The following is a 144,179-nucleotide window of genomic DNA, read 5'->3' on the forward strand; positions in this document are numbered from 1 at the left end:
TGCACCATTCCCACTAAGCAACTGAGCATGTTGCCTATGGCTACAGTGGTGAAGCCAGATTTTTCTGTAATTGCTGCTCTGAGCTGGGGTGGGGCAGGACCAGGCACTGGAGCTTTGAGCAGGGAGCTAGTGCTCTCAATGACACCCCTGCTAACACCCAGGTGTTGTGGAGAAGGAAGCCTTCTGATTAGATACAGAGGGGACAAAAGCCAGACTTGGGGAGAGGGGTTGGCATGGAGGGAAAGGAGCAGACTGGGAAAAGGAGTTGGGGAGTGGAGGGAGAAACACTGTGACTAGGAGCTGGAGGGGAGGGAGACTGGGACTGGTGGGCAAGAAGATTGGGATGAGAGGCTGGGTGTGGAGACTGGGCTTGGGAGCCAGTGGGGGTGGGGAGGCTGGGAGTCAGTGAGCGAAACTGGAAAAAGTGGAAGCCAGTTGGCCTGAGAGGGGCATTAACACTGAAATCAGAGAAGAAGCTGGGGGAGGGGCATATTGGGTCTGGGTGGACAAGGAGCCAGGGAAGTTGAGATTGGATGAGGAGCCCAGCAGGGGGAGAACTAGGACTGGGTGGGCAAGGAGACTGGTGACAAGGAATTGGGATGAGAGTAAGGGACCTGGAACTGGGATGAGAATCCTGAGCGGTGGAGGGTGAGATTGGGTAGGTAGGAAAAACAGGACTAGGCTAAGGAGCTAGGAGTAGGGAAGAGACAGGACAGGGACAGAAACAATTTTACAGATTGGGAGCTGAGGCACAGAGATTAAGATCAAAAATTGTCACTCATTTTGGGTGCCCAATTTGAGATGCCTAGGCCCCGATATAACATTTGATAACATGTCATATGTTTAAAGCACAATTCCAAGTGATTTCAGTTGCAGCTGTGAGTATTCAGCACTTCTGCAAATCAGACCCCAGCATTTCAAGTCAGGCACCCAGGAAATGAGGAACACAATTAGTGACTACCTGTGAGAAGTATGGTTGAAGTGACTTGCCTGGCATTGCACAGGAAATCTGTGGTGCAGGCAGGGATAGAATCCAGTTCTCCAGGGCAGCATTCAACTGTTTTAACAATGAGACTCTCCTTTCTCTTCCTACAAACCTCTGACTCATTCATTAAACACCTTCCAACTTCTGCAACAAAAGAAGTAGGGATCCTACAGACAACAGTCTCCTCTCCAACGATTCAGCCCCAGAAAAGGTCTGTAGCATATGCAGAATAAAGCGGGGGTCCCACGGAAAAGGTGACCCCGCAATTAAGGACTGTGTCGTAATGCATGTGCATAAGGAGAACAAATTAAGGTTGCACAGGCAAGTCTACTGCCTCTGCTGTTCTGAGATTTCTCAAGCAGAGTGAAATTAACACTCTGCTCAGTTTGATCGGTACTGTTAAGAACCACGTCGAGGGCAGTAAAAGGGCAAGATTCATGTCAATTTCACTCAACGGAGGCTGCTGCTTGGGAAAGCTGCGAGTAACAGCAGAAGTCAGGACAATAGCCATTCAGAAAGGAGGACGACCACAAAAATGGAGGAGAAGAAATTGGAGTCGCCCCTTTCAGCAGCTAGGAGGCTGGTAGATGTGGGGCAGAGCAGCCGGCCTTCTCCCAGCTAGCAGGAAACTTGGGAGAAGTAGAGTAGTACCAACGTCTTCCCCCCCGGCCAGGGGCCCTTGAGTGGTGAGTAAGACAAGGAAAATCCATTTTCCTTTTTATCAGCCAGAGGGTAATGTCACATGTCTCATTACCCAAAGGCGGACTGAAAGAAAAGGGACCCCTCGAACTCCCTCCAGCCTTCCCCTTGCCGCAGCAGGTGGGGCCAGGGACGGGAAGAGGACTGGGCTTCTAACCTGTGCATTCGCCCTAGCTGCTGTCTTATCGCTCCCTCCCAGTTTGCTAAGGTCTGGTAAAGTTTTCCACCCCCAGACACACCCGCCGAACGATTGATGGCGCGCCTCTCACAAGCCACAGGGCACGCAGCTGTGACCGCGCCGGAGTGGCTAGGGCACCCCCCGCGCGCAGGTGGTGGCTGCATGGGCGCGCGCGAGCAGTACTGGTGCGCACAGCGCGTACTCCCGCTCCCTGCGGCTAGTCGGCATGCACCCCCGGGCTATGGTTAGCGCGCACACCCGCGAGCTGCGCCCATCTCCGGCGTTCCCCTCCATCTCCCCGTCCCCCAGCCCTTTAAGAACAGGAGCAGCGCTCAGTGGCCACACCCGCCTGCTCCTGGGTTGGGCCCGTCCCCCTCATTAATATGAAGGCAGAGGCGCCGGTGACTAATGGGTAATGAAGCTGTCACTCTGGCACCTACTTGTTGGGTGTTCGTGCAGTGCGGGCGTGCAGAGAGCGAGCCGAGCTGCCTGCGTACCAGCGCTGCTGCTGCGGGAGCGCCCTGGGCGGTCCGCGCTGACAGCCCATGCCCTGCACCTCTCGGGGCGTTGGGGAAAGCTTCCCGGGCAGCAGAGGAGCCTCCGCCGCGTGCATGTAGAGACCTTCGCCGTCGATGCTTCGAGCAGCGGCCGGTCCATGGCTGGTTTCCTCGCCCGTCTCTGATCAAGCACCATTCGGCTCGGAGCAGCAGGCATGCTGGGTTCCAGCGGGCGGCACTGGGCTCCCCTCACAGCAGCACTGAGCCTGGGGCTGCTCCTAACTTTGTGGGTGCAGGTAAGAAGATTGGCGGTTGCACAGTGGTGGGGAAATGTCCTGGGGGCTACAGCAGAAAAAGGGATTCACCTCTCCCACCAAATGAGGTGCGGTAGAGGAGGGGGAATGCATTTAATTTCGTAGGCAGAGGTAACTGTCTTTTTAGCATTGCCCCTTTTGGGGCATGGCTCCTAGACCTAAAACCCTGATCTCATTGTGGGGGTTGCCATGGCTTCTTTCTGTCTCTGTAGCCTTTCAATCAGTCTCCTGTTCATGGCATTAGATCCGTGGGTTTAAACGAGGAGGGGAGGAAATCAATATGCTGTGTTGGAAAAACATATACAACTTGTAACCTTCGTTTTCATACAGAACCGCTTAAAACAAAATGGGTGTGAAGGAAACGTAGCTGCATTTGCAGAGAACATAATTACTGTTGTATTTCAGGAGTTGGGTGTTCACTTCTGTATACGTCTCCTCTTCATACCTTTATCAGTAATTTATTCAGCCTTGAGGGATTTTAAAATGTGCCTGTCTCCCTTGCAGTGGAATATTTATGTACAGTACTTTTGCAGCGCAGTTACCTAGTGCAGCTTTTTGTATTGCTGCAGTAACAGCTATACAGTTCTAGTTGTATTATTTTTATAGGAAATAGAATTTTAATAGCAAAACGCTTTACGGAAAGGCTTGGGAGGAAACCTTGTATTGGCTGATTGCAAACTTCCATGCACTTTCCCAAGACGCTATAGTAATGAGGTTGACTCCCCTTTGATTTTTATTTTTAGGTGTCCCAATCCACGGGCTATTTCGAGCTGCAGCTTAACTCGGTGAAGAATGTAAACGGAGAATTGTTGAATGGGGAATGTTGTGATGGCATGAAAAGTCCCGAGAACCTGAACTGTACCCGGGATGAATGTGATACTTATGTGAAAGTTTGTTTAAAGGAATATCAGGCCAAGATCACTCCCATTGGACCTTGCAACTACGGATCCGGATCTACCCCAGTTCTCGGTGGAAATACTTTTTATTTGAACAGCAACAAATATTCTCATCAGGGCAAAAATCATGACGCGGGCAGGATTGTTATACCTTTTCAGTTTGCATGGCCGGTAGGTTGAACTCTCATTCCTTTTTCTATCACACTAATTTCCTCAACGCAAAATCGTTTTTCTGTGTGCATTGAATAGGCTGGAAGGAATAAACTAGGAAATAGGGTTTTCCCCTGATAGTTGCAAATGGATGACTGAATAGTTACGACCTCCCTGTGTTCGTTGCTCCACTTTCTAATTTGAGTTGTCTTTTTCCTTCCACCCTGCGCTGCAATCCCTCTAGTAGACTACTGAAGAGAATGTGTGCTCATTGCTTGTGCAGGTTAGAGGCGGTATGGAAGATTGTTACCAGGTTTAATATTAACGCTTGCTGTTTGCATGTACATTTGCACAGCTGGGGTTTCCCCATTTCACCAGCAACAATTTCATTTGTCTTGCAGATCGGGATCTCTAGGGCTAGGGGAGCTGTATTAACTCCGTTGTGTGATAGGGAGGCATTCGAGAAACGCTTGCAACAGGCTGCAAGTCTGGTGACTCGGGGTATTTATGGCAGTAGTAGATATAAAGCACAGGCTGCAGTGTAATAAATTAAACACAGCAAAAACTAATCCCAGAAGTATCTACATAAGGGCGTTTCAGTCCTGCAGGAGCAGCTGGGGAATCAGTTGCGTGACAGCTCGTGCTTTTCGCAGATTCCAGGTGTGAGCACTAAGCCACGCAAAACGCATTTGCCTCTGCATGGAAGGAGACACGTTGTTTTGGCTCCCGGTCCTGCAGCTTTGCACAGCCTTGGAGCCTCGCCTGTTTGTGGCGCAAGGTGCTGCCTGCTTGCAGTTCAATGGGGCATGCATTGAGGGGAGCCTCCCGGCAGGGGGCGCCTGCACCACGGTGAGCGAGGCGAGGCGACAGCCGCTGCCCAGGCCCCAGGCGATGGGGAGTGAGCGGGAAGCGCGTGCGGCGGCTCGCGAAGGGCGCGAGCTGCTCAGCTTCTGGAACTAGACCGGCCCCGGGGGCGGGAGGAAGTGGCTGGCGGGCGGCCGTTGGAGCAGCAGTGGGCGGGGCCGAGGCTGGGAGGGGAGGCTGCTAGCCTGGTAGGCGGGTGAGCTCCGCTGGGGGGTACGCGGCGCCCAGACGCCAGGAGCGCGGCCCCACCCAGCTCCCAGCGGAGGCTGGGAACCGTTCCGCGCGGGCGGGCCGGCGGGGCCGCATCGCGCGGGCCTGAGGCACGGCGCTGGGTTTGGGCCGGTCACACCCCGCGCCCTCGGTCTCAGGGCTCCTGGTGGCGCCCTGCGCGGGGGGTGGGGCTGCAGCAGCCAAGAGTGGCGCCGAGAGGGGCGCGAAATCCGGGGCGGCCCGTGTGACTGGCGCGAGGGCGCGGGGAGGGGGAAGAGGGGTCGGTGTCACGTGGCGCAGAGCGGGGTGAGCTCGGGAGAGGCTGCGAGCAGGGAGCCGGCTCCCGCCTTCCCGCCCCGCGCCAGGCAGGTGTGGTGCTGCAGGCACCGCTCGGCAGCTGCCAGGGGCCGCGCTGCGGGGGGCTGTCGGGGTGCGGAGTGGCTGGTGTCAGCGGAGTGGGGGGGACTCCATGGCAGCGTGTCCTGGTTAGGGTAGGAGGACAAACCCCGCCTATGGCAGGTCTAGGGCCGAGCACGTTTTGGTACTGAACCAGCAATGGCTGGATCCGTGCTTGCCTTGGGCTGTGCAAAGCTTGTAAGAGCTTCCTCTTCTGAAATCCAGGGTCGTTGGGAATGTTACATGATGAAGCTAAGACTGGTCATGCTAAAGAAATAAATTCCACAACATTTAAATCCTCAATACTACTGAAGACTCATCCTCCAAACAGTTCCCACTAATGAGGGAGCTGGTCAGCTTTAAACAGGCTTTTTGTAGTACAGAAGGGAGAGGGGATACTTCAGATTAGAAAGATACTTTAACTTTTTGCTGTTTAAATCCACCTGAAGAAGTTTGGAATGGATACAGGCTCTTACATGTTGATCTCTGTGTACAAAGTGGCTTAGCTTCTAATGGCCACTGCAACTCTTAACTCTTTCCTAGCCTTCTATTGAATTATAAGGCTCCCAGCTGATGGAGTATGGTGAATACTATATAAATGATACTTGGGATGACTGAACAGCTAGCTTGAAATGTGATAAAGGATTAAACAAAGATGTCTTCTGTTTTTAAAAAGTCAGCTGTAAAATAAAGATGTGGTGAAATTATAAACTTGACTTTGGTTAAGCTAAGAGAGCAACATTAGCATCTGAAAACGTTTTAATACTTGGTGTGCATGAGGAAGTAATGGTAACTTAGCTCATTATTTTATTGTGCCAGTTTCTAGTATTGCGTCTTGAAATTGGCAGAGAATTGGGTAGTCTTCATGATACAGGTTCCTGACCTCAACTCTCTAATGTTTGCTGTCAGAATAAGCATCTTCCTATCTTGCAGCTACCATCTATGTTTCTGTACCCTGAAGAAGTCCTAAACTTCAAGAGGCCTTTCTACTTCAGGCAAATTTAGTACAGTACTTGCAGCACCCAAGTAATTCATGAGGCAGCTCACGCTGTCTGATGCCATCAGGTGGTCCAGAGACATTTTATACCAAACACATCACCGGACACCGCCAAATACCACACTGAGTAATTGAGACAGCCGACCAGGGATATAACCCACTTCCTTCCCTGAGGGACCAAAGGATGCACTCTACCCACGTACATATCCACTCCACTGATACTGACTTGGACTCCTTTTCATTCCATGGGTGGTGAACCTGAGTCCGCTTATTCACTGACACTTTAAAAAACCCTTGCACCCCAAACTGGGTCTATGCTGGTTATGCGATATGTATGTATCTTTTCATCCTTGCAAATGGTATCTGTAATGGCCCATAACCCAAGCCTGACCCCAGATGTACAATACCTTCCCTCTCAACCTGTGTGTATTTCATTTCAAGCATTTACTTTAATAAAATTTTTAAATCTCAACCATCAAATCCTTTACTCCACTACCCACACCACTTTATGGAAGCACTGAAGCTGAAACACTTGGTGTTTCATTTCCAGTGTGCCTGTGCAGCTGTTGCAAAGCAACCTGTAATTTATTTAAACAGTGCACTCAGTCACAAAATGCAGTTTGGTGGGTGGCTTGCATTTTGAGTTTGGAAGAAATAAAGTCCTCTCCCTGCCCACCCTTCACTCTAAAAATAACTGTAGACTAGCTATCCTACAGCTTTAAAAACTACCCAAGCTGTTTTGTATGCTGCATTTAAACTGGTATGTTGTAGCCTCATCATGAGGGTCAAGCTTTAAGAGAGAGATCTTGGGAATGCCAGACTTCCATGACAAATTATACAATAAGATCTGTGGTGAACAAAAGTAAATTGAAAGACTTCCCAGTTCATGTAAGACTTCATATTTTAACAGCAATGCTAGAAACAATTGCATTTTTGGAGCTGAATTGTGTTCATTGGTGAATAGTCCTTAAGAAGTTAACTTTAATGACTCAAACATCAAACTCTTAAAACTGCCACTTTCAAAACAGGTTACTTTGTGTAAACTCTTCATATTGGCATACCTCTCAGTTGCTGTACTCTTGTCATGGGGCTAGTTTTATGCACATCAGTGTGCACATAAGCACACCAGTAACAAGTAATGTCACTTACTGATCAAGTTGGAGGAGATGCCACTAAAGAGGGCAAGAAAGCATATCCTTAACTTACATAAAATGCATTTGGTTTGGCATCTACTGTCACCAAGGGACTCGAAGTTTAAAACTTCTTGTATAAGCCAGGGAAAAAATATAAAAATCTTTGTGGATAAAGTATCACCTAATGAAAACAAAAATTGGTATATGTGGACTTCTTACTGGCCACTAATTGAAGGCTTGGTTGCCTACTTAAGGAGATTAGGACAAATTGAACACTGAGGAAAACTTGTCTCCAGTATTATTTCCTCTGTGTAAATCTGTTAATATCACAAATTAACAATAGCTGTAAATGAAATGTTTGTAACTGTTAATAGAAACACCCTTTTGAGCTGTTAAGATGCTTTTTCAATTAGATTAGCATATTTCAAGTCTCTTTTTTAAAAAAGACAGTCTTCTTTAGAATAGTCTGAGGTACAACAAATCTGTTCTATAAAGCTGAAACACCTGAGTTCAGTGCTACCTACAAGGTGATATGAAGTGTCAATTGTTGCTCATTCCCTGTTTCCTGTTAGTGTGTGGGTTTTTTTTAATTAAAACTTTGTAGCTTGATCTGTTTGCAAGAGAAGGTTGGGATATTGCCAAAAAGTTTCTGCAAAAGACATATTCCAAGGTAGCAATTTTAGAAACTTTTTGGCAGTGGGAGAAGTTGAGGAACAGCTGGAACAATACAGCTGTCGTCTTCACCCATCCACCTCAACTCTCCCCTCCCTCCTCTAAAATTTGAGAAGCTTAACATGTAAAAGATTATCAATAAACAAATTTAACTTCATTAAAATAAAAGTACTTCTCAAGAGAACTACATAAATGTTATAACTGAAATATTAAAGATTCATAAATATAAACTGCATAGATGGTGGTAATTGCTTCTAAACCACTGTCATCTTATTTTGTGTTTAAGTATAGAAGTGTCAACATCTAACTAAAATACTACTGAAAACTGACTTCATTGCAAGGCATGTTGACAATCAAAACTGTTCAATATTGAATGCAATTGGGATGCTTTTGTATGCAGAAGTTCAGCTCTACTGGATTTTTATATTTAAAAGTTTGTGGAATGTGAGCTTTTAAAGTGGTAGGTTCTTTGCCCAATGCATTGCATTAACTTACATTACTGGGACCTGTGTAGATCAAGCGATCATGAGAAACATCACATTTATAGTCGAGTTTAATCTCTTGCTTCAGAACAGGCTCTTCTTAAATTGATGGATTGATTCTGGAATAAGTTTGCCATGGCAACTGGTAAGTGACATGTAAGAAATAAGTGATAAGGTAGCTTTCAGACTTTCTGAAATAGTGTCTCTTTAGTTGGGGCTATCGAATATCTTGAAGATGCAGGAGTATAATAATTGGTCATGCATTTCCACAAAATGTGTAGGCTTCCATTAATTTAAAAAATTGGTTCTGTACTGTGATCAGGAGAGAAACATTGAAAAGTGTATTATATATGAATGGGGCTATCCCAGCACAACCTGTTTAACTGGTGGGGTGTTGACTAATGGTTAGAGGAAAAGATTGGGAGTTCAGTCACTTAATACTGACTCTCCATCACATCAGTAAGGCTTAGTGTTTATAAGGAGCTCCTAAGAATCTTAGTTGGAAGGTACTGGGTATTTTTGATAATCATTATGTGTATCTAATTATCCAAGGCTAGGTTCTTGCTTTGCCAACTCAAAGAGAGTCTGTCTTCTCTCTGTCCCCCTTCCCCCTATCTGTTAGGGTTTTGTGTCTGCTCTGTAAGAGGTCCGCTCCTTTGACAGTCAAGCTGTATCTGTAAGGTCCCTGCCAAGAAGGTGGGCATGTATGCCAATGTTCTGCAAATATCTTGTGTAGCACCTTTTTTTTTTTTTTTTTTTTGCACAATAGCCTACCTTAACACACTAGATCACATTTTGACCTGTCAGAGAGCTAACATATCCTAGAATGTTGACCAGAGCTTCTCCACCTGTGGGATTGCTACCACCTTTCCTCTGTCCTCCTTTCATGAAATAGTACTTCAGCCCCTATGGTAGCAGAGAGCCTGGAAAGTGTGAACCAGTGTAAACCGCTGCAGTGATTCCTGGCTGAAACAGTAGCCCTACAAGGTGTGAACTGTTGCATTCAATGCTCCATTGCTTCTGGTCTTCTGTAGCTATGCAATCTCGCATCTCCCCATGCCATGAAATGGGGAATTCCATGGCAAAAATGTTTCACTTTTTTCTGCACCAGGCACCAAAAATATTGGTACTCTATCTGGCCGTGCAGTTGAGTCAAACATGCAGGTGTATTGTACTGACTGGTCTTGAAACTGAAAATTTTGAACAGAGAGAATGGAAAACCAGGAGTTGCACCCCCATTTTTCAGACCTTTGAATGTGATGATCAGGTAAGAGCGTATTACACCAGTGTGCTACACAGGCTGTCAAACTCTCTAGGTAAAATTCAAAGCGCTGATTCTGTCCTCCGAAGTCCTGAGTGGTTAGGCTTTTTTCTGTTTGTTTTTTTTCTAATTAATTTGTTACCTCCAGGAACTTGCCAGAAGATTAGTGTGCCCCATGCTTTTGGAATGAGTCTAGGATTTCCATAGGTGTTTCAGCTCTTCTTATCTAGCCTGTAAGTATCCTTCTCAGTCAAAATTTTGTGGGACTGAGGGGAACTTTCAGGTATTGGATCTTTATGTATGAAAGTGTGTGTTGGGGTGGGGGCGTTAACTCTTAAGTTTTGTATGCTGTACCCAGATACTAGGGTGATCCGTCTCATCCAGATGTCTGGAATTGTTTATGCTTTAGATAAAGTTTGAACTAGAGTGTGGAATATATCCTACCCAAAGCTGTTGAAAGACTAACTTGGCTGCATCAGTATATCTAAGATCCACTTGACACTATACCTTTTAATATATAATTTACACCTGTTCTTTAGATGTTGTCTACTTAAGCATAATTCTGCACACACAGCTAGCTCACATAGACTCCCCTAACTCAAACTCTGAGAGCTGCATGGTTGGAGCAAGGGCAGAATTAGAGATTTGGATTGAAACTAACCTGGATTCCTCGCTGCCTTTGGGTGCCCAAATAGCTTTGGTTGGAAAATGCCTCCCCCACCCCTGGCTAGGAAACTGCACCCCATCTTCTCAGTTCTGGGTCTGGCTGCAGTGAGCCATTCTTTTGTCACTCAGGCACTGATTACCATAACGCAATGCACTTGGGATCTCTGATCAGCAATGCTTTCTTCACTGGATTCCCATTGATTCAGTGTTCTATGGGACCAGCCCAAGTTAATGATGCAAAGTAAATGCCTTTAGAATGAAATGTAAAACCACCTACTTTTGACAAGCTGTCTCTTAACCCCATTGACACTCAAGTTTTAAAACAACAAAACTTGATATAGAGTGCATGAGGGGAAGGAGAGAAAGTGAACATAAGATCATCTAACAAACTAAAATTCTCAAGGATAGGTGTAGTATAAGCACATTATATGAATTAGGCCAGTATAATGGGAAATTAATATGAAAAATGAAGTAGTTGGTAGCTACACATTGCATAGATATTTTATGTTTTCAACCAACTTAATGCAGCTTTTTTTTTAATGGAAATCTGTGCTGATCATACAAAGTTTCCCTATAAACCAGGGGTGGCCAAAATTACTGATCCTCTGAGCCACATGAAAGTCTTCAGAAGTTCGAGACGCAGGGCATATCTGCTGAGGCTCAAGGCTTCAACCCTGCAGGAAGTGCCTGCCAGGGTTGGGGTTTCAGCCCCACTCCTGCTGAAGCCCTGAGATCCCCTCCCCGCTGGGCAGAAGCCCTTACGCTACCACCCTGCTGCAAGGCAGAGGCTCCCAACTCACCTGCCCAGCCTGGTAAGTGGATAATCAGGGAGGGGAGGGGCGTGAGGGGCTCCACGAGCTGCCCTTCAACTGTAAAAGAGTCACGTGCAGTTTGTAAGTCACGGTTTGGCCACCCCTGCTATAAACTCTTAAGACTTGCCACAAACTGTTCATATTCGTAAGGTAGGTGTAAATCTACTCTGTGCTAGCCTGCTGTGCCTGTAGTCTCTAGGTGGACACTACTGCCCCTCACTAAAAGTTCCCTAGTGTGCATCAGTCTAATGTTTGGAAGCAGGATAGATCCAAGTGTAGTAGGGAACTTTTAGTGTGCAGCAGCAGTGTTCACATGGACACTTAATGTGGGGTATATTTGCACCCCAGCTTGCCACAAAATAGGTGTTTGGGTAGGCAAGCCCCTAGTTTTAATAATCTTTCAAATGAAATATTTACTCTTAATTAGTGCCTTTTTGTGGCATTTTGGCTAGGCAATTAAAGAACATTCTAGTAGTACTGTAATAACTATCACAGAAAGTTTTCTCAGACTCTAAAAGGACATGCTCGGTCCTAATAGCCCAAAATGACACTTCCAGATAATCATAATTTATGAGTGTGCATCAGAAATCATCCCCTGCAGTCTCTCTGCTATGCATTTATAAATACAGAGACTGGGGTGTACAAGGAAATCTTGCTCTCTGTTTCCTATGGGTTAGTGGATATAGGAGTTTGGATAAATTTCCAGCTGCTTTGTACTTGTCTTCACATTTCTAACTCCTCTTGGGATTGTGTGTGTGTGTGAGAGAGTATGAGGGACTAGTTCAATATGTAAACAGTATCCCTTCAGTATTGGATCAGAGAGCTTTTGAGTTAAATCTTGCATGTTCACTGATAATATAGCAATGATCTAGGCTAGGGGTTCTTGCATCAAACAGCCATCAACACAGACACTTTTTTTCCCCTAAAATTAATAAAGTAATAGGCACATATATACATCCAAATCATTGTAATTTATTTGTGTAAGGCTTTGGGTTTTTTTGCAGACTTGGTAAAAACAATGCACGGTTATCTCTATTCTTTACTGGACCCAACAGAATAGAAACACAAATAAGGTGCTTTCCATGTTCTAGTCTTTTTTTAAGTAGTATTGTTTCTTTTGCTTTTTTGGTAGAAGTGGGTGTCTGTACAACAATTCTGAAGTAAATTTAAAAATGCTTTGACATAACAGAAGTCCTAATAATAATTAACATGTCTGGGAAAGGGAGTAGAGGGGAGGCACGGGCGTGGCTGGTCCAGGGATGCTCCAAACAGGTGGGAGTGGGAGGAATTGGGGCTTTGGCTAGCCCGGGGCTTCTCCAGGCAAGGAGGGCGCTTGGGGCTTCTCCAGGCAGCGGGGCTTGGGGTTCTGGCTGCTGGGGGGGCAGGGAGAGGTGTGCGGGGAAGGGGTGGAGTCAGGGGCAATGCCTGTGCGCTCACCCCTCACTGCCTCACACCCACCCCTGACTGCTGCTGGCCTGCTGCATACCTTCTCACTTCTCCCACCTCCTCACCTCCCTGCCCGCAGTGAGAATCCCTGCTTGCTGTTGGCTCACCACTCACCTCCCCCGCTTGCAGCAAGACATCCCCCGCCCACCTCCTTCCCCTACTGCTGGCTCACCGCTTGCCTCCTTACTACCCCACCAGGCCCCCCTACTTGCCTTCTTGCTCCCCTCCCTGCCTGCCACTCATCTTGCCACTTGCCTCCTCTCCCTTACAGCTGCTAAGCTCACCCCTTACCCACTCCTCATCTTGCTCCTTAAGCATTGTTTGTCCCACCTGTGTCTCCAGAGAGGTGGTGCATGCAGGACCAGCAGAGAGGAAGGGTAGGGGCTGGGCTGATGCTCTTGTCTCCCCCATTAGTCAGGAACCTGCTGTGGCTGCAGGGAAACACCCTGGTGGCCACATGCAGCCCTGGTGGCTGCATTTGCGAGATGGTGATCTAGGCTCTGATTTCCAGGTATGCTGAGTGTGGATTTCTTCACTTGATTTCAGTGGTAGTTGCAGGTGCCGCCTACCAAAAAATAAAGGGTGGGGGGGGGAGAAGGGCTTTTGTTGCTGTCATGCTGTGTGTACCAACAACTAATATTGCAGCTTGCCCAGAGCAGGAAGTATGAAGAGACGTTTTGTGTAACTATAGAGAAGTCCTCTCTTCCAAACTTCAATGGAAAGGTAACCCTTGATGTCTAATGCATATTTCAGATGTAACTGAACTTAGAGTTTCTTGTAAAAATATCTTGGAGTATAGAGAGATTAGTGGCCTACCACCTGTTCTGTTATACTTTCTTGACCTTTCTTCCTTCAGATGCCCTCAAGAGTACTTTGAATAACTCTTCAGATAGTAGTAATATAAGGACAGTTTAAACTTAGTCCTGTCTTAGTGCAGGGGGCTGGACTAGATGGTCCCTTCCCGTCTTGCATTTCTGTGATTCTATACCTGTGCCTCTGAAAGGTTATTTCATTCTAACATTTAAAACGTCTTTGACTGACATACCAATGTTTTACTAAAGTTCTCTTATGTAAGGATGCTGAAGCTTAATTCAGGCTGTGCAGGCTTTAGCATTATAGATGTGAAAGAAATTCTAATTGCCAGGTATCTGTCCATTTCAGCAGACACTCCAGGCAGTGCATCAATGAGATTGTTGCAGTATACAGGACATGTGCTATAATCTGTTCTAATGTATAGTCCATCTGCAATCAAAGAATTTTATTTATATTTATAATATAATTAAACAAAATAAACCTGGGGTAAAAGGTGGGGAAGGATGTTTTTATTTGTCACAATTTATTATTGTAGAAGCTCTGTATCATTTCCACTTACAATACTGTCTTGAGCAGTTTGACCCTATTAAGTGTGAAGCCACTCTGGCTATGTCTACTGCAAGAAAAGTATTTTTACAAGGAGATAACTAAAAGGTTATAAAAACTAAGCGTAGACAGGGCAAGTTGTAGTTTTACCTCAACCAACTTTATGTTAAAGTAATTGTGACTAGATTCAGCACTGTCCTTTGAGCTACAGACTGTTGTAGATACTCATGCTTATAAATTTTTCTTTCCCCTGCCCCATGCATCCCTCCACCCTGCGCCCCTCTTCCCCCTCCCCCTGGTCAGTGGAATAAAACTAATGATCCTGTGTCAACTTTGTGTAGATGCTGATTCAAAAGTCCTTGGCAGAAGCAAGCAATGGTGCTACTCCATGGGCAGGGAGGATTTGGTACAGTAGTTGAAGAAAAGTTTACTTTCTGCTGTTTCTTCTGCTGCTTCTTTCCTCACCCTATTGGTTTACTTTATGCAGCCAGGAAGCTCCTAGGAACAGGTTGAAAGAGGAAATATTTTTTCCAGGAATGGGATGGGGGCAAGGGTGGTGTATCAGAACTTAGCAGACGATCATCCAAAAGATGGAGCTGCTGGCCAGTGGCTAGAGAGAGCACCTTTTCAGGAATCCTACCATCCTGTCCCTTTGAGTGGAGGTGTGTCAGGGTGCTAAACTTCATACCAGTGAGTTGCCCTGGATCTTGCTGCTGGTGCCACCATTCACTTCACTTCAATTCATTTTGATTGTTGCTTTTAATTTAGTAGGGATCAACTCATAACAAAATGTCATATGGAACATTCTTGGGTGAATTTTAAAATAGAGACCATCAGAAATCCACTGAGACTGTGTTTGTAGGTCAGTTCAGTCCTCAGTGGCATATATCCAGATTCCTACTTGGATAATTTCATTCTTGCTAGCTAAGTTAACTGTGTGTGCTTTTAAATTGAATACAATATACTGATTTAGTCTCAACTCTTGCCATAGTGTTGCTCTGCCAGCAGTGTTCCACATTGAAAAGGCTGCATTTTATGGCGGATAAAATAATCCGCTTACCCATCTCACAAGTTCTGGGGGCTTAAATACTCTTGGGGGGACTCATGAAGTATAATGATTTGCTTGGAAACATTTCCATACTGCTGCTTTTGGTATAAAGATGCTTTTCTTATATAAAGTCATACTGAAGACATTCACTGTTGCAAAAATTCTTGTTTTGTGAACCAGGCTCTTACCTCTTTATAGAGTCTGACTGGAATGGACAAATGTGATCATCTCCTCTGATCTTCTCTATAGTACAGGCCATAGAACTTGCCCCAAAATAATTCCTAGAGCATATTTTATAGAAACAACATCCAGTCTTGATTTAAAAATTGTCAGTGATGGAGAATCCATCATGACACTGGTAAATTATTCCAGTGATTAATTACTCTAATTATATAGTGACTTTCTTCCCAAAGGATCCAACTACAAACACTTAGCCCCTAGTTTCAGTAGTTTTAGCTTGGCAGTTCATCTAAACAAATTGAGGGGAAGAAAATGGATTATTTCAGCAGTCAGCATTGCCGTTGTTCGCTAAATGAAATAAAGGGAAAGGCATATAGTGAGGAGCTTTCCTGATCTCTAGCATCAAAAAGAAGTCTCAGCTGAAATGTGTAGTGAGCATGGATATTATCCATGGCAAAAACTATTATTTGTTGCCCGATAGCAGTTAGAATCCGCTATTAGATGAAAGGGGCATGGCATTTCAAGGATAAATGACAATCTTGGCCTTACTTGATTAGAGCTTACAGAGGTTGCTAAGAAACAGACTAATAGTTCTTAAATAACCAATTATATGCCCCTTGGACAGATGCACAGGTGCTTGCTCTCTGAAATAACTTTTTTTCTTTTTCTTTTTTTAAACCTGGGATAAGACTGGAGTATTAAGCAGGCTGTAAATAGATTGCAGTTTACTTAAGTTTTAAAGTGTATATATTGTCCCTTCTTGCACATCTTCTCTGGTGGGTTTTTTATTCCCTGTATTATTCTTTAGACTGTATGTATGTAATAAATAAATCTCTTTTTAAAGGGGAATCTTCCTCTTCCCTTTTTTATTCCCCCTCAATAGTTTCTAATATGTTTTTTGCTTTAAGATACTGGAAACTGTTCCAGTCCCCTATCTTAGGCTAAAGCTAGATACATGTGAAACTTAAATTTCTTGCCCTTCAGTATCTGCTTGTTGTGACTCATCTAATCTTCCTGGGTAACTATTGCTTGTGTACTTCATTGGACCGCTAGTGCCTTTTTCTGGGAAAGGGTCTCTTCTATTATTCGTGCAGAGCAAACCAGTCTACCTTGCTTTTTTATAATATCTGATGAAAAATCTGCCCCACATTCTGGAAATTTTGTACAGTGCAAGTGTTCTTAGGGATTAATTGCAATTTGAATGGTGACCTTTGTCTTGCTGGGATTTCAATCCATAGTGTCTTTGCTCATATAGTGTTAGCCCTTTTGGATTTTTAACTGTTGTATATGAACACTGCATATGTAAAGGAATCATGTAAGTGAGATTTTATGGATCTACATTTAGTTATGAACTGACTGGTCAACCACACACCTCATTTGGAACTGGAAGTACGCAATCAGGCAGTAGGGTGGGGGGGGGGGCAAATACAGTATAGTACAGTGTTAAACATAAATGACTAAAAAAGAAGTTTAAGAACTTGACATGGTCGGGAAACTTTGTGTTTGTTTTATTTAAATTAAGATGGCTACAAGCAGCATTTTCTTCCACATAGTGAAGTTTCAAAGCTGCATTAAGTCAAAGAACAGCCATAATGTTTTGTTCAGTCACAAACATTTCAGAGTTACACACAACCTCCATTCCTGAGTTGTTTGCAATATTGAAGTTTTACTGTGCTTAGTTTCTGGAGATTTGGATAACCAGCTTCTAGGTCCTTTTGATAGCCCATAGTGCTTCCACAGCATTACCTTTTAACTTGAAAAGAAGATGCACATATTAAAGATCAAAAGTACCGCTTCAGTTAGAATAGCTTACATGTGTATTCCTTCTCAAAATAAGTAATGAACAGCTTTTCCAATAGGAAATTCACACTGACTACATCATTTTGGTACAGTGACATCCTTTCTAAAGTCATCTTCGGATAGCTTGTATTCATAAACCATTTAAGAAAAATGTCGTGGTGGGGCGGAATAGCGAGGTGAGATCCTTTGGTCTTGTGCAGCTGTAAAGCCCTCTAGAGGGGGAAAAAATAACTTAGGCCTGGTCCATACTACACAGTTAAATCTATTTTAACTCTGTACCCGTCCACACTACAAGGCACTTTAAATCGATTTTAAGGGCTCTTAAAATCGATTTCTGGACTCCTCCCCAACAAGAGTAACCCTAAAATCGATATTACTATATCGATTTAGGGTTAGTGTGGACGGAAATCGAAGTTATTGGTCTCATTCCTTTAATGTAGCTACCCAGAGTGCACTGCTCTGGAAATCGATGGTAGCCTAGGACCATGAACGCACACCACCGAATTAATGTGCCCTAGTGAGGACGCATAAAATCGATTTTTATAATATCAGTTTTAGTAATTTCGATTTTATGCTGTAGTGTAGATGTAGCCTTACACTTGTGATCCAGGAACCTCTTAATGGCAGCTGGCAAAGGGGCACAGAGCGGGTCAGGGTTGCCAACCCTCCAGGATTATCCTGGAGACTTCAGGAATTTAAACATATTAATCGTTAATTAAAGATTGTCATGTGATGCAACCTCCAGGAATATGTCCAACCAAAACTGGCAACTCTGTGTGTGGGTGGGTGGGTGGGGGGTGTATGCATAGAGTTTACAAGTATTTCCTGAGACTGGTATGTTACATCCTGATTCACCAAAGAACATCATGTAGGATATCAAAGGAAAACAGCAAAACCAAGGAGTCCTTGTGGCACCTTAGATTAACAAATTTATTTGGGCATAAGCTTTCATGGGCTAAAACCCACTTCATCACAAAACCTTATGTCAAAATAAATTTGTTAGTCTCTAAGGTGCCACAAGGACTCCTCGATTTTTGCTGATACAAACTAACACAGCTATCACTCTGAAAGGAAAACAGGTGTGTCACTGGTTAGGAATATTGTCATAAAATGTATGTACTGCTACTATGTAAGGAGGAGTGTGTGTGTATGTGTGTGTGTATATAATAAAAAAAATGGAAGTACTTCCTTATAGTTTGTATCAAGGTGTTAATCCTCCAGCAGAGGTGCTGAGGATGTTTATCCATCTGTTGCAATGTAAAGTGAGTATTGTCTCACTTTGCAGTCATCAGTCTGAGCTAAATGCAGATGAAGGATTGAGACTTAATAGGAAGAGAAGAACAGCAGGGGAAAAAAGCCTTATCTGAGGGTGCATGTCGAAGGTTTTTTGGACTATAACTGAGGGACAAGTAAAGAACTCAATCATCCTGCACCTGAGAAGTAAATGGACCGCATGTTTACATACAAAATGGGATTACAGTCAGCCTTTTGCAGTGTTTCCATCCAAGGCTAGGGGTAAGATAAGACTGTTCTAGATAAGAGGTTACCCTGTTTAAGTTTAGGCTCTAGAAAGCATGTATTGATTTTGTTTTATATGTAACCTTTCTGTTTCCATTATCTTCACTCATTCTCTTGTATCCTAATCTTTGATGATAAACTTACAGTTTTCGCTATAAATCTGTGCTGTGGCATCTGTACAAGGAGCTGATCCTAAGTTGAACTAATCAAGAAGGTGTGTGTGCTGTTCCCATTGGGGGCAGCAGACCTAGTTAGTGTTCAGTGAATAAGGGGCTGTCCACTTCAAGGGAATGCTTCAAAGGGTTTTGGGGGCTAAGGTGCACCAATTGTTACTCTCTGAGGCAAAGTAAGGGGTGGCATAGTCCAGAGAGGATTATTTGGGTGACTAGCAGGCAGGAGGTGTCAGGGAACTGGCATCCAGTTAAGCATAAGCTAGTCTCACTGGAGGCAGGGGGATAACCAGGTGAATCACAGTCCTGAATACCCCGAGAACTATCACCATATCTATATAGTGCCTCTTGTTTGAGGCTTTCAAAGCTTTATACTTCACACTGCACAGATGTGCTATGAAGTAAGGCCGTATTCTTCTTTTATTACAGAGAAGAAAACGGGGTGCTAAATGACCTGCACATTTAAAAAAAAAAATCTTTTGGAAGAGAAACTGGCTTTCTGGAGTCATAGCCCTGTGCTTTAACCACTAGATCCTGCTGCCCCTCATGAGAACTACCAGCCAAAGTATCATGGATTGTAATTGTCACAAATAAGATCTTCAAAAGCTTGCTATCCTGCAAAATCAAGTATTCCTACTTACTAGCTTGCCAAGAAACTGGATTGAGCAACCATAAATAAGGAAGCCATGACAAACTGGACACTTTTTTTTTTTCAGCTTAAAAACACACTTTCTGTAGTGGTTGCATGTTTTGCTGTTACTAATTGTGACCAATACTGTGCTGGGAGTGCTTGGGAATAGTTTCTAAGTTATGGGACTAGATTTAAAAAGTAGTGAAGAGCTGTTAACATCTTGATGGTTGTAAGTGGCTTCATTCCAGTTCTTCATTTGGCCATGCCACAGAAGCAGTAGCAATTTGTACTCTTTGAGGAACTAGCTAGAAGCCAAGGATTGGGGGAAACTCGCTCAAGTATTTGCCCCTTCAAAATAGGGGTGATTTCATATTGATAGTACAGAGTTTTTTTGTTTTTATTTTTAAGCTGTCTACATAAGGACGTGTCTGGTATTGCACGTTTGAATGGATAAATGTTTCATCTTTTAGCAGGAAGTTCTAATTACTTACACATCCAGCAAGACAAGGGACCTGTTTATGTAGAATAAGGCTTTGTTAAAAAGCATACATCTAACCTTTTGTTTAATATTTGTTAATTACTTAAGCTTTGAGACTACAATGCTACAAAATTTTATTTTAGAATATTAAAATTGCTAAGAATTAAAAATAAGTCACTCTTGCAAACATGTTTGTCATAGTTTCTCCATTGTATGGCATGTATAATAAAAATATCAATTTACCTTTTTAGTACACACACACAGTTGTAATACAAAATACAATGCATGCAGGTGTTCTCTGTTTAGAACAGTAATTAAAGTACATTATTACATGGCTAGTTTAATTCCCTGTTGACTTGAAGTTGAAATTATAATGATGCACAGCTTGAAACACCCAGAGGACCTGATAATATCCATGCCATATGGAGCATGGGGGGAGGGGAAGAACAGTATTAATTACTGGTTCAGCTTTGAATTCTAAATATCAGCATAAATTTTATTTAAACTGTTAATGGCTCTTCATGGTCATTACATACACTTTGAAAGAGACAATTTTCATCAGCATAAGGAGAGAATGCAGGAGGTATGTTTCCCTGTAACAAATATAGATCATGGAGGACTTGCATATCAAAACTTAAAGTGACCTTTGAGAAGTGAATAGAAGGTAGATGACCCTGCATGTCCAAAACAGGTCAAAAGGATGGTAGTAAGGCTGGAAGTTTCTTTGAATAGTCAAATATTTTGAGTAAAAATGGTGTTGACTGCACTTCACACAAGACTGCATCACAGTTGTTTTTGTATTGCAGGTTTTCTAACTTCATAGATGCTTCATTGTATATTTCTGCTATTGGAGCACTCCATGTGAATTCCTGGAAATGGCTTGAAGCTTACTTCAATCAGCTGGCATGGAGAGCACTAAATCTTAAATAATTGTGTAGTCATGAAAGCATCTGGGATGGAAGTAGAGAAGGAAATTGCTCTAGGCTGTTTATGACCAGGCAAAAAGCATGTCTATTGTCTTCATCCATCATGTCTCCTCTGAAGACAATATTCTCTTCAGAAAACTAGTGGAAGGAGAAAAATCTTTGGCTGTGTCTGAAACCAAATTTCAAAGTGGTTAAAAAGATATTAGCATAACAATTTAAAAAACACTTTCTGTTGAAGTGGTGACTGATTTTTCTTAAATTAACTTTAACATGATTAACTATATATAAAAAGATTGTTTTTCCTTTGAATAATAAGGAGGGACATAAAAATGAACTTTCTGTGACAACTTTAAAAAAGATACATTTCAGTTTTTGTATGTGTGCGCGCGCTCACCTCTCACCACTTCAGAAGTATTTATGAAGAGTGACATTGAGGAAGGATTCACAGGATTCACTCACTTAGGAATCTGGTAGAACAGAAAAATTTTGGATTCACGTGACTTAAGCCTATTTAATGAGCTTGAATCCCAGCTCAGAGTACTATCTTAATTTTTATTTTTTAAATTTGGAAATTTAAGTTTGAGGGGACAAGGATGTTAACGCTGGCATGGTGGTAGTTCTACATACAACAGCTATTTGCAATTCATGGGACCATCAGTTTTTGTTTTCAGCAACTTACACTAGCATTTCTAATATTTGGTCAGCAGCTTTTCTGAGGTGAAAGCTTTGTTGAATTGACTTATACCCTAATTTTTGTTTATAATAAAGTTGTAGTTTGAGACTTCTGGCTGACTTAAATTAGCTATTGACTATGTTGCCAAAATATTAAGTATTCAAAACTGTTATCAAAGATTATAATTAATGATGTTGCACAGAAACATGACTACTTCACTATCCTCTCATACCAGTACAAGTGGCTTTTACTTCATTAGCTAACTGAAGGAAGATGGAGTGGGGGAGGGGCTCTACTGTTGCTTTCCCAAACAGATATTTGCTTGCAGCATTAGCTCTGTTTCCTGTTCTGGCTCCAGCAAGTGGAAGTAATTCTCATGCTGTCTCCTGGCTTTGTTTTGGAAGCTGATAAGTGTTAGGCCTGGGAAATAAGGCTACATTTCAGTTTGTATCTGACTTTGCTTGAGTAGCCTCTCCTTCCTGACATCACAGCACTTGTGGAAGAATCTGTGTGTGACCAGTTTGTCCTATTTCTCTGACATCTGGAAGAAATGGCACTGCAGGGGAGGAGGCTCTTGCTTTTCTTTTATAAGAGGAGCTTTTAGTCCTGATGCATGCAGCTTACTAGGGAGCACTGGTCCTGCACAGTGGACCTCTGGAGGCATGTCCATGTCTCAGGCAGAGTCAGTCAAACACTGCCCCTCACGCTGAGGACATACAAAATGTGGTGGGATCCAGCTCTCCTTAGTGGAAGAAGTGTTGGCGTTACTAGATGTGAATGTTGAGTTCCTGGACACTTCTCTAGCCTCTGAAAGAAGCCCCTGAGAAGACTGTTCCTCACAGTACCTGCGTATTAATCAAAACCTCTCCCAGCGTGGCAGTGCTTATGGCTTTACTGAATAATGTGACTTCTTGGAATTGTTAATCCAGTCATATGAGAACTATAAAACCTGGGGTTAGGCCTCTGTGCAGTCTTGGATTCAGAAGGCCTGTATTCTTCCCCACCCCCCAAATGTAGCTGGGTTTGGCTTAGGTTTTAACTCATTATTATTCCCTCCCTGTCTCCTAATTCTGAAACTGTACTCTGACCTGGCCCTATTTGACAGCTGGTGCCAGGTGCACGTTCCTGGGTCTGTGCTTTGGAATGCATCTATAGCTGCATGATTTTTTTTTCCCGTTTAAAAACAAACTACAACAATATAAAACTTAATGTGGCACGTACTGAATGAAATAACTAGCTAGCTGATCTCAAAATGTAACTGTAAACAGTCAGTAATTGGCATTTTTTTTTTAACAGGGTCTCACAAGGTTCACAGACTCTAGGACTGGAAGGGACCTCGAGAGGTCATCGAGTCCGGTCCCCTGCCCTCATGGCAGGACCAAATACTGTCTAGACCATCCCTGATAGACATTTATCTAACCTACTTTTAAATATCTCCAGAGATGGAGATTCCACAACCTCCCTAGGCAATTTATTCCAGTGTGTAACTACCCTGACAGTTAGGAACTTTTTCCTAATGTCCAACCTAAATCTCCCTTGCTGCTGTTTAAGCCCATTGCTTCTTGTTCTATCATTAGAGGCTAGGTGAACAAGTTTTCTCCCTCCTCCTGATGACACCCTTTTAGATAGCAGTTTTCAGGTATCATGTCCCCTCTCAGTCTTCCCTTTTCCAAACTAAATAAACCCAATTCTTTCAGCGTTCTTTCATAGGTCATGTTCTCAAGACCTTTAATCATTCTTGTTGCTCTTCTCTGGACCATCTCCAATTTCTCCACATCTTTCTTGAAATGCGGTGCCCAGAACTGGACATAGTACTCCAGTTGAGGCCTAACCAGCGCAGAATAGAGCAGAAGAATGACTTCTTGTGCCTTGTTTACAACACACCTGTTAATGCATCCCAGACTCACTTTTGCGTGATTTTTTTTGTTTGTTTTTTGTTTTTGTTTTGCAACAGTATCACACTGACTCATATTTAGCTTGTGGTCCACTATGACCCCTAGATCTTTCTGCCATACTCCTTCCTAGACAGTCTCTTCCCATTCTCTATGTGGAAACTGATGTTCCTTCCTTTGCATTTGTCTTTATTGAACTTCATCCGGTTTACCTCAGACCATTTCTCCAGTTTGTCCAGATCATTTTGAATTGGTTGTTGGTCTTATGTTTTTCTCAATGACCTGGGAGATAAACCATAAAATCATCACTGAAAGAGTTCGCAGATGACCCAAGAAGTTGGGAGAGTGGTAAATAATGAAGACAGGTTACTAATACAGAACAGAGAAGAACCTTGAGATCACAGAATCATAAAACTGGAAGGGACCAGGAGAGGTCTTCTAGTCCCATCCCCTGCTTTCAAGGCAGGACTAAATATTATCTAGAGCATCCCTGACAGGTGTTTGTCTAACTTGCTCTTAAAAATCTCCAATGACAGAGATTCCACAACCTCCCAAGGCAATTTATTCCAGTGTTTAACCACCCTGACAGGAAGTTTTTTCCTAATGTCCAACCTAAACCTTGCTTCAGTTAAAGCCCAATATTTCTTGTCCTATCCTCAGGTTAAGGAGAACAATTTTTCTCCCTCTTCTTTGTAGTAATTTTTTTTTATGTACTTGGAAACTGTTGTCCCCATTCAATAGTCTCTTCCAGACTAAATCAACCCCATTTTTTTTACAGTCTTCCTTCATAGGATCATGTGTTCTAGACCTTTTTAATCATTTTTGTTGAGGTGTGATTTGAATGACTGAAGCATGGAAAAACATGTCCTTATAGTGATCAGTTAGACTGAGCTTCCTAACCTTCTCTTTAAGTAGCCTGAAGCAACAGCTTGATCACTCGGTAAGTGCCTACACGGGAGAACAGAAATGAGATGGCAGGCTTTTCAGTCTAACAGGTAGCAATTCAGGCTATCTAATGGCCCCTGCCTGGAATTCAGGAAACCAACCCTCTTCCTTCAGGAAGAGACTGAATAGAAAAATATTCCCTGGTTGAAGTATTTTTGTCTGATTCTAGGCACTTGTTAAAGTATCTGGAGACTTTATATTTATGGATGACAACACTTCAGTCTGACTGAAGTGGTTCATTAGGGGATTTCTCTGCCATCAACTTCTGGGATGCCTAAATCCTGTTTCTAATTTAGCTTAAAGGTACTATCAAGCTTGTCTCCATTGTGCGAATTTCCAGATTGTCTTAGTGCCTCATGACTTCAGGTGATGAGTTCCTTGCCAGCCATGCTAAGTTGTTCTACTTAAGATCAGCCATACTGGATCAAACAAAAGGTCCATCTAGACCAATATCCTGTCCTCTGACAGAAGCCAATGCCACGTTCTTGAGTGAGAATGAACAGAACAGGTAATCATCAAGTGATCCATCTCCTGTAGCCCATTACCAGCTTCTGGCAAACACAGACTAGGGATGCCATCCCTCTCCATTCTGGCTAATAGCCATTGATGGACCTACCCTGCATGACTATATCTAGGTCTTTCTTTTTTTTTTCTTTTTTTTTTGAACAGTGTTGTAGTCTTGGCCTTCACAACATCCTCTGGCAAAAAGTTCCACAGGCTGACTGTGTGTGAAGAAATACTTCCTTTTGTGGTTTTAACCTGCTGCCTATTAATTTCATTTGGTGACCCCTAGCTTTTGTGTTATGAGAGAGAGTAAATAACACTTCCTTTTTACTGTCTCCACACCAGTCATGATTTCATAAACCTCTATCATATGCCCCGAGTCATCTATTTTCTAAGCTTAAAAAGTCCCAGTCTTCATACAGAAGCCATACCATACCCCTAATCACTTTGTTTCTCTTTTCTGAACCTTTTCCAATTCCAGTATCTCTCTTGAGATGATGCATGCAATATTCAAGATGTGGGCGTACCATGGATTTATATAGAGGCAGTATGATATCTTCTGTCAACTTATCTATCCCTTTCTTAACAATTCCCAACATAGCTAGCTTTTTTTGGACTGCCACTGCACATTGAGTGAATGGGTTCAGAGAACTATCCACAATGACCCCAAGATCTTTTTGAATTGTAACAACTAATTTAGACTCCATTTTATGTGTAGTTGAGATTGTTTTCCAGAGTGCATTACTTTGCTGTTATCAACATTGAATTTCGCCTGTCATTTTGTTGCCCGATCACCCAGTTTTGTGAGATCCCTTTGGAACTCTTCGCACTTGCCTTTGAACTTAAGTATCTTGAGTATTTTTATATCATGCAAATTTTCCCACTTCACTGTTTACCCCTTTTTCCAGATCATTTATGAATATGTTGAACAGTACTGCTCCCTGTACAGATGTTGCAGACACCATTCTGAAAACTGACCATTTATTCCTACCCTTTGTTTCCTGTCTTTCAACCAGTTACCAGTCCATGAGAGCACCATGACAGCTTACTTTGCTTAAAAGCCTTTGGTGAGGGACCTTGTCAAAGGCTTTCTGAAAAATCTAAGTACACTGTATCCACTGGATCACCCTTGTCCGTGTGTGTGTTGACCCCGTGCCGCCAAAGAATTCTAGTAAACTTGGGAGGCATGATTTCCCTTTACAAAAGGGAATGTTGACTCTTCCCCAACAAATCATGTTCATCTGTGTCTGATTCTGTTCTTTACTATAGTTTCAACTAGGTTGCCTGGTACTGCAGTTGGGCTTACTGGCCTGTAATTAGCAAGACTGCCCCTTGAGCCTTTTAAAAAAATTTGGTGTCACATTAGCTATTTTCCAGTCATCTGGTACAGAAGCTGATTTAAATAAGTTACCTGCCACAGTTAATAGTTCTGAAGAAACTCAAAAATGTGAAATTTCAGAATTCTTGTGTGAATGCAGTCTGATCCTGGTGACTTATTACTGTTTAATTTATCAATTTGTTCCAAAACCTCTTCTAATGACAACTCGGTCTGGGACAGTTCCTCAGATTTGTCACTTAAAAAGAATGGCTCAGGTTTGGGAATCTCTCACATCCTCAGCGTTGAAGACCAATGTAAAGAATTCACTTAGTTTCTCCGCAATGGCCTAATCTTCCTTGAGTGCTCTTTTAGCATCTCGATCATCTAGTGTCCCCACTGGTTGCGTACTAGGTTTCCTGCTTCTGATGTACTTAAAAATTTATCTTCTATTTTTGAGTCTTTGGCTAGCTGTTCTTCAAATTCTTTTTTTGGCCTTCCTAATTATATTTTTACACTTCATTTGCCAGAGTTTATGCTCTCTGTGTTTCCTCAATAAGATTTAACTTCCACTTTTTAAAGGATGCCTTTTTGCCTCTCTCTCTACCCTCTCTATGTGAGTGACAGATTGGTAAAGGAGAAAACCAAAAGAAGTAGTTTTTTGTTTCCTGAGACTTTTTAAAATAGGAGAAAAATCCTTGGATGAAATCTTGGCCCAGCTGAAGTCGGTCAAGCCTGTATTTCACCCCTGTTCTTGACTGGTTATAGTGATGTGAAGGTGCACTGCTGTCTAACAGATACAGTCCTTGCAGAGTTTGGCCTCAAGATTAGGTTTGATATTTGGCTCAGCAATATGGGTATTAAGCTGGTCCCAGGTTTTTGAACAGACTGACAAACTGGGTCCAATTACTGAGTAGAATGAGGCCAGGGAATACCAGTTAACCTTTAGCAAAGCCTTGTCATGAAATTCTTCAAGACTATCGTAACAGGATAGTTACAGTTTAAGGGTGCATGTCTACAGTGAGTTTTTCAATGTAGCTGTTTGTTTGAGTCGTCTTTCTGTAAACTTATTTTTCTCCTGAGACCTAAAAAATGGAATTTTGTTGAAATTACAACAGACTGGTAAGTAAGTGCATCTTTAGTCTCTTATTTTTGTATTATTGTAGCACGTAGGAGTCAAGTCCTGGACCAGAATCCAATTGTGCTAGGTGCTTTATAAACAGAGAACAAAAAGATCCCTGCCCCTAGGGGTGCTGCATAAACAGTGAACCAGATGTCTTGGTTAATGACACAAATGTATGTTGCTGGTGGACAAATCGGCATAAGATGTTTCTTTTAATTTAAAAATAAAAAAAATCTTCTCAATGACAAACTCCTTGGTTGGATCACCTTTCTGTAACGTAGATCCTGACAAAGTCTAGACTTGTCCTTAGTGTTAACCAGGAAAGCTCTTTTTTGGTTTGTTTATGTGACTAGCTGTCAATGGATGGTTTTCCATCTAGATGAACTTGTCTTGTGGAGACGTTAATCATCTGCATATGAAGCTTCCATTTCTTCATTTTTCTTTACATGTAGTAAAGGAGCCTCAAATTAACAGTTCTAAACACTTTTTTGGCCTTATTCAGTGTGTGTGTGTAGTTAGTCAGTAACTGTAGCAATCCCACAGAATTTTTTTTTTTACTATTTATTAAGTCTGTTTTCCGTTTTTATTGTGATGTATTTTAAGTGGCAAAGCCAGCAGCTTCTCTTGCACAGTCATATTTTAGAAGTAACTACATTTAGTGGACTCCTGTATGTAAGCAATGCACTCGGGTTTTGTATGGTGGCTTTTACTAACTTTAATGGTGAGAACATGTACATAACCTTACAGAAATCACTGTAATATCACGCTGCTTTGTGACTTTGTTCTGTGTCATAATTACCGCTACCTTTGAATTTGGGGGTGGAGTGAGGGGGAGAATATTTTAGTATCTCAGGGTATGTCTACATCTAAATTTTGCAGCGCTGGTTGTTACAGCTGTATTAGTACAGCTGTATAGGGCCAGCGCTGCAGAGTGGCCACACTTACAGCAACCAGCGCTGCAAGTGGTGTTAGATGTGGCCACACTGCAGCGCTGTTGGGTGGCTTCAAGGGGGGTTCGGGGAACGCGAGAGCAAACAGCGGGGAAGCAGGTCTCCTTCCCCGGTTTGCTCCAATGTTCCCCGAATCCCCCTGCAAGCAGATGTCCTTCCCCGCGGTTTGCTCTCGCGTTCCCCGAACCCCCCTGCAAACCGCGGGGAAGGAGACCTGCTTGATTACCAGAGAGGTATCCTCAGGTATGCTGGGATACCTGCTTATTCCACGGAGGTCAAGAAAAGCGCTGGTAAGTGTCTACACTTGATTACCAGCGCTGGATCACCAGCACTGGATCCTCTACACCCGAGACAAAATGGGAGTACGGCCAGCGCTGCAAACAGGGAGTTGCAGCGCTGGTGATGCCCTGCAGATGTGTACACCTCCTAAGTTGCAGCGCTGTAACCCCCTCACCAGCGCTGCAACTTTGTGATGTAGACAAGCCCTCAGACTGAAAATTCCCTTCCTTGAAAGCCTGCTATTCTATGATCTGGGATTGTCTAGCTTAGTCAGTCTAGGGAGAGGATACAATTAAAAATGTCCAAGCTAGTGGCTAGAATTGACTGCCTGGAATTAAGAGCCCACATAATTGGAACTTGACCTGTCCAAGAACAGGAGTTATATGTAAACATGCTGGAGATTACAGCCTAGACAGCTAGCATTCTTCTCTTTACCTTCCCGCCCCTCCCTCAGGAGTGCACTCTGTCCCATGTGATCTTTATGGTTGCCATGTACTTGGCAGGAAAGGAGAATACTTAATGATGTAATGAGTCTCCTTGGTTAATCCGGAGACCACTCGTAAAGATTTGGGAGTGAAAGATCAGACCTTCCTCTAGGGAGGTGTTGGGAGGGAATCGCTAATGTCTGAATTCTCATGGCTCAGCTAAAGAACTGCATTAGCAAGGGGGCATGTTCTTCAATCACTGGAGAAGGAGGCTGCTATATGCCTTTGCACCAATTGCTCTGGCAGCGAAGGTACTGGCAAAACTTAGTTGAAACAAAATTTGATCCTAATATCTCTATACTGGTGCAGAGAAGTGTGGTTGTGAACTCTGTTTCAGATAGCAATGCAAAGTGTCCATCAAGTTGTGATTCAGGCTTTGGATCCTCAAAACTGGGGCACCTTACTTCATCCCAGCCCCAGAGTCTTCGTTGATAGCTTGGCTTGTAAAAGAGTGTGTGTATAGATGGAGGAAATTGTATTTCAGAGCAGGTGAGTAATGTCCTTCTGGTGGATGCAAGAGGGGGGATAATTGCTAATGGAAAAAGCTTGCTTGGGTGTGGGGTTTGTTTCAAGATTTTATTTGGGTAGATGGGTGTGTCAATGTAATTCTTTTCATGGTCGAAAGGCTTATTTGAAGAGGAAGAATTTTTTTTGCAACACTTTTTTTTTTCTTCTTCTTCTTCTTCTTAGATTGATGAATCCAGAGTCTGAAAAACTTGACCTGGCCATGGTCCTAAGTTTCTGAGCCCTTCAGCTGGGTTTTGTGGGTTTTTTTGTTTGTTTGTTTTTGTTTTTGTTTTTGGTATCTGCCAAGAGGCATGTAACTATCTTTGTAGTAGTTGACCTAGTTTGAAAATAGGTTTTAACAATGCTTGTTTAAAATTGAGGCAAGGCTGCTACCACTGTTACAGATGTCTGTAAAATAGCTATTTGATCACTCCTCTTAATACACAAAGTATAACTGTTTGGCTTAGATTCCTTTTTGGAATCTAGTTTGGGACTCCCTAGGCCCAGGACTTTTTTCCAAGGTAAGGGGAATGGTGGTGGTTAGGATGTTCCTTCTCTTCAGCTGGCCAATTCTTGCACGTAGGGTTTGTTGCAATTTTAACTTCACATCTAGAACATCCCTAAAGCTTCTTGCTTTCCAGGAGTGATATAAAGAAAATGTGTTTTTGGTTTGGGGTGGGTTGGTTGGTTTATTTGTTTTTTTGTATTATAAGTGAAGGAAAAAGTTACTTCTCTTCAGAAAAACTGAAGAGATCACTGCAGGATTCTCTAACCTCAATTCTCATCTTTTTGAGATCTCATTCTCGCACCTTGTTTTTCCTTTCTCTTGGGTGCATCTTGTCAAGATCTTGAACTAGCTGTTCTTTGCCTCCCATGCAGCTGAGTGAACTAACTGGATTGTTTTGGAGAGCAGCATCTGTACCCAATCCCCTTGCTATCAGACAATGAGTAGGAGTCTGGATAGTGTTCTGTCTCACTAACCTAAAGGTTCTCTTAAGACGTCTTCCCCTCCCACCCCATTCTTAAGAGCTGGGAGATTCAGCCATACTGCACTGGATTAATAGGTCCAGCTGGACAGGAAGCAATGGTGAGAGGTTCTTTCTATTAGTTCACTGACCCTTGGTAACTATCAAGTCAGAATAATACTGCTCTGTGAAGTGCAAGAGGCCTGAAGTGAGGCAATCAAAATGACAGAATTGAGCATCTCTACAACATAAAAGCATCTATTTTTTTTTTCCTCTGAGGCATGCCAGGGATAAGTGATGTCACTCGATACTGGTGGGATCCTGCTTCACTGAAGACTGCAGACTGTGAAACTGGAGTAGACAATGCATACAGAAGTGCTAATTTAACCATGGAACAGAAAATATACACTTTGTAACATTTGGATGTAGAGAGGTTCACTAGCCAGTCTTTTCCATTTTATAATGCATTCATTGTTTCTTCCAACCTTCTCATCCTATTAAAATATTGATTAAACTGTTTTAATGACGACAGAATCCGAAATGCAGTTGAAATGCTGTTAATTAAGGGTAGGTCCCTTTTAATATACAGTGGCTTGTTATAGAATCTGAAACAAGAAACAATACATCTAGGGCAGTGTTTCTCAAACTGGGGTCCTTGCATGTGTAGGGAAAGCCCCTGGCGGGCTGGGCCGGTTTGTTTACCTGCCCCGTCCACAGGTCCGGCCGATTGTGGCTCCCACTCATCGCGGTTCGCTGTTCCAGCCCAATGGGAGCTGCCGGAAGCGGTGTGGGCCAAGGGACTTACTGTCAGCCACTTCCAGCAGCTCTCATTGGCCTGGAGGAGTGAACTGCAGCCAGTAAGCCGCGATCGGCTGGACCTGCGGATGGGGCAGATAGATAAACCGCCCTGGCCCGCCAGGGGCTTTCCCTACACAAGCAGTGACCCCAGCTTGAGAAACACTGATCTTGGGTCACTTCCAGCTAACAGACTTAAAATTTGCAGTTATACAAAAAAAAATCTTTTGAACGTGAAGGGAGGGTTACAAATTAACCTCAAGTTAACTACAGTCTAATTGTGGTGTGTACATCAACAGGCTAAGTATGATTTAAATGAATCTTTCTTGGTATGTTAATGTCCTTGAAATTAGGATTTGATCCATTGTGTGGTGGTTGCTTTTTGAGAATATATCATAAGTGTTAAAAGTTTAACCCATGAAAAGACACTGCCTAACAAAACTAACTTTTTATTTTTGGGTCTGTTTAATAAAAATCATTCAAGTGGTTTTGGTCAACATGAAGCCTTAAAATCATCCTGAAGACACTGGTTCAGTTTTATTTAACAAGTATTTAAATGCATCTCTTCAGAAACCTGAACAAGTAGTCTAATGATACTTCATCAGATAGTTCTCTTTAGCTCACAGACAGTAGTATTTCTTTGGAGGAAAATAGAAACTGAACGTTTGCATAACTGGTAGCCTTTGACACATTCTCAATTGCTTCATTCACATGTACACTTGATTGGGTTTAATCACTTTCTAATTGAAAGAGGAAACTTGCATATCAAAGTAAAAAAAACTTATAGTGCTGTCAGCTGTTCTTAATATCTTGATATGTCAGTAACTCATTTGGGGGAGGGGGAGAGAATTGTCTTCATCGTTGTGGTAGCAAATGCTGCACTAGAACAGTAAATGCTATCTGATATCAAACAGCTTCCATTAATTGCTTCATATAACATACAAGTTGATATTTTATCAATTTTCATACTGATAAGAGAATGTGCAGTAGTTTTGACTTTTCAAAGTAGCTTCACTGGACATATTGCTTCTGAGAGTTTTTTATAGTTAAAAAACCATAGGTGACTAAGTCTCTATGCAAGAACAATGACAGGTTGTATTAATAGGGAAATCTTGTCTAGACTACTAGTTTATATTCTAATTTAAATGTACTTAAAACTAACCCTAAATCGCTTGATCTAGTTCTGACTTTTTGGAGCTATGCTTCTGGCTGACGCTTTAATAGCATTATAGGGGATTTTTTTTTCCTAATAAAAGAAGATATCAAATGTAAATAAGGCGTGGCCTGGGGGGGGGGGGCGGAGAGAGCAGTGCTACTACTGGCTTCCATAAATCTTCGCCAAATTGCTGCCTTTAGGGATGCAAACAATGTTCTGGTATAGAACACCTTGTATTGGAGAAGAATTTTGTCTTGCATGTGGCAGAAGATAAGGCCTTCTAGGTAATGTTTATTTCTAGCTGAAGAGCTTGATCTTTGCTACATTCAACCAGTCTTGCGTTTGTAAATTTGATCTTTCAGTACTATTATCAAAATCATGCTCGATCTAGTATTGGTACATATCTGTCACTATTGTGAGCAGGTAATGAGTGTTAAATTGAACTTATGATAAGGTAAGTATATACAATATTTATATATAATGTTAATGCAGTCACATGACTACTGGATAACTTGATAGTTGGACTATAATCTTAGGTGTCTCAAGATGCAGCATATATCCTTCAAAGAGGTAATTGGAGAGTCTAGTAGCTCTATGGATGTCAGATGGATATCTGCTGTTATCTTAACTGGGGATGCAAAAAGGCTAATAAAAACCTTTGTATTTCATAGAACAGACCCATTATCAGCTTGAAAAAAGTGTAGGGCTTTTTGTTTTTGTTTTGCAGATGTTGAAACTGTAATAGTTGTACGTGCACTAAATTGAGGACTAAGTTATGGAGTTGTCTCTTGTTTTAGTGTTAACTGTATCCTAGATGAGACCTTTTTCCTACCACAAAAATTAATTCCTTTGTTTAAATATATTGAATACTTGAAGTTGAGGATGAGGTTAGAAGCTGAGATGGCAATGTGTATTGGTGTATTTTTCTAGAGAGGTAGAAGAGCAAACAGCGAATTGGAGCATATTTTGATTTTGGTAGAGGCTCTGATACCACACTCATAACTGAACAGCTGAATAAAATGATTATGCAAAAGCACTCATGCTCTTTTCCACAGCCAAGTAGAAATCGGGAAATTTCATAACTGAGAACTGCCCTAACTGAGAATGTCACTGAAGTATAATGAAAGAACTATTAAAAGATAACCTGCAGGTGAACAAATGTAGTACTCGATAGCATTTTTAAAATGAAACTTCTTGGCAATGCCTTTAATAGTCATATACTCACATTGGTACAGTGGTAGTTTAAAAAAATGACATTCATAATCCAGCTTGTCATAACCTATTGTCTTACTATCCTTGTACTTACAACTTGGAAACAGAATATTAGAAAGCCTTGAGATAGAGAGAGCAGTCTCAGAGCCGAGAGGGTCACCGAACCAAGACAAAGAACTCACACCCAAACTTCCCTCCACCCAGTTTTGAAAGTATTTTGTCTCCTGATTGGTCCTCTGGTCAGGTGTTTCAGGTCACTGTTTGTTAACCCTTTTATAGGTGAAAGAGACATTAACCCTTAGCATCTGTTTTATGACACAGCTATTTTGTATTAGGCAGAAGTAGATATTAAAGACCAGTGAGAGTGTGGGATACCAGCAAGTCTCCAAATTTAATGGCATGGGTCCTTTCTTCATCCCTTTTCTGGCCCTATTTATGTCTAAGTTTTGAGATGTCGCCTTTAAACATCATTTTGCGGCGGTGGGGCAGGGAGAAAGTACTTTTAGTGTAATTACTCAGTTTTATAAAACTGTCTTGCACCTTTCAATAGTCAACATTCTTATATTTGTATTAATTAATAATTTAAAATTTGAGTCCAAAACTTAAGTTGCATATGTGTGATCATGCAGTTCGTGACTGTCAAAACCATACAATTTTTCTGCACCTTACTTGCATAGCATCTTGCAATTTTATTCTTGTACACTTGTCATATTGGTGTGGCATATCTTATTTTAGCATTCTGGGCACCTCTGTGTTGTAAATTTTTCTCTTTAGCGAACGTGCAGCCTTTCCTTGGTGTAATTCAGGGAATGAGGCCATTTGCCTAAGCTGACTTTGGTGACCTGTGTATACCAGGAAATTTTTGTTGCTCCAAATATTGTAAATAGAGCGGTGTGTATATCCAGTACAAGAAGCTGCAAGCTGATATAAGGTTGTTGAAAAATCCATAAGTTCTTCTTCGAGTGATTGCTCATATCCATTCCAGTTAGGTGTACGCGCCGCGCGTGCACATTCGTCGGAAAACTTTTACCCTAGCAACTCAGTGGGCCGGCAGGTCGCCCCCTAGAGTGGCGCCACCATGGCGCTCCATATATACTCCTGCCGGCCCACCCGCTCCTCAGTTCCTTCTTACCGCCCGTGTCGGTCGTTGGAACAGTGGAGCGCGGCTTAGCTGACCTCCACTTCCCTAGCTACTCGTTTTCTCGTATATAATTATGCAGTTAGAACCCTTTTATATATATATTTGTATGGTTAGTTTAGTTAGCGGGGTTCAGGAAGTAGCCCCTTCCATGAGCCCAGTGCCGGAGCCATGCATGGCTCACCGGGTTTTAAAAAGGGGCCCGGCTTGCCAGAAGCCGCGGCCGAAGAGAGATCTACATGACTCCTGTTTGAAGTGCCTCAGGGAATCACACTTGACAGATAAGTGCCCCATTTGCAAGGCTTTTAAGCCGAGAACAAAAAGGTGCGGGACTTTCACTTGCCCCTCCACCTTGGGCGCGGAGCGATGTTCAAGCGGCGGGCAGAAGCGCCTCCTCGGCACCGGACCCCGCCGGTACCACCAAGGCCTTTCGGCACCGACCGTCGCCGGCACCGATGTCGACTCGGCACCGCTCCCTTCTTCCGAGGTCGAGAGAGTCTACGATTCCTGCTGGTGCCTGGCGGCTCCCCGGCACGCGCCGTGGTTGAGCCCCCTGCTCCCGCTACTTCCGTGCCACCTGCATCGCAGCCAGAGAGCTCGCCTCAGTTGCGTTATCCGGCACCGTCACCTGCAGAGGCACCGATGACTTCGGCTCCGTCGATTCCAGTCCCCCAGGACCAGGGAATCCGCTGCCTGGCAGCTCCCCGGCTCGCGCCGTGGTAGAGCTTACTGCTCCTGCTGCTTCTGTGCCAGCTGCACCACAGCTAGACAGCTCGTCTAAGATGGCTCGCCCGGCACCGACGACGTCGGCACCGTCGATCCCGGTCCCACGAGGGCCGTAGAATCCGGTGCCTGACGGCTCCCCGGCACGCGCCGTGGTTGAGCGTATTGCTCCTGCTGCTTCCGTGCCAGCGGCACCGCAGCCAGAGAGCTCGTCTACTCGGATCGCCCGGCGCTGACACCTGCTACGACACCGATGACGTCGTCACCGTCGATCCCGGTCCCACAAGGGCCGTAGAATCCGGTGCCTGACGGCTCCCCGGCACGCGCCGTGGTTGAGCGTATTGCTCCTGCTGCTTCCGTGCCAGCGGCACCGCAGCCAGAGGGCTCGTCTACGTCGGATCGCCCGGCACCGACACCTGCTGCGGCACCGATGGCGTCGGCACCGTCGATCCCGGTCCCACACGGGCCGTAGAATCCGGTGCCTGACGGCTCCCCGGCACGCGCCGTGGTTGAGCGTATTGCTCCTGCTGCTTCCGTGCCAACGGCACCGCAGCCAGAGAGCTCGTCTACGTCGGATCGCCCGGCACCGACACCTGCTGCGGCACCGATGACGTCGGCACCGTCGATCCCGGTCCCGCAAGGGCCGTAGTATCCGGTGCCTGACGGCTCCCCGGCACGCGCCGTGGTCGAGCTAATGCTCCGGCTGCTTCCGTGCCAACGGCACCGCGGTCAGAGAGCTAGTCTAAGTCGGATCGCCCGGCACCGACACCTGCTGCGGCACCGATGACGTCGGCACCGTCGATCCCGGTCCCGCAAGGGCCGTAGAATCCGGTGCCTGACGGCTCCCAGGCACGCGCCGTGGTTGAGCTCCTGTTCCGGCTGCTTCTATCGGCACCGTCGATTCCAGTCCCACAAGGGCTATCGAATCCGGTGCCCGACGGCTCCCCGGCACGCGCCGTGGTTGAGCGTATTACTCCCGCTGCTTCAGTGCTGACGGCACCGCAGCCAGACAGCTTATCTAACTCGGTTCGCCCGGCACCGGCACCTACCGAAGCTCTGATGACCTCGGTACCGTGGATCCCGGCCCCACGAGGGCCGTCGAATCCGGTGCCTGACAGCTCCCCAGTACGCACTGTGGTTGAGCCTGCTGTTCCCTGCACGCCGGAGATGTTACCAACGGCGAGGGCTCTCAGTGCCATGACAGAGTCAGTGCTGCCTGACCCGGGCACCGCCGGTACGGGTAATACAGTCTCTTCAAGGGACTGTCCCCTGTCAGTACAGCAGAGCGGCACCGTCCATGATCACGGTCCCGCAGACACTCCAAGTCCTGTCGGCACGCCGGACACCACTGGCAGTCCCGGTACTGTTTTCCTCGGTACTGGTCACACTCGCTGCACCGGTCGGTATCCCGTTCGCCGACCCGCTATCGGCACCGTTCCGACATCTGGCACCGGGGCAGGTACCTTGACTCCTGTAGCTCTTCTCCGAGCCTCGAGATCTCGGTCGACCTCCCGACACCGTTCTGGTTGCGGGTCTGGATCTCGTTCCAGGTACCGATACGCCTCCCGATGCCGGTCCCCGGTGCCGAGTTGGGCAAGGTCCGAGTGAGTCAGAGACTCGGCCCGTGCCTTCTTTTAGTACCTCCATGGCCATCCGGACACGCATCCGTGTCATCCCATATGCGCAGATTTTATGCTCAGGACCACGATCCTGATATCATGGCCAGCGGGCGCCAGCCCCGAAGCAGAAAGAGCCTTGGCGAATGCAAGGTGTACTCTGCAGGGGCCCTGCGCCTCTGGGTAGCAAAGCAACAAGCCTTGCTTAGCTGCGATAATTATAGCACCTGGGTGGAGGAGTTTCTCCCTCGAACCTCCCACCTAGAGTTCGCTGCCGTCTTGGAGGACGGGGGAAAGAATTTACCCTTTGTTGGTAAAGGCATCTTCGCGGCAGAGACAGCCCCAGACTGCGAAGCCTGCTGGACAATAGGGTCCTAATGCGTCTCAGCGTGTATACGCTTGCGACCAAACGCAGGCCTTTATGGCCCCAGCCGCCATACTCTGTGCCTAGCCAGAGGCAGAACTCTGGAAAACGGCAAGGCCAAGGTGGTCGCAGACAAACGTCAGGCCCCCTAAAAAGCCAGAGTCGAGGTCCCTCGCAATTACCACTGGGACCAAAGACGGACCTTCCAAGGTTCGTCGGAGGGCGGTGTACCAGTCGCAGGACGGGATCCTGATCCCGCTTTCTCCTGGCATGGCCCCAGTTACTTTTAGATCGCTGGGTCCTGCGCACGATGGAGCATAGGTACCACCTTTAAATTGCTCCAGCCCTGTCCCCCTTCAGCGGACGAAAGGGGCTAGGGGTTTTACTCCCGTTATGCCCTAGTTCCCCACTCGAACACAGGTCTCAGACCTCCCTGGTCCTGCATGGACTCAACCGGTTTGGGATAAGGTTGAAGTTCTGCAGGGTATCCCTGGGAACCATTATTCCATCCTTGCCTCCTGGGGGCTACTATGCCGCCCTGGATAGGAAGGACGCGTACTTTCGCAATGCCATCTTCCCTCCGCACGGGAGATGCCTCCGCTTTATAGCCAGCGGTGAATACTCCCGGTTTACGGCCATAGTCGCCGCCTACCGTAGCTATGTCGGATATGCGTTTTTCCGTATTGGGACGATTCGCTTATCCGAGGAGACTCTGACACACAACCCACTCAGCCGTGGGCATCGTCACGGTCTTATTCACAGATCAAGGCCTGATGATTACTATAGAGCAATCCACTCTGGTTCCCACGCAGAGGTTGGGCTTCCTAGGGGCTATCTTGGTCTCCTACCTAGCCGGAGCCTGCTTATCGCAACTGCGGTTTTAGGCGATGGCATCAATCATCTGAGGTCTGAAGGCTTTCCCAACGACCTCAGCTCGTTCTTGTCTCAGTCTCCTGGGTCCATGGTTGCCCGCAAGTTTGTAACCAAACACGCCAAGCTCCGCCTCCGTCCTCTCCAAGTCCGGCCCACCTCGGCGTACCGCTTGGACAGGGAGCCAATGGTCATGGTAGTCACCGTTCCCTCGAACGCCTTAGGCTCCCTAGAGTGGTGGCTAACCCCCTCCTTGGTGTGGACAGGATGCGGTTTCATCCGCCCCAGCCCTCACTGCCCCTGACGGCGGACGCATCATCTCTCTGCTCGAGTGCTCATGGTCACCTCCGAGCTTAAGGCCTTCGGTCTTCTAGGGAGCTGGCATTCCTCATTAATGCCCCAAAAATCAGAGTAGTCCGCCTGGCATGCCAGGGGTTCCAGCGGCAGCTGCGAGGCCGTTGTATCTCGGTGTTTACAGCCAACACAATGGCCAGGTGCTTCATAAGCATTCAGGGGGGACATAGTCCTCCCCCTTTTTTTTTGTCAGGAGGCCATCCATTTCCGGGTCTTTTGCATGGCCCGCTCGATGGAGCTGGCGACGTCCTTTCTCCCAGGCGTTCGGAACGTCTTATCTCTTTGACTCAGCAGGTCTTTCCTGTCTTACGAGTCATCACTCTGCCCCATGTGAGGCGTCCCGCTTTCCGGAAGTGGAAATGGTTCCTCACACAGACCTGTTCGCTCACCGCGAGTGCAGGAAATGCCAGGTGTTCTGCTCCTTCCAAGGTCTCTCCTCGGAATCGATCTTGGACGCATTCCTGATACCGTGGAACGGCCAACTGCATTATGCCTTCCCGCTGTTCCCACTGGTTCGTTACGTCCTGCTCAAATTCCGCAGGGGCGGAGCGTGCGTCATCATGATCACTCCAGAGTGGTCCAGGCAGCACTGACATACCACGTTGCTCGGCCTGTCAGCCCAGACCTCATCACTCAGGGCAATGACAGGCTTCGTCACTCGGACCTGCAGCCTCTTCGCCTCACGGTGGCTCCTGCGTACCTGAGTTGGGGTGACAGGCAGCCTTCCACCTGGTCAACGTACCGAGCCAGGTGGAAGCGTTTCCTTTACAGCTGCAGTACGCTCGATCTTGCTCCTGCTGAGGTCTCGATCCCCTCTATTTGGCCTGCCTCTGGCCTTCAGCGGCAGGATCTGGCGGTATCATCGCTGAGGATACTCTCAGCAGCCGTCCCTACCTTCCAGCAGGCTAAGATGGACGTTCAGTGTCCCACGCTCTATGGGTTCGAGGTCCCTCAAGGGCTTGGAGCGCTTGCACCCTCGGGTGCGCCGCCCAGCCCCGCCCTGGGGCCTCAACCTAGTCTTGGCCAGACGGGTCTCTGAGATCAGAGCTCTTACGAAGGTTCCACAAAGACAAGGTGCAGTTGTGACCGCACCCGGCTTTCCTCCCTAAGGTGTTTTGGCCTTTCATGTTACCCACAGCTCAACGCAATGGGCATAACCGTTGCACTCCTTGGACATCTGTGGAGTGCTCGCATTATGTTGTGCTGACAGAATCATTTCCTAAGGTGCCCCAGCTCTGCCCCGGTAGCGGGCCAAAGGGAGGGCTTGCTTGTTTTCCTCTCAGAGGATCTCATCTTGGGAGATGGCGGACATCCCCACTTGTTCTGATTTGGCTCATATTTCCCCAAGCCACATCACCGTGCATTCTACCAGGGCTCAGGCTTCATCTGCCGCCTTGCTGGCTCGTGTTTCTACCCACGAGACCTGTCGCGAAGCTCCATTGGTCCTCGGTCCTTACCTTTGCTTCGCAGTATGCCCTGGTTCAGCAGTCAAGAGAGGCTGTAGCCTCTGGCTCGGCAGTTTTATTCTGCCACATTTCACTCCGACCCCACCGCCTTTGTAAGGCTTGGGATTCACCTAACTGGAATGGATATGAGCAATCACTCGAAGAAGAAAAGACGGTTACTCACCTTTGTAACTGTTGTTCTTCGAGATGTGTTGCTCATATCCATTCCGCACCCGCCCTCCTTCCCCACTGTCGGAGTAGCCGGCAAGAAGGAACTGAGGAGCGGGTGGGCCGGCAGGAGTATATATGGAGCGCCATGGTGGCGCCACTCTAGGGGGCGACCTGCCGGCCCACTGAGTTGCTAGGGTAAAAGTTTTCCGACGAATGTGCACGCGCGGCGCGTACACCTAACTGGAATGGATATGAGCAACACATCTCGAAGAACAACAGTTACAAAGGTGAGTAACCGTCTTTTTTGTATTACTTTAGAAATCATATACTACTGTGTAAGTATAGACTTGAGGCACTGCACCTTCAGCTGTGGGATTCACTATTACACACAATTTGAAATACATAAATTACCTCATAACTCTGTTCACACTTTTGGACTCCTATGAAAACCTTCTCTTAGCCTATATATGCACCTCTGTTACACTACAGTATGCAACTAAATTAGCTATGTATGCATTGTCAGTAAAGTTCTCTTCAGCTGTACACTTGATATGCTTGGCAAAATAAACCGGACACTCTCACCTCCGACAAAAACACCCTCTTTCAAAGTATCATAACTTGGTCAAATCTCATTTTCAGTGAGGGTTAATACTGTGCTGAATTAGTGTTTTTTTTTTTTTAACCCTCAGCTGTAAAAATACTTTAAAAAAAATGGATGTCTTGCCTTTTTATTTTAATTTTTTTTTAAAAAGAGAGGGGAGGTGCTAAAAATGTGTATACAATCCTCCTTAAAAGCTGAACTGCTTTTAAGCCTTTATGAAGAATGTTCACCTTTTGGAGAGAGTTCCAAACTGAAAAACATAACTGAAACTGAGGGTAAAAATGGATTATACCGCCTTAATTAACAAGAGTGGTCACTACTCTTCCAGAACTGTTCTGGTTTTGACAACCGGTTTCCCCTTTATAAGCCTTGGTCCCATCTTGCAAACAGTTGTGTGGGTGTTTTAAGCGAGGTGAGTAGTTTCAGTGAAATCAATGGGACTACTCATGCGGTTTTAACAAAAACAAAAAAAACTTTAAGCAACACATAAGTAGTTTATCGGATTAGGGGACCTACTGTTTACATTATTGGTGAATTGCATACAGGATTGGACTCCCTTTGAGTCCCCTTCCTCTGTTTATTTCAGAGGAATTTTAACCATCTGAAGAGAGACAAAGTGTTTGCACTCTAACAGCAAATTGATACTACATTTCATCTGAAATATGAATCTAATTTGTGGCAGAATCGTTACCACTAAGTATCTATCTTGCATGAGTTGGACTCTTAATCCATGAGACCTTCGGGTTCCAATGGACTTGACAAAGCTATTGCATTCTCTCATTTTAAGAAATGTGGAAGAATGTTGCTAGTTTGTGTTCTGGAATTGGGGATATTGGTGTATGCTGGTTAATAATTAGTGCACTTAATGTAAGGACAGTGATTCCTGGAGTGGGTCATGCTAAATACATGTTTGAAATGAAGATTCAGAGAAGCTGTGGAATAACTAAACTGGACTTTGCCTCAAACTTTCCTAGAATCTAGACTAAACTATAGCCATCTGAATAGATGGCAATTTAAAGAACTTTCTTGGACAGCAGAGACTATTTTTGAGTAACATTCAAGATGGATGGGAACTTTGCAGAATCCTTTTGGGATTGGTGTAAACAGAAATCATTGTCTCACTTTTTGCACATGCAGTAACCCACAGGTGCCTTTAATCTGGGCCTGATGTTTAGGCCGTCAAAAGCATGTAGCCTGTTTTAATGCAATTAAAACTGGATGCAATGGCACACTAGTGGTAGGAAGACCTTGAAGAGGTAAAAGTACAGACTAGAAAACTTTTGATCTCTTATAAATTAATAAAAGCAGGAACCTAAGCAAAATTCTGAGTTGGAGTTTGGGGGAAGGAATAGATGCTACCAAGCAGGGCTGGATTTGGGGGCAGGCAACCCAGGTGACCGCTGAGGGTGTTGGGTCTGGGGTCTTTTGTTGTTAGTGACAAAAGGGAAAATAATGTTTTGGTTTTTTTGTTTCAGGTATTCTGTATGTGGATTAGGGTGACCAGATGTCCTGATTTTTATAGAGACAGTCCCGATTTTTGAGTCTTCGTCTTATATAGGCTCCTGTTACCCCCCCATCCCAATTTTTCACACTTGCTGTCTTGTCATCCTAATGTGGATTCATTTTTCACTAACCTTCGAATGTTCTGGAACTTTGGAAGGTTCCATGAGATTCTACAGACTTTCTGAGAATTATGCTTTCCTTGAACCTCCTGGAATGTTGTCAGCCATACTCTTTTGGGCATATAAGGGGTGGGGTGTTGCCAATTGGTCAATGAGATATAAAAACAAAGTGAGAGCCCAGCTACAATATTGTGAATCTTGTTTTTATTGTGTAATTGTGAAAGTATACACTTGTTCTTAAACTCTGTTTTAATAGCAACTAATAAAGGACATATTTAATGAGACACTAGAGATATCTATCAAACTCCTGTCTATGCAACAGTATAAAAGAAATACTGTTACGTGTCTAAGCATGGCAAAAGAAGTAATGTTTGACAGTCGAGAGTGGTGAACGCATCTTTTCAAAGCTCATGGTCATTAAAACATATCTTTGGACGATGGCTGAGAGATTGACAGCCTGCTGTCTTATTCCTTGAAAATGCAGTTGGCCAGTCTTTGGATCTGTCTGATTCTCTGTGCTTCAGTTCACAAGGGTAAAGGCGAGAAAAGCATCCTTTTTGAACTATATGACTAGGGTTAATGTTCTAAGGCTGTCACCTACTGTAACGCTATTTAATACTGGTCCACCTGATCTTGGTGCCCAGTTAAATTTCTCAATGTTAGTACACTTTGGTTGTTATTAAAATTAAAATGTTTCTATAATCTTAGAAGTAAAAATGTTTTCCTCTATAGGGCACGAATAATACAGATTTACAGATCCTAGTGTGCAAATTTAGCATCTTAGATGACAGGGATAAATCATGTATGCAAATTGTGTATCGAAGTTGTGAAATAGGCCACAAATGTAATAAAAAATAAGGAATTCAAAAGCTTAACAAATGGGGAGGGGGGAAGACAACTCTGAAGATGCTCCTCGCCTGTGGTGCCATTTGATCTAGGGCCGGTATTTGAGCTCAGATTCTAGAGCAAGAGAGAAACTATATGTAATTCATCATAGATTGCAATATTCTTACTAGAACAATGCTCAGTAAGAGGGCTGCCAGAACATATGCTGAGAATCTCTTAACCACTAGAATACAACTTTCATGGAGTATTTGTCTATCCCTGTTGTATGTAGTTTCTGAGATCTTACATTTATACTCTAAATGAATAGTAGCCATGTAAGTAACGTGCATTTAGGTAGGTCTTAAAACTTTGAGTAGCACAGCTACATATCCTGTGAGGAACAGTTGAAATGATCCCTCTTACTTCTACTTTTGTTGTTTTGTTGTTAAAGGGGGTGGGGAAGGTCTTTTGAAAATGTAACACAGCAGCCTTCACACTTTGAACAAGTAATAAATTCTCTTTTTCCTAGCTATATGCTCTTACCAGCTGTCCTTTTCCAAAGCAATCTCTCACTAAAGAAAAGATACACTTCCCTGCCCCACACTGTCCCCTTGTTACCTCTTCCAGTGAGAAATTGGGCTAAATCTTTCCTGGTACTTTACTAAATGAAAAGTTATTTATACTAAAATTATCAGTTGACGAGCTGCAAAGTGCAGGAGTCTGCAGAATTCTAGAGAGAACCCTCAAACTATAACAAACTGCATTTTTAGCTGAAAGTGCATGAAGCACATTTGTTCGGAGATTGTAACCAATGTCCCCAATATTCACATAACTCAGCATTTTTGTATCTAAAAAAATGAGGTCTAGAAGATGCATGTCTAAATAGGCTCTGCTGACTTATTGTAGTATACCTGCAGGAACCAGAACAATTGACATTTTTAAAAATACTCTATTTATTTTTATCTTCTCGGGGTGCTGCACAAGTTGTTATGCTTTTAAAGCATGTAAACTTAGAAGTCTTAACAAGCTCTTTTTGAGAGGGGCTCAGTGCTAAAGAACTATAGTAAAACACTGGTATACAGCTGCTAATGTAAAGGTAGGGTAGCCCTAGATAGCCTTCCTTGCTGCCTCCTTCCAAAAATAACCATGTAAATTGACCCAGATTCCCTTTCCTAACAAGGGGCCTTCTATCTGAAAACTGAACTTGTCCAGGTCACTTCAACTCTGTAACTTGCTGTAATTAAGGAATGTTGCACATACTACATATTACACAAACAAGTGTAGTATATGAGAATGTGAGACTTTTTTTTTATGCCTCTAATTTAAGCATAAAGTTGTATGAATATTATGTTTCCCATAAGAGTCCTGGGGTGCTGTTGCACAGCTGGGTTTGTTTTAGTTAAATTTATATGAGCACTTTAGTTTGATGTAAACAAGACTGTAAGATAATATAGTAGGTAAACAGCTATTCTCAGTTGAAACTAAGGTCAAGTAAATATTTAGACCTACAAATAGGACTGTAGCTTCCCCTTTGAGTAAGTACAGCACTTAAATGTGCTAGACAGTTATGATTGGACTAATTGGATACTGTGGTGTAAACAATATTCAAGACTGTTGAAAGCTTTCAACTTGAAAGCTTTCTTCTTCTTCCCCACTGCTGCCTCCAAACTATAGCTACTTCATTGTAGATCACAAAACCTGGGAAGTGTTGTTGCTTTCACTCTTCTTTTTCCTAGAAAGGGAACATTGTTGTTCCCCAAAGAACGTTTTCCCCCACCCGACCCCCCATATATGCTCTGTTTAATTTTGCTGACAAGCCCAGCCTTTTCCAGGTGCATTCTTCACATTTCCCCTTTTTATGAAAAGATCAGTCAGTTTTCGGTAGGTCTTAATAATGAAACACTCTAAATCTAAACCAGGGATCAGTTTTAGATTATTGGATTTTTGGACATCTTCATGGTGGTTTTTCCTCTTCTTAATTTATTTTCTTAGCCTAAACACTTACTAGCTATTTCTTGTAGTTAATAGTGCCATACATGTGAAGTGTTTTTTGTTTTTGTTTGTTTGTTTATTTGAAATAGGACAGTAAGTTGTACAGTTGCGATGTTCTGCCTAACTGGAACTATAACTTGTTGGGTATAGAGGGACTTCGTGTGTGTGTTGTTTAAGCAACATAAACCAGCTCCGTTTCACAAACTAATGCTGCTAATGCAACATTTTAAGTAGTACCCTTGAAGATTTGAACCTTGGATCTCTCTTGGCAATAACACATGCCGATTCCAAATCACTTTTGTGGCTGGCTTTGTAAATATGGTTGGGTGGGTTGGTTGGTTTTGTTTAATTGGTATCTAACTGGTGTCTGTGTTTCTTTTCAGAGATCATTCACATTAATAATAGAAGCTTGGGACTGGGATAACGAAACAAAAAATGGTGAGTATTTCTGAAGAACTTCCATATTTCGCTCATCCAAAAGTATATTACACAGTGTACAGTCAAATTGTGTATGTTTGAAACTGGAATCTTGGATTTGGGAAGCATTTTCTGAATGCATGTGTCCTGGGATATTGCACTGAAAACTGGAAGTTTTTAACAGGGAAAAAATGTAGAGTGATAGTCACTAAAATTTCTAATGTGGCTTATTGTTAGAGGTAAATGAAACCTCAAAGCATAATAATCGGGCAGACTTCCATAAGCAAACACTATGAATAGCAGTTCTCTGATAGTGGAAAACTTATTAGTAGCCCGATGGAAGGAAAATGTGACTCATATTTTTGTCAAGCTATTTGAGGGACTGGATGATGGCAAGTGAATATATTCTAGTCATTGGTTCCTGATGCCCTGTAGTTCTTAATTTTGTTTCAAGGACAAGCAAGTCTTGAATGCTCTTGTTACTAGGGGAATTGTGCCCACACTACTGAACACTCCGCCCCTCACCCCCCCCCCCCATATATACACTCACACTCTCACACACACACACTCTCTCTCTCTCTCTCTCTCTTCCCTCTCCCCCCCCTTTGGCCTCTGCAACTCATACTTAACAAGTGTGGTTAGTTCCCAGTTTTCATGGGCATTAAACTAACTCCTATTTCTCTCATCCTCATCCATCAGAAGAAAGTGTACTTAAATATGATTGACCTCTCTAGTATGACCTCCATACTTTTGTGGTGTGAAATATAGATATAGACATAGAAGTAATATAATTCCTTTTCTTAGTTGTTTTTGCCCTATAATTTCATTGTCACGTTTTTTTTTTTTGGTTTTTAAAAAAAGTACTAATGTATTTACTAACTGACTTGTGCAGACAACATGGGCAAGGATGTCCCCCTGCTGTTTCTTGGAGAAACAGAACGTAATGTAACATTTAAAACACTTCTTCTCCCAATAGCATGAAAGAATCTAATTTGAACACACTGCTTAGGAGAACATATAAATGTGATATCGCATAACTTTTTGTCTTGATTAGTGGTGCTGGGTTCTGAATGTTAAGAGTAGTTAAAGCTTCATGATTTCTATGATGGCTGCTGTTAAAGCTGATTTAAATTTAGAGGAAGGTAAAAGAGAGGTTGGAAATCCTTAAAAACTTTGGCAAAAATTTCCCTTTTCAGACTAACCCAGGGCTCCCCCCCCACACACACTTTTGTATCAGCCCATTTAAGAGGACATCCATGATTATTCAAGTAATAGATGGATGCCTTCCTAAATGAGACCTAAAGCATAGGTTCTAGTAAAGGTTGGGTTATATGATGAAGTTTAAGATTTGAGAGTAAATGCTCTAAGGCTTGATGCAAACCTTTTTGCTCTAGTAACATATATTTAGAACTCTGTTTATTTTGTATAACAAATACAAAAAAAAGCACTTCAGCTGCACTAAAGAATGTAGTTACAAAGCAAAACGGTGGTTTGATAGTGTTATATCTGGGACACCTATAATAGGGTATCTGGCTTGCCAACGTGAACCTGACCAAAGAGAAACAATTGTCTAGTTCAGATATCAAACACTGAATTTTGTCTTGCACTGGTATCATTCCAGAATGTCCTCAAAATTGAATATATTTTGAGTGATTGGATGCTAAATTGTTTTGTGCTAATTGAAGTAATCTACTCTGTTCTCTTGGATTGGCTCTTGTGAACTTGAAACCACCAAGAATCCAGCTGGTAGTGGCACTAATAGCAGTCCACGCCAGTACATTTTAGGAGCATAATTAGATGTTCATTTTTTTTTATTTCCTTAGTATCATCTGTAATAAGTTCATATCTGTAAGATGCTTTGAGAACATATCTATCAGAAACATCTTTGTTAAATTCTGGCAGAACTATGTTGCTTATAGAATTGAAAAATAAAATCAAGCTGATTTTTTAAAATTTTTTTATATTTTGTGCTGCTAGCACTTAACTAAGCCAGGTTCTGCTACTAGTCTGTGCAACACTATGGTCTGTCAAAGCTCCCTGTCCTCTCCAGGTTCCAGGGATGACAACTGGAGTAGGGGGCCCAGCATGAATGGGTTCAGCTCGCCTCTATCTCTGGACCATAGCTCTGTGTGGAGTGGGGGGAATTAAAGTGCCATATAAATCCAGCCTCTGTTCCTGAAAACTTCAGTTCCTTCTAGAGATTTAAATGCATCTTTTAAAGTAGCAGCCATGAAGTAAAGCTTCACACTAGTATACTCGAATTACGTAGTGCTGTCTGGCAAATCCCCTCAGAGGTGGAGAAGGAAAGAACTATCCATTGAGTATGCATGGAGGCCTCTGCTTTCAGAGGGAGATGTGGTGTCACATCTAGTATACATTTGACGTGTCTTTGTTAAAGACATTTACAAACATGAACTGATGAAACCTCGGTGCTTCTGTGACACTTTTGTAACTTCTTACGTCTTGTACATTCAGAACTTAAAATGACTTTGAATTTTAAAGGAAGCTTAATGGAAAGGTAATCGGTGTTGTTTGGGCCTGAGGGAATGGCTAATGTTTTACAATCTTGTAAAACGCATATACAGGAAGATTTTATTATAATAAGTTTCACGGAGTCTAAAAAAACACTTGTGGACTTGAGCGATAGTCCATAAGCATTTTTTGCTCTGTCACTGATGGATTTGCATAACCTGTAGAAGACCACAGAATTGTCAGAATACAGTTTGCAGCGCTAAAGAAAGTGCTAATGTGTACGCATACAAGTGCAGTTGAGTAAGTTTCCTTCATTCTTGGGTGTATGCTAATGTAGTTAGTTGGACTGGCATCCGAAACCCCAATACAAAACCTTAAATCTGAATTTGGGAAGCCTTTATCAATCCCATAACCTGACATGGCACCAATTAAACAAAATACCTGATTTGTGAAGTGAAGCTATTTATCATTCCCTTAATGTAGTAACTTTTTTTCTTTCTGCTATGTTGCAATTTAAGCTTGCTATTTTAGGGTTCTAGGGGAAAGACTTTTTAACACTGGAGATTTTAAAGAACATTCTTTATCTGATGAGGCTTAGAGACCCTATTTTATAAGAAGGCCAAAACTACCAGATCTTCTTCTACTTGTACTTCCTGTCTTTCTCATCCATTCCTTCCCTTTTTGTGCTTTGTTTGTTTTCTGCTTCCTCTCAAAATTTCCTAGCCCAGGATCTTGTTAAAAAATTAATGCTTCAAAGAGCTGCTATAAGCAGTATTGCTTTACTTGCGATTGGAAGTAAGTGGATGTGCTGAGGTTCTTGGGGTTTTTTGTTTTGGGGGATTTTGTGGGGGAGAAGGTGGAAGGAAGGGACAAATTGCATGGGTGTAAAACTGATGTATAGGTCTAGCTTCTCTCCTCTCAAACATAACAGGCCCTCCCTGTCCACTTTCCAGGTGTCATTGGATTTAGTCTTGTCTACAGAGGGATTAAACTGCATTAATTGTGTGCACCGTCTCATTCAGAATTGAAGTGGCCTTAATTCAGTAAACCAGTTATCCTACAAGTCCCACACAGGGATTTAATGCCGTTTAACTAATCTGCTTCTAATTCACACCATTAGTTTAATTTGTATTAAATTCCATGAGTGACCTCAAGTAGACAAGCCTTTAGATAGCAGAAAAGAAAATGATCCTAGGAGAGGGAAGGAAGGTTGTCTTGGCCCAGCATAACCCAGCGTAGACCCTTTAGGAAAGCAGGCTAGTGTCTGCTTGGTAAAGTAGCTTGCAATTTAACTACCTCCCAGCTTGCTACTAGTGGGTCCTGGCATATTTCCTTTCTCTGTGAAGAGGAGATAGGAAAGTGAATGTGAGTCTCTCATGTGTTTTATCCCACTTAGAATAAGATCAGTCATAAAATACAAGAAGGCCACAGAGGCAAAACATCTGGCTGTTGTCTTCCAGATCCTCCTTTGAAGGGCCGCAAGGTCTCAGCCAGAGCTTATGGAAGTGGGTGGTTCTGCAGAGGCTAATTTCTCCAGAGCCTACTTTCTGATATGGCAGAACAGTATTGAAATTAACAGCAGGTTTCCTTGGAGATGACTGGTAGGTGGTATCTATGCACCAGCCAGTAACTACCTTTTTGTTAATGTAAAACCCATGTCAGTGGCAGATCTGGTGGCAAACAGGGAAATCATTCTTCTGTTGTGTTTGTGGTTTGTTTTTTTTTTTTTTAAGGTTTTGGTTTCTTGAGTAGGTAGAATCTATGGCACAGCTACCAATTGCAGATACAGCTGTGGCATTTCTGTCTGAGCCATCTTTTGTGGAGATTCCTTTCCAAAAGATCAGGTGGGCTGTGAGGTCTAATATTAACTCAGCAGCTAATGCTCTTAGTTTCTTCTATCATGTAAGCCTCTCTCCCACCTTATTTCCAAAGAAATAGGCTTGTGGGAAAACTGATTTCTGATCATAGAAGAAAGTCAAATTGCTATTGAGTACGATGTCTCGTTTGTCTCTGTAGCATACACTTCCTTTAATCTGAAAGACCAGGGCCAGTGCAACCATGTAGGCGACCTAGGTGGTCGCCTAGGGCACTAGGATTGAGGGGGGGGTGGCATTTTCTTCGGCAGCGACCGCTGTGGCCGGATCTTCAGCCGCCCCGGCAGCGACCGCTGTGGCCGGATCTTCAGCCGCCCCGGTCACCACTGGCATTTAGGCCAAGGGAGCTGGGGCAGGGGAGCGCAGGGAGGGCTGCCTGCAGCAAGTGGGGGGGAGGCGGCACGCAGTGGAACTCCCTGCCCTGGCTCCTCCTTGAGCACGCTGTGGCTGCTTCACTTCTCCCGCCTCCCAGGCTTGCAGCGCCAATCAGCTCAGGCTCTGCAAGCCTGGGAGGTGAGAGAAGTGAAGCAGCGACGACGTGTTCAGGGTGGAGGTGGAGCAGGGCTGAGCTCAGGTGCCTCAGGGTTGGGGATGGGGAGCTGCCACGGGGGGGGGGGTGCCTCAGGGCGGGGGCTCGGGGATGGAAGAGGACTCAAGGTAGAAGTTTCACCTAGAGCGTGAAACATCCTTGCACCGGCCCTGGGTAAGTCTTGCGGCAAGATAAGTTTCTTAAATACCCTGCCAAGTAACCCTAGCTGAGAACTAGGCAAAGTCCCTGTTGCCAGATTTACAGAAGTGAAGTTTTTTGTAGGCTGCCTGGAGACTCGTTATACAAGGACATAAAATAAACTTTAAAAGGCAACTCCTTTATCTCATCAAGAGATAAAGGGATAATAAGAGTTTCTAAAATCCAAGACCCTCTAGTCAGATTCTCAGCCTCTACTACAGTGGGTCTCAAACTTTTTCACTGGTGACCCCTTTCATATCGCAAGCCTTTGAGTTTGACCCACCCCAAATAAATTAAACAGACTTTTTAATATATTTAACACCATTTTAAATGCTGGAGGCAAGCAGGGTTTGGGGTGGAGGTTGACAGCTCAGGACCCCTCATGTAATAACCTTGCGACCCCCTGAGGGGTCTCGGCCCCTAGTTTGAGCACCCCTGCTCTCCTAGAAGGAGATTTTGGCCTCGCAGTGGAAGAGGCGTGTTAGTATTCTTCCACCACTCTTCCTTTGGATAGACCAGCTCCTGATTTAGGGGCCTTCTTCATCTCTAATCTTGAAGTAGACTATGACCCTGATAACACTTGATGCTGGAACTCTGACAGCTGATTAACAACTTTTTTCCTGCCTTCCTCCACCTTACCTCCTCTACTTGACCCAGAGCCAATTCCTTGTATTTCCTAAATAGATACTTATCTAGGCTTCTAAATAATCTGTCAGGCAGGAGCTCCAGGAAGAATTCCCAAAAATGAAAATATTTTTGAGGATGATTATATCTTATTCTGAAAAAAGGCAAAGTCGGGAGTTTGGGCATTTGAACCTCACTTCTGATTCATGAGAACAAGGTTCTGCGTGGAAATGCTTGCATCAACTCTTCCAGAAATGATCACTATTTTAATGCTTTAACTGAATCTAATGAATGTGCACTAGCCCACTTATGTTTAATGAGATTTCATTACCAAAGTTACTCCTTTCAGTTCAGGTCTTAAGTCAGGTGGACTGCAATACCTCGGTGGGTTTTTCCAAGAGTATATGGTGGTAGTCATTGCAGCTCTTAGTTTGTAGACACTATGTAGATTTCTCACACTTGGAAAACAGTTATCAATGCATGTTTACTTGAGCCACCATGATAGTCAGTCCTTGGGGGTCATGTAGGTTCCTAACTGAGTAAGAGTGCCATTGTACTAAGCTGAAGGATAAACAACTATAGCCGTTAGAATGGATTCTACATCCTTCTACCACTTGGTTCTGTTCCTGCAGTTTAAAAAAAAAAAGGATGGATATATATATATCTGGATCTCACTGTCACTAACTTTTTCACATGTAATACACCACACTAGTTTTTAATGTGTCCTTATTTGGCTTTGAAACTTCTTCTTTGTAGAGCTTTAGGGTGGCCCATCCAAGGTGTATATTTTGCCTATTCTGAACTGCTCATGTGCTGCAGCAGAAGAAAAGAACCCACATAAAAGGACTTATGGGCATGTCCTTAAAGAACAGCAGTAGGCAGATATTTGAACTTATCTATCTTATAAATTCAGTTTTTAATACAAGCCAGTCTTAACAGACCTAAAAAATAGCTTTCTTGTGTGGATTTTTACCTTTTGATATCTCCCTACCTTTTTATATTTACTTCTAACTTTTAAAATATTTACTGGGCTGGAGGAAGTGAGCATAACTAGCCAGAAATCTTACTGAAACTTGAGCACCTTGTCGTGCTTGAACTAAACTTACATAATTCTTATATCTGAGTTCTTTAATTTTTGAAGGGAAGATATAGATAGCATACACCAATGACAGAACTTAAGAGGAAATGCTATTACAGATTCATAGAGTCATAGACTCTAGGACTGGAAGGGACCTCGAGAGGTCATCGAGTCCAGTCCCCTGCCCTCATGGCAGTACCAAATACTGTCTAGACCATCCCTGATAGACATTTATCTAACCTACTCTTAAATATCTCCAGAGATGGAGATTCCACAGCCTCCCTAGGCAATTTTATTCCAGTGTTTAACTATCCTGACAGTTAGGAACTTTTTCCTAATGTCCAACCTAAACTTCCCTTGCTGCAGTTTAAGTTCATTGCTTCTTGTTCTATCCTTAGAGGCTAAGGTGAACAAGTTTTCTCCCACCTCCTTATGACACCCTTTTAGATACTTGAAAACTGCTATCATGTTCCCTCTGTCTTCTCTCGTTTCGAAACTAAACAAACCCAATTCTTTCAGCCTTCCTTCATAGGTCATGTTCTCTAGACCTTTAATCATTCTTGCTGCTCTTCTCTGGACCCTCTTTGTTTGTATTTTTGGCAGGAGGCAGGACTTCTACTTCTAGAGACTATACTTCTATAGTCTGTTTTTGTTTTTTTTTTCTAATGTTTGAATGACTTTTTTTATTTGAAAAGTGTTCACTTGACCTCTAGTCCCACTAAAGTCCTCTGGTCTTTACTGAAGAGGTACAACTATGGCAACGGACATACAAGAGGCCCCATACTGTCACAGTATGCCTAGCCATGATAAGGGCAAGCAGGGTCACAGGTCTCATGCTCATCTTCTAAGACTGCCAGCAAGACTGTTATGCTAATTATATGATAGTCTATTAGTAATTGGCTAGACAACACAAACTTACTTTGCATAGGGTGCTGAAACCATACAGTAGTAAGAGAGTGTCATTCCCTACCAGTTAGGGTGACCAGACAGCAAATGTGAAAAATCGGGAGAGGAGGTGGGGGGCAATAGGATCCTATATAACAGGGGTCGGCAATCTTTCAGAAGTGGGGTGCAGAGTCTTCATTTATTCACTTTAAGGTTTCGCATGCCGGTAATACATTAATGTTTTTTGGAAGGTCTCTCTAAGTCTATATATTATATAATTAAACTATTGTTTTGTAAAATAAACAGGGTTTTCAAAATGTTTAAGATGCTTCATTTAAAATTAAATTAAAATGTTGATCTTACGCCGCTGGCCCACTCAGCCCACTGCTGGTCGGGGGATTTGTTCACCTAGACCGGCAGCAGGCTGTGCGGGGCCAGTGGCCGGGACCCCAGACTGGCAGTGGGCTGAGTGGCTGGCTCCTGCCAGCCAGGATCCCGGCTACCGGACCCACTCAGCCCACCTCCGGTCTGGGGTCCCGGCCCTGCCCACATACAGTGGGTACCTACCTTCTCCCTGGTTCTGGCCCATTCTCTTCCTTTCTCTCTCTGCACTGAGCTGAGGGTGGGAGTGGACCGAGCACAGGGCTGGGGGTGAAAGGTCTGGCCAGGAGCTAGAATGAGGGAGGGGGATCAGGGTTGAGGCAGGAGGTTTGGGTGTGGGGCACTTACCTGGGCAGCTCCCATTTGGTGTGAGGGGTGCAGGTGGGAATGTGGGGTGTGTGTGTGTGCAGGAGCTCCCTTTTGGTGCTTGGGGTGGGGATGTGGGGGGTCAAGAGTCAGGATGAGGGGGGCTGGGTATTTGGGGGGATGTAAGTCAGGGCAGAAGGCTGGAGGCATGTGATGGGGGTGCAGGTGTCAGGATGTGGGGGAGGAGCTGAGTATATGTGGGGGTGCCAGAGTCAGGGCTGGTGTTGAGGGGAGGGGGAGTGAAGGAGTCAAGCAAAAGGCTGGGTGTGTGGGGGGGGCATACAGGGCTCAGGGCAGGGGTCTGGGGTGTGTGCGGGGCTCAGGGTAGAGGGCTGTGGGGTGGGTGGTGGGTCAGGGTAGAGGGCTGAGTGTGTGTGTATGTGTATGCTCAAGAACTTTTTTTCAATGCTGGCAATCGTTAAGTCTTCTAACTATGAAATATGTGTAATGGTAGCAGTTCCTTAAATCTGTGTCCTATAACCCTCTTGTTGGGCAAGGCTTCCTGTCCACTCAATCCTTTAATTCACTGTGATTGCCACCTGCCATGCTTTATTTTTTTTAGTCTGTCATTTCCTAGAGAATAATATGAAAGTTACACAGTGGTGAAATGCTATTCATTTAATTGTACTGGAAAAAATGAACTAGTGATAAGGTAATATACGGAATATTCATGATTGAGTTGAGTTTACTCTCTGTAATTCTAGATGTCTTACTTTGGCATTTAAGTCACCGATTTCAAATTTTGGAGGGAGGTTCCGTGAGGTGGATGAGCTTTTTACATACATACAATTGTATCCCTCAGTAAATCCTGTTTTGTGTGTCTATTTAGAGCATCCTAGCTGAACGTACTGTGGGCTTTTTGTTTTGTTTATTACTCAAATCAGAGAACCCCTATTCTAACTATTTATTGGATTTATGCAGATTTTGCAATTAAAGAATAAAAAAGAACAGAGCCTCGTATACGAGGCTTGTTGATTGACTTGTTGATTGACATTGCATGGGTGTGATGTATTTGGATGCGTTGACAAAAAGCCATTTCCTATTGATTATGTTCCATTTCTTAAAGTCCTATAACTTTGCAAGGCAGAGAGAAATAAATTTGGACTCAGTAGCCCTTTAGCAACTTAAATGTGTTTGTTTTGTTCTTTTTTTTGTACTGAAAGTCTTTTTAACCAATTAATACAGGGGAAAAAAAGTAATTTTGCATAGTGTGCATCTGACTTGCAGTATATTAGGGTTTCTGTTTTCTCTTTATAAAAGATGAAGAGCTGTTAATAGAGAGAGTGTCGTATGCTGGTATGATCAACCCTGAGGATCGGTGGAAGACCCTGCCATTTAAGGGGCATGTAGCTCATTTTGAAGTGCAAATAAGAGTGAAATGTGATGAGAATTACTACAGCACACGGTGCAATAAATTTTGTGGACCTCGTAATGACTTTGTTGGTCACTACACGTGTGACCAGTATGGAAACAAAGCCTGCATGGAAGGTTGGATGGGAGAAGAATGTAAACAAGGTAATACTTTGTTTACTATTTTACATAATTGTTGTTGAAACTAGAAGTTATATTGAGGTTAAATCTTTTTTAGCATGCTGCACCAACTATACTGCCATGTGCACTAGCACAATACAAATAGATTTGCTTTGTTACAGGTGGGCAAATAATGGATTTTTCAGTTTGCTGGCAATTCCAAAAAAATCATTTAGAATTGAACCATAAGCTAACTGTGGATCATTCTCTTTTTCCTGGCCCAATGCCTAGTCACTATTCCTATGAATGACTATGAATTGCCACTGTGAATGCAAGCACTATTTTGTTGCTGGATGCTGCTGCTTTTGTTTTTTAAAAACAAAAACAAAAAAACCTGACTTGCTCTATTAAGAGTGAAGTGAGGCTCTTGGCAGAATCTGATAAAGGGATCCAGCTGCTGTAGAGAGGACTTGTCTGCCTATCAAATCAGGTCTTTAAACCAGTGAATTAAATGCCCTTTTAACTTAAACTGAAGGTACTGGTTAACTTTGTTCAAGAAGTTAACTTTTTAAGAAAAAATGATACATTATAGCTTAATAACAGATTTCCAAAATGAAGCTAGCTTTAATAACATTTTACAGTACTAGATTCAGTAAGACTGTGTACGTTTTCCAGTCCGGGAAAAAGGTCCTTGTAACTCTTGAAAATGAGGATAAAGCTGTTTAAAGTTTAATGTATACAAAGCTGAAAGCTTTTTGATGTCCATTAATGTTCAAGTGCAGTCCTTCTTAAATATACCTGCAATGTTCAATTTAGTCCCGCAGCATTTTTCCTCCTATCTTTCAGTGAGTAACTAGCACTAAAATTGTATGTTTTTTCACTTATGACAGAAGTAAAGTGATGCGAACACCAGTTTATAGCTATTTTAGCCAATATTGTATAATTTTTGAAGGTGTTCTGGTCTTCAGTTCTATATCTTATTTTAAAAGGTTGAGTAACTTAAAATATCTGAACCCATATAACAAATCATATTAAGTGGTATAACATTAAAAATGTAAGCCATGTTTGTAGATCCAGGCCAAACAAGAGGCACAGTTGCTTTTATTTAAAACTTAATGAAATAGTGAGCCTGAAGAGCTAGACTCTTATTTATATATTTTATTTTATTTTACAATACTTGTGCTGTTGATGTCTGTGTAAGAATTAATTGAAAGGAAAACTGTTTTAGGAATGAGCAATGAATAAGCTACTCCATTACGAAATTGCTTTAATTGCTGGACTAGGAGCTAGGGTTTCTGTATTAACTGAAGTCTTACTGCCCATACTAACTGAAGTTTAAACCTTTTTTTCTATTCACAGCTGTGTGTAAACAAGGATGTAATTTACTCCATGGGGGTTGCAGTGTACCTGGGGAATGCAAGTAAGTATATGTACTTGGCTATTTTAGTGTGAAGGAAGAACACTGGTTTTCCAGTACTTTGCTTTTAACAGTGATTTTAGCAATTAGGCAGTGTACATAAAATAAAAAATGGGCTGGATGGGTATGATACAGACTATATTTTGACTATGCAATATTAAGTTACATTTATTTCAGACTTTGAGTTTCACAGAACTTGTTACTTTCAGAGGTTGTCTGCTTCTGTGTTTGTGACTGAAGGGTTTTGCAGAAAACACAGTTGGGATTAGATGAGGCACTTGAAACAAGAACCAGCACTGTATTCTATTTAAAGATCACCTGCAATAGCAGAAAATTTATTAGTCTGCTCTAACTTTGAATATTTCTAGGTCTCCCATAGGTCTCATCCGGGTCTTCTGAAAAAACAGACAATCTTTCATTTCAATTGGTTTTTATTTATTTATTTTTTTAAAGAATGAGTTGTATGGGTCAATGGTATTTTCTCAACTCCAGCACAAAAGGTACATTCTGGATCGGTGCCAAACTCGACCCTTTTCTTGAGGTGATATTTTTTTCAATTGAGAACACTAAATAAAACGCTACCTATGCATTCTACCCCCAGCCAGGCCTGTTCTTAGGGTTTCTTGCAGGTATGTCCCAGACTCTATTTCCCTCCGGGTTGAACCACTTAACTCCACTCTGAAAATAAAGGGAAGGTGAACAGGTAGTGCCTGCCACAGTGAACATGAATTGGTTATTACTTCCATGCAGGAGTTCTAACATCTAACAGGGTTGGTCAAGAGAGAACTAGTGCTATCTTATTGCAGCTGGCTTTTTAAATATACTTGTCCCAACTTTTCAAAACTTGCTGCTTGTACAAGTACTTACAAATGTTTGTAGCCAAAGCATAAGCATCAGTCTGTTCTCCTATAATTATGTAGTACTTGCCAGCTTATCAAAACACTGAGTTCTCTGTTAATTAGACATTCTTTATTTGTTAAGGAAATATCTTGCAGCTCTCAACATGAAAGTCTTGGCTAACTGAGGTTAGTTTCTGTTTTGTGGAATACAAAAAAAAAGCTTGTGGGGAGGGTAGTTATGTAACCTACAAAACTTGCCCCTACTTCCCCAAATTTTTTCTTTTCCTTTTCTCCCCTGTGACTGGAGAGATGTTAACAGGCTGCTTACCTTGAAGGGTTCCTTGAAACATATTTTAACTACCTATGCTAAAGAATCTGTTCCACTTTGTAGTTAGCTGTGATTCTCTGAGTTCTTTTCCTAGACCTGAAGAGGAGCTCTGTATAAATTCGAAAGTGTCTGTTTGTCGTCTTCAGAAGTTGGTTCAATATATATTACCTCACTTACCTTGTATCCCTAATATCCTGGGATCAGCACAGCTACAACAACACTGCGTACAATGTTATAAAATGCACTTATGACTTCACTGCCACCGGTTCAGACTATGACTTTGACTTGGGAAAATGACCAACAGCTTAGATTGGGAATGTTCCCCAGTGTGAAAACTCTTGAGAGGGGAAAAAAACTGAGCAAGTACTCCCTGAATTTTGGTTCAGGTGCGTGGGGCATCTTCAGAGCTTTATTGATGTCCAGGTAGTGCCACAGGATCTCTTTGGCCCAGCCCAGTGGGAATGTGAAAAGGCATCTAAGGGAATACCAGTTGAGATGAAAAGACAACAGAAACTTCGGCTAGGTCTCCCATTAGCTGCTCTATGCCAATGGAAGAGAGCTCTCCCGTTGGCATAACTACCTCCCCCTCAACAAGCGGCGGTAGCTGTGTCGGCAGAGCATTGTCCACACTGGTACTTTTGTCAGTGAATGGTGTATCTTTTTTCACACCCCTCATTGACAAAAGCTTTACCAAAAAAAAAAAAAGGTGCTGGTGTAATTATACCTTGCTTTGCCTAAGGCTAATACCTTTTTTACAAGGAGGGGGGAAAAGCTAGACATGTAACCATATAGGAGAGGTAGTGTAAGTACCCTCATCTTGCTGAAACAGGCTAACAGGAATGTGTTCTCACAAAAGGGAGTCCAAGAAAATGCCTTTGAAAGGTTCAAAGGGGGAGAACACACAGGATCAAAAGATTAGGTTGAGGCTCCCAAGAGACCAGATGCTTTTGAAGGGGGCTTTTTAAAGGGGTAGCTTTAAAACTAAAAGAGGGAATCCTATTACGTATCCCCTTGGTTTCTAGAGAACAAAAGCTGTTTCCTTAATATTTGATATCAATATGGCTCTTCTAAGGTACTCCAGTTGAGTTAAATTTCAGAAAAGTAGAGTCCCAGTCTCTCTCAAGGGCTCTGACTAGAGGCTCTTCCCATTATTCTGTTCTGTCTAGTTGGATTCACTCATATATTCAGGAAGTTTAAACAGCAGCCTCTCTTGCTGGAAGAGAAAATAGCAAAGGAAAGTTTAGGTATAAAAATGCTACAGTTGGATTGTATTCCACTTGCCAGATTCTTGACAGATACGGAAATACACCTAAGGTCTCCATGGAAAGTGGCCAACGCTACCAATTTGGTGTCTTAATGTACCCTCTACCCACATGCACCTCATTTTAAAGCTGCTTATGACCACTATAAGATGTGGTATGATGAGGAGCTATCAAGTGGTGCCATTTCCACAGAAATTGCGGTAAACAATGACACCATCAGCACATGCAAGCATTTCAGTGGTCACTTCAATTTGTTTGTTTAATGACTCTGTATTTCAAGACACAATTGGATTTCTTTGACCTCAAAGCATAACAACAACAAACTAAAGGGCAAAACAAAATCTAATAATAAACTTGAACAGATATCCTGGAAATGTAATAACACGGGTGACATTTCTAGTCACCATTATTATTGTCATTTTGTTCATCGTTATGGTCTCTGCCGAGCATGCATGGGTTACCAAGTCTTCATTGGCTTGGCACGCACATATATTTCTCTGCAGGGAATATTGTTCTGGCTACAGAGACAGTTGATTGTGCAGTGATCCCTACTGGTACAGGCACAAATAAGATCTTTCAGAAACTCCTGCTAATACTTATACAGCAGGAAGCATGTTACAGAAGTCAGGAGTGAGTGCTTCACAAGCTGCATGCACAGATGTGAAGTGCTGGTAATGGCTTCTGTTTCAATCCATGTTTTGTATGTGTTCCATTTTTGGAAACTGCAAGGACCAAAATGTGTATCACATGACCAAAATACCATGGCATCCTTATGACCACTTCCTGTTGAGTACCTTCTTGGGCTTCTTCAGCACCTCTACTGATGATGGACTTTTCTGCTTCACCATTGGAAAAGCCTCCAGCTAGAAGGAGCGTTTGTATTGGGCGTGCTCCTACGTTATCATGTACATGTAAAATTCCCCCTTGAATATATGGTTTAAAAGTGACTGCTTGTTGAATGCCATGTTTAGGAACTCTTTCCATGGAGGCACAGGGCATCCACCAGTCACCTGGTATCTCTTGTAGCCATCTTTAGATCTGCAGTTTTCACACTTACTTTGTCATATCTGTCAAAGACTTCAGTTACAGAATTAGCTTGGTCAAATTCTTTCACGACCTGCCTCAAGTATTCAGCAGCCAGTTAATCAAGTGTGTGAAATTTCTCTGGCCATCATTTGTATAATAACCATGTCATCTCTGATGTACACCATGGTTTCTTTGTTGCATACTCCTAGCTCATGGATTCTTCCAGCTGATGCCCTAATTAAGTGTCTGGTATTCTCCTTGTTTTGTCAGCAAGGAAGAGGGACATAGGCACAGGTCCTGTTGGGTGATTTAGAACATTTGCTATTGAAACGTAATCTTTGCATCTTGCTAAGGACAGGGCTCTGTGGAAGACCATTTTTGGACTGATAGCTGCTGTGATTGTCCCTCTCTTGCCAGACTTGTATTTGGTGGTTTTGGCCATGTCAGCAAATGTAGTGATGCCAGGTTTCTTAACTGTCTGAAGAAGCTACATGTCCCAACAGAATCAGCTGTTCCTCTCTCAAATCTCTCCATTTATTCTTCACCAACATCTGCTATTTCAATAGAGACTCTTGCATGTGACAGACATACAATCCATTAGATATGTTGATAAGCACCTTTTTGGCTATGACTCAGCATCAAATGGGTTTGTCATATTGTGGATGACATAGTTGGGAAGTAGGTAGAACATTCTTTTCATCCCTCTTCAGTGCAGTCAAGGACTTTTTTTGTAGATGTATGTTTGCTGCTACTTCGGCCATTTCTTCCATAGGTTTTGCATATTCATACTATAAAGCTGTGTATGTTCATCTCTAACACTATAGTTGACCCATACATAAGCATAATTGAATTAAAAAGCTAGTTTCTAGAATATGTCAAAGGCTGCTACTGCATGCAGAGATAGCTACAAACTAAAACCTTCTTCCAGGCAGACTACATGTTACAATGTATGTACAAAAATGTACAAATGGAGAAGCATTACATTAGGAATTCACATACATTATCTTCCCACTATTCAGTACAAACTATCGGCATGCAATCTAATGCTACTGGTGCACAATCTTCACTGTGAGCTTGATCTGGTCAGCAAATTTCAATTGGAAATACAGATGTCCCCCGACTTACGCAATCGTTCTGTTCCAGAAAGCCTTGCATAAGTCAGAAATGTGTACCCGTACGTTATGCAAAGATTTCCGCAACTCAGAAATCCTATTTCCGGCTTATGGAACTTTTTCTGTAAATATGAATTTGTGTAAGTTGGATCTTGCGTAACCCAGGGAGCGTCTGTATAGAAAATGTTTTCCTTGTAAAGTACTTTGACAATTAAGAATATGCCATATGAAAACATTTCATGTTAATATATTGCAAAATGTAGATATTTGCCATTTTTTCTGCATGTTAAATAGCTTCCTTGCTTCTGGGGGAGAACTTGCCTGTGCAAAACCAAAAAAATCTTGTAATACATGGTAGTTTTGGCCAATAAACACCACCTTAAGGTGTTTGACATTGACTACAGTTTTTGCTATTTAAGTTAGTCATGTTGCAGTATTTCTAGAATTGCAAAAAAGACCTTTCTCATTTTGGATACCATTGTTTCACCTCACCTACAGTCTTACAGCACCACTTGACAGCTCTTCTGAACATGCCATTGGAAAGCTTATTTTATGTATATGATGGGGGGGGAGGGGGGAGAAGGGTTCATTAAATTCCAAATATATGGCCCTCTTTGGAGACTTGCCTCATACCTACAAGTGATGTCACCAATCCATGAAATTGGTTAGCAAGTAGAGAGACTGTTAAAATCAACTAAGGTATCAAAGATTTACTAGTAGGTCGATACTACAATTTTTATACCCGTTTTAAAAAAAAAAAATAGTTGCCCTTGATCTGCATGTCCATCAGAGAGAGATTGGACTGATCTATAGAAGTTAATACAATGATGCTAAAGCTTCCATTAATGCAACAAGTCTTAAAATATGTTTCTATAAATGATTTGTTACTGATTTGGACAATCCAACCTCACAGGTGATACTTAGTGTACCCCGTACTTGCATGCCATGGTAGAGATCGGTGAATGTTAGAAAAGAACACTTTGACTAGATGGTAGAAATTGTCTTATAAAAAGGTGGAGTGAATTTAAACACTGCTTGCAGGCGTGACCTTTTGTTGTTTACAGCCTTGCAAGGAAGACTGTTTAGATGTACTTGGGATAACTGTGTTTGGAGCTATTGAATTATAATCTAAATTCCTTCTTTGGATTTTTGGACTATTGCCACCCTCATTTAACAGGTAAAAACAATGACTGCTTTCTAATTCTAAAGGAAAATGAAAAATGGGAGGAAGGCGAATGGGTGTGAGAGGCGTGGAAGTCTGCTGGTGCCAGTAGTCTGGCTCATAAACTGATTTGCCTTATTCTCAAACGTCACAATTGTTTTTATACACAGAAAAATTGCAAAATCTGTTTTTCATTTCTGATTTAGTGTGAGGATCCTAATTACAGCTTTTTACTGAAGTAGTTTTTTTGCTTTTTTACTCTGAATATTAAGTAATTCAAAGTGATTCCTTGGACTAAGTGCTTCTGTAGAGGCAGACCTTAGAACTGTAGCAATCTGATGTAGCCATTCAGCTGGTAAATAACAAAATTCTCAGTTATGCCTTAGGCAGCAGCAGAACTGTCATCCTTATGTGCTGGAAAGCTTTCTTGCCTCCTTTTTTTTTTTTTTTTTTTTTTAAGTCCTTTTGTTGGTGTTGCTTGAGCTATTTATCAATGTATCTTTTTGTTTGGTTAGCAAGGTAGAGAGGAAAACAAAAATACAGGTCTTCATTTTAACTTGTTTTGGGAACCCCTATAGCAAGCCCCTGTAAAAAGTTATCTTGAGAACTAATGGTCTGATGTGTCTCGTGGTTGGGGAGTGAGGAAGAGGATTTTTCAGATTTTTTTTTCTTGAGAGAGTGGTTATTATGCTAGCACCTCATTCTAGAATAAAAGTGTCAACATGGAGTTGAGCAATTTTAAAATATATGCAGGAATTCTACTTGCTAAGGTATATGCTGTGCTTCAGAAATGGTTTTCCTCATATGGTGGTGGTTTTTACTGCAGAGTCAGTTCAGAAGAAACAACAATGAAAAGCTTGCTCAGATGACAGGAAAAATGACATTGATATCAAACCAATTTATTCTTGTGTAGACAAGAATCAGCTGCTAAAACTGTGTGATAAAATAGCTAGATTTGGGACCACTAATCTGTCTTTAAAAACTGGGTTTTTCTTAAGTTGCAGACTAAGTGGTCTTGTTCAGGAACCACAATATTCAAAAACCAGTGGGAGAACACTTCAACCTCTCTAACCACTCAGTGACAGATCTTGAAGGTGGCAATTTTGCAACAAAAAAACTTCAAAAACAGACTCCAAAGAGAGTCTGCTGAACTTGAATTAATATGCAAATTAGATACAGTTAACTTAGGTTTAAACAGACTGGAAATGGATGGGTCATTACACTAATTGAATCTATTTCCCTATGTTAAGTTCTCCTCACACCTTCTATGGGTCATCTATTAACACTTCAAAGGTTTTTGTTTTTGTTTTTTTTTCTCCTGCTGATAGCTCATCACAGTTGATTGGACTCTTCCTTTTGGTATGCATACTTCCTCCTTTTCATGTTTTCTGTGTGTATAAATATCTCCTGTCTGTGTTCCATTCTATGCATCGGAAGAAGTGAGCTGTAGCCCATGAAAGCTTATGCTTAAATAAATGTTAGTCTGTAAGGTGCCACAAGTACTCCTGTTCTTTTTGCAGATATAGACTAACACAGCTGCTACTCTGAAAAGTGACTTCACAGTACCTTGAACTGATTCACATCACAGACCATTGCTTAAAAGTTCAGATGCTGGCGGCACTTTGTTTTTTGGGTGTGTGTGTGTAGGAGGTGGGGGAGTGTTGAGTTTTTTTTTTTTTTAAACAGTTTGGACAACGGCAGATCTTAAATACTAGACTGTATTGTTTGTGCTACACAGCAATGAGGTTAACTTTAGTGTAACGGTTATTTGTTGAGGTAACCTTATTCAGAGTAACTGGGCTCTGCACACCACAGTGATCCTGGATGGCCATAGATATGGGAGAACCTAAAGGCTAGTTCTTTGAGATAGGTTATCTGAGTCTTTTGGTAACATTTTTCAACGAGTTGTCAGTACACTTAATAATTTAATCTCTCATTTCCTCACAATCCACTTTGGCATGTGTTTGGAGAAGTTCCAGGTATGTCTAGTATCCGAGCTTCATTGTTCCCGCATTGCCAGGATGGTAGTGCTGTGTGTAAAGTGTGTGTACTTTCCTTTTGTTTGTTAAGCTTTTACAGAGAATATTGCTCAAAAACAATTCAAAGGGGCCAAATCTCAGTGTTCAATATGATAAAGTAAAACTTAATCAGCATAGAACTAGGGTAGGTGTATATCATGCATCTGTTCTTTTAAAAAAAAATCATTTCTTAGAGATAAAGAAAAACGTGTCCTATAGAGACTAAGTCAAATGGACTAGAAATGAGATTTTGGCTAGCATTGTTTATTGGGGTGGTGTCAGTGCCCCAGCTACACTTTCTCCCCCTATCTGAGGGATAAAGAGCAGATGGGCCCAATCATTCCTCATTTCCTTCTTACTGCCTGTGATTACAAGAGGGGACCCTTGGCAGTGTCCACTGCTTTTTGCACACTATAATTTTAGGTCCTTTCTTTGTATGTGTCTGTATCTGTATAGTACTAATGTAAATAGTACAGTTGTAGTTGGTGTAGTTTTAGTATTAGTTGTTTAAAGGCTGTTGGCTAATACAAATACAACAGTAATAATAATAATAAATTAAAAAGTGTTAGGGCCTTCCTTGACATGGGGGTTTAGAACCTATGACTGAAGCAAAGTCCCCAGGCTTCAAAACTCTCCTCTTTTAATGTTACCCTGCTGCAAGCCTGGCGCTCAAGGTGCCTTTTCTGTTTTGGTGTAGAGGACATATTCCTGAGAGGTGTTCAGTTTGGCATTCTTTCTTGAAAAGAACTCAGAAGGTGAGGGAGGCCCAATTTAAGCTTTTCTCTTGGAGCAGTCAGAGTGTCCCCCAGATCTGAAGGGAAAAAGCCTCTAAGACCTGAGCAGACATCGCTGAGCACTCCTCATTGAGCTAGTACAGTAACAGGTCTTAAAACCTGGATCCCCCAATTCAGTGTCCGCGTCTACTAACTACATCATATTGTCTCCTAATATATAACAATTTAAATCTTAAATTAAGTAGACTCTTTATATGTATTTTAAGTAAATAATTATACATGACTATTGTTTTGGCTTGTGCAACATCATCCTGTGTATGTCATCAGAAAATTTAGTGGATTTCTTCCCATCCACTGAATGATGCATTTTGCTTCTGTCATTAGCATCACTGGATCTGCTTTGTTTTCCTGTCATGAATGTTTTGGCTAAAATTTCTAATTGAAGTCTAAGTGCGGGAGGAGTTTTATTATTTGTCAGGAAGGTTCTGTGGGGGGGAAAAATACACATGTGAGTAACAGGACACAGTTGTGATGTTTGCTTCTGCCTTGCAGGATGTAGGATTTTTATTTTAGGCTGAAGTGTTTCAGCTCAGCTTTTGGAAGCATAATAGGTTCCTTCCGCTTCCTTGAACTGCTTTAACCGAAAGAGTGATAGGAGTCTAATGTTCCACAGCCAGCCAGGATACATGGTAGTGGGATACTGAAGTATAACTGCAGTGGAGAAGTACCCGTTAGTGCAGATATAATGAAAGAATCTTGCATATTTTGAGGAGTTTTATCAGTCTATAGAAGTGTGATCTGCAAATTGGCATAAATCTGTGCCCCCCAAATTTGTTTTGGTTTGGTTTGTTTGGGGGAGTGTGTGTGTGTGTGTGTGTGTGTGTGTGTGTGTGTGTGTGTGTGTGTGTGTAAGCCATTCAGTTCATGTCACTCTTTCCTAAAGAGAGACTAATAAAGCAAAGTGGTGGGATTCAGGATCACTAGATGCAGCCCACTGGGGGGTTAATTTATTTTAGAGACAATTAGCCATTAAGGTGGGCCTTAGCTCTGAGTGTAAATACCTTTTTTCCTCATATTTGTTTTGAGATTTGTTACCACCAGGGCTTGATATATTTAGCCAGAACACGAAGCCTACTATCCAAAAGTAGTTGCAAAAGATTAATTAGAGTCCCCAAGGGAGGTCCATATGCAATTCCCAGCCCAGCTGCTTTCAGTTGTTGAGATTCTTGTCAGGGTGCTATCCCTGGACCCTATGCATGGAGTCTGACTCATGTGACAGTCTGACATATGAAACACTCCCCTGGCTTCTAGTTCTGCAAGGGAGGAGCTCTCAAAATTAAGATGTCCCGCTTTGTATGTCAGTTTCACTGCTTTGGCCACCCAGACCTGAAGAAGAGCTCTGTGTAACTTGAAAGCTTGTGTCTCTTGCCAACAGAAGTTGGTCCAATAAATATATATATTACCTCTCACACTTTTTCTCTCTGGTCACAAATGTTAGTTTTGTTTAACAAGAATGTATGTTACTAGTTTTTCCAAGTGAAACTTAAGCTCAGCTACTTCTCTCATGGGGAAGAACTGTGCAACTAAATCCTGACTTCCTGGCTAGGGGAGAGAGTGATAATTTAACTAATTCCAGTGTACTGTGTGCTGTTCTATAGCCTCAAAGTGATTGGCCTATTTTAAACACCAGTAGGGATAACCTGATTGACTTGGTAGATGGATAAGAGGAGAATAAGATCCAAGTGACTTCAGTGAGTCTGCTTTGCAAACACTTGTGGTATAATTTCTGTTCCTCTCAAAAGCTAAAGTGGAACAAGTTGGAAAAACTGAAAATAAAGTAAATTACATGTAATAAATGGCAAAGACTTACATGAAACAGCCAAGTGAACAGGCAGCTTTATAATTCCATGTGCTTAGAATCTGGCTTTGAAAACTAAGGGCCCAATCATAGAAGATGCAAGCACCTCCAGAGAGGTGCCAAGAACCCTTAACCCCTAGTAAGGTCAATAGACGCTGAGCACATCTTGGCACTTTGCCAGATCAGATCCTTCAACTGCATGATGGTTACTAAATGTCTTGTCTTGGTAAATACTCCTCTTCACAAATGATGGTTTGAAAAATTGATTCTTAACTTTGTATCGTCTTCACACTTTTAAAACTAATCTCTTTGTAGTAGAATATCAAAACTCCAATTAAAGAAACATATCTCAGCCACATTGTCACCCGTCATTGCCTTTCAATACTTTTTTGCTGCTGTTTCTGAATACAGTTTGCGGCTGCAGTGTGTACCAGGTGTGTGTGTGTGTGGTTTTTTGTTTTTTTTTTTTTTTTTTACTCTTGTGGGATATCTTGACCTTGTGTCAGCTGTTTCACACAGCCTTAATGCACTCAAACTTAGCATTTCTACAAATGTATTGGCTGTAACATCCTCATGTACCTACTTCATGCCACACTTACTAGTAATGTGATAGATAGAGGTTGGACTAGATAACCTCCTGACATCCCTTCCAGCCCTGATATTCTATTCTAATCTGAACAAATATTTTATACTAACTTAAATATATTGATGATACAATTCATGCTCATATCTTCAAATAACTGCATATGTGATAATCTATGGCACAATTGTTTCCTTTGGTTACCTTTATTTAGTTTGTGAAATTTGATGTCCCTACATGTTTTGCTAATACTGTTCTTTAAAATAGCCTACTTCAGCCTTAATCGAAACTAGATTTCCATTGTTACCAATCCCTCTGTAGTCTAAAGAAAATGCAGCCCTTTTCATTTGCTTTTGAAAGCAGCTAAGATAGGTTTGTAGAACTGATCATTGTTTTTAATTAAAGTTACTGAAGATCATTCCAGTATGTGCCTGTTGCACTCCCTTTTTGATCTTAACGCTGACGTAGCGGACCTGTCTGATCTGAGACTTGATGCGTATGCTTCAACCTTCCCTCAGGAAATCACTAAACTATGACAATCTATTTATGGTAACTTCCTTTGTACTGTTAGTAACCCAGAAGTTTAGATTAAGCTATCTCTGATTTGCTTTTGCTTAGCCATGGTCATAAAGTTAGTGCTAGTAACACTGGCAGAAAAGGGAGGAGAGAAAGGGACAAGATATTAACCCCGATCAAGAATCTTGCATTTTCTGAGCCTAGGTTGTTGTATAGTGTGAATTCCACTTTAAATAGGAAAAATGGTTTACAATATTCATAATTGGGTTCAAAATTAATCCTCGGATTATGGAAACTTCAGGTAATGCTTTTGCATTCATAATGGCAGAAATTTAAACTAGTTCACTGTTGGCTGCATAAACAGCTTCTCTTTTTAGACTTTGTTTACTGGGGTGAAATAGATGAATTCTGTTTTTTCTAAATAAACTCCACTCCTCTCTAAACCTTTGTTTTTTATCATGGTGAACTGAAGTTCTTTTCCTTAATGCTTTTACATGATTTTCTCACAAGTTTCAATACACATGCTGTTGAACAAGCTTTTCTTTTTATCACATTTTGCTCTGAGTGAGCAGAGATCCATGTAAAAGTTATCTTTCAAGAAGGAAGTGGAATTAAAGCTGTTCTAGCACCTGCTAATGTAGGATGCGACCAGACTTCCTGTTTGAGAGGAAATCCTAATTTTATTCTTCCTTGTAAGCTGAAGACTGATCAGTTTACCACATAGTAACCTTTTGACTCGTAAACATAGTGTTCCTTTGGTTGGACTGCTGGTAGCTTGTAGAAATGATTTCCCTAGGGTTATTATGGTAACTCAACTTATACTAGAAACAAAGTTTACAGTTAATGTCATGAACAAGTAGTAACCCTTTCCTACCAAATAAGCATTTTTGTGTGTTCTAGCAGGGACTAAAACCATTTTAAATTCCATTTTTCAGCAGATAACTTTACATTGCCCTCTCAGTGCTCCTACAGCACTATCACAATTTCTTATAGCCCATTTAAATAGGAGTTACTGAAACACTTTCCTGTCAGTCACATTGACATGCCACATTTGTCAGTAGGTATTTATTCTTTGGATTAAAACAGGTTTCGTGTTGGCAATAATGAACCAAGTTACAGAAGCTGAAGTGTGTTGAGAATGCACTTAAATATCAGAATTCTATTGCCGAAATTTTTAAAACATTAAAGAAATCATGCATGCTTAGCTATAAGTAGGTATCCTAGCACTGGAAACAGCTGTACGCTGTGGGTATGTAATTAGTACTGCCTAGAGGAAGGAGGATGAATTTTTAGTATGAACTAGCTTTCTGATTATATTTATCTTATTTCAACATACAACATATTAACACAGGAGGAGAGAACTGCTATAGAGCTTGTATATTCTGCAGACTCCTGGCAAACCCCTGAATCTTTTAATTATCTGAATAAACTTTGTCTCCTGAAATAAGTAGATAACTGAGTTTACAATTACATTGTCATCCCCACAATTTGTATGTAAATAGGAATCTCTAGCACCCTCACTTCCACAGTATAGTTCCAGAAGTTTACCACTGAGACACTAAACATGTGAGTACACGAAAGAAGCTACCTTTGTAACTACATACAGAAGAGCAGAAATTCAGAGCTTTAAGCAAGGAGTAGTTTGTGTTGGTATTAACGGAGTACAGCATGATCATGCTGCCAACATATGGTCTCAGAAACCACAACTCCTTATTAAACAGTCTAATATATTAGTCCCCAGTAGTGAATGGGGATTCCCTGTTTGATTTTCCTCTTCCACTCAGAAAATGGTTACAAATGTTAGTGCCATTCTTTTCCTGCATTCCAAAGGAGTACTGGTACTGAGACACTGACATTGATATGAAAAATGTAGCTTTATTGGCTGACGTACCTCCCTCACAGAGCATATGGGGATTATAGCCATACAATATAGTCTAACAGAGATTTTTCCGATGAGACTTTCTGGATATAGTGAAGCATATTTAACAGCCAGTTAAACTGGTTGTCTGTTAAAATGAATTGTCAAATAGGGTTGTATTGGAATATTTAGATGGTCCTTTTTAAGAGAGTATCTGAGGTAAGGAAGGAATTCTTGCTATTTTTGTTGGTGGCAATTTAAGATAAGTACACCTGCTCTCTTGGGGCAGTCTCTCTTTTAATGCTATAGTTATTCAGAGTTTCCTTCTGACTTAAAGCCATAACTTCTGATTGGAAAGCTTGCTTTTTTTTTTTTTTTTTTTTTTAAGTGTAAGACAAAGCTTCCCTATAGAGCACACCAGGTATTTTTTGTTAACAGAATTCTGGCCTTGTAGTATGTCTGCATTATTATAAACAATCCAATCAGAAGGGAAAGGTTTTTGAAGAAACCAGGTTAAGTTTTGTTACTAAGTGTTAAATGCTTTAATTTTTGTATTTCTCAAGTGTTCGTTACTTTTTATTTTGTCTGCTCCAAGTAAGGAGGACACTAGAATAAACTGCTAAAGAACAGTGGGAACATAAAGAAAGAGTTCTTAAAATAACTCAGAGAAAATTGACAAGACAGCTGCATCTTTGATCACCCCCAGGTCCTGAAAGAAGTGTAGTACTCTAGAACAAATTAGCTAATCTCTCACCAGTCATCTTCACAGAGCAAAAATACAATGTATGCCTCTTTGTCCACTAAAAGAATTTGCAGTCTTCATTTCTAATAAAGTTTTGCAACCCATCTTTTTACACTGCTGTAAGGCAAGATAATTTCTAACTGTGTAGGGGCTGGATCTCTTGTGAAAGAACAGGTATGTATGTGTGCATACTGTTTAGAATAAGTTACTGTGATATTTTGGGGGTCTGCTTTCTTTGTTCCTAGTGAGTTATAGTAAAGATGCATACCACTCTTCAACTAGGCAAATTGCAGAACAAGTTCTAGAGAAAATACACTTCAATATTCTGTTACATTTATCATTCATTATTCTAAACAAGTGGATTGTTCAACATGAAACACTCTGAATACCTGTGCACTTACTTCTTAGGTGTCATTATGGTTGGCAAGGACAGTTCTGTGATGAGTGTGTCCGCTACCCAGGCTGTGCTCATGGGAGCTGTAAAGAACCATGGCAGTGTAATTGTGAAACCAACTGGGGTGGTCTGCTGTGTAACAAAGGTACTTAAAAATTTACAGGAAAAAATAATAAAATTGCTTGATTAACTGGTAACTTATTAGTTTTTGCAATGTGCAATTATCTGAGCACATCGTCACTAATCTTTTTTTTGTGGCAGAAGACTGCTCAGCCATCATAAGAATAAAACATTTTAAAGCCAGGGGCTTGGGATGATACATTTTACCCTCTTACTGATACAGTTGTCTCTTGTCCATCCTTTCCTATTCCATGGAGAGCAATGGGATGACAGGCTTGCTAGTGATTGATGACTTGAAGTCAAAATGGATTAAGGGGGAGGAGGACATAATGTTGTTCAAGCCAGTAAGGCGTTGTATGTCTGCCTGTAGTCTCTTGACTGTGAACTAAAACAGTAACTTCGGGATTTATGTTACACCTGTCAACTGGTGTTTTCTTTTCTTTTCTATGTCCAGATTTAAACTACTGTGGAAATCACCATCCATGCTTGAACGGCGGAACCTGTATGAACACCGAACCAGATGAATATCACTGTGCTTGCCCAGATGGTTACTCTGGAAAGAATTGTGAAATTGGTACTGATGACCATTGCATGCATCTACTTGAATGTGAAGCTATGTTAAGCAGTTGTAGAGGGGAATGGAAGCTGTGTGCTCTTGGTGCTCTAAGCAGCCTGCTGGTTTCCCTGCAGTGATGATTTCCCCTCTGCAGTGATGATCTCCCCTATCTAAGCCACATATGGAGAGAGGAAGGAATGATTTCTTTTAAGGGGAGTCCTCAAAAGATGTCACTTCCTGCTTCCCAGAAAGGAAAAAACCTGGGATTTTGGAAGAGATTTCTCCACCCACCTGCAAATTCAGGTCCTTGGAGGGAGGGGTACAGATGAAGCTGGGTAGCAACAACCTGCTGTCTTCCTTCTTAAAGGCTTAATCCAAAAACTACTGAGGACAAAGGAAAGTCTTCTGCTGGCTGCCGTGGAGATTAAATCAGGCCCAGTTTGTTTCCTTTCTTACCTTTTTTTTTTGTTTTTTTGTTTTGTTCTTATGCTGCCTCCTCATCCTTTCTCCAGTATTAAACTGTACCATATTATTTTGGGAAGGGGGTGCAGGTGCACCTTTTTCTGCTGTACTCTCTCCCTGTCTTCCTCTTGTGCACACATGCATATATACATCTGGATCACCTTAAGGATGCTACAGGCGTTTGTGAAAGTCACTTCTAGCTCTGACCCCTGTAACGAAGTAGAAGTCTACCTGAGCAGGTATTCTAACTGTGATCAAAGAAAAGGGAGGAGAGCACTTATCTATTTAATTTTTTAAAAAAATATTACTTTCTAAAAAAGTCAAAAATTAGCCACTTATTCTCCTGACCCTGACTTTGAAGAAAAGAAACTGCATTTCCCACAAAGATATGTCACAGTTTGGATCCTATTCATCAGGGTTAAACTATGTTTGAAAACTCTGCTCACGGCCTGTTATGGAGTATTCTCAAGAACAGTTGATTCTAAAATGTTAGTTACAAAACTCTGTTCATGGGAGCATAGAGTTTTTCAATCATAATTCTGTTGCAGTCTCCTCCCCTCCAGCCTCCCTGATGTCAGTCTCACAGCTCTGAGTCTATCCGATTCCACTCTGAAAATTACTTCCTCTCCCACAGTTTCATAGCTATGCTATATTTTCCTATATTCTCTCTTCCCTGGTTTTTTGGCTGTTCATGTTCAAGACTGTACTGTACTATGGTCAGATTATCCTTGAATCTTCTGTATACATCTCACTACTTTTTCTCACCATTGCCCTCTGCACTCTTGTCCCTGCCCATTTTAATTGATGGGCTATCACTCTGCTCACTGGACTCTTCAGACCACTCTGTAGACTGCTTCTTTTTGTTGGCAAACATCCTAAACCCCTTTAAAAATCTCACTTTTAGCTGCTGTTCCACTGCTAACCTCCAGTGCTCACCACTGGAGCTCCCCATTGCTACTCCAGCATGTAATCTCAATTGGATGGGAACTTCTTAATGTGACTCTTCCAAATGATCAAAATCTGCTGCTGTTCATGAATCATCACTGTTGGCAGGGGGAACAGTGTCCCTGCTCTTTCTCCTGAGCACTTTTTCCTCCTTCCTTCTCTCTCCCACTTACCTATTGATCTTGATGATTCATTGTGTTATCTCCAGACATAGACTGTAAACTTATCAAAACATACCCCTGGGTTAATTTATTCTCCTATAAAGCTATGTGATCTAGTGGTGCTACGGAAATAGTCAATCTTGACTATGGTTGTAGCTAGTTGAGCTTCTTGCACCAATGTGGGTAACATGGACAACAATATAGTACTTTCATCACTTTGTTAAAGTGTGATGGAGGAACTTTCTAGTTCTCTTGGCAAAAAGGGGGCTCAAAATGCACACATGGCTCCTAATGCCATGGCTTTTTAGCTATAATTACTATAGATTAAGGGCTAGTATGGTTGATTGCACTATTGTAGTGTTAAATCACTTCTGTTTCCCCATGACTGTCTACTGCCCAGGACAAATTACATTAAATATGTGAACAGAGTTACCTCCTTGTGGGTTAAGGTCAAAAAGGGAAACATTCCCTGGTAAACGATAAGCATCTAAATCGGGTGGGCAACTTACGGCACGTGTGCTGAAGGTGACACGCCAGCTGATTTTCAGTGGCACTCGCACTGCCTGGGTCCTGGCCACCAGTCTGGCGGGCTCTGCATTTTGATTTAATTTTAAAAGAAGCATCTTAAACATTTTAAAAACCTTGTTTACTTTACATACAACAATAGTTTAATTATATATTAGACTCATAGAAAGAGACCTTCTAAAAACATTAAAATGTATGACTGGCACACGAAACCTTAACTTAGAGTGAATAAATGAAGACTCAGCAAACCACTTCTGAAAGGTTGCTGAACCCTGACCTAAATGATCCAGAGTCTAACTTGATTTTAAAACAACTATTTCTCTGGTGGTGGAAATACCTTCCAAAAATAATCCAGTACAATGCAGACAGCAGTACGTTATAGGTTCCAAGGCCAGAAGAGAGCACTGTGATCATTTAGTCTGACCTCCTGTATATTACTGGCCATCTTACTCCCCAGAATTCCCAAGGAACAGCAGCAGAGTGAAATTACTCTGTCAATGAGACCTTCTCACTTGAACTGTTGCTGTTTATCCAGTAGAGAGAGGCACTGGAGAAGTTCAGAAGTAAAAGGTCAAAAAGCAGAGGCTGTGGAGGGAGTAGCAGGGAGAAATAAGTTAGTGGAGATATCTCCAAGCGTCAGGTGGTTCTGAGGCATTAGTTGATCTCCCTTTTGCTTCCTAGCAGTTATAGGAGGTGAGAGGCTGATATGAAAGATGGTGCCCCTGAGCAGGGTCCAGGTTCAGTCCCCTGACAGGAATCTCGTACCCTTCCTATCACAGCAGGTAAGGATGGGAGAGCCTGAGCTTCCCATCTGTGCAGGCATCCTCCCTTTTTATGTTGCCTCTGGCTGGTGAGTTAGTTCTGACTAGGTGGTGTCCAATAAAAATCATCTTAGACCCTGTTTGAGGTGTTACTGTGTAATCATTCTACTTAGAAAGACTTTCTTTTCTCTTTAGCTGAGCATGCTTGTGTATCAAACCCTTGTGCGAATGGTGGAAGCTGCCATGAAATTTCATCGGGCTTCAAATGCCTTTGTCCATCAGGGTGGAGCGGACCAACATGTGCTGTTGGTAGGTACAATTCAGCTGAATTTAGCATATTGGGCTTGAAGGATTGTTATACACTTGGCTAAATAAGCCTCCCACGTGGTAAAGTGGGTAATGTTGTACCAGTTGATTTTTTTGTTCAGTAATAGTGAATTCCAAACTATTTTATCATGTATTTCTATGGTATTGTTCTTGAGTTACTTAGAAAAACAGGAAGGCATTGAAACAAGCAGCTATTTTTGCAGTGTAAGACTAAAAGTGAACAGAAGCCTAACTAAGGACATGTTTGCATTACAAACATACATCAGACTTGCATACAAACTTCATGGGTGTGAAAGATCTACATAGCTGATCGACATAGTTATACCGTTCTAACCCCCCAGAGTAGACAGCGCTATTCAACAGGAGAGCTTCTGCTGTTAGCATAGCTAAGACCTCTTGCAGAGGTGGCTTAACTATGCTGACAGGCGAAGCTCCCAGCAGCATAGTAGCATCTTCACAAAAGTGATACAGCAGCACTGCTGCAGCGCTGTGTGTGTAGACAAGCCGTAAATCTAACTACCCGCGTTATGTAACGCAGCGTATGTATGTTATGCTCTGTTTCTTTGCACCTAAATCTATCAATCTTCCCTCATTGCAATAAATGTTATGAAAGTGTTTCTCTTCAAGCTGCTTAACTTATAATTTATATGTAAATATTTTGTACTCCATTCTGTATGGGTTGCTAATTAGTAATGTTTTAACTCCATAACCACACAGGAGCACCACTTAAACTAACATAAGAGAAGAGTATGTTTTGTTGCTGACTTCATATTAGCGAACTGAAAGCCTTTTTAGTTGGAATATGTGGAATTTAATAACCAATTCATTGTGGGTAGAGTGTACTAGTTCATCTGCCTTAAGCAATGTTTGGGTTGGTTTGCTTTAACTGAAGGCAACCTATGAAGTAGTTCTTAAACCTTTTAATCTGTGCTAGTAGATTCACTGAATCTTTTTACTTTACGAGGGCAGAGAGCTTTCTAAAATTTTTGGGACTCATAAATTTATAAACAATGGTGTACACAGCACTGTACAGTGGGAGAACAGTGTTTTAAATGGCAGGCTTCAGTCCCCAAAGAGATTTTAGTTTTATTGGGATATAATGGGAAAATACAGAACAGTATACTACCAAAACCAAAAAAAATCGCTGAATGTCACAATATTGAGGTGTCATAGATCACAAATAGAAAGTCCTGAAACTTTTTTTTCATGTTTGAGGTTAAATAAGAACAAAAGTTGAGATTTTCTAGGCAGTGCAGAGGATTTATCCACACTGTTCACTTAAGATGTGTGACTAAATCCCCCAGCTCCCTTTTGAGAAAAAACTCAATTCATACTTTCCAAAACTGTTTTATATCGGCTACCTTTTCATTTTACAGATATTGACGAATGTGAATCTAACCCTTGTGCTCGTGGAGGGACCTGTGTTGATCGTGTTAATGGCTTTGAGTGTATATGTCCACAACAGTGGATTGGAGCAACCTGCCAGCTTGGTAAGAAATTGCTTTTTATGGCTCTTGAAGACAATTCCACACTTCGCGTTTACTCTTTTTTTTTTTTTTAAGGGTTTTTTGTATTCAGCTCTTATGTCAGGATAGATATTTTCAGTGAACTTGTAAGATGTGGGTCATTTACTCTTGATGTCTTGGTTCCTGCTTAATAGTTTTGGTAGCAAAACTGGACATGAAAAGCAAACACTAGTACCTATAAGCATCTAAAGCCCAGATCTACATACAATTCTAACAGATATTAGAGGATGTTTACTTTTCTGTTTCAAAATGCAATAGTGGTGATGGTAGCTCCTTTTTAAGGGTGGCAATGGCTGATTTAGAAAAGCTTTCTCTCACTTCCATAACTAACAGTATCTGTGAGATTTGTCTAAGGGGAAGATGTTTCTTTTACTTGCATGTAAAAGAATGTAAATGAATTTTCATTGAAAAGCTGCAATATAGAGACAATTTTCATGGCATACATAAATAAATTCTACTGTTCCTTGTAATTGGTGCTTGGATTGCATGGAGGCTTTTCTTGGTGCAAAGGGGATCTGTTTCTGGGTTTGTTCTTTATTCTCCTTTCTTTTATCTTGTTTCACAGATGCTAATGAGTGTGAGGGGAAACCCTGTCTTAATGCTTACTCTTGCAAAAATCTCATTGGTGGATATTACTGTGACTGCATTCCAGGATGGAAAGGAGTAAATTGTCATATCAGTTAGTATTTCTTCTTTTAGTGTGTGTGTGTGTCTGTGTGTGTGTTGACCCCAGGATAACTTGCTCTTTAAAAAAGAACTATGACACCTAAAGATAGCATAGTTCTAAGTGACTGAAGGGAAAAGAACCCTTATGCTGTTTCAAAATGTCTCTGTAGCTTTCCTAACTTTTGGCAAAGTAAACGGAGTGCATATTGAAGTCTATAGAAATGCTTTATTTATTGAATATAAAGCATTTATTGAATATTAAGCGTTTGATTTCCGCTGTGGAATTGGACTAAAACTGTAAACATACAAACACCATATATTGAATAATATAGTTTAAAATACAATCTTTCCGTTCTACCTTAGAAGAATATTCTATCAAATAATGAGCGTAATTGATATGATACTTTAGCTTGTATTCTGATTAAAACATGAATGAGTTTTTTAAGGCAGTCAAAAATCAAACCTGTTTACCCCTTAACATCCTGTCAAAATCCTTCCCTCGAAATAATTAATACTGACTTTTTTAAAAATTATTTTCTGGACCCTTAAACTTCAAGGGGTCCAACTTCTGCTTTAAATTCTTAATGGCTTTGTATATTTTTTTTCAACAGATATTAATGACTGTCATGGACAATGTGAACATGGAGGGACTTGTAAGGTAATGCTTTTGTAAAATATATTAATCATATTAACTTTTGTAAAGGAAAAAGTGCTCATCTTTAATATGAATTCTGATTTAAGATTTTAATTAGCACTTGTATGCAATATGTGTATCTACAGATTAGTTCAATAAGAAGTGGGATGAGAGACAAACTGCTTGTGTACTGCTTAATTCATGAGTTTGATTTATACCTTTTTAATGGAGCCAAAATCTGACTGCTGCTCTTTGTAAATACAGTATTCAAGATCAGTCTTGAAAATCTGAGGTACACCGTACTTTATAATAAACATTTCCTTCCAATCTTGCCCTTTCCTCCCTCTCTATGTAGGATGAAGTGAATGGTTACCATTGCTTATGCCCTCACGGTTATCTAGGAAAAAACTGTGAGATAGAAATAAATGAATGTGCAAGCAATCCATGTCAAAATGGTGGACGCTGTGAGGACCTGGTCAATGGATTCCGTTGTCTATGTCAGCAGGGCTTTGCGGGAGCTTTCTGTGAGGTGAGAGCGATTGTTGAAATTGCTGTAATAGCTTTGGACTGAGCTCTGGAAAGAAAGGTATCTCAGGTTTAAATTAGAGTAGCCCAAGGCCAGAGCATTACAGATTAATGCAGCTGTTACTTGATACTCTGTGTGAATAAGCAAATTTGTTGTACAGTGAGTGGTATAGTGGTTGTAACATTTAAAGCTAGAGCCTAATGCATGTAACTGTAAAGCATTGTAAGCACATGTATTGGTGGGTCTTTCTAAGTGTTTTAAGATTCATTATTTCTTTAACAAGTCCAAAAAGAAATTCAGAGCAAAATTTGTTCAAGACCTCTGCTCTTTTGATATACTAAAACATATATGTATTTAGGCGTAATCCTGCAGACACTTAAGCCTGTTCTTAAACTTACTTGTGAGTAGTCCTTTTGACTTTACTGGGACTATGTGCTTCAAGATAAGCATGTGGGTAGGTGTTTGTTTCATGAATTATAGAAATGTAGAGCTGGAAGTCATCAAGTCTAGCCCCCTGCGCTGAGGCAGGACCCAAGTAAACCTTGATCATCCCTGACAGGTGTTTGTCCAGCATGTTTCTAAAAAGCACCAGTCATGGGGGTTCCACAACATTCCTTGGAGGCCTATTCCAGAGCTTCACTATCCTTATAGCAAGAAAGTTTTTTCTACTACCTAACCAAAATCTCCCCTGCTGTAGATTAAGTCCCTTACTTCTTGTTTTTCAGTGGACGTGGCGAATAAGTGATCACCATCCTCTTTGTAACAGCCCTTAACATATTTGAAGACTGTTTTTCAGTCTCCACCTCAGTTGTCTTTTCTCAAGACTAAACATGCCCACGTTTTAAATAAAGACTTTCCTCATCGGTCAGGTTTTCTAAGCCGTTTATCATTTTTGTTGAGTCTCCTCTGGACTCTGACTTGTCTATATCTTTCCTAAGGCGTGGCACCCAGAATTGAACACAGTACTCCAGCTGAGGCCTCACCAGTCCTGAGTAGAGTGCAGAATCTGGATATTAAATCTGATATCTCACCTGAAGTGTGTGGAGATGTTGCTTGCAGCAGGGTTTAGAACTTGCATACAAAAGCATGAGTAAGAATTAAAACCACTCATGATGCTGAAGATTTGTTTTCAACCCTTTCTAAGCAAAACCTGTAATTCTTCCCCTTAACATCCAGTATCTAGTTTTTTTTTTTATTTTCAGTCGTGTGAATTTCTGAGCAGTCACACAAGCATTGATACAGCTGTAGAACAGCAACATCCACCAGTGAGGGAAGATTAGAATTTAGGGATTTCTTCAATTTAATAAAAGATTGCAAAAGTAATTCCTCTGCTTGAAATACAACTACTTTACAGTACCAATACCCTGTCTTTAAAATTTAAAAAATGAGTTGCCAGTAACAGCCGTGGACCAGTTCTTAAGCTGATCCATTAATTCACAGCTCAGATGCTATTTCTACATGGTCTGATCATTTGAATGAACTTCCTTTTGCATGGTTTCTAGTACAATGTATAAGTTTTTATCAAACCTGGTGAATAATAGAGGGAGTTGGCTGACTGCCATGAGTGTTGCAGGAAATCGCTGCTGCTGATTCCAGATGCTAAAGTAGCAGCTACTGAACTTGAATTGAGAAAGGGAAATTTACTCTAATGGAAGGAAACAAATGGAAACTTCTGATAGAACAAGATCTGAGAATATCTTTCTCAGAATCTAAATGCTTTTTGTAGTCTGCATGAAGTGCTCTTTAAAAGAATAGAGCAAAATAGCTTGCTGAAAACTCTCTAATTTCAGTTGCACATGCTGCATTGAACTGAAACAAGCCTATGATATTTGAGCCTTTAAGTTTTACTCTTTTTTTTTTTTAGCTATAGACAGTCTGAAAAAATTGTCCGTAAAGTTGTCAGAATTACATGCAAATAATGAAAACTCTGCAGTGAAGCTAATAAAATCTCCTCCTATTTTTTCCTCAGAACACTAAAACAGGACAGTACTTAAAGCTTTTCCTAAAGTAAAACAGGCCCTTGAGAATAGCAGTTGGTAGGAAAGGTACAATGGTATAGGGTACTTTTTCTTTCAGTGACATGTAAGGGCTGTCTTAAGCAAATGTAGCAGACATACAAAGACTGTATATTAAGATGAGTCACTTCCTTAAAAGGATGTGTCTATAAAGGTTTACATGCTGTGAGTTGTTTTTTTTGTCTAAGTTTGGCATTTTCATCCTAATGATAGTAACAGACAGGATTTAAGAGATCTTTTAAACCACCTTTCTTAAATATGCACATTCATGGTTATAGTATTGAGTATTAGAGAGCATACACAGAGAAATAGTAAAGGTAGCAATCACATGTGACATTTCTTGAGTTTAAATTTTGTATTTTAGTTATGCATAATTTCTTACCCTTTTTTTACACATTGAGCTTGCTGACAAAACTAAACTATTGCAAACAAGTCTTACTGAATCTTCAAAATGATCCTTTATAGTAGTAACAGAACTGCTTTGCAGTGAACTTGACTAAAGTTACTTGCAACCTGTATCAAACTATAGAGTGGCATGCGATACAGACAATTTATAAACATTGTGTTTAATATTAATTTCCTGATAAAATAATTTCATCTGTGTCAATGGCAATATTGATAATGCTGCTTACTGTGCTGGGAAATAGTTCTTCATAGCTGATTCTCTTTATTACAGATGGATATTGATTTCTGTGAACCTAATCCTTGCCAGAATGGGGCTAAATGCTATGATCTAGGAGGAGATTATTACTGTGCCTGCTCTGATGACTATGATGGAAAGAATTGTTCTCACCTCAAGGACCACTGCAAGAACAGTTCTTGCAAAGGTATGTGCTGTCCCCCAGGAATTCATTACTGGGGCAGTCATGTAGAACACAATGGGAGAAAAATGGAGAGGATTATAGGGTGGCAGGGAGTAGTGTCTCTTACCGAAGTGCTGTAGTTAGCCTGTATATGCATTGTAGCTGTAGCGGTGTCAGTCCCAGGTTATTAGAGAGAACAAGGTTGGTGAGAATATCTTATTGGGCCAGCTGCTGTTGGTGAGAGAGACAAGCTTTCAAGCCACATAGAGCTGTGCATGACTCAAAAGCTTGTCTGTCACTAGCAGAAGTTAGACCATGTCAAGTACATGATGGCTGGGGGAAATGAGAAATATGCTTCTAATTTTGTGTATTACTTAATATTATAATCTTGGAATGTGCATAAAATGTCTTCCAATAAGATACGAACAATGTGTTCACTACTCTAAGGTTAAAACCACAGTTCTTGGTTGGCACAATCTTTTCTATATATAGTTAATGGTGTTGAGTAACTGATTTACCTTTTTATTCTTAGTAATAGACAGCTGTACAATAGAAGTATTCACAAATGCAATGCAGGAAGGTATCCGTTTCATTTCATCTAATGTTTGTGGGCCTCATGGACGGTGCATTAGTCAGCCAGGAGGGAATTTTACTTGTGCCTGTGAGAGGGGTTTTACTGGAACGTACTGCCATGAAAGTAAGTGAAAGTCTGTCCTGTCTATCTTTTTAAAGAGCTTGAAGGCTTAGAGATTTTTTTTCAATCATTAAAGGAACATTGCTTTGAAATTTTCTTTAAAAAATGGACAGTTAATGTTATACAGAGTGCTTCACTTCTAGGTCACTCGTTCAAACCCACATCATCTTGATAATGACTGATACTATTATGATACAACTTTAGTTTTCTCTGTAAAACCAGTTGTGGTTTTAATCCAGATTTTAGGGAATGGGTGTCATCTTTACAAATGACACCCTCATGGGCAATCCCTCCACAGGAAGCTATGGATTCATCATAGAGTTTGAACTTTCTTGGAGCAGGTTTTCAGGCATATTGGTGAGGTAGTGTAAGAGCCTGCTGTGCACTGTTAGCACTTTTGGTACAGTGGCTTAAAGTATTTGCCAGATGGAAGGAAATTCCCAGTATCAACATTGAGAATATGATTAGAACCACTTAATTTTTGTGTGTGTGTGTGCGCGCGCACCCATTGTCTGTAGACGAATGAAGCGCACAAATTCCAGAGCTGTCAATCTGGCACACACTTTGTTGGACGTAGCTCTTTAAAATATTTAACATAAACCTGAAACAGTCTTCTGCATTTAATGCACTAATTAACATAGTCCCAATTATAACCCTGTGTTGACTTTCTCTTTAGATATCAATGACTGTCTTGGAAAACCTTGCAGGAATGGCGGGACTTGCATTGATGAAGTAGATTCATTTAGGTGTTTCTGCCTGAGTGGCTGGGAAGGAGAATTGTGTGACACAAGTGGGTACAACTAAAAATTTCCAGCTTTGATTACGTATTTTTTGAGGCATTTAGTTTGCAATTAATAATGTTGGAGTTGGTCAGAGAAACTCATTCTATAGAACCATGGCATTTCCTATTCCACTTGCCAAATGACTGTTTAGGAGGCTTTAAGAATGCAGCTTCTAAGGGGATCAGTTATTTAAATGTGAACGTAACCTGATTTTGCAATAGTGTGCTTTTGATAAAAGCTTTCAGTAATTATCACTCTTCATCCTGTTAACTAATGCTTTCTAAATAGAGGAAACCATATGCTGGTTCTTAGAACATTCTTGCAACACAGTTGTCACCATACCAAAAGCAATCTGATAGTCCAGGTGTAGTAAAAACCAAACAAACCTGTGATATGAATCAGTCTTTTTTATGATGGAAATCTAGATTAATGCGCCACAACTACATCTTAAGTGCTAGAGGTTGGAAGAATGGAATATCTCAAAAAGTCTTCATTGCAGAGATGTTTGTTTTCTTCAATTAAACTCTAAGATAGGATCATAAATCCTCCTACTAATACCTCCAGAAGTACTATTAGAGTACAAACCAAAATATGCCAACCAGAGGTTGTCTAGGCTAGTTATTTGTAATTGATGTACTGGAGTATCCTGGGTAACTGCCCCAGAGCACAGTTTTTGTTTTGTTTTTTCCCCCAAGGACTTCTGCTTCAGAGGTATGCCATCCACCCCACTAATGAGAACCCACTGAGTCATCTAATACTGTAGATTAAATATATAGCAAAAATTGAACTAGCATATTTTAAAAAAGCATCACCGTAACAATTTGATGTAATTTGCGTTTGGAAGGAAAGAACTAGCTTAATATAACCTAGATTTTAGAATGTACTATCAACTGTTACCAAGTTATATCCTATCTGGATCTTTTTCCATGAGGGGAAAAACTTCCCCTCTTGAATGAGTAGGGCCTATCTTCCTACCACCTTGGACTGATGAACGCAAAGAGGGTATTTGATCAGTACTTAGATGGATTACTGCAAAGAAGAAAGGAGTTGGTATTTTAGTAGATCGCTCTTCCCTCTGAATTAGAAAAGCATTTCTAAACCTTGGATTTAGGGGCTTACTAGGGTATAGCAGGTGCCATCTTTCAGATGAGATGTGAAACAAGGGCCTTTAACTCTTTGGTCCTTTTGCAAGAGATGTTAATGTAGTGTCTTGGCTAAATTCCATCTTAGATAGTTGTTCTGCCTACAAAAATTTGCCCCCATTCAACAGAAAAAAGCATTCTTCTCTTCCTGTTCTAAAACTCCCAGGTAGTACTAATGGTGTCAGTTGATGATTTTATCTCATCCAAAAAGTTTATCGGAGGGGCCAAGTATTTAAATTAACAAATACTGAACACCACTTAGAGGTGGTCCCTCTAGGTCTGGATCAAGACCCATTGGTAGGGCAGTATGGGCCTGATCCAGAGCCCCATGAAGTCTGTTGGAATCTTCCCACTGATTCCAGTGGGCTTCAGCTCACGCCCTGTGTAAGGAAGCTTGCTCTAACGCAGTAACTGTTCTATGGGTAGTAAAAGCTCGGTATCCAGATTGGTCAGTATAGTACCTTTCCCAACAATTGTTTTGAATCTGAAATATTCTTAAAGGAAAATTTAAACATCTAAGGCTTCTTTGATTCATGGTTTTCAGTCTTAAACTCCTTGATTCTCATGTCATCTTTTTGCTGCTGTTTGTGCCAAAGTCTGAAGCTTTCTTTGCAATTCTGACCAGTTCTTGTCTCTGTCTGGAGACATTTTATCTCTTTACAAAAGACAATATACGGTACCTAACTTTTAGAAAAAGAAACTCCTCTATCCCAGTCTATCGCATTTTGTTGAGCATTTTGAATTTTTTTAATAGATTTTAACGACTGTTCCCCTAATCCGTGTCACAATGGAGGCCGATGTATTGACCTGGTGAATGACTTCTATTGTGAATGTAAAAATGGTTGGAAAGGCAAAACTTGCCATTCACGTAAGTGTTTACTTTGTTCATATTCATCTTTTGTGCACATACAGTACTTGTATTCTTTCTCCCATAGAGGGTGGAGGGGAAACTACTAGTTTTCTGCAATGGATTTGAGACAGCACCTGTGGAGGAATCAAAGTCCATATTCATAATCTCCTTCCCAGTCCAAAAGTGAACTCTCCCCCCCGCCCTTTTAAAAAAAAAAAAAGAGAGAGAGAAACTCTTGTGCAGCATTTTAGGTCTGTTGAATTAACAGTGGAAGACAGACAACTGACATTTGCTTGATTTCTTTACAATACCAGAGCAAATGGAACTGTGCACTTTCTTAATGGTATTACTTTGAAATATAAAGTTTGTTCTAAAAATTAGAAATCAAACTACATCCAAACATACTCTGCAGTGTATGTCACAGAAAATGTTTAATATCTTGGCAACTTCCATTCACTCTTGATGTGCTGCTTAGTTCTCGTTTTGTTGTGGCTCCTAGGTGACTATCAGTGTGATGCCAATACTTGCAGCAATGGAGGAACATGTTATGATGATGGAGACACTTTTAGATGTTCATGTCCTCCAGAATGGAAAGGGAGCACTTGCAACATTGGTAAGCTTTTAACTTTACTCACTCTGTGGTACAGTCCAAAATGGGCTGAGGCAGAGAGGATTCTCAATAGTTCTCAAATGTTTGGTAATTGGGAGGGGCTAGTTCAAATCCAACCCAGTGGCCAGTGACCATGTTTTTTAATGCCCTTCATTTCATGTAGACTCTGAACGGGAATTTTGTCATTTTCTACCCAGTATTCAGTAGAATGTCCATATAATAAAAAATATGCATTACAATTAGCACCATGACTCCTACCTACTAAGACTTCCAGGTAATGATGGAATAGGCATGGAGAAGCATGGTAGAAGTTCACTGGGAGCAATGTGGGAAAGCTTGCATTGCTGTGTTGGGTGTTATGTGGGGCTGGGTTTTTTGTAGTTGGCTGGGTTTTTTTTGTTTTTGTGTTTGGTGTTTTGGTGTGTGGTTTTTTTTGTTGTTTGTTTCTGGGGGGGGGGTACCTATGATGTGAACAAATGGAAGACATCAGTCTCCATTTTCTAAAGAACTGTTTTCATGAGTACTAAACTTCCACTAGGAATGTGAGATGAAAAATGAAGACAGCACAGTTTTAGTCGTTCCACTGGGCTCTGGTTCCATTTCACATATATCGTACTCCATGTTTAACTAGGGGTATGTCTACATCTACAATTTTGCAGCGCTGGTTGTTACAGCTGTATTAGTACAGCTGTATAGGGCCAGCGCTGCAGAGTGGCCACACTTACAGCAACCAGCACTGCAAGTGGTGTTAGATGTGGCCACACTGCAGCACTGTTGGGCGGCTTCAAGGGGGGTTCGGGGAACGCGAGAGCAAACCGGGGAAGGAGACCAGCTTCGCCGCGGTTTGCTCTCGCGTTCCCCGAACCCCCCTGCAAACCGCAGGGAAGGAGACCTGCTTGCTCGGGGATTCGGGGAACGCGAGAGCAAACCGCAGGGAAGGAGACCTGCTTGCACGGGGGTTCGGGGAACGCGAGAGCAAACCGGGGAAGGAGACCAGCTTCGCCGTGGTTTGCTCTCGCGTTCCCCGAACCCCCCTGCAAACTGCAGGGAAGGAGACCTGCTTGCTCGGGGATTCGGGGAACGCGAGAGCAAACCGGGGAAGGAGACCTGCTTGATTACCAGAGGCTTCCTCAGGTATGCTGGGATACCTGCTTATTCCACGGAGGTCAAGAAAAGCGCTGGTAAGTGTCTACACTTGATTACCAGCACTGGATCACCAGCGCTGGATCCTCTACACCCGAGACAAAACGAGAGTACGGCCAGTGCTGCAAACAGGGAGTTGCAGCGCTGGTGATGCCCTGCAGATGTGTACACCTCCTAAGTTGCAGCACTGTAACCCCCTCACCAGCGCTGCAACTTTGTGATGTAGACAAGCCCTAGGTTATAGAATTTTAAATCATAGCTTGGCATTCAGTGTTACCGCATTGTGTCCTTAGATGTTGACCCAGGAAGAGTATGAGGCCAAGAAACTAGCAAGACTTTTGGATTGAACACTTGTATGGATAACAAGAATATCCAGAGTTAGTCATAACAAAAATTTGAAAGATATATTAAACCTCATGCTTACAGCAATCTCTGACTAATAGGGATCAGGATCAGACCTAAGACAGGGGATATAATATTCTATATCTATATTCCTAAACCTTCCCTTGTATCGTCTGGTACTGGCCACTGACCAGATGGACCTTGACTCTGATCCAGTATGGCAGTTCCCCCCCTCCCCCATTTCATTGGTTCATAGGTTGAGTTTTTGAAATCCTAGATTTTGATACTGTTTTACATAATTGTTTTGTTTGTTTAAATCAAAGCTAAAAACAGCAGCTGTATTCCTAACCCTTGCATGAATGGGGGAACATGTGTTGGCAGTGGCGATTCGTTTTCTTGCATCTGTAAAGAAGGATGGGAAGGACGTACATGCACGCAGAGTAAGACTTCCCTTTTTTTCCACTAAGATACTAGGGTGTCTGGTCCAAAACTGTTAACTAAACCAAAGCAGGTTTTTAATGTTCAGGTGCCAACATATATGAATCATTCAGGCTAGAGGGGACAAAGCTTGTCTAATGGACTGTGAGAGCTTGTTTGTTTTGCACCTAACTTTTGCCAACGTAAACGTTTAATTTCCTATGGAGAAATGATCTTTGAAAGTTTATTTCCAAAACTTTACGAAGATTTGTTTTCTCTCTGGATATCTGTCTCTAAAACTAGTAGCAGGAGGAAAAAGCAGACTGAACTATATATCCTGTTTAAAATGCTAAAATGGTTGGCTTTTAGTTTCCTTTAGTATAACATTTCACTATTTTAGTGACATACCAACAGGATGATTTGTTTAGGTGGGGCAAACTTGCATTTCTGCCGCTTCAAGACATAACATGAAGAAAACATTGCATCTGAACTACATTTTCACCTTACTTCAACTCTGAAATTATGCCTTCATTAGATTGTTCAAAGTTGAATATACTGGTGGTGATAACCCTAAAAACTCTGAATTTGCTTATAATTGCAAGGTTTTGTAAAATAAATACTTTTAAAAAAAAAACTTTATTGTAATTGGCTAAATTCCAAACATGCATATGAAAGGCCAAAGGAGTAGAGCTCCTTTAAGAAACGAGAGGCTGGTTTAATTAGCAATAGCCAATACCATTGTAATTGTCAATATAGTCTTGCTCTCTGTTCCTGAGTTTAGCTGCTATTCCACAGCACTTTAATCGCTGAAGTTGTGATCTGTCCAACTGAGATGAGTTCAAAGCTCACTGAATTAAATGGTCAGATACAATCTTTAGCATTTGTCACTTACATTGTATGTATGTAAAAGCTAATATTAAACCATTTTACTGTCATCTTATGGAGTTTCACCTGAAAACAACCCTTTTTGTAGTTCATGCCATATTACATTTCCTTTATTGTAGATGAAAATAATTTTTTTCTTTCGGCTTACTATGCTTTTTCCTTTAGGTATTTAGTTTTATTATAGATTTAGTTTTACAGATTATAATTGGCATGCTACATATTTTAAAATTCATACAATTCATTTACTCTTCTATTATAGATACCAATGATTGCAACCCCCATCCATGGTAAGCACTAAAAAACTTCAGTTTTTATTTTTATTTTCATAGCACTTGAACATACTGTTATGTGTTGTTCTTAAAAATATTCATACTTCAGTGAATCAGAATTGCACTCTAAACATAATTAGACCTAGGCTTATAAAGAAAACATTCTTGCTGAAACTTTAACAAAATATGCTTTTTTGTGCTCCTTTTTGTTTTTACTTTCTGCCAACAATAGAGCAATTTTCACTGGTGAAAATATTTATAAGAATTTATTTCCAAATCTTGTGTTAGTATACATGCCAGAAGTACTTTTGAAAGCTCATTCAGTCAAAGAATAGAAGTATTAAATAGCATTTTATGTAGTGAATCTCAACTAAGATCAACATTAAAATATTTACTATCAAGTTTGAATGAAAAATTCTCCCTGAAAGAAGAATGTAGCCATCACAAATTTTAGTCCACACACATTATTCATGGAAATTATTTGCTTAGCTCTTACTATAATATATACAAGAAATTATATCGCATTTAATATCAAATATTGGTTCTGAATCTTCTAAAATGTCTTAGTGAAATTTGATAAGTAGCAGGATATTCATACACACATTTTCTTGATGCTGAAAATACAGATTCCTTTGTCCCTTGTCTAACACATTTTGCTACTAACAATGCTACTTCCATAATTTTTTGTTTTATGTAAAATTTAAGTTTTTTAAATGCAGACATCTGGGTTAAGCAAACGTCCAGTAAATCTTGCAAGTTTTCATTTTCTGATCCAAACTCTGCATTTTGAACACTTCCAAACAATCTGGGAGAAAAACCTTCAATTTCTGTTTTACAGCTTGTGCACAGCCATTGTGTTTTTTTCCTGAGTTGTGGTCATATCTTTATATTCCTAATTATTTTTTTTTCCCACAGTTTCTATAATATTGTTTTATCAGATGTGTTATTAAGCAATATAATTTATCTAACAGTATCCCAGATAGCCTTTCTCTTAGCGGGAACAGACCATACCTTTAAACAGCAGCAGAAGGTTTAATTAATAAAGGTTTAATTAGAAAGACCAACAAAACAATGCATATGGTTTATTAAATATACTCATATTATGAATTAGCAAGGATTTTTAATTCCATATTGTTGAACAGTGAGAAAATACCATGAATAGGGACAATAGAAATTTGCATTTGAACAGACTATGTGAAAGAACTGGGGTTTTTGCTTATATTTAGGCTTGTGAACCTACCCTGAGAGCATTCATTGTAATGATAGGTTTATTATTTTTACAGTTACAATGGAGGCATCTGTGTAGATGGTGTGAATTGGTTTCGATGTGAATGTGCTCCTGGGTTTGCTGGTCCTGACTGCAGAATTAGTAAGTACCTGTATGGCTGAAGAACTGAGAGGTCATGCCATCGAGACCCAGAATCTTTGTTATCTTGACCTTTGACATTTCATGCATTAAGCTTAGGTCAGCTGTACCCCAAATAATGAAGCAGAAGCTAACTGAATTATTCATAGACACTGATCCTCACCTTGTAAATAATGGGCTCTTTTTGTCTGGGACAGAATCCCTTTATTCACTTGATAAATGCAACTAAAATGACTTGGCTTAAATAGTACTCAAAAGATCTGTTGCTGGATTTTATGTAGGTGCTTTTGTTTTGTTCGGGGTTTTTTCCTGCCATTAGCTTTGTAGTGAGAGAGAACAGTTTTGCAAATTTTTATTCTTAAACCATAACAAATGCCTTCTTTGTGGTAATAACTTAGTGTTTCTTTACTCTGGATTCTTACTGCCGATGTAACGGGTTGGAAATTTCATAGCTAACCGAAACACAGATGAGGGCAGGGTATAGTCACATAAGGAGTAATGCGTGGAACATGTAGCACCACATTTGCAAGCTTATCTTAAGGACTGTTTAGTGCTATCCGTCAATACGGACCATGAGAACTGTAAAAAAGCTAACTGATGCATTTTGTGTGGCTTGTAAGGTGGGGAGATGGAAGACCAAAAGAACATGACCATTACATTGAAACATTAACTTTGTAGTTAATTTAAATAAAAACCCGAAATGGTTAGTACTGTGTAACCCACACTGATAGTGTGGCTCTTTGTCCTCCTTCGTGGCAAGACCACACATAGACTGTCTCTGTGTCTGTGCACCTGGTCCTTCAACTCCAGCATGAGTTTCACGCCTTTAGGCCTAGAGTTCCTGGGTTTACTCTCTAGATGACCCAACAAGGGGTATCAAGTGGGGAGCCCGGTGTTACCTTGGCAACTATATCGCCCTACTTACAACGATGCCCATGGCTGGATTATCTGCAGATATTGAACCTGGGACATCTGTACCTAAACGCATGAGCAAGTCCATTAGCTCAGAGGCTGAAGCAGACTCTCTTGTGGCCTAGTTATGGGGTGAGGGATAAAGCTATCCTCCTATATTAGAATGGTTCCAGCTGTATCTGTTACAGGGTTCCTGATTTGCACTCTTCCTTATTTACTGTGTAGTAAGCTAGAGAATTGACTCATGACTCTTTTCTTCAGGGTGACAGTGGTGGTACTGAGTGAATGCTGATCAACATATATATGGTGATTTGATAGACTTAACTAGGATCCTTTTGAAAGGAACAAAGAGTGGTAACATACTTGCTTGGTTTAGGTACTATTGTATTCTCCTAAAACACCAGCCAATTGTAGGATTTTGCTAAGAATCTAGCACAGAATGGTAAACCACTCCCTTGGCCCTCCAGGAAGGCATAAGAGACAATGAGAACTACATGTACTTCTGCTGTCATTTTTCCGTTAGCTGTGCTGATAACTGGCATGTTGCTGTTCCATACCATTTTTACTTCCAGTTACAAACTACAACTTAAAAACCACACTCACTTATATAACGATGGTGAATCTTGGGAAGAAATTTTGTTTTATAAGTTTCAAATATTGTTTTAAAATGTTTTTGTTTATTTGTTTGGGAAAAGGAGAAATGCTGAGACACCCTACGCGTTTTCCTTTCCAACAGTAGCCAAGTCTACCCTATAGCAGCACAGCTGCACCTTACTCCACCTCGGCGAGAAACATCAGCTATGTCCTGCCAACATAGCGCCGGTGTGGACAGCACACAACTTCCATCACTTAGGAAGGGAGGGGAGTTTCACACCCCTGAGATTGACTTAGATTGACTTAACCGATAGTGTAGACCTGCCTTCAGTGTTCATGGTTTTGCAACTTTAAGTATCTGTGTATATTCTGATATTAAAGGATGTGTTGTATAAATGGCAGCTGTTCATTTCCTTAGCATTACAAAAAATACATTTCCCTGTGCATCTACATATGCATTTGATTCTTAGCCCTTCTTTTAAAGGAGTGGGTTTTTATGGCCAGGCATATGAGTTTCTTTTCTAAAATTCTTGCTCTGATTGCAGGAGATTCTAAAAATCTTTTTAAAGTAAGATAATTAGCTCCATTTTTTGTTAAACTATTAACTCGATCTGTTTTCCTCTCCTGTTGACATTAACAGAAGTTGCATGGGTGTATGAAGAAGAGACTAGACTCATAAATGTTACTTTTCATCATTTGATGGGCCAAATTATATTAACAAAGTCCATTTGTTTTAAACACGGCCAAGCCAATCTACTTAGTGCTTGAATTCAGATGCCTACATTAATGGACATGCATTTTAATAAGGCTCAACCTGCTGAGACTAAGCAGATGTTGCATGTAGCACAGAAGCCCAAATTATTTCTTGCACAGACCCATAGCAAAACATTCCTTACAAGTGAGGATGGCAGATCATGTCCTGTTTGATCTCTTGTAATTAGGCATATAATGAAACATGCTGAATCTTTGCCATTGACTGTTTTACTTGTTGATTTTGTTTAGATATTGATGAATGCCAGTCCTCCCCTTGTGCATATGGTGCCACCTGTATAGATGAAATAAATGGATACAGGTGCACCTGTCCTCCTGGAAGAGTTGGCCCTAGATGCCAAGAAGGTAACTTTTTTTTTTCCTTTTTTTCTTTTTTTTAACTAGTAGAATAACTCAGGAAGCAACCGAGTATTTCATTACTAACACAGTTTTTATTGTTTTATGCTATTCGCTCTTGTAGGTAGATCAAATTAATTTTAGGCCTGTGTCAGTTCAGTGCTTTAAAAGACTAACTGTACTTCAATTTTTTTTTAAAGTAATTGGTTTTGGAAAATCTTGCTGGCTTAAAGGAATGTCATTTCCTCATGGTAGCAGATGGGATCAAGAATGTAACAACTGCCACTGTTTGGATGGACATATTGACTGCACCAAGGTAATAATTAGACCTATAAATATTCTTCTGAAATACTCTTTTCAGCTGTACTTCTGTACCTGGATTTCTTCATGTGCAATTACTAGTCTTCAGTCCCCTTCCTTCTGTATTCTTTCCCCATGTACATCACCCCTACTATATATTATAATACATTACTTTACCCAATATGATACATTTACCCAATATTTATGATACATATATGTATCATATTGGGTAAAGTAGAGATGCATGATAAATTCAGTTTGAGTGCATCATCTGCCCACTAATTCGTCTCCACTTTGCTATATCGAACATTCCAAACTTCTGCGCTGCTTTCAGACTATCACTAAATACAGTGCTTGTGTTCAGGACTGTACAGTTGGACTTGCGGTACTAACTCAGACTGGCTTTTCAGCTGGAGAGCTATGAAAAATAGTACCAATGTTGCTCATTGCTTGTGAGTTATAGAGCTAATTTCACGTGAGCGCCAATAATGTCTAATACTACACCACAGTATAGTCTCCTACAAAATTTGTAGGAAAAAATGCCAAGTTTTTTTTTTTTTAAATCTGACCACTTTGCAGATTGGTCCAGCAGTAAAGCCAGCTGCCGTTATATTCTTTGTCCAGCTATATGTGCCTCAAGTGCAAAGAAATTATAACTTAAGATTTTTCTAGATCATTTTCAGATAGTTTATAATGTGAATTTGAGATCTGATATATTTTAAAAACATGATTACGAGCTTCTTGGAGGCTCATTATGATGGTCCTAGTGAAGACTAGTGGGTGCAGTGCAAGTGAGGTGATCAAAGGTGTGATAAATTCCACTTATAGCACAGTAAATAAACAGCTTGTTTTTGTGGCTCTTTCATACATAATGGAATAAAATATATTCTTCCTTAATATCCAGAGACACAAGGTGGGTGAAGTAATATCTTTTACCTGAAGAAGAGCTCTGTGTAAGCTTGAAAGCGTGTCTCTCTCCTCAGTCGAAGTTGTCCAGTGAAAGATATTCCCTCTAATGTCCTGGGACTGACATGGCTACGACAGACTGCCTACATCCTTGCTATCCAGTCTAGACTTCCAAGGGCACCATATGTGCTCTTAGGAAAAGAATCTGTATAACATTAGGATACACCATTTACTGGTGTATGCAGTTAGTGTAGCTGTGCTTGAGGTGTTCTATACCTCTCAGTAACTGTGTGCGCCTGTAATACACCTTCCTAGGAAGGAGGTGTGTTAGTGAGGTAGCATGGTACTTATTCACCTGAGTGTCTCTTCCTACCCCAAGTTATCAGGAAGAGGTAACATGACCCAATGCAGTGGTTCTCAATGAGGAGTCTGGGGCTCCCTGGGGGGCCACAGGCAGGTTTCAGCAGGTCTTCCAAAATAAATCAGAGAGCAGGGCCAACATATGAGACTCTCTGGGGCCCCAGGGCAGAAAGCTGAGTCCTGAGCCAAAACTAAAGCCTGAACCCTTCTTCCCAGGCTGAAGCTGGAGCCTGAGTAACTTCGCTTTGCAGGGCCCTGGGCAGTTGCTCTGATTTGCTAACCCCTAATGCCAGCCCTGGCTTTTAATCTACTGGAAAACAGTTGTGGCATAGTGGGCCATCGAATTTTTATAGCATCTTGTGGCAGAGGGATGGGGGCTCAGAAGGACAAAGGTTGAGAACCCCTGGCCTAGTGGATAGAACACTCCTCAAGCTTAGAAGGAGGCCCACAAACTATCTGCAGGACTAACTATTGTCATCCTTCAAATTCCTCCTTAGAGTTCTTTGTAGCCGTCACAGAAAAGATGTGACACCACATAGGCTGCCGCTGTGCTGAGCCTACTGCCCATCGCACAGACCAAAAGTGTCTCACTGTTTCTGTCCACTTCCCTTTGTATGTTCTGTATCCATCGGTTAGTTTGTAAGCAGGGACTCTCTCTCTTGTTCTGTGTTTTGTACAGTGCCTAGCCCAATGGGGTCCTTGTCCTAGAAGTTATAGTAATACGAATAATAATCGCAGCTGTGCCACTAGTCTGCTGGATGACCTTGGGCCTCATTTTCCCAAAAATGTGGATAATGATACTTAGCATCTTTAAGTGCTTTGTATGAAAGTCTTGAAAGGCTGTGATGGTGACGGTATGATCATCATTGTCACACTGGGAAAACATGGCTAAGCTTTTAGCATGAGTATAAATCTGAAGCACACTATTAAAGAGAGATACAGTAGTTAAAACTGAAGCACATGACGTGTAGGAAATTACTGTTTTCAGTAAGAATAAAAGTCGAATTTGATCATCACCATTTTCTGTGGCTTACTGGTAATTCCTGTAAATTCTAGTTGTAATGCACAATTGTAGCTAATCAACAATAACTCACAGAATTTTTCATCTCCTTTAATTTCTAGGTGTGGTGTGGGGGTAAACCATGTTTGTTACAGAAATATCAGGATCATGCAAATAATTGGTGCCCCATTGGTCAAGAATGCCAAGAAATAATGTATATCAAATGTTTTCAACCACCTTGTACCAACTGGGGAGAATGCAGCACATCAGAGCCTCTACCTGTCAATATCAAGTGTCCGCCTAGTTCTGGATATTTAGACAATAATTGTGCCAGAATTACTTTAATTTTTAACAGAGACAAGGTACCTCAGGTGAGAACAAAACTGTTGTACTTGCCCAATCATATAGAAACACTGGATTCTGGTGTATACCCTGTGTAGGTGCATATAAAACATGTTTATTATCAATGTCTGCTACTGCCCTCTGTTTACAAAGCTGCTTTTTATCATGTGTGTAGCTGTACTGTGAGAACTTTGCTCCATGATGTTGTCATTCAGCCACAATGCGCGCAAAAAAACAACCCCACTGTAATTTAGAGGGCTAAATAAGGCTTATTTTAATATTTCTCCTTAAACGTGTATATAAAACTAGCTAAGTACTTACCAGTATATGCTCTTCAGACAGCTCTGGTTCTCTCCAGATATTGCTAGAGTAGACCAGAGAATCTGTCCCACGCTTGTTTTTGTCAGAATTCATTTAACTATGTAAAATAAATTGATGGAAAAAGCTGCATATACCAGTAGCCTTTTAAATACAATTTTTAACTTGCAGTAAAAGATATGATTTATCTTTCTTCTAATAGGGCACTACCATTGAAAACATTTGCTCTGAAATTCGATATTTACCAGCCACTCGGAGTGTTTCTAGTGACAGGACTTTGATAGTATTGTGTGATCTATCATACTCCACAGAGAATGCAGTGGAAGTTGCTATTGTAAGTACTAGACGGTTCTCCTGAACTAAACATGAAAATTGTTTGTCTAGTTAGATTGATTTGAATGTGTTTTTATTTACTCTTCCCATGTTCAAACACAGAAACTAGTATCCCTGTTAAGGTTTGACTATAATTTTGACTATGATTGTTTATTACCTCATAGATCTGCATTAAAACACTCAGTTCTCACATTGGCAGAAAATTGCTGTCATCTTATTTTTATGCTAAGTTGTCTATTTGAAATAAATTGAGTACAATTATTAGTGCACAGTGACCCAAATCACAAAAACAGTCACCTGGCATGATTATTGACAATCTCAGCAGAGACACTAAACTGTCCTTGAGGGCAAAAAGTTATTGGTGGGGCACATAAGCTGAGTAAAGAAACTTTCATGATTGCCGTACGTTTACTGTGGGTAAAGAGAACTTCAGCCTCCAGGATGCTCAGAGAAAGCACTGAAAACATTAGTGGAGGGAGCCATGGGGGAGATCTGTCAGCTAAGTGGTAGTTGACTCAAATCTGCTGAACTATTTGGTTCCTTGTAAGGGAGTTTGGGCAGGATCTATTTTGTAAGTTGCTTTTAGGTTGTAGGACAGTAAATCCAGCCAGAAGGTGTGTTATCAGACTATCTTTGCTTACTAGTGCCAGTAAAGAGCATATTGAGCTATGATGCAAATAGGGGGACCTGCAAAGTTTAAATATAATGCATTATGTCATTAGTGCAAGCTAATATCGAGAGATCTTGAAACCCTTTACACTATGACTAAGTTTGGCTCGACGGTGTAAGCAATATAGAGGTCTGCTGCCGTTACTTGCTGTGTAGCAGGATGCCTTCCTGCTATATGACAGATTTAGAGTATAGTATTGTCCTAGTATTTCCATACTACTTCAAACTGAACCAGTCACCCTGTGGAAATAGTAAATTAGGATGTTCTAAACTGCTTCCAGTGTAACTATCTATCAATCTGTACTACTAATTTAAATTAAGATTAATCATTGATATAGAGAAGTACAGATCGGGAATTATAAAAATGATTTTGCCATTTTTCCCTCTTAGTCTTTTATCCCACACCAAGATGAGCAAGATAACAGTCTAATACAGAACGCTGCTAATACAATAGTAAATGCAATCACCAAACGGCAAAACAGCACTGTTATGCTGGCAGTTACTGAAGTCAAAGTAGAGACCATAGTTGTTGGGCATTCATCATCGGGTAAGTCAAAGATACATTAGTGTTTTAAGTATACTCAGTGCTCTGACGCTACCAGTTTTATAACTTTCTTCCTATGTCCTGCCAGGAGGGCAATAGCAGTCAATCATAAAGAAGCTGTTTTGTCACCCTCTCTCTACTTCATTTTTGTAGCAGGATCTCAGTTTCCTGCCTCATAACAAGTGTGTCGTTTAATGGCACACTGGATTGCCTCTCTCTCTGTCTCTTCTCTTCCCCTCCCCCCAGCTTGTTCTAGGGGAAAAGGCACCAGTGGAACTATAGTATAACTTTCAAAGTCTCCATCCCAGGAGCAGAAAAGGTCATGATATGAGCAACCTTGCAAGGTGCTGAACATACTCAATGCCTAGTCACTTCAATAAGAGTTAAATATATTCACCGTTTCCTAACATCTGGCCTGATACAGTCAGTCATTGCTCTCCATATTCATTCAGATTGTATTATGGTTCTCTGCATGGATTCTTCACTTGGCGATACAGCCCTAAGACTGTGAGGGCAGGTGCAGAACATCTAGATGCTAGGTGTCCCAGACCAGCAGTCCCTCCCAGCACAAGAGATGTATAGGAAGCAGTTGTGGAAAATCCCTAGTGGACTCTTTCCCCTCTGCCCCCGCTTAACAAGAAATCCCAGAATGGGAGCCTTATGGTGATGGGAGATATACCCAGTCTCTTCCAAACTTCTCCAGGGTCTCATCCAAGGAGTCCTCCTACCAACAGTCTTGGTCAGTCACATATATGGCCTCCTTGCTTTCACTGCTGGGGTGAGGAAGAGGATACGTTTTATCCTTCAAGAAATTTGACACTTTTTTTTTTCCTCACGTATTCCCCCAAGTCCTCTGAGGCAAAAAAAAAAAAAATATCTGCATACTTCATCTCTTTCTTGGACAGGAATTCTCTAGAGGCAGGTAGGTTTGGCTCCAGATTCTGATCCCAGGCTGTCATATCTTCTGCCCCCAGGAGAGTCATTCTTGAGGAATGGGATCACTTAATCTCCCACTTCTCCAATAGATTAGAAGGCCCCAGAGGATGAAGCCAGTCTAACTATAGGAAGCTCATCAAATACTCCCTCCCATCCTTAAAATAGTAGGTGCAGTGTGCTTGGCTCCTGATTGCTCCATCTCTTCCTAAGAACACACATGGAATGTACAAATTAAATATTGTTGTTCATGGTTTTTGGCTGACCTACTTTAAAATTAACTTGGCAACAGTATCTCGTTCTTAATTCTCAACTGCCTCTGAAGGCCAATATCTCCATCCGTGACTATCTGAATCATAAAGAATATGGAATGATCAGGCACATCTTTTTGAGATAGGAGATTCTGAGCTAAACACTTCATCTACCTCTCATACATCTTGAGATCTAAGCAGACAGACCATCCTGGGGTTGGTGATAGGACAGAGTCACCTACCTGAATGGGGGGGGACACCTTCCAAGACCTCTTGTATTCAGGTGACCATGGGCACAAACCTACTTCAGTGGTGATGCGACATTGGTTGTGCAGAAAGCGGAAGTCAGTTGCCATGAGAATGCAGGTTTAATATCCTCATCTTGGCAGTGAAGTTGGTGGGAATGGCCCTCCTCTCCTTGAAGTATTCTGCCTTCAGCCACCATCTAATTGAATTTGACAGCACAGCAGTGACTTAGTTCCTCTGGCAGAGGGAAAAGAAGCATAACTCTGTAGAAGTCTGTCGTCCTCCAAATGGATGAAATATAATTATGGGCCCTCTGCATTCCAAGTTGACTCAACCCTCCAGTCTTAATGGCTAAGCTGCATTTGATGTTCTGATATGCAGGGCAGATTTGCAAATCCTCATAGGCTGCCTCAGTCACAGTAAACTGAAACTGAGGCTTCTACATAAGAAAATAGCTTGTCCAAAAAAAACTTCTGAATAACTTTTTTTTTCTTTCTTGGACAAGGCAAGACAGACATGCAAATCCATCTCTTTGGCATTTAAGAAGGAAGTGTGTTCCAGATCTTTGGTGTAGCTAGGTACCATGGCCATATAACACTTTTTTATACTGGTGAATGCTCACACATAGTCTAACTAATTCTTCCTGATCTTAAGTTTATCTAAGGCAATTAATGGCATGGTATTTCTGCTACACAATCTGACTGCATAGTGTTGGCTGGCATAGGATATGACTAGAATCTTGCATGATCATTCCCTAGCAGTACCCCAAGTCTCAAAGAAGAGCACCAACTATCCCATCTTTTGAATTCTCTTGAAACTTCCTCTTCCGTATTTGCCTCTAATACTGCTTCCCTTCCGGACTTTGGAGAAGTAAACTGAAAATTATCCTCCACTGGATGTAAAAGTAGCTAGCAAAAATACATTTCCAAAGCAAATGATCTCCCAGAGGTTGATTTTTAAAAACACAACTTGCAGGGCAAATAGGTTGTTCCCTGCCATATTTCTGTATTCATGTAGCTGTGGAAGCACTCACTGAGGCTTGCTGGAAAGGAGAAAGGAAAAACTGCTACTTTGATTGACTGTTACCTTGTAGTGTGATATGCAAAAAGGTATATGTTTGCACTGACGGAATGCAGTCATGGCAAATATCAGTAAGTTTGAACAAATGAAAAACTTGTACTTTTAGAAATAAAACTAACAAACAGAGTGCTCGATGTAATGGTTTTTAAATTCACATGATCACTGTTCAGGGTATTAAACCAAGCAAGTTTAAAAAAAACCAAAAACATATGACATATTTGAAAAGAATATAGTTTCCATTAACTCAAGTGAGGATATACAGAGAGTGCTTTATCTATATATCTATATAGAGAAGTATTTGGATTAGTTAACATTTTCTAGAAAATAGCTGTATCATCAGTAGTACATATATTCACAGAAAGACATGCAATAAAAAGAGAGAGAAACAATAAATACATAGTTCATATGTAACTTTTCTTCCAGTTACCTTTCAGGAAGTAGTCAATCCAGATGTCAACTAATCAGTGTAGTTCCAATAGTGTTTCATACTACTGGTATACTCTCATGTAGCAATGTCCAGTAGAACAGAAATCTCCTCTGATTTTTCTGCCATCATATTTCTCCGGAACCATTTTTGCCACTCAAAAGGAGTAGAGAAAATTAACTTGATATATTGTGGCAATTCCATCCTTTCCAAAAGGATTCTGAGAGGATGTACCTACAGCATATATATGGATATTTTTTATTGCAGATGCTCAACTTTGTCTAACTAGTTTCAATAACTAAGCTTTCTGTTTTGGTTTGTCCCCTAGATTATCTGGTTCCAGTTCTCTGTGTAGTTTTTAGTATTGTATGGCTGACTTGTATAATCATCTGTGTGTGGTGGACTCGAAAGAGAAGAAAAGAGCGAGAGAGAAGTCGCCCACCTGGAGAGGAGAGTACTAACAACCAATGGGCACCTTTAAATCCCATAAGAAATCCTATAGACAAACCTTACAGTAACACAGACATTCGTTATGAATGTAAAAATTTTATATCTCCTCAAAAAAGAACTTATGATGCAGTGGAGGAGTATGTAGAGTATGAGGAAGAGGAGGAGGAGGAGGAGGAAAGAGAGGTCATGGAAATGGACAAATTCCTCACAAACAAACTCGCAGTGCCTTTGTCAGCAAAGGCATCTGACACGTCAGAGAGCAGTCCAGTAAAGAGATCCCATCATATAAGCAAAATGGACAACAGATCTGTAAAAAATGTGAATGCATCAAACTTTGAAGGCGGTAGAGGCTAACCTGTATTCAGAACATAGGCATGCTGTGCCTACACTTAATGGGGAGGGGGAAATTGACATCTCTACTTTGCATCAAGGACTAAAATATCTGGAGTCAAATGTTCATAGTTTCTTTATTTTGCGTAAAAAAAATAAATAAATAAATAATAAAATAAAAAAAGTTTATTTTGTTTCTTTAGCCTTGTATAAATTATTCAATGACTGTCAGATTTAAAAAAAGAGTAATCTTTGATAGTTGCTATTTTTGTAAAGTTTACTTGTAATACACTCACTGTATGGCAGAGGAGAGAGGTTGTATTTTCAATATATATGTAAAGTTTATTACAAGAGACTGTACACTGTTTACAGAATGTATTTCTTTTTATTACTTGCTCTAATTTAATGGTGGCTTTAAAACCTCCTGGTTGAGGAAATTGTGTGAACTTAAACTGTTTCTTGACTTCAAATCTCTATTAATGGCAGCTCACTGCACTTGTTACGTTAGTAGCTTCTGTAAGATTTTTTTCAAATTTGCCTTACACACTTTGTAACAGGAACAAAAATTATAGAGATCTTTCAACTGTGGTTTAAAAGTGGCCTTTTTTATTTTTTGTTTTAATTACTTTAGAATTGCAGTATTGAAGCATGTGACAAGTGCCTTGAGATTAAACTTTTTCTATAGCAACTGTCAAAGACTGCCATACCGATGTAGTTAAATTTTGAGAACTGTTTCCCTAACTGACATGGTTTATTTTGTAAGTGTGAAAATGCTTCTTTTGTAAATATGTATATATTAAATGAATCACTCTGTATATTTGATTTAATAACTTAAAATATTTTGGTCTTTTTTTACGTCATTCCTTTTAATTTATGTTGCCGAAAGGGAGGTTTTATGGCAGTTTATAAAACTTTTTTTGTATTATGTCCAGGTTAGAAGAAGATGTTAGTTGATACAATCAATGTTAGGAATCTGTTGGTCATTTTGTATTTTCATTGGAACACAATCATTTTACATGTAAATAGGTCCAGAAACGTTTATTTTACCCAAGTTCTTCCCATCTCAAGAACACTAGAGGGTGCATATACTGTACAGTACAACATAGCAAGGCATTGTTTTTCTTTTGTGAATGTTAATTACATGTGGTATTACATTTTTTTTTTTTTTGCATTTAAATACAAGCCTAATGAAGGGAACAATATTTTCCTCATTCTTGTTTCTGTTGTGCTTATTCATCTATCGCTCTAAGAAAAATGTTGGCAAAGTCAGAAGATGGAGTACCTCAAGAGAAATGGTTGTTCGTAATGGAAGGCTTGTGCATTTTGTTTTTGACTTTTTAAAAGCTTTATTATTGCTATAACTGGGCAAACTATACGTTTATTTTTAATTACTGGAAAAACATAACACTACATATGCTTAGTTATCTTACCAGTGAGAAGAGCGGATTTTTATCTGAAAGTATAAACCCTGGCCAATGAACAATGTAAACATGAATGTTTTGAAACCAATTATTTTATACATGAATGCAGGAATTGTTTTGCAGGATCTTCTGTTTAGTACATTTTGTTTGACATGTTCTTAAATAACTTTCAGAAGAAAACTATTTATTAAAGCATTTTATAACAATGTTTGTTGTAACTTTTTTTTTACTTTGTGCTAAATATTCAAAACTTATTTTGATAACCTGGTTTAGAAGGTAGCTTTAGAAAGGGTACTATCCTTCACATGTTCCCCAGTATAATCCTAAGTATTTAAACCAAAAATACTTTTCTGCTACCCTTGTAACTTTTTGTACTGTAAATGCTGCTGTCTTCCATAATCTAATAAAATGATTCCCTCATGGTGTGTAATACATTTTAAACTGTGTTTGCTTTCAAAATGCATTCAATACCCTCCTTGTTCTACTGAACTACCACATCAGACTTCGAAGGGCAAGGTAGTGGGGTCAGTTGCCATTTCAAGAAGTCTGTTTTACTTTGCTTCTGCAGCAGCACTTTCAAATTTGAGTCAGTCAGGAGGTGAGATTAACAAGGAACCAGAGTGCTGCTTTAGCTGTGGGTTGTTCCTATAGCCATGAGTAACTGGCTTCCTGTGAACATCTGTACACTTAAGGAAAAATGGTAGCAGTATCTTGTGCTATCTGGCTGCCTTGATGCTCCATCAAAATGGAATACTTCACTGTTCAACATAACTGCTAGCTCTAGAAACTGAACCTGGGGGCACTACTGTATCCACCTTCAGCTTCTAGATCAAATTCCAGACTTCATCCTTCGCCATCTCTATTTCAGAAGCAGTAAGCCTGCTTTTAGCTGATATGCTACCCACCAGGACTGCATGCCGTATGGAGGGGCTCCAACCTCAACTGTTGGCTAATGTAAACAGCAGCCTTTCTACTGCTATATTCCCCTGCTTCCTCAGTTGAAGATGGGAGACTCTAAAACATTCACTGCAAGGACTTGAATCACACTGTGGACCTCCAGCTATCCAGTCCTTGTACGAGACGACACCATATTAGCATATGGTCTGCTTTAGGTACAACTATATTCTTGCCAATTGTAGTAACTTACATGGTTTAAACATAAGTGACTTATTTGATTAATGCAAACCTATGTTGCCTCTAACATACTACAGTAGAACTCAGAGGTATGAACCAGGGCTGTGGAGCTGTGCTCCATCTCAGCTCCATTTCCAGGCAAAAACCTGCAGCTCCACTGCTTGGTAGCTGCTCCGGCCTGTGCTCCAAAGCCTTGGTATGAACTCACCAGTCAACTGCACACCTCATTTGGAACTGGAAGTCCACAATCAGGCACCAGCAAAGACCTTTTTTAAAAAAAACAAGTACAGTACTGTTAAATGCAAACTACTAAAAAAAAAAATGGAAAGCAGCGTTTTCTTCTGCATAGTAAAGTTACAAAACTTAATTAAATCAACGTTCAGTTCAAAACTTTTGAAAGAACAGCCCTAACCTTTTGTTCAGAATTACGAACAACCTCCATTCCCTAAGTGTTCCTAACTCTGAGGTTCTACCATAAATAATTCCTCTATTGACTGACTGACTATTTCTGTAGTGGAATAGGGGACTCAGTGCTGTGGTGTTGCCCTAACATCTGATCTGGGGATAGAGAGAACAGGGACACTGGAGTCTATTGATCCTGAAAGCTCATCTTTCAATCTTCATACAGTCAATACATACATTTTCACTGAAGAACTGATATTGCTTGACTTAAACTAGAGCTGTTTCTGAGATACTTCAGGAATTATCTGTGTTTACTTTACTTTAGGCTAATAAGCCTAATTCCTGCAGTGGGGTGCATGAACCATATAACAAATTTGGTTCCACAAAAAACATCCAAAGCTATAGCGAAGAGACTTCACTCCCCTTGTGACTTCCCAAAGCCAATCTTGGTTTTTCCAGGACTCCCATCTGCCAGAAGATATCCCCGTGCCACATCGGTAGGGGATCAGCACTAGCTGCTTATGACGATCAGAGAAGAAAATATCTTTTCAAGATGCAGAAACTCAGCCTATTGCCTTTGGGAACTCCTGCCAATGTCTGTGGCTACCTGCTGCAGAGGATGGGGAGAGACTTCGGTATTAGAAGTTAGTGCTGATATAGTAATTGAGGGGGTGTTTTTACTGGCTGCATTGGATGACCTGATGTCCAAACACCATCGTGAAGACTTACAACTGCAGCAGAATGTGAGAAATTACAGGCCTTATTTTATGAGTCTTGCTATCCACCATAGATCTTGGAGTTGGATCTTAACAAATGGTATTTGTAAAGCTAATTTTGTTTATTTAAATAATGATGTAACATGCCAAGTAAGTAGATAATGTTTGAGATCACTAAGCAATACAAAACATTGCACTTGAAATACAAATCTTCAAATAGCTATTGTGTCTACCACAGGTAGAAGTTGCTTGTGTTTTTGAACAGCTTCATAAGGGCAGGGTTATCTTTACACCTTCCAAAGTGAAAACATACCAGTGCCAAAAAAACTAGTGCCTTTTTATGTGCATAAACAAGTGATAGATATTAAGAATGAAACAATGAGGCAGCAGAATTACAAACCACTTCCCATATTCGCCAAAACAAGTATTAACCTAGTGTCTTGTATGTTACCTGTTGATAAGCGAGACTGTAAAGGGTGATAGCAGCAATTTAATACAAATTGAAATGACCTTTCCTATACTTGGAAAAGCTTCACTCTGGTATTTTCTTCACAGGACCAATGTGACTCAATACACACCCTCCCCAATATATTTAGAGTGTCACAGCAAAATGTTTGATGGAGACTATTGGTGTTGCTATCCATCTTGTTCAAAGAGCGCTCCCACCTGGGTATACTTCTGAAATCATGCAGCAAAACAAGATTGTGATCTGGGTGTTCCTGATGGATCCCCTACTACATAAATGGCATTGTTCCTTGGCACTTGCATGTGGTGACAAGACAGATTACTTGGAATGAGGCACCTGGACAGAAAGGAAGGAAGAGGAGGTATATTTTTGAGAATTGTCTTTTAAAGAGGAGAGAGAGAGCTTTTAATCTTTATTAACACCAAAACAAATTTTAAATTGATAAGAAATCTGTATGAAACATAAAGGCTCAGTCACTTTTAAGGTTTCTTTAAGTTGCAGCTCTTCTCCTCCTCCCCCTTCTAAACTCCTGTCTGTCATCTGTATTGTTTCCTTGCATTTTAATCTTTTCAGAAATTCATGTGAATGTGCCACCAATGTGTTTGCTACTATAGAGATTTTTTTACATTATGCCAACATCACATTATTTTGAGTAAAACCGCTGAGAGATCACAGACGCGACTAAAACAGGATCAGTCTGTGTAATGAGCAGTTTTGTACTGTGTAAATTTTAATATGTAGCCTTTCAAGTGTATTCATAGAGAAACCTTGTATACATCCACTTTAGGGTTTTCTGAAAGTCATTTCACTTTTATGCTCCAATGCGCTACTGACCTGGAACTTACCGAGTTTTGTTACTTGTGGTTCTTTTGGCTGTTTGCCGTCTGCTGTTTTGTGTTTTTGTTCTTCAGCGGGCCAGTTAATTAATCCCCTTGAGTTCAAATTGTGCTTGAGTGAAAAGTTGATTTGTAGAAAAATAACTTGATGTTGCCCTTTATTGCATTAATTAACTACATGGAATTTATGGAAGGGCATTTCCCAGTGAATGGGTAGAGTAACCAGATGGAGCATAGCTCATGGCACTGGGCTCTGAGGCAGACTTATTATTTAGATATTTATGTACATCCTGGAGGGCAGCATAGAATCTCTCCCAGTAATGGGTAGCTTTCTCATTTACACCCTTGACTGCCAATTGCCCAAGCTGTAAGGGTCCATAGAATGATCCTAATAAATAGTGGGTGAGCACAGAGAGAGAGTCTTTCTCTTTCCTGTGGCTGCTGTAGAGTAACAAAGCTGCTTCAAACTACTCAGACAGTTAAAACTCATAGTAAAATAGATGTTATTTTGTGATCTAATGTACCTTATTTTGTTGGGTGTTCATTCTGAGGCTTTTTTTGGGAGGAAGGAGGTCTTGTACTCCACTTTCCCTCCCTTCTCAAAGGCGAACGGGCAGATGTGAGGTAATTTGAATTATCGATTTTTGGATATCACTTAGTAGCATTAAAAATAAATACAAGAGACCTTTCTAAACATCCAACTTTTATTTTTTTTATTGTTGTAGAGCTCAGAATAAAGAAGCAGATAGTAAAATCATTTAAAGAATAAGGACATAGTATGAAGGGCTATAACAATTTTGACATAACCTTTTACCACTACCTCTTATCCACCCACACATACACTGCCTAACAAAAAAAAAAGTTTGTTTTAAGTCATTAAATAACTTTTTCTAAAAATCTGCCAAATCTGCTCTTCTGCTTTTCTTCCCTGGGGTACTCTAACAGACATTTAGTACAGGGGGGCATGTGAGTATATGAAAATGTGATGGGTATGTATTGTCTTCCTAAATGGTAACAAATGTTAAAACCTTACAGCTCCGCTTCCTGTTGGAAAAGACATCTGTGTTGCAGACTCAGGATAGTTTGTGTTGCTTTGTATATAAAACAATATATAGACCAGTCCTGGAACAGAGCTACTCACAAATGACATGCAGGCAATCACCAATCAACGCTGCCCTAAAAATTAACAGATTAGACAGATTAAAACAGCTCCCCCCAAAACAATCTATTACAAAACTAACAATGCATCATTTTTTCACACTTATACAATTTTGCAAGTTTTATATAACGGCACCATTGGCTGTCTCTTGCCATAACAGTATAATACGTTCCATAGTTAAGGTTGAGTTTTACACCTAAAGCAGGGATTCAAGTACACTATATTCTTTATACATAAAATATCCTCCCCAAAACTGGAGTATTTACTATGAGTAAAGAACACTTTTTCTGCAGAATTTTCAGGTAAATTAATTAGCTTGAGTAAAAATTGATTGGGTCATTTTTAAGAAATTTACCACTGGGTATTGGACAGTTTTTCTCCCAAATGATCTTAGCAACAGACTAACACAGCCACTTCAAACTTCTCTTACCATTAAAACTCACTGAAAGTTCCTGCATAGGCTGTTTGGAAAAGCTTCTGTGTCTTGGATTACTGGCAATTATTTTCCCATGATTCTTCATAACCGAAAGCCCTAGAGAGAGACAGGAGAAAAGAAAAATCATATTTGATTTTTCTAAAAATCCATTAATGCTTATATGGGATCATAAGTGCAATACTACACTGCCCCAGTCATGTAGCTGTGGTTTGGTGTCACTATAGGAAATAATTAAGATTGTTTGAGTGTTCGAACTATAGATCTCCATTCCTGAAAGAAATACAACATGCCTGGATTTCAACCTTAACTCTGAATTTTGTGGGTTTATAATGCTTGATTTTTGGGATAATTACAACATTTTTGTTGTGTACATTATCCTAAATTGATATGCACTCTCAATCTTAACTCCATTTGAAAGTAGTTTTTGTCTGAAGATAGATATAATTGAGGGTATGGACGCACAGCTTTAGATATGCAGGACTTTTTTGTCAGCATGAATTTTGGATGGTTGCATTACTCATATATACTAAAGCCGAAAGGAAGTTATGCAGATCCCCTCCTACAAGTGCCAGTAAAATTTACTTTCATATCACACTACACCATCAGGTGTTCTTTATATACCATATATGTAGGAGTTGATAATCTCCACTTCACAGCCTATGCAGGCCTGTGAGTTAGCACAGGTGCAATACATAAAGCAGTTCCTGAGCTAGGACTCAATTTTGCCTCTTCCAGGGCTCAGACAGCTGTAATATGGAGCAAATTTGTGTGTGTGTTTGTGTGTGGCTTTAAAATAAGCAGCTGTTTGAAGCTGCTTGGTGGTTGGAATGTTGGAATGAATCCTGGGGTAAGGCAGTAGGAGACAGAACAGGTGAGGCATTCAAAGATGCATGTTAAGTTAAGTTAATTGCATGAACATAGCCTCCCCAGATGTAATCTCCAATGCGTGGGTGTATATATGGGTTTATATATGAGAGAGCTGGGCCCAACCCCAACTGTTTGGGTCTGTAGCTCAACTTCTTTGTTAATCCAGAATTTTTGAATCTAGTTCAAGTGACTGTCATGATTACTGAATGATTCCAAACAGAGCACCCATCAGGTCTATGCTAAAATGCCCTGTTATTTCTGTTACCCTCTCCTACTTCCCTCCAATCCCCTGCCTGCTCGTTTACATTGTCCACCTGCTATGTCTTACCACCATTATCCTACGCTGGTTGGGTCAGGGACCATTGCTCACTCAAGGTTTGTAGAGTGCTTAGCACAGTAGAGTCCCAGCTTGATCAAGCTCTCTAGGTGCTGCTGTTGCTTGTCATGTTCTCCTACTGCTTCCTGCCGCACTTGTGATTGCCTAATCATTGCACGCCGCCAGGTCACTAGAAGTAGATTTGTGCTCAAACACTTCCTATTTTGAAGATCTTTGTTACAGACAAAGGTAGTGGGGCCAGTGATGTCATCCCACTTGATCATCACAGCTGTAGAGTGGCTAACTCCAGTGTGGAGTCGATTTTTAAGGCAATGCCATGTAGTGCAGAGCTGGTCTGTATTGGGTGGTATGAGCTGAGCTGGCGGGAGCTGGAGCACATGGGCTATAGGATCATTCCCTGTTCTTGTTTGCTGTAACTGAACCCTTGTCTGTTTGGGTGACAATGTGAGGGGACTAGCAGTGGTCAGAGAACTTTGTTGTGGCTTCAGTTGACTCACATAGAGGAAGTCTTGGGTCTGCATGTTGCCTTATGCACTCAACTCTAGTATCAACTTCCCGGTGCATATCAGGAGTGATACCTGCAAGGATATAGAGGCTGTTGACATGGCTAGGCTTAAGCTATCCTGTAATATAGCAGCAGACAGTGTAAAGTACAGGGTCCAGCTCCTTTGTGTGAAGGGATTATGCCCACACTGCACAAACATATTCAGAAGAGGAGTAGCAACGTTCCAGTGCTGTTGATCAGCGTGAACAGATCTGCTATCCATTCTGATGTAAGCAGCTTGCTGAGAATGCTTCGCCTGCTAACCTTGGCTTTAGTTTTTTCTACGTGAGCTCTAAAAGAGAGTCTCCACCAGACAAACATAAAGGTACACCTCTACCTGGATATCACCTTGTCTTTGGGAGCCAAAAAATCTTACCACTTTATAGGTGAAACCGTGTTATATTGAACTTGCTTTGATCCACCCAAGTGCGCAGCCCCTCCCCCCCCGAGCACTGCTTTACCATGTTATATCTAAATTCATGTTATATCGAGGTAGGGGTGTATATGAGATTTATGGAGTGAGTAAACTTCATCCCAAGCCAGCTGATGCTGAGTTAGCATTTGGCCTCTTGGTTTTTGAGGTGGAATGCACTGACTTACATCTTTGCTGGGTGAGTAGGCAGTTAGTTGGCTGCATAATCCTTGTCTAGGATGTTAAGTGTGTTCACCAGAGTACTCTGTAGCATACCAAATTCCTTGCACTGGGTAGTGAGCCACAGGTCATCAATGTAGATAAAAGTCCTTGTGCTGGGGTAGCTTGGCTGCTCGTTTGTATAAATATTAAATAATGTAGGTGCTAAGACACTTCCTCATGGGATGCAATTCTTCTGTTATTCCTTCGGCTCAGTTTGCCACAAAAGTTCATGAAGAATCTTCTGTTCTCCAGTATGATCTGTATTAGCTTTGTGAAATGGTGGTTCTTCGTTACCATTAATATCTTGGCAAGGAGTCCACAATGATTGACTGTATTGTTAAGCACCTGAGAGATCAACAATCCCTGCTCCCATAATCAATCCCCTTTCATATTGTAGCCCCTTTAAATCCAGGGGGCGGGTCTGAGGGGGAGCAGCCCTCAGGCTCTTGCAAAGGAAGCAGAGAACCTGTCTGAGGCCTGGGAAGGACAGGGCTGAGCGGGGACAGCCCAGGACAGGAGCCAGGAGGAGCCCTGTGCCAGGGAGGAATCGCCCAAGGAGGTCAGGCTGGAGCTGGACCTAGTATCACGGCTGCCCAGAGCTGCATGGGGCTGAGAGTACTGGGGCTTATGACTCTGCATTGGGAACAAGGAGGGAGGTTGCTAGCTAGTTAAGTGGGGAGATCATGGCTCTGTGTGGCTTTGCAGAGGGCGGCAGAAGAGGGCACTGGAGGGATTTGCTGGGGAGAATTCACTGGCTCTGAAGACGACCAGGAGCACCCAAGACTTCACCACTGGACTGGAACTTTGCTCAGGACACCTGAACTCTGTGTGCAGACACATTGCTTAGTGTCTGCCCTTCCAGACTGTGCTCCAGACTGAGCCCGTGGGGCCTTGGTTTGGAGGCAGCCCTGTTCTACTGCTCCCCTTATATTTCCCCTTGTTGTTTTTCTCCTCTCATCCCTCTGTCAATAAATATCTCCCTTTGTTCTATCCATTGTACTCTTCCTGTGGGTGGACGTGTGTGTTCACTCTGGGGGGTTGGAACAGGTGCCCCGGGGGCGGAAGGGATTTCTCCTGCAGCATTCCTGCGCACGCCTTCTCTTGGCCAGAGCTGCCTGCAGAGCAGACTCCATCTTGGCCAGGAGGGCGCTAAAGTTACAATATCTATCTCTGATAAGTTGTGTCAAGTTCAGAAGCTGTCCAGTATGACAGACCTGGATGAAAGCCAGCCTGTTCATTCATACAAAATGGTGTGATAGCTGCTGTAAGGTGCTATAACAGTAGTTACTTAAACCATTTTAAAATATCACACGGGAGTGAGGCCAAAAGGTTTTTGGTCCGATGGTTCCTTCCAAGTCTTCAAAAGGGCCTCTACTGTGGCTTATCAGATTTCTGGTATATGGAGCTGGCGGTGAGAGGTCCTGAATATATTCAGGAGCCACTTCCATTATACCCCCCCTATGTATTATTGTACATTCACTTATTTACCACTAGCATATCACCAGTAATATTACTTCTTAATCGTATTAAAGATATAATAAATTTAGCTTGTACATAAAGTTCAAGGATGACATGACTATTATTTAGGTAATATTAAATTAATGGTTTAAAGACATAAACTTAAATAATTGCTTAACACCATGAATGTGGCCACAGTACTGGGTTATTTCTTAATTTAGCTCATCACGAGAAATAAGCAATCCTTGTTAGTAAGATACAATGTTACCAGTTTCAAGCCCATGTAATGATGGTGTTGTGGGGCAGGATTGGAATTTTTTTAATGTAGGCGCTACTACATTATATATAGAGGTTCATAAGTTCAGGACTTTCAGATTCAGATCTGAAGTATGATGATCAGATCTGGGTTAGGGTTTAGGTCTCTGTGTAAAAATGCACCCACCTTATTGATTATTACTGGAATCTGTGCGATTCTGCTTCTTTCAGCTGAGTGTGGTTTTGTTTTTGGAGAATTTTTGAAGAAGAGAATACTGGCCTAAGGTGATGCTGTCCCAGGTACTGCTGGTCATACTGGAGCCCTACTGGCCCAATATAATTTCCTTTCGTCCTGCAGAGGTGCTGAGCACATACACCTCTATTAAAGTGAATGGGAGCCATGCAGGGCCGGTGCAAGGATGTTTTGCGCCCTAGGTGAAACTTCCACCTTGCACCCCCCTCACCCGGAGGCGCCCCCCCACCCCTGCTCACTCCTGCTCTGCACATGAGCACGCCATCACTGCTTCACTTCTCCCACCTCCAGGCTTGTGGTGCCAATCAGCTTAGGCACCACAAGCCTGGGAGGTGAGAGAAGTGAAGCAGCAACAGCGTGCTCGGGGAGGAGGTGTGGCAGGGGTGAGCTGGGGTGGGAGAGTTCCCCTGCATGCCGCCCCCCCCCACTTACTCGCTGCAGGTGGCCCTCCCCGCGCTCCCCTGCCCCAGCTCCCTTCACCTAAATGCCAGTGGAGACCAGGACAGCTGAAGATCCAGCCACCGTGGTCGCTGCTGAAGAAAATGGCGCCCCCCAAATCCCAGCGTCCTAGGCGACCGCCTAGGTCACCTAAATGGTTGCACTGGCCCTGGAGCCATGGGCACTCAAGACCCTCTGAAATTCAAGTCTCTGCAGTCTCCTTCAAGTGGAGATGGTGCTGTGTGAGAAACTAGCCAATACTGACCGTTTCTTGAGTCTGCCCTATGGGGGTCTGTGACATTGTGGCTCAAGAATGGTTTTCAGTGAGAGTTTGGCTGTAGCTCTGGCTGGAAATTCCTGAGTGTGTGTGTGTGCCATGTAGCGTTTTGAAGCCGAGCTAGGCTGAATCTCTCTCTTTTAGTGAGACGTTGCTGCCTTTCCATCTGGTGCTGCACATTCCCATCAGTGATTGCACAAGACTCTGCAAGCTTGCAGGGATCTCGTCAGGGTTGCATTTATTGATGTATGTATTTGGGTAGAGATATCTATTATGATTGGCCTCTTATTACAGCAGAATGAGCAGGGACGGGGGATGACATGGGCCAGGGTTTGCCCCCTTCTTCCTCTACCTCCCAGGAGTGGAATTCAGCACATAGGGACTCAAGATCTATTGGAGGCCTGATCATCTGGCTGGAGGCTCAATTTGTCACTGTTTGCCTTGGGGGAGCTTCTCCTCAAGTCCTAGCTCTTTAGGACCTGGGACAGAGGGGGAGCCAAAAAACTGCATTGCTTAGCATCTCACTACAATCAGATCGAGTCCCATTTGAGAGAGAAAGGTAACCAAGTTGGAACTGCCATTGGAACCCTTCCCATGTATAGAAATGGGTGACACACCAAGGAAACCTTTGACCAAAAGGTTGTCTAGGCTCAGTGTTTGAATTCTTCTAATTCACTGCAGCCCAGAGCTAGATAACTTGAGGGAACTATTCACCATCTCACACACGTGCTGTCCACTTCCCTACATTTGTGGGATGACCTTTTCTTTTGAAGTGCCAATTTTGACAATGGCCTCATTACTTGAACAACAGGCTCAGGAATGTGGGTATGAGCCAAGATACAGTGGTGTGGTTTGAGGGTCAGATTAACTCTCTGATCAGATACTCCTTTTGTTCAGAATGGTGCTAGACTTCAGCCTATCCACTCCTGATGATGCAAGGATAATGGTCAGGTTTAAACTGCCATCTATTGTTTAATTGACTAGCATGTCAAGTGCCCCATGGGATTTGACTTTGGAAGGAAGGATGCCCAGTAGTTAGGGCCATAGTCTGAGACTGGAGAGATCTGGGTTTAATTCCTGGGTCTGCCACGGACTTCCTTTGTGACCCTGGGTAAGCAGATTAGTAGCTCTGTAAACTGAGGATAATAGCACTTACGCACTTCACAGATGTGTTGTGAGAAGTGATGATCAGGTTGTGAGACAACAGTATAAACACCTAAGATCTATAGAAATTGCTGAACTTCCAATTTCTACAGCTTACTGATTTTTTTCAATTATTTTCTTCAATATTACAGATGATTCATGGCTTTCTAATTCAGTTTCATATTACTTTGAGATACTGCATAAGCATTCCTAATCAATCTGACTCTGTTTTTCCTCCCTAGTAAATCAACTTTAAAACAAGACATCATGCTACAGCGTTTTCTAATTGTAATGAACACATTTATATGTTAGTAGTAGTATATTTGCCCAATATGACTTTTAGCATAAGCTACCCATTTGACTGTGAGCACTCTTACAAGAGTTTGTGTTGTACTGGAAAGTGAATTTAAAACAATAAGCTCAAGGAATAGCAAAATCCATACATCTATCTGAAAAATATTTGGGCGCATCTCAAGTGAAGTGCGTTGATCTCCTATTCTGAGCTGATTGAAGTCAACGAATAACATTCCTGCTCCTTAGTCATCAGTAATAAATAATTGATGCCCAAACATTTATGGCTCTCAATGCCGTGTAATATGGCTTCTCTTAAGGCTTTTAAAAGCTTAATGCATGAGCTCTGCAGCTCTTTAGTCTTTTAAATGTGAGTTTAGCTGGAAAGTATTTTAATGCGTGAGATGCCCTGACGTGGATAAATAGAAGTGATTTCAAAGCGAATGACTCCTGGAGTTGGGTGAATGCTGCAGAAAAATATCTGAGCATCCATGTGTCAGGTTTTCTGGAGGCCCCTGTAAATGTGCTATCTATGTGCTCTCCAGTTCAAGACAGCACTGAGGGTTCCCTCATTGAAATACTCTCGTAGCCTCCCTTGTTTCTGTGGAGATATTTGTCCGTAGGCATTTTCAGAGAAGTTTGCACGAAAATACCCACTAGCACCAGAAACCTAACGTTATAGTCACCCAATCAGGTACTGGAAATGGTACATGTCATATAACTGACCAATCATTTAATTTGCCTTAAAAAATAAAAATAGCAAAGGCTGAACCAGTGGCCACTTTCTGAACAAGCTGTAGGCAGAAACATTTCTTCAAACAACTGCAGAAAGGGAATGGTCTGTACAATTCAATCAGGCAATTTGCAGAAGGAAAACTTAAGCTTCACGACATGAATATATTGCACTCTGAGAACAGTTTGACCAGCTGTAGGTAAGGTCTTGCTCTCTTTCTGTGTGATGGATGCAAGACTTGTGTAGTTGTGAGCACTCAGCCCTGATCAGATGGCAAAGAGATGGTTTAGCAGGCATGTGTTAGTATGGTGTGTGGCACTTGAATGGGCTGGTTGCCCACCAGGTGAGTTTATTACCAAGGCTAGAATTACTCTGGAGGATTCCAGCCACAGATTCTGTAAAGGGGACAGAAATGGAAAACTCACAGGATCTGTAGGTTAACATTTTTTAAATTTTTGTTTATACAGTCTAAATACTGTGGAGATTTTTACAGTGCTGCATTTGAACATTTAAGCAGTTGAGAGCAAATGAAAAGCTGAAAGAAGCTGGGCAATTTCTCACTTAGAGAACTGGCAAATACTTGCAGACAAATGACAGAATAGGTTTGGTGACCCTAGATCTTGCCTTGCCCACATACTTTGAAGTTGGATGTGTCTGCCTCTCTAGTTTTGCTTGGTTTGCTGATTGCTTCTGAAGACAGATATGAAGCCAACCTCTCCCTTGAAAGGGCCCTATTGAACAGCTGTAAAATGACAAACCCCACACATTTAGGCATTCCTTACACACCCAATACATAAGATGACACCAACTCAGCTGATTTGAGGGAGGTGTTCTGACAGCCTGATGACATTACTTTCAGTACAGATAAGCCTGGGAGGTTATCTCAAGTGCAGCGATATCCTTTAAAAAAGTGAGGAGGAGAATCTACTTTGCACCATATCACCATGGATAAAAACCTTTTGATGAGTGACAGCACTACTTGGTGTGTTCCAAAATCCAATGCCTTCTAAGGGCATCTGAGCATGAAGAGACCCAGCCAGATAAAAACACCAGTCAATAAAAGCAGACATAATATAGGGCCAACATTTTCAAGCTCGGGTGACTAAATTTAGGCACCTACTTCTATACGTATGCACCTAAATACGTAGCCTGTTTGCCAAAGGAGCTGAACATCTTGTTTGTCCATTGACTTAAATGAAATACAGGGGTGCCCACTCTTGCAAATGTCAGGCCACTTTTAAGTAGCTGCCTAAATGTGGGTATTTGGTTTAAAAAATATTATGTCGGCTTTTGCGCTACTTTTACTATTGGGCATATGTTGCTAAACTTGGATCCCTGTGCAAACTCTTCTAAAACATGGAGAGTTTTGATTTCCCAGAGGTCTGGTTCTGGCGCATCTTTCAGTCATTTTTATATTGCTCATTAGAGCCAAGAATTATTAACCCTGCTGCAAATAAACAGAATTTAGCTGGCAACATTTGTTTAGCTTAAGTGTGGGGACTTGTAGAGTCTCATGTCAAGCATTTAGCCAAATCTTTCTGAGTGAGGCCATTTAGTGGCCCATTCCTACCACCCACAAAACTCCATTTGGGCATTCTGAGTGCCTAAGGAATCAAAGATCTGGTCCACCAATGTAGCCATTCCTGGAGTAAATATCCTGTTTATGACCTCACAATATAAGCCAATGCTGATTGGCCAAAACTGACATCGCTCCTAGAATACTGTCTTTAAAAGCACCACATGCAGGAGAATGCCATAAAAAGACCATTCTCCTCTCTTCCTGCTTCTTTCAGTGTGTGGAGTAGCGGTATGTAATTTATGGAGCTAGGTAAGTGCTGGCAGCAAACTCCATACTTCTGTCCCTTTATCATATCCTGTTGTTGCTTTCCAGTGAAAAATACCAGCAGACATTCAAGGTTATTTCCTTTTCATGGTATACTGTATTTGCAGCCTGATTACATCGACACCACTTAGAGGTTTCCTGATGTGCTCTAGCTTTACTGCTCTTGCATCGTGGATTTCTTTTTAGAGACCATATAGCATTAAGGCTGGAAAATCTGGTTGAAATAGTCCTGTATTTTCTGAACAGGCTTTGACTTTTTTCCAGCTTCTTGTTTTTGTTTTTGCTATCTTCTGGCTGATACTTAAATTGAATTGCCCAGACTGTCTGCTCCTCAGATGTTTTAGTTCATGTGCTGGACAGACATTTGATACTAAATAGAATCAAACTCTTTACCAAGAACAGGATTCAAAAAAGGCGTTTATATGAACAGCCAGAGCTATAATAGCAAGAATTCTAACACACTGTGCATACATGAGTTTTGGAAGGGTTACAAAACTCTCATACCTCAGGGTATAAGCCAATCTATATCGAAAATAGGTTAGGAAGTAAGTTTCCCCTTGGGCTAGCTATTTCATGACTGTTTCTGCAGAATTTCTTGCATTTCTCTAAGAAACATCTGGCTTAGGTGGTGCATGAGTCTGATTTGGACAGAGGGTACTGGATTAGCTGAATCACAGCTCTGATCTGGTTTGGCTGTTCTTAATTCTTTTTGTATTCTGGACTGTAAACAGAATGGATTGAAGCTTTGGCTCTGCTTCTTCTGTGTCTTAAAATGCATGAAAGGGATTAGGATCTAACTTGTTCTCCATTCTGAATATTTGTTCTTTAACTGCATGTTAAGCTCAGCTAATATTAAGAACATAAGAATGACCATAGTGGGTCAGGCCAAAGGACCATCTAGCCCAGTGTTCTGTCGTCTGACAGCGGCCAGTGCCAGATGCTTCAGAGGGAATGAACAGAACAGGGCAATTATTGAGTGATCCATCCCCTGTCATCCACTACCAGCTTCTGGCAGTCAGAGGCTTAGGAACACCCAAAGTATAGGGTTGTGTCCCTGACCATCTGACCATTGATGGACCTATCCTCCATGAATTTATATAATTCTTTTTTAATCCAGTTATGCTTTTGACCTTCACAACATCCCATCACAATGAGTTCCACAGGTTAACTGTGTGTTTTGTGAAGAAGTACTTGTTTGTTTTGTTTTAAACCTGCTGCCTATTAATTTCATCAGGTGACCCCCGGTTTTTGTGTTATGTAAAGAGGTAAAGAATACTTCCTTATTCATTTTCTCCACATGCCTTATGACTTTATAGAGCTCTGTCATATCCTTCCTTCTTCACCTCTCTTCTAAGTTGAGCAGTGCCAGTCCTTTTAATCTCTCCTCAGATGGAAGCTGTTCCATACCCCAAGTCATTTTTATTGCCCTACCATAGGTGCCAACTCTGTGGGTGCTCCAGCCCTGGAGCACCCACAGAGAAAAATTAGTAGGTGCTTAGCACCCACCGGCAGCCAAACTCCCCACTCTCCCCCTCCAGCAACCCCACTGATGACTCCTCCCTCTCTCTCCCAGCGCCTCCCTCCTGCCGTGAACAGCTGGCATGGTGTTCAGGTCGGCTCTGGGAGGGAGGGAAAGAGATGGGGGCTTGGGAGAAGGGGTGGAGTGGGGGCAGGGTCAGAGCAGGGGTGGGATGGGGCTAGGGCTTGGGGGAAGATGTGGAGTGGGGGAGGGACCTGGGCAGGGGAGGTTGAGCATCCACAGGGTAAAGGGTAAGTCTGTGCCTATGTGCCCTTCTATTAACTTTTTCCAATTCTAATGTATTTTTTTAAGACAGGATGTCCAGAACTGCATGCATTATTCAAGGTGTGAACATGCCATGGTAATAATTGGAGATATACCAATCTCCTAGAACTGGAAGGGACCTTGAAAGGTCATCAAGTCCAGTCCCCTGCCTTCGCTAGCAGGACCAAATACTGATTTTGCCCCAGATCCCTAAGTGGCCCCCTCAAGGACTGAGCTCACAACCCTGGGTTTAGCAGGCCAATGCTCAAACCACTGAGCTTTCCCTATGGCTTTACATAGTGGTATTATGAAATTTTGTCTGTCTATCCCTTTCCTAATAGTTCCTAATATTGTTAGCTTTCTTGGCTGCTGCTGCACATTGAGTGTATGTTTTCAGAGAACTATCCATGATAGTTTTTCCAGTCCCTGGAAAAATCATGGAGCAGGTCCTCAAGGAATCAATTTTGAAACATTTAGAGGAGAAGAAAGTGATCAGGAACAGTCAGCATGGATTCACTAAGGTAAGTCATGCCTGACTAACCTAATTGCCTTCTATGATGAGATAACTGGCTCTGTGCATGAAGGGAAAGCAGTAGACCTATTATTCCTTGACTTTAGCAAAACTTTTGTTATGGTCTCCCACAGTATACTTGCCAGCAAGTTAACGTAGTATGGGCTGGATGAATTAACTATAAGGTGGATAGAAAGCTGGCTAGATCAACAGGTAGCGATCAATGGCTCCATGTCTAGTTAGCAGCCTGTATCAAGAAGGGTGCCCCAAAGGTAGTCCTGGGGTCGGTTTTGTTCAATATCTTCATTAATGATCTGGAGGATGGTGTGGACTGCACCCTCAGCAAGTTTGCAGATTACACTGAACTGGGAGGAGTAGTAAATAGGCTGGAGGGTAGGGATAGGATACAGAGGGACCTAGACCAAAAGAAATCTGATGAGGTTTACCAAGGACAAGTGCAGAGTCCTGCACTTAGGACGGAAGAATCCCATTCACTGCTACAGACTAGGGACCAAGTGGCTAGGCAGGACTTCTACTGAAAAGGACCTAGAGTTTACAGTGGATGAGAAGCTGGATATGAATCAATAGTGTGCCCTTGTTGCCAAGAAGGCTAATGGCATTTTGGACTGTGTAAGTAGGGGCATTGCCAGCAGATCGAGGGACGTGATCATTCCCCTCTATTCCACATTTGTGAGACCTCATCTGGAGTACTGTGTCCAGTTTTGGGCCCCACACTACAAGAAGGATGTGGAAAAATTGGAGAAAGTTCAGTGGAGGGCAACAAAAATGATTAGGGGGCTGGAGCACGTGACTTATGAGGAGAGGCTGAGGAAACTGGGATTATTTAGTCTACAGAACAGAAGAATGAGGGGGGATTAGATAGCTGCTTTCAACTACCTGAACGGGGGTTCCAAAGAGGATGGATTTAGACTGTTCTCAGTGGTAGCAGATGACAGAACAAGGAGTAATCATCTCAAGTTGCAATGGGGAAGGTTTAGCTTGGATATTTGGAAAAACTTTTGGGTGGTGAAACACTGGACTGTGTTACCTAGGGAGGTGGTGGAATCTCCTTCCTTAGAGGTTTTTAAAGTCAGGCCTGACAAAGCCCTGGCTGGGATGATTTAGCTGGGGATTGGTCCTGCTTTGAGCAGAGAGTTGGACTAGATGCCCTCCTGAGGTCCCTTCCAACCCTGATATTCTATGACTCTCTGATATTGTAACCCTTCTGCCCGTCTGAGTGAGTTGACAGCAACACGGGCTGCCTTCAGTATCTAGGGGTTCCGTTTCAATTATGCAATGCAAAACCAGCTTGCAATCCCACCTAGTGACCTGGGACAATTACATACCACCCCCTGGGCACCTCTAAGAGGCAATACTTCCCCTCTCACAAGCATGGAGTCTGAGTATAGCAAAATCCTTTTAATAAAGGAGGGAAACAATGCGGCATTATGTTGGGGAAAAACCACAAACAGGATTCAGTATTCTTTTTCCCTCAGGGTCTTAAGTCCAACACCCCTAAAGATCACCCCAAAGTCCCAAAAGTCCAACACCCCAAAAGTCTCTGTCCCTGGTCAGTGCAGCCCCAGAGTTCAAAAGTTTATCTGCAGAGTTTTACCTGCCCCCCAGCCTGGGTGGAAATGGGGGGAGGAGTGCACTGGCTGTTAAGGGGCACTTTACGTGGTTTGAGGCCAACTGCCCTGCCTCTCCGTGGGGTTCTGCAGCAGCCTTCACCATGAGCCACTCCGCACCACCAGCCATCCTATGAGCCGCTCCAGCCTCCCACAAACTGCTCCACTCAGCTCTGCTCCATGTCACTCCACTTGCCATCCTGTGGGCCACTCCCACCATCCCACAAAATGCTCCTCTCTGCCAGCCACCTAGCAATATATCTTCAGGCTCCCCAACTAGTTAACACAGCAGTCAGTGATTTCAGCTCTTTAGCAATTTCAGCTTATAGTAGAGGAGCCCCAGTGCTGGTACACCATTGGCCCAAAGTGAATTCAGCACAGCAGCCTGTAACTAGACTCTTAATGGAATCAAAATCAGTACTGCTGTTTAACAGTGGAGAGAGGAGACAATACAATTGGTATTTCAGGCCCTCAAAGGGGACCCATATTATCAAGTACAAATACCTATACCCAACTTCTCTCAATTCACTAGGTTTTGGAACCCATGTCCTTTGTCTAGCAAGTGCTACTTGGTTGATGGTGAGTCCCTCTGTCATAACAGTTCCACTGGCCTTGATTCACATAATCAGGGTAACAACACTTTATTCTTCCTGCCCCGATAACAGAGAAACTGGGGATCCCACAGCAGCCAAAGTGACCATTTGGGCAGCTGTGGGCTCATGCTAGGCAGGGTGGGTGTGCCTATGCAAACAAAATCAGCCCCTGAAATTCTTTTCCACAACTCACCACAGTTCACCACCAGATGTCAGGGTAGAGCTCATCCTGACTCTGGTTACAATACCAAGATCTTTCTTGAGAGTTAACAACTAATTTAGGCCCCATCATTGGGTGTGTACAGTTGGGATTGTGTTTTCCATTGTGTACTACTTTGCATTTGTCAACATTGAATTTTATCTGCCATTTTGTTGCCCAGTCACCCAGTTTTGTGAGATCCCTTTATAACTCTTTGTACCTGTTTTGAACTTAACTATCTTGAATAATTCTGTATCATCAGCAAACTTGGCTACCTCACTGTTTACCCTTTTTCTCAATTTATGAACAGCCCAGGTTCCAGTAAAGATTATTGGGGGACCTTGCTATTTACATCACTCCACTTTGTAAACTGACCATTTTTTTCTACCCTTTGTTTCCTAATTTCTAACCAGTTCTGATCAATCAGAGGACCTTCCCTCTTATCCCAGGACTGCTTCTTTTGCTTAAGAGCCTTTGGTGAGGGACCTTGCCAAAGGCTTTCTGAAAGTATAAGTACACGATAGCCATTGGATCACCCTTGTCCACATGCTTGCTGACCCATTCAAAGAAGTCTAGTAGATTGGTGAGGCATGATTTCCCTTTACTAAAGTCATGTTGAATCTTCCCCAACAAATCATGTTACTCTCTTTCTGATAATTCTGGTCTTTACTCTAGTTTCAACCAGTTTGCCTGGTACTAAAGTTAGATTTACTGGCCTGTAACAGCCAGTGTCATAGGTCAGCTGGCTTTTAAGGGAGTCATGCGATCAGCCCCACTAGGATCCAGGCTTGTTGGGAGGAAAGCATGTGACTAGGCACCAGGCCCTCATCTAGGGGAGGACTAAGAACCTTGCACCAAGGACTGGGATCCAGCAGGAAACATGCTGTTGTTTAAATGTTCTTCTGTTAACAAACCAGATTCTCACAAGGGGAGAGGTATAGTGAAAACATCTGCAATATGGAGCTTGATTCGCTGGGGGGAAGGACATTTGTGACAAGGGAAGCCAGATTGGGTAAGCTCTACTGCAGAAAGTAATCCAAAGTCATTATCAACTGCTACTAGCAATTGTAACTAATATAGTATAAATTTATGGCTGTTCCCAGCAGATGTATGCAGATGTCTAGAGATGGGGAATTCAACTCTATTTCAGGTTGTACTGTCCACCATAAACCTCTATAGATCTGAGTCTCATTTACACTGCTCTGGACATATAAAGGGGCTTTAAAGAGGGGAAGGAGAGCAAATCAACATAGTGCCTTAGTGTGGAGATAAGAATCAAACCCTACAGTTCTCTCCTTTCACCACTGTCTCATTGAAAGCATGCACAGTATGTGCCCTGTGAGTTCTACTTCAGATTCTTCTTTTAACTTCTTCAGAGTCATTGGACAACTTCTCTAAAGAAGGCAATTGCCCTGCTTTTTCCTAGGTAGTTTAAGTAAAGCTAGTCTTTCATAGTCATTGTAGCTCTGTTAGAAAGAAACGGTTGATTTAAAGTTTGATTTGAATTTTCTACAAGTTTGGAATGTTTTTACAAAGTTGATTTTCTAATGTGTCCTAAACCAGGTTATATTTTGCTAGATTAATTGTAGGTTTATTATTTACTTGATGTTTAAATGTGTATATTTCAGAAGATCAAAATTAGGGGTAAATATAGTTGTAAAGAACAATATTGCCCAGATTTTAGTGGGGCTCATGGTAGAAATCTCCTAATAGATGTTGCAGTGGTCGTAATTCATTTTCTTCTTTATATGTACTTGAGACTCTTGAGATACATTTCCAGATTCCACCAGAGCCTTTCTCCATCAGATTACCAAATTAAAGGCATGAAACGCCAAGCTACCCCAGGGTGATGAGACAAACTTTGCTCTCTGGGAAAGTGAATTAACCTACTGGAATTTCAGATATGAGGGCCTAGATCTCCAAGTGATAAATCAGTGTAGCTCTGTTGAGCTCAGTGATGCTAGGCTGGTTTACAGTAGGGTGACCTGATGTCCCAATTTTATAGGATCAGTCCTGATTTTTGGGTCTTTTTCTTATATAGGCTCCTATTATCCCCTCCTCCCCAGCCCTTGTCCTGATTTTTCACACTTGCTGTCTGGTCACCCTAGTTTACACTAACTGAAAATCCGCCCCTGTGAATGAGAACCTTGACAGATATCGTACTTTGAATTTTGAAAGCAGGTTTTTCCATACAGCACAGTAACCAAAAGCCGCTTACAATAGTCAAACTTAAGAGCTTATCTGTTTGGCTGTTTTTCTCTGCTGCTATTCAAATCTTACTGGATATTGAACATTTGCATCTAAACCCAAATGTACTCTGATGGTAACAGGAGATTTGGAAACCTTAACTCCAGTGTCAGTTCTACAAGAGGGATATAGTGTGATATTCTGGCAGTTATCTTCCCATGTGGGCTTGTGTTTAGAGAATGGCTGTTATCTCTTCCACTATAACTACCTGTAATTTATTACACTTGATTGTCAAGGTTCACCTGTTGGGCTCCTTTACTCCCCTAGCAACTCCTTTGAAGGGATTATTTTGGTTTTACAGCAGCGTCAATGAGAAAAATCTGCCCCTCAATCTTGTTTCACTTTCCTAACACCGCTAATTATGAGAGATGCTGTCAGGAAGCCTAATCTTCTGTAAGAGATTTCAACAATAATGTTGAGTAGGTTGTTGTGTCTTCTGTACTATTTCCATCTCCTGTGCATTTCCTTTCTCTAGAGAGAGAGGGGTTTGGAGTAACACTCTGCAGTAGATAACAAGGTGGCGGTGAGTGAAGAAAGGAATAGTGTTTTCTACAGCTCTGTCCTGTGAATAGCCCTTGAAAAACAGCACCAGAAAGAGATGCAAATACACATTGATAAAGAGGGCTGCCAACTGATGTAGGGGCCGGTTCTGTTCTCACTGACGTTGATGGTAAAACTCCCATTGACTTCCATTTATTATTTGTTTCTGCACTTGCATCTTAGAGACTTTTATCTACAATGTCATGAGCCCAACTGAGACAGCTTAGGAAGAGTAAGTAAAGTTATGAACACAGTGCCTTACAAACTACTGTCAGTAAAGACATAAACATAAAGCTCCTTTCACGTGGACAGAGGAATTACAGCCAAGGTCTTCTGAGCCCTGCTCCAGTCCAAAGCAGCTGGAAGCAAGATTGGGTGTAGTGCTGTCCTCAGAGGCTATAGCTCCTGTACCACTACCCTTCCTCTCCTATGTAGGTGAGAGTTCCCAGAGGAGTGGTGTCATGGCTGGAACACTGCTGTACTCAGGTAAGCCCTGCTGAAGTCTGCTGAATGACATCTTGGGGCTAGAATCTGCCAGGTGGTTTAGAGCAGCCCTGGAGCTGCCCTAAACTATGTTGGGGACAAACTTGCCCCAGGATTCCAGAAACCACTCCTCAAGATCAGCTGCACCCATAGGATGGTGGCCACAGTTGATGGTGGAGGGAATTGTCTGCTTGTTTATGTGCATAAATAGCCCCATTTCTGGTGCCATCTTGAAAATGAAACTGCCAGGAACCCACCATATGTGACTGTGTCTATTCAAAACCATCTGTCGTCCATTGGTAAGGCAGAAGGCTAAGTAGCCCCTAAACATGCTTCCATGCAAGGATCTCACCAGATTTGCCCATGTGTCTTTTTCTGGGTGACAGAAGAAGAACCCAAAATTGCATTTAAATATCTCCATGTTTTTACACTGCCCCTTTAATGCTGTATGCTCCAAGCTGACCGAAACTGCCCCTGCATTGTGGCTGTTTAATGCCCTGTCACCTAGACTGTTTGTAAAGCACTGTGTAAATTAAGCAGAGAAAGAGGAAGCATTTTGTTTTGGCTCCTCCGGGGAGGCCAAGTAAATAGTTAAGTAGAAATAGACTAATAGACTTTGGGGGACAAAGTGACGATTCAGCTGAAGGTGCTTGGGGAAATGTTGTTCCAGAACTGAAGACTGGGAGACTGAGTAACAATGGCTTCAGTTTATGTTGAGCTTCACACGCTTTATGATCTGCTGCCAAGATCAACCCGAGCGAGAGGAACTGAAAAATAACACGAATTGTGTGGCAGCAGAGATACCCGGCAGCATATCCTGCTCCCTGTAAATATGCCTGGGAGTTAAGAGAGAAATATTGTTGCTATTGTGATGGAGTTAGATTTAAAAATAGAAAGAGAATCGTAGTTTTGGGGGTGATAAAAATTGTGCTCCAGTTGTGCTGCTTTCTAATGCAGGTCTGGAAAAAAAATGATTCATGGGTTTGTAGGTGCATATGGGAGCGACTCCAGGCCCCAGCACGCCAAGCGCGTACTTGGGGCGGCAAGCCGCGGGGGTGCTCTGCCGGCACAGCGAGGCCGGCAGGCAGTCTGCCTTCTGCGGTTTGCCTGCGGAGGGTCTGCTGGTCCCGCGGCTTCAGTGGATCCTCTGCAGGCAAACCTCCAGAGGCAGCCTGCCTGCCGTGCTTGGGGTGACAAAATCCCTAGAGCCGCCCCTGGTTGCATAGAAAAGCATTTTGCTCATCTGTTACAATGTGAGTGCTCTGCCTTATCTTCATTTTCATTGTGATAATGCTGCTTTGGTTACTCTGAGAAGTGTCAATGGGTTTTACACACCATCTATTGTTGACACAAATATCTGCAGCACTGTACTAGCTTTTCTATTGCTATATATTCAGTGGAAGGCTAGCTAGGGCCCTGAGCCTGCAAACATTTGCACACATTGCTTAGCTTTCTGACCTGTGAGCAGTTCCAGTGACATCAGTTGATGTGCTCAGAGTGAGTGAAGTTAAGCACATACCCCAGTTCTTTGTAGGATGGAGACCAGGCAGTTTTCAGAGAGCTTGCCTGGCAGTTAAGTCTAGTGGAAGCAAAGTTTCTTCAGAGATGCTTTGCCCATGGAAGCTGCGCTGTTGTGATCCGATTTCAGCTGCTGCTAAATTTACTTTTTGTTCTGTTCTTGAGGGCCATGTTTTTGATGCGGTGCAGTTCAGTAATTAATCTGTTGGAGTCCACTTGTTTAATTCTGTCCATCAAATTAGCATGATAGGCACATTTCTGTAAATAAATATGGATAAATTTAAATAAAATGCTGATCCTAAGATGCAGACATCTTGCTGCACTGAGGGTCCAGGGCTGTCCCTTTCTGAGTCTGGGTCTCCTGGAAGCGAGCATCATCCCGCTCTGGATAGCAAGAGGATTTGGAAAGGGACAGGTTTGGGAGGGAGCTATTGGAGCTGTGACCTCCAGGAGCAGCTCAGAGCATCACTCTGTGGCACTATCTGCATGCACCAGCATGTCAAGGATGACAGGGATATTTTAGAGCCTGAGAGACTACTGAGGCCCCCCAGGCCATTCTTAGGGCAGCTCAAGCCATGGCCTGGTGTCTGGGATGGGCAGGAATCACTGAAAATCAAGACTGTCCCTGGGCAGGTGGGCCTGGGGCGGAAGTGACGAAACCGTCATTTTCAGGACCGACCGTGCTAGCCAATTGTGCCTGCTCACAGGGCCTGGAGCAGTCGCCCCAATTTGCCATACCTTAAGGTGGCTCTGCCCAGGGCAGAACAGTCAATGGGCCCCTGAGAAAGGTCTGCCTGATGTTTGGGAGGTGCTGTGCCTGCACTGGCTAGTGCCCAGTGAGCTGCTGGGTGTGCCACTGGGCGCGCTCTTCCGGCATGGCCAAGGCTTCCACCAAGCCTGCCCGGCTGCCTTTGCTGCCTGTGGTACCACCCCGTGTATGCCTAAGAGTCCTGCAGCCCACCAGGGCAATTAAAAGGACCCGGGTCTCCCAGCTGTCGCTACTGCTACTGTGGAAGTGGCCAAGGACCCCCGGGCCCTTTTTAAATAACCCAGGTTCCTGGGCAATTGCCCCTTTTGTCCTCTCCCGCACCAGTGGGCCTGTCCTCCTCCACTTCTGGATTTTCAAGCACTTTATATTGGGGTACGGGAGGCTGCAGGTGTGTACTCTATGTTGGAATTCCCCATGATTTGGCTTCACACCACCCCAACACAAGGCAATATATATTAGACATAATCTGTCTCCTGAGCTTTTGTTCAGAGGTTCCTGTACTTCATTCAAGCTGTATGAAATGAAAGATAAAGCTTGATCTTGTTTGGGGGAATGCAGAGCTGGTGCTAGGGACTTTCTGTCGAGGTGGTGAAGTTGTCCTTCAATCAGGCAATGCTAAACTATCACTGAAAAAAATTCAAAAATGGAAGTTTCCTCCCTCCCTCCCATGATGACTTTGAATTGGTTGGTTATTGAGCAGGTATTGGGGGTTGAAGGGCTTGCCAGGTTCCTATTGCTTGTGGCAGTTTAATGGAAGCTCCTCTGCCTTGTGTTCTCATGGGTTTGGTGAACCAAAACTGCTTACTAGATTAGTAAGTCAACAGCTCTCCTCTGGGTCTGAGACACAGAGTGAACCTGTACCAGCTCCAGTGAAATGCAATTGTTGTCTGTTTGGATTTGCAAAGTGCCCATCTTGGGGGTAGGTGATTGTCTTGAGCCCAACAGACTGCTTGGCAACTTCTAACCTTTTAGGTTTTGGAAAGCGGAAGCCTGGTGGAATGCAATTCCTTTCCTTCCACTCTGATCCCTGAGTAAGGAGGTGGCTTGTCTGCTCCTTGGGCCTTCAGGTGGACTCTGGGCCTCAGAAGTGCCTTGCACAATTACCATGGAAGCCCAAAGCCACTGAGCGGGCCCTGAAGATCCTGGGAGGTGGACAAGGGCAATCACTCAGTCGACCAACAGCAGCAACCTAACAAACGAATGAGCTATCATCACACTTTCACCAGTGCCAGGTCATTGATGGCTTTAAACAGCCCTCCCAACACATGCCTCGATGGAAACTGGTCAGCCCTTGAGGAACCACTTTCTGTATTTGTTAAATCAATACCACTTAGTGATGCATAGGGAGAGATCCACTCACATAGAAGTAGAAAAGTTCCGGTGATTTAAATAAACATAGCGCACTTCATTTCTGTCTGCAAGCTAACTAAATCCAGGGCTTTCCCCTAGGACTCCAAATATAACTTGATCCTCATGGATAAACTGCAAGAACCAGAGATTCATAGATTTCTTTTTTCTTTTAAGGTCAGAAGGGACCATTAGTTCATCTGATCTAACGCAGGCCTTTGAATTTCACACTGTTGAATCCAATAACTAATTTTTCGCTAAAGCCTATCTGCCAGAAATGCATTCCGTCTTCATCTGAAAATTTCAAAACGTAGTGAATCCACCACTTCCCTTGATAGTTTGTTCCAATGGCTAATCATCCTCACTGTTTAAAAACTTGTGCCTTATTTATAATTTTGTCTTGTGTTAACTTCCAGCCACGGTTGCTTCTCATGCCTTCCTCTGCTAGGTTAAAGACCCCTTTAGTAACTAGTATTTTTCTCCCCATTAAGGTACTTGTACAGCATAATCAACTGACCACTCAGTCTTCTCTTTGATACACTAAACAGCTTGATCTCCTTCAGTCTTTCGCTGTAAGGCATTTTTTTCAGCCCTTGAATCATTTTTGTGGCTCTTAGATATGTCACAGATAACCTACATTCCTGGTACTAAGCATCAAAAATCTGGTTTGCTTCCCACGCAAAATTCCCTGAGCTGCGGAAGTTTATCCTTGGGCAGTGAAAAAAACATGAGATATTCTGTGTGCCATGGGGTGAATTTAATTAAAAGAACCAACCCCACGGCGCTGAGGCAACTCTCTCCCAAAAGGTATTGGGAAAGCACCAACTCTGATTCCAGCTGTGGTCTCAAGACAAGCACCTAAGTGTCTCAAAAGAAGAAAGGGAAAAACTCGGAGCTGGATCTCATACAAGTACATGGCTGTTCCAGGAGCTTGTAACCAGGGTCCTGTCCCAAAGCTCAGCTTCTCTAGAAGATAAAATCAGCGAAAGGAAGTGAGAAAAGAACAAACAGATTTTAGAAGAACCAAAGCCTGTATGAACGCACAGCCTGCCAGTGTACCCAACTGCTGTGGGAGATGGTAATGTTTGATAAAGGAGACAAAAACACAACATGGGGGCAGTGAAACAGCTCAGGGGCCTTGTGCTGATACTGGACATGCTCGTTAGCATTCCAGAGAACAATTCCACCTGTGATACCAAGGCTAGGCCAGACAGGACATGTTTGACTATCCCGTAGAAAAGAATGCTAGGAGATTGGTGACAACCTGAGTTTTGCTTGTCTCTGTGCACAGGAGGAAGGGCATAGGCTTGGAAGGTGAGAAGAGAGCAGACTTGATTGATTAAATTTGCAGCAATTAGAATGCCCTGGGGGGAGGGTTTTAGACTGGAGGAAAACACTGCCCAAGATGAAAACTGGTTTGTTCACAAGGCTCTCAGGCCCCAGTTCAGCAAAGCATTTACATGTGTGCTTAAGTCCATTCCTAGTCAGCAAAACACTTAGGCACATACTGAGCTTTAAGCATATGGGAGTCAAGCACTTGTCAAAAGCTGGGTGTGCTTTGCTGAGTAGGGAGGGACTGCTGAATTAGAAGCTAAATCATGGCAAAATAGTATACACAGTAATTACTCTTGGCTTCTGTGGTGTAAACCCCAGAGTTAGAAGGGATAGAGGGATGAAACTTTGTGCTCCCTCTACAAGTGTGAAGCCAACTAGGGCCAATATTATTTACAAGAATTATAAAGTTGCTTACCCAGAGTTCCACATTCTGTGTGGTGTTGCTTTATCTGGAATTTGTCTACATTCTGATTGTTACTGTGACTGCACCAGTAAAAGAGCATAGGAATTGTGCAAAATAAAGTGACTGTCTATCTGTGGTGATTGATTTTATGTTTTCTTCCAAGTTGTTAATAAAAATGTTAAATAGGGTGGGGCCACAAAAACTGATCCCTGTGGGATCCCACTAGAAACACACCTGTTCAATGATGATTCCCTATTTAAAGTGACATTTTGAGACCTGTCAGTTAGCCAGATTTTAGCCATAGAATATTTTATAGTCTAATTTTTTAATCAAAATGTCATATGGTATCAAGTCAAATACCTTACAGAAGTCTAAAGAGATTACATCAACATGGCTACCTTTACCAACCAAAATTGTAATCTCATCAAAAAAAATATATAGTTAGTATGACAGGATGTATTTTCCATAAAACCATGTTGATTGGCATTAATTACATTACCCTCCATTTCATTCTTTGTTAATTGAGTCCGATAGTAGCCTCTCCATTACCTTGCCCAGGACTGATGTCAGATTGACAGGCCTGTAATTGCCTGAGTCATCCCATTTAGCCTTTTTAAATATTGGCACATTAGTTTTCTTCAAGACTTTTGGAACTTTCTCAGTGTTCCAAGTCTTATTGAAAATCAAAATTAACAGTCCAGTGAGCTCCTCAGTCTGCAGAGACCCTAAGTGTTATGTTTTTGCTTAGAGTTTCCCACCTGGAGACTCAGACCTGGGTCCAGAGTGATTTTGGGGGACTGCACAGGCCCAGACTGAACTGGCAGTGGCAGCGACAACAGCACAGAGTTGGCTTTGCAGCAGGGCCTGTGGTGGGGTGTCCTATCCCCACCACAGGCCCACAATAGCCTGGATGCAATCAAGGAGCCCTGCCCCACCCTGGGTCTGGGATATAGAAACAGGAGGAGGAAGCTAAACAGGGGACAAGCAGCTACTCTGGCTCGTACTGGTTGCAAGCCCTAAGTCTCTAGCCTGATGTGGGCCTAGAGACTTGGTTTTCCTTACTATAAGCTTGGTTGCTCTTTCCTCAGAGCCTTGAGAAAGGGCCTTATGAACTTGGTGAAGCTGCTGCTCTCCTGACCTGGCACCTAAGGAAAAGGGAGGAAGCCTGTCTGCCTCCTGAAATATAGAGGAAATTAGGAGCTCTGATGGCCAGGGTTGGTGTGGAGGCCTTCTGAAAGCGGACATGTTTGCTAGTTTGATGGCCGCCCCCTTCTCAGATCCTGCACTGGGCCAACAGAGCTGACTTCGCAGTGCCCTGACAGCTTGCAGCGATGCAGAGTAAATGTGTAGTAAGGTGTGATCAGACTAGTAGTGACAGAGCTGTTGTCACAGAGCTGGACCAGGAAGCCACACATCACAGTAGGACATGGTGGTGTGGACATCTCTGGACTACAGCAGACAGGCGGAAAACAGTTACCCATGGTGACCAGTGAGTCCGAGTGGAACCATGACAGGCATTTTAGGTGGATTGGAATTGTTGTGGGACTATGAGTGCTGGACTTCAACAAGCCAGACAGTTCATTAGAACAGAGGGATTAGCTACACTCCTGGCACAGGGTTTGGGTTTTGCGCATTTTATTACATGTAAATATTTAGATGATTATGTTTCTTTTGTTTGGTTTTTCCGTTCCCCCCCCCCAAGAAAAAGCATTTGTGGTTCCAGAGTGTTTAAGAGTGGAGAACAACAACCTGCAGAGATGACCAGGGAGGTTATTTTTTAATTTCCCAGAGCTAGAAGTAAAAGTCCAGCTTGGAGTGGTAGTTCGAGGCCTAGTAATATTTATTTTAGAAAAGAACCTCTAGGCAGACTGAACCAAGTCCTTTTGCAGCCATTGGCACCTGCGGGAAGAAAGACACACGATGACCTGCTGTATTACCTGATAAATACGTACATAGTAGTTCTGTTATTGGGTATATCTGCTATATCATGTGGGTCAAATTTTGTAACCTGTGTTGATGCTGAGTAGCACTTTCACAAGCAGTCCTCTTGAAGTAGAACCTCCATTCCAAGAGTTACACTTGTCCTATGAGGCGCCAGAAACATCCTGTGTGGCCTGTGTTTCCAACCAAAGCTAACCAATGTAGCTTGAGTTTTGTATGTTGCAAATGAGCAACAGATTAGGAATGATTTGTCTGAATCAGTTGGTGAAGAACTTCAAATATCTTGCAGACAATTAATGAAAAAAGAGGTGATTACATTCATCAGATAAATTAAATGCCTTGCCTTAAAATTATTCACCCAGCCATAGTAAATACTTCCTTACCAGCTGTAGAATATTACATTTCAGCCTACAATTTAAGAATCACTTGTTCATAGACAATGGGCTCCAAAGGATGATCATCAACCCATCTAAACAGTGACATGGGTATAATCAGAGGACGGATCCATTTTTCAAGTTTGGTGATATGTCAATTTGCCCTCTTAATAAACCCTTTGCACTGAGCTGGACTATGCTCGTTTTCTGTTACATTGTCATAAATCTTCTGTAGCTCATTCTCAAAAGGAGGAATATTTCAAATGTTTCTGATTTAATCAGGACAGGTAGCAGTGTGACTATTCTCTTATCTTGCAAAGCTAAGCAATTAAATACCTACAAGGCACTCCATAGCTTGTAGATTTTAGAAGCCTGCCTTAGCTTTTTGTTTTAAATTAGTCATAGTGATCTCAGACAGACAGTGCAGTGAATCAGCAAGAGTTCAGCCAATGCACTAGGTGACGTTAATCAGCTCTTGTGTCTGATCTGAATGTTTTACATCATGTTATCTTGCAAACCGATTTCTTTAAAGCCTACATGAAAAAAGGAATGGAATGTCTGATGACAGTAGCTTCCAATTTTTAACACATTAGGCACCAAATTTTCCAGTGACCTCAAGATGGCCACCAAAATGGAGCATTCAAAACCCACTCTTCTGGACACAAACTGAACTGGGTGCAGCTGTGAATCTGACCAACAAAATATGCCACCTGAAGTGGCTTTCAGATATTAAGTTATGCCAAGTGTATGACTCGAATGGAGAGGAGACTACATAAAAATACTTAAAACATCTTTTACAAATTTCATTCTTCAGTACACTTTCTTAATGCACTCTTTCCCCAGTGTAGTGGAAGGCTGGCATACGCTTGCTGAAGTGCCAATCAAGACTATATGTCAAGGTAACTCACTGGTTGCTCCCAATGTCCTAAGAAGACTATTGGTTGGCTGGCATTTCATGGCCCCCTGTAGGCCCTGATCCCGCCGCCTGTGGGCAGACAGCTACATGTGTACTGAGCCCCACGGGTGTCACAGATGGTAATGTAGGCTCAGCAATGAGCCTGCGTGCTGCACAGTGCCGGGTTGGGTGTTAAATGGGAAACAAAAGAATCAGAGGTCATTCTGAGTAATCAGAAACACGTTATGGATTGGACAACATTTGGCCTCATATCTGTAAAAGAGGAGTGAGTGCTCTTGATATCAATATTTTCTTTAGAGTCACACAGCAACTTCTTAAATAATGTTTTTATATACACTTCTCAGTAAGGCTATCATAACCATCTGAACTAAGAATCATGGGGAGAGCCTCTTCATGGTTTCAAAATGTTAATGAGGTTGTTGGATGGAAATCACTACAGAAATGCAAAATATTAGCATATGTCAGGCATTGCAGAAACTTGAATGTTTATGGTGCTGATGGATGGATGGGCCGGAGCGGGGTGGAATCAATAGTTTTGGATATCAGTTCCGCTGATTAGGTGGAGGGGTTTCTCCACTGCCTACTCCCACTGGTCTTCTAATTGGATTATGGCAACATCTCTTCATAGAAAGGGTCAGTTGCTTTGTGTTTGTTCACGTAGATTGTGTAACTTGGTGTTAGATTTTCAAAAATGCTTGACTTTGGCCTAACTCTCCCATTGAAGTCAATGGGAGCATAACCAGGCTAATGGGAGAGTCAAACCAAAGCCAGTGGGGCAGGCAGCTTCCTTGCCTGCCAGGAACTCCAGTACCTATGGGTAGTTTTGACACCCACCCACCCACACACACACCCTCTCTCTCTCTCTCTCTCTCTCTCACTCTGTACTTCCTTTGGAGTATACAGCTTGTTTTCATTTCTGCCTGAACATTCTCTGGTGGTTGTAATTTGGTGGTACAGTCTATTTTAGTGGTTGCAATATGTACTTTTATTTTCTAGGGAAATGAGGAAAATTTTTCACTTGCCTCATTCATTTTGTGCCAGCAGTGAGTCAAGGAAAGGTCTGATTCAGGCTTCAACTCTCAGTTCTGGATGTGCTGTTGTGTGCCCCGACATCTAGAACATTGCAGGGAGCAGCCATGATTTAAAAAAATTCACTTTTCCTAGGGGATTGTTTACTTTACTCACTTGCTTTGGCTCCCTCTCAAGTGTCTCTTGTCACACTCCTTTTAGACCCCGATTTACCTCTGTCTCACCCAGAGTTACTGCGATTGTTAATCTTCTGTTATAAATTGCTAAAGCTGGGGAGGAGCTAGAATTTCCATTTTGTGGGAAATTCTGCCATTTTGAAACTTGCTTTTATTTCACTGGTTCACCCTTGTCCATATGCTTGTTGACCCCTCAAAGAATTCTGATAGGTTGGTGAGACATAATTTCCCTTTACAAAAGCTGTGTTGACTCTTTCCAACATGTTTGTATACATGTCTGATAGTTCTGTTCTTTATTCAACCAGTTTGGTTGCTACTGAAGTTAGGCTTCAGTGGGTGCAGACATACTTGTATTCCTTCACAGGATTTGGTGGTTAAGTCCTTTAGCTTAAATTCCTGATTCTGAAGGTTGTGGATTCAATTTCCATTGAAGGCTAAAATGACTGTTGTTGCACATACAACGTATTGTGGAGACGAAAGAATAGAAGTCTGATCCTAAAGTTACTCTCACCAATATGATCCATGGCTTTGAGCTACTGAGGCACTGAGCTGGCCATAAAGCTCTTTTTTCTTCAGTTGCTCACACGTGAGCTCGGTAAAGGGAGAGAGACAGTAGACGAGCTTTTCAACATCTTTGCTGCAGTCTGGCTTTCACAATCAGTAAGATCATCTCCGCAGGAGGATCTTAGCTGGAATTTGTATTGAATTTAATGTTAACAAATACAAGCAGCTTCCTAGGCTGTTTGCCTGGTTTACAGGACAGACCCAGCCAAGTTCAAGGTAATTTTTCAGACAGGTTGCAGATCAGAAATTGCAGGGAGACCTGATGGGAAGTGGGAGGAAGGCCTTGCTTTCCAGAACCTCAAAGGGGTACAGAGAAGGGAGAGTTTAATTGTAACATGAAAAACATTTGATCTTGTTAAGAAAAACCTCAGCTACATGCTGAAACTAAGCTGAGACAGTTGGAAAATCCTGCATTAATTTCCAAAGATATTGCACAGACGGTAGCTAAATGACATAAGCCCTGCTGTTATTACAGCATGTTCCCCTGCTAGCTATGCAAATAGATTGTCACTCACCCCAGTATTCCTACATGACTTGGTTGTGATTACATGGCCCTGTAATTGCTTTCTCCTGGGTAAATGACTCCATAGGCATGCGCACGTGGGCATGCGCAAATGAGAAATAGAAATGGTGCTCAGTTCTCTGACCCCAGTACACTTTAGTTAATGAGTCCAGGTATTGGATAGACAGGGTCAGCAGTTCATCCATCACTGGACTGACAAGGACTCAATTGTGCAAGGGGAGGTAATGCACTATATATCAAGCAAATTGGGTCTTTGCCTTTCCACTTCCCCACCAAAAAAAAGTTTCCATCATGTGAAGGTTTGTACTGTGATTTGCTGATATATTAAATGCAAAAAATCCTGCATCAGGAACTGTATCAGCCTCGAATGCATATTAATCCCTGGGATATTGTGCTATATTTGTTTACTGGACTCATCTCTCTGCAGTGGATAGAGAGAAAGGCAATCAGTCATTGGCCTTTACCTTGAACAAGGTTCTTAATCCTTTTGTTTACAATATATTTAATTACACTGGACCAAATCCTGACCGCTGTCTGCATTTGCCCTGGTATTTACACCTTGGATGGGGTGCATCCCATTCATGCTTGCCATCTCCCAGCATCTGGGCCCCTTGTTATTAATTATTTGTAGGATGATAACACCTACCCTCCCTCCCCCCCCATGAGATTATGGCTCCACTCTACAAGATGTTATACAAACACATAGACCCGTGTTCCGGAGTTCTGGCAGGCAGCAGTGTGCCATTAAAAATCCTGCCCAGCCCAGCCTAGCCTGCTCTTCTCCGCCCTCTGCTCCCACCACACCCCTACCTCCCTGCAGGGGCAGGGGGCAGAAGCTTGGTCCTGTTGGCTCCCTTGCCTCTTCCTGTAGTGTGCTGGGTTCATGCCCCTCCTCCGCCTCTCCATCCCTCCCTCCCTGCCCACCGATGGGCTGATGGCCCTTGCGAGGGAGGGGGTCGGGAAGGAGCAGAGTCAGCATACTCCCTGTTCCCTGCGAAGGCAGAGGAGAAGTGGGGGCAGGGCCTTGGGGAAAGAGGGGTGGAATAGGGGCATATCTTCTCCAGCCCCCTGCCCTGACCCCCCTCACACCCACCCCAGCCCTCTGTCCTGCAGCCCTGCACACCCCCAATGCCCCTGCCCTGAGCCCTGTGCCCCCCTCATACACATCTATCCCTCTGCTTGACTCCTTCATGACCCCAGCCCTGACTCTGGCACCCCCACACATCCCAGCCCCCCCACACCCCGTGCACCCCCCACATCCTGACTCTTGCACCCCCCACATCCCCACCCTGAGCACCAAATGGGAGCTCCTGCACCACTACCCCACATTCCCACCTGCACCCCTCGCACCAAATGGGAGCTGCCCAGGTAAGTGCCCCACACCCAAACCTCCTGCCCCAACCCTGAGCCCCCTCCCTCATTCTAGCTCCTGGCCAGACCCTTCACCCCCAGCCCTGTGCTCAGTCCACTCCCACCCTCAGCTCAGTGCAGAGAGGAAGAGAATGGGCCAGAACCAGGGAGAAGGTAGGTACCCACTGTATGTGGGCAGGGCCGGGACCCCAGACCGGCAGCAGGCTGAGCGGGTCCGGCAGCTGGGATCCTGGCTGGCAGGAGCCAGCGGATGGAACCCCCGAGTGGCAGTGGGCTGAGCCGCTCAGCCCACTGTCGGTCCGGGGTCCCAGCTGCTAGTCCCGCAAAGCCCACTGCCAGTCTGGGGTTCTGGCTTCCGCACCCTTGCCAGCCGGGGTCCCGGCCACAGGCCCCACTCAGCCTGCTGCTGGCCTAGGTGAACAGAACCCCAGACCAGCAGCGGACTGAGCAGGCCAGCGGCGTAAGATCAACATTTTAATTTAATTTTAAAAGAAGCTTCTTAAACATTTTGAAAACCTTGTTTATTTTACAATACAACACTAGTTTAGTTATATAATATATGGACTTATGGATAGAGACCTTCTAAAAGCATTAAAATGTATTACTGGGACGCAAAACCTTAAATTAAAGTGAATAAATGAAGAAAGACTTGGCACACCACTTCTGAAAGGTTGCCAACCCCTGGCCTATAGATTAAAACCAGCACCTTTAACTAGATATCTACTGGAATCTAATGCAGATCCTGGAGCATGGGTATAATATAATCCTTTTATGAAACTCCACTTAATAAGCAGGCCATGGCATTGTACACTACTTTCCATTTTTGATCTCCAATCCAATCTCATGGATATTTGTGTCATTATGATATTTGTGCTAAGGCCTGAATTAGAGAGAAAATGGTGCGCTCTTCTTGCCAGGAACACATAGGAAAACGTGTTCTTAGCCATAGCTGCTACTGGGGCATACAGAATTAGGATGAGTGAACTGGTTTAGATACACTCTGACATCCCCTAAAAGAAACAATATCACACAGACCCTCTTCCCCCTACCTTGAACCTCCACCAAACTTTTCTGGCGCTTGTGCCCGTTAGCTTTTCCCTGTTCTTGAATATCATATAATGTTGTTAGGCCAATCAGGGTCTGAGGTCAAGTGTTGAAATATTGCTAGAAAGTTTGCCATCATGTGACTTCCAGTTTTACAAACCCAAGAGGTTTGGATAGTTTGGAAACGCTTCAAATGAACACCCAGACTTCTGAGTGCATCACTCAACGTGATCTCAAAATCTCTCGAGCAGTGCTTCTCAGCCTGGATTGTGTGTACCCTTGAGGGCACACAGAGGTCTTCCAGGGAGTACATCAGCCTAGTTTTACAGCAGGCTACCTGAAAAGCACTAGTGAACTCAGTACAAACTGAAATGTCAAACGGATAATGACTTGTTTATACTGCTCTATATACCCTACACTGAAATATAAGTACAATTTTTATAATCCAATTGATTTATTTTATAATTATATGGTAAAAATGAGAAAGTCAGCAACTTTTCAGTAATAGTGATGTCTGATTTTGTAAGCAAGTAGTTTTTAGGTGAGGTGAAACTTGAGGGTTACATGAGACAAATTAGCCTCCTGAAAGGGGTACAGTGGTCTGGAAAGGTTGAGAGCCATGCCCCAGAGACCAATCCATTACGCCTTTAGAGGCCAGCCATCAAATTCCCCAGAAGAAACCCATTAGCTACAATTTCCTGCCTGGTTTATTTCATCACCACGTGCCGGCGTGAAAGAAAACCGAAACAGGAGATCATTCAAATGTGGATCTGAGCCTGGGGAGCCCTGGCAGCACAAAGACACCTGTAAGGTTTCTGATTGTTATATTTTGCCATTGTGACTTCTTTCTATCACAGTAATGCTCCCAGAATAAAGACAAATACCACCTAACTCTGTCAGCAATGACAGCAGGGTCTCATATTGTCCCTTCTGGCCGAGCGTAAAATGCAGCGAAATGAGGGCGTGCTCTGTAAATTAACCCACCAAAAACACATACACATTTGACATAGGTGCAACCTAATGCACACCCTTGGCTTGTCCCCTCCTGAGGCCGTGCACTCTTGCCACGCTTTATTCCTCAGCCCCAGCAGCCTTTTGCTGCTGCTATTGTACCTCTGCTCTGAGAGCCTGATGGTCCTTCCCAGCTAATCACGATTGGAATGTGCAAGTGAGGAGCCAGTAGTATGGGCCAAAGCTTCACCTGGTGTAAATCAGCCTCGCATCACTGAAGTGGAGGAAGCTACTCTGATTGGCACCAGCTGAGGGCCTGGCTCCAGTACTTTATTTAACAGCAGGCTGTGTCGCCCTGTACTGCGAAGCCTGCAACGCTGCTCATCTCTCAGATGATGCCAGGATTACCAGTCTCCTGTGTTCAGGTGCTACCATGCCACCCGTCTCCTGTGTTAATGCTGCCATGCCACCCATCCCTTGTGTATCAAAGCTCCCCCTTCACAACAACTGAAATATTTGTTTTCTTCTCCTTCAGAGAGGAGAGTGCTAAGGAAAAAAACCCTCTCGCCTTGCCCATGGCCCACCTCAGACTGGTCAGCATAATGGCATTTGGTAGCATGAAAAGATTAAATGCAGGTTTGAGTACAGTGCTTTCCTCTTTCCCTCTCCAGCATGCCTGCAAAGCAGGAGCAATTATAGGGCCTTTCTGCTTGGGGACACTCTAGAATGTATTTGGAGGTTTTCATTTTTCCTAGCTATTCACGCACTATACCCTGGGCCTGACTGGGAGCTGAGGGAATCAAAATGTAGGGGGCTGGCAAGCCTGGGGCTAAGTCAGCCCTAAATACAGGATGAGCCACAGCTGGGTTGAACCAGGTGTTCACAGGGCAAAAAGAGCAGGAAGATGCTAGTAAATTGGGAGAGTTTAAGAAACTGTACCTAGGCCTGTGGGTGCTGCATGGAGTAATAAGAAGGCTCCTGCAGGGCCCTGAGTCAACACGGGCTGAGAATTTGTAGAGAAGGTCAAACTTCAGGCAGGGGGTACCAGTCAGCCAACAGATGATCCTTAGGGAGGAGGGGCTGTGCTGGACTGAAACTGGGATAAAGGCTGTGGGACTCCTGGTTGGGATTGTTTGTTTCAATTAGCTTTTTACAGTGAGCTCTTAAAAGGGCCCTGGAAAGAGAACACAGGCAGGCTGCTGTAATGGGACGTCCGTCCACGAGGACGCTCTCGGCTGATGGCCATGATACTACAGGGAAACCAAATGGATGCAGCTTAAGTCTATCTCTGGTCTTGTCAATAAGCATGTAATGCCAGTTTAGTCTCACTCACATAGCGGTAGTTGGGGTACCAGGTGTCCAGTTTTCGAATGGAACACTTGGTCAAAAAGGGACCTGGCAGCTGACTGGGCCATTTAAAAGTCTGGTGGGTGGTGCAGGCAGGCTCCCTACCCAGCTCTGCATGGCTCCCAGGAAGCTGTGACATGTCCCTCTGGCTCCTAGGTGCAGGGGCGGCCATGGGGGCTCTGCCTGCTGCTCCCACCCCATGCATTCCCAGCCAATGGCAGCTGCGGGGGTGGGAGCTGCTCACAGAGACAGAGGGACATGTTGCTGCTTCCCAGGAGCTGCATGAGTAAGTGCCGCCTGGAGCCCTGACCCCCTCCTGCATGCCAACCCCTGTCCTAGCCTGTAGCATCCTCCCGCATCCTGAACCCCTCATTTCTGGCTCCACCCTGGAGCCCGCGCCCCCCAGCCAGAACTCTCACCCTCCCCCCACCCTAATCCACTGCCCCAGCCTGGGGAAAATGAGCAAGTGAACAGGAGAATGAACGACAGGGGGAGGAAGGACGGATGGAGTGAGTGGGAGTGGAAGCTCAGGAAGGGGGGCAGGGGCGGGGCCTCAGAAGGAGCAGAACGGGGGCAGGGCAGGATTTTGTTTTTCTGCCATTAGAAAGTTGGCAACCCTTAAGTGGTAGTGTGGATGCTAGTAAGGACCTGTCTATACTGGCAGGAGGGGCTTTGCACACCAGTATAGCTGCAGCTGTGGTGCAAGCCCCTAGGACAAATGTACTGATCTGATATGAACTGTGATTTGTATCAGTGTAGCTCATCCTGCTTGCAAACTGAGTTGTGGTGTATTGGCTAAACCTTGGAAATGCTGCAGTCAATGTACAAACCAGCATATATCCTGTGCATTGTACACAGTCTCTAGGGAAACAGTACATGGCTGTCAGCACTTTTCATCTCTAGTGAACTGGGGATGTTTCATGCGTGCAGGGTTTTGAACTGGGGGAGGCTTGGCTAGAGTAGTACATTTTGGCAGGCAGGCTGAAGCAGTGAGTGTTTAGAGGAGATAAGTGTTCTTGCTCTGATGGGGACATGACCAGGCAGGTTTCCTGATCCCTCACCTACGCATGCCCCTCCTTGAGACAATACTCTTATCCACGGAGGAAATGTACAGACAAGCAGGAGCAAATTACAGCTGCGAACCCACTGGGGTGACCTGAACAAACAGCATCCCTATGTACAATCTATGGTATCCTAATGCTGGTGCAGTTCCCAGGACAGGGAGTGATGGCAGGGGAGACTTCCAAAGGCAATACTACAGCCAAATGCAATCTCTGAACTACATAAAGCCGGGAGGGCGGGTAAAAGGGTGAGTGTCTTTTAAAGTGACATTAATAAGGCCTAATAGGGAAAAGAATATGTGAAAGAGAAGATGGTGCTTAAAAGGAGGTAGAAGCAGCTAGAGTGGGGAGAGTCTGTCCCTGCATGCATCTAGTGGGTCTCTGTACCTATGCTCCACATAGGCGCTACTCTAGATAGTTAAGTAGAAAGCAGACTGCAAAGAGCTACAAAGGGCTCTCACAAAACTGAGTGACTGGGCAACAAACTGGCAGATGAAATTAAATGTTGATAAATGCAAAATAATGCACATTGGAAAACATAATCCCAACTATACATATAAAATGATGGGGTCTAATTTAGCTGCTACCACTCAAGAAAGAGATCTTGGAGTCATTGTGGATAGTTCTCTGAAAACATCCACTCAATATGACGTGGCAGTCAAAAAAGTGAACAGAATGTTGGGAATCATTAAGAAAGGGATAGATAATAAGACAGAATATATCATATTGCCTCTATATAAATCCGTGGTACACTCACATCTTGAATACTGTGTACAGATGTGGTCGCCTCATCTCCAAAACGATATATTGGAATTGGAAAAGGTTCAGAAAAGGGCAACAAAAACTATTAGGTGTATGGAAAGGCTTCTCTATGAGGAGAGATTAATAAGACTGGGACTTTTCAGCTTGGAAAAGAGATGACTAAGGGGGGATATGATAGAGGTCTATAAAATCATGACTGGTGTGGAGAAAGTAAATAAGGAAGTGTTATTTACTCCTTCTCCTAACACAAGAACTAGGGGTCACCAAATGAAATTAATAGGCAACAGGTTTAAAACAAACAAAAGGAAGTATTTCTTAACACAACGCATAGTCAACCTGTGGAACTTCTTGCCAGAGGATGTTGTGAAGGCCAAGACTATAACAGGTTTCAAAAAAGAACTGGATAAGTTCATAGAGGATAGGTCCATCAATGACTATTAGACAGCATGGAGTCCCTAGCCTGTGTTTTCCAGAAACTTGGAATGGGTGATGGGATGGATCACTTGATGATTACCTGTTCTGTTCATTCCCTTTGCAGCACCTGGCATTGACCATTGTCAGAAGACCGGATATGGGCTAGATAGACCTTTGGTCTGACCCAATATGGCCGTTCTTATGTTCTTATATAAGCATGCAGGGTGGGATTTTCAAAAAGTGCCCAAGGCTCAAGTCCTTAAAGGTATTTAGGTGCCCAACTCCCATTGATTAAAATACCTTTGAGGAGTTGGGCCTAAGTGACTTAGGAGCCCAAGACCCTTGAGTCTCCACCACTGGCAATTTTTAAACTTAGGCTGGATGTTTTTCTAATAGAGATGCTCTAGTTGAAGCAGGAATCCAGGGAAGTTTTGTGGCCTGGGTTAGGAGGAGGTCAGACTGTGTGATCACAGTGGCCTTAGGAGCACACTGACTTTCATCACTCTAGGTCAGGTAGACACCCTGAAAATCCCACCCATAATCTGAAGACTTGCTTGTCCCTTACATCTCGCTTGGTCTAACATGAAAATGAAAAGCCCATCTTCAGCTATCACCTCTGGCTCCAGGTATCTATTACACATGCTTGTTCCACATCGGTGTTCCCCCTTGCACTCCTAGTATTTCATTCTATCACTGGGTCCTCAGCAGAGCCAAATCGTCAGCTGTGCTTTGGAAATGCTGTGGTCAATGGACAAATGAGCCAGTCCTATGCGCTTTGCTTTTCTGCCTGTGTTGAGCCCAGTCCTACTCCTATTGATGACTGTCATAGTATATTTCCCCAATCTGAACCTTAGAGTCCAAAAAATTGGGGTACTAGCATGAATTCCTCTAAGATTAAATACCAGCTTAGATCTGTTAAGCTGCCACCACCCAAAAATATATAGTGTTTTGGGGCACTCTGGTCCCCCCAAAAACTTTCCCTGGGGACCCCAAGACCCAAATTCCTTGAGTCTTACAACACAGGGGAATAAACCATTTCCCTCCCCTTCTCCTTTCTTCCTCCCAGATCTTTCCCGCCCTGGGTACACTAGGAGATCACCGTGATTCAAACTCCTTGAATCACAACACAGAGAAATCAGGGTGGTTCCCCCCCTTCTCTCCCCCTCCCTTCTCCTTCCCTGTTAAGTACAGACTCAATTCCCTTGAGCCTCAACAAGGGGAAAAAATCAAACAGGTCTTAAAAAGCAAAACTTTTAATAAAAAGAAAGGAAAAAAAGTAAAAGTTATCTCTACAATTTAGATGGTAAAAGTTACAGGGTCTGTCAGCTTATAGAAACTGGAGAAAAAAGGCTCCTCCAGCAGAAATACAATTTAAAATACTTCCAGCAAACTACACATTTGCAAATACAGAAAACAATCAAAAGACTATAACCGCCTTTCTTACTAAATACTCACTATTTTGAATATATAAGAGACTGTAGCAGGGAGATTGACAAGAAACCTGGTTGCATGTCTAGTCCCTTTCAGGACCCAGAGAGAACAATGCAAAACCCAAAAAAACACAAACAAAGGCTTCCCTCCACCGAGATTTGAAAGTATCTTGTTTCCTGATTGGTCCTCTGGTCAGGTGTCCGGTTCACTGTTTGTTAAC

At 42.1% G+C, this 144,179-nt stretch overlaps 1 protein-coding gene across 1 annotated transcript; it reads left to right on the forward strand.

Annotated features, from left to right (window-relative positions):
* Nucleotides 1-2,301: 2,301 nt before the first annotated feature.
* Nucleotides 2,302-102,683, forward strand: JAG2 (jagged canonical Notch ligand 2). The gene is given in 27 exon segments (XM_030558599.1): nt 2,302-2,545; nt 2,548-2,655; nt 3,417-3,740; nt 45,674-45,728; nt 55,375-55,629; nt 56,944-57,004; nt 71,445-71,575; nt 72,005-72,124; nt 75,156-75,269; nt 76,664-76,777; nt 77,379-77,492; nt 78,091-78,137; nt 78,469-78,642; nt 81,331-81,481; nt 81,990-82,154; nt 82,828-82,941; nt 84,830-84,943; nt 85,425-85,538; nt 87,344-87,460; nt 88,582-88,609; nt 89,875-89,960; nt 92,466-92,579; nt 92,771-92,886; nt 95,259-95,507; nt 95,999-96,130; nt 97,189-97,345; nt 100,605-102,683. Coding segments are annotated over 27 exon segments (3,801 nt in total). The 5' UTR covers nt 2,302-2,494; the 3' UTR covers nt 101,081-102,683.
* Nucleotides 102,684-144,179: the final 41,496 nt, after the last annotated feature.

This window comes from Gopherus evgoodei, chromosome 4, assembly GCF_007399415.2.
Source record: "Gopherus evgoodei ecotype Sinaloan lineage chromosome 4, rGopEvg1_v1.p, whole genome shotgun sequence".
Lineage (NCBI taxonomy): Eukaryota > Metazoa > Chordata > Testudines > Testudinidae > Gopherus > Gopherus evgoodei.